This window comes from Lactuca saligna, chromosome 6, assembly GCF_052625555.1.
Source record: "Lactuca saligna cultivar CGN05327 chromosome 6, ASM5262555v1, whole genome shotgun sequence".
Classification (NCBI taxonomy): Eukaryota; Viridiplantae; Streptophyta; class Magnoliopsida; order Asterales; family Asteraceae; genus Lactuca; species Lactuca saligna.
Window position 1 is genome coordinate 150,749,786 of NC_136422.1, and position 144,179 is coordinate 150,893,964.

Here is a 144,179-nt window from a genome sequence, read left to right on the forward strand (position 1 = left end):
TGTTGTTGAAGTTTATATAATACAACGGACTAGGGTCCATAGTGGAAGAATATCTCCGAAGCCCCTTCTATTTATTTTTTTACTTTCCAACCCTATATTTCCAGTAGCTTTATCAATCAAAATATTATCAACTTAAATAATCTTCTATAATTGACAAATTATAAAAGTTTTTATCACATTAACTAATTTAACCATGTCTTTGTGAAATAGTTTATAAAATCCACTCATCTAATTTTTTTTTATTTTTACTATTTAAGCATATGTGATATTTATAAAATTAAAAGCGTAGTTGATTATAAAATTAAATAAAAACAATAGTATATTACATGAATGGTCCCTACGGTTTGGGATAATTTGTACGCTTGGTCCCTAATTTATTTTTTTAAATCGGAAGGTCTCCATTATTTGTTTTTATTATGCACCTGGTTCTTTATTGTTTTTGTTAGGTGCTTGATTCTGTCTTACCTAAAAAGACTATTATTTAAATAGAGAAAAACGGTGAGGTAAGTAAGGTAAGGTGAGAGGCGGGGTCGGGTTAGGGGTGTGTTTATTTAAATAAATTGAAAATTCAAGGGCAAAATAGTCTTTTTAGATAAGACAGGGATCAAACGCGTAACAAAAACAAATAGTAGGGACCTCCTGAGTTAAAAAAAATTAAGAACCAAACGCGCAAATGACAATAAACCATAGAGACCATTCGTGTAATTTACTCTTAAATTTAAGAAAATATCATTGGAATATTTATTTTTCATTTATGGGCTAATGTCATAAAAACCCTCGAATTTTTAAGAAATGTTTGGTTATATCCTAAGTCCAATTTTATGTCCACAACAACCGTATATTTAGGCAAAAGTTGTCATAATTGCCTTATTTTTCAATTTTACACTTCTATGACATTAGGGAATGTTTGGTTCTAGGATTAGAATGTGTTTTGTTTGCTCACTCTTTTCCTTCCATCACACTTTTCTCTCGATCTTTCCATATTCCATCACACCAATTCATCTGTTGCTTCAGCAATTCTACAAGATGATGGCTAGCTTGTTCTTTTGAATAATAAAAAAGACATGGTCAAAAATCTCCAATTACGTTCATGGACAAAAAACTTATGGAAAGTAGTTTGGCAAGTTGTCGAGAATCAATGTGATGTTTTCGTAACTTGTGGGTTGATCGGAATTTGTGCGTTTAACGAATCGAGAATTCCAGTATGCAAATACCCATATTCTCTGTCCTCTGTTCCTTCTTCCAGATGCTTGCTTCCATATTAACGAACCTGCAAATCCGGTTCTTCAATCATTAAGCTCGATCATACCTCATCATTATACGCTATTTATCCACCTAAAGAAACAATCATCTCCCAAATCAGCTCTAACCAGTGTCAACACTTATGGAACAAGATCACCTCTAAGCCTAGAACCAAACATCCTCTAATTCCATAGAAGGGTAAAATCGAAAAAATGGCAATTATGATAATTTTTTCCTAAATATACGGTTTTTGTGGACATAAAATTGGACTTAGGATATAACCGACCATTTCTTAAAAATTTGAGGGTTTTTATGACATTAGCCCTTCATTTATTCAACGAGTAAAGAACCTGTGACTTGTACGACCACGTGCAAGTAGTTAATGCACACGAATAGATGTAGCGACAAGAGTATGGTCTGGTAAGCCACGAGGCAAGACTTCCACATTTATACATCAAAATTTCTAAGTTAGATGGGAGATTTCTCAACCAAGATGTATCTGAGCGTGCTATCAAACTTACAATATCAAATCATTAACAACTAAGGATTGTTAAGATAGGATTTTAACTAAGTTTATTTTTGGTTTTGCAAGATCCTAATTGAAAGATTCTATCAAAGTAAAGTAGTCTTCAAATTTATTTTGCAATGTCGTGTGTCCAGTACACATTAAAATTGATATTGATTAAAACATCGATAGTGGAACTTCGACTTTTTAAACAAGAAACATAATTTTTGTTGCAACAAATTACAAAAATTAGAAAGAAAACATCAAAAATAGAAAAAGAAACAATGTAATTGTCATCATATACAAGTAAAGACATAAGATCATATCAAGAATATCATGAGGATCACGATGTTCTGTTTAATTCAAGATAAATGGATGAAGTAATATGACATCCCTTATTTTCCAAAGGGATGATGTCACTGTAGCACAATGAACTTTTATGATTTGTCCGAGTTGACCAATAATGTTTTTTTGTTGCTCATAAGGTCGTCTAACTTTTACTGTATATGTCAATTAGGTCATTATCGTTAGTTTTTAACCATTCCTCCGTTAACTAGTTATCTAAATTACATGAATGACCCCTATGGTTTAAATTACTTTCGTAATCAGTCTATATCAACCATGTTTTAAATCACTCAACTAAAACTACGATAATCCTGAAACTCTAGGCACCAAAGTGTAACCTTGTTGTTATGTTTTGAAAATTGAACAAATGAAATTGTTTTACAAGTGTTATGAAAAGTATGCATTTTAAAAAAATTGTTTTAAACTTTCACATCGTTATAAGCTGGTATCAGAGCCTTGTTTTGAGGGATTCAGATGTACCTACGGGTATATCTGGACTCAAAATGAGGAGATGAGGAAAATTTTCAAAATAAATGATTTTTCTAAAACGAGTAAGAGTTTCTAAGAGAAAGCGGAAGGAGCAGTGTGTACAATCAGCCAGATCCCGAACGGTGATTTCCCAAAATACCATTACTTTTGTGTTATAAAATATGTTATGAGATATTATGCATGCTAGAGATAGGCTAGGTATTTCATATTTTAGGACTAGAGTGGCCTGATTTATGATGCCTTAGCCTAGGAGTTGTTGTTATCTGTGATGCACTTTCGAGTATGTGCTAAGTAAAGAGTATCCAATAGGAATCCTATGTAGAGAAGGATTTGGGTAGATGAGTAATCTAGGAGAGATACCTAGATGATCATTTGTGAAGCCTACCGAGAGAGTAGCTAGACACCCGCGGAGGTAGAGTTGCAGAGTTCGGTGATATCTTTTGAGTATGAGTAGAGCTAGTGGAGTTATCACCTAGAGCAGGTTATATGTGTTTATTCGACGCTCGAATGTTGCTTGCTTCGTGCTTTGTAGAACTCCCAATCATGGGAGTCAGCTACCAAGTGAATGTGACCATATTCAGGAGGTAGATGACTGGCATCATAAGGAGTTTCTCAGCAGCTGATGGCGGCGAAGTGTGAGAACCTAAGAAGAGCCTAGGAAGTGGCCTTAGTTAGATAAGTATGTTGACAGAGTAGAGCATGTTGCTGGGGAAAAAGCACGCTTGTTGAGATTGGTGACGAGAAGGTTGAGCAGCTCCCCAAGGAATCTGGGGTGGTCCTTGTAGAGAGTATGGGTAGATGTGGCAGGTAGTATGGGCCCGTACTACTGAAAGCAGAGGACGCATACTGGATACAGGGAGTATTCCAGAGGTTCTAAGTAGCAGATCGAGAGGTGATGTCATGATTCAAGTACCATGATTGGTAGCAGATCGAGAGGTAATGTCATGGTTCAAATACCATGATTGGTAGTAGATTGAGAGGTGATGTCATGTTTCGGGTACCATGATTAGTAGCAGATCGAGAGGTGATGTCATGGTTCGAGCACCATGATTAGTAGCAATTCGAGAGGTAACGTCATGGTTCAAGTACCATGATTGGAAGTAGATCAAAAGGTGATGTCATGGTTCGAGTACCATGATTGGTGGCAGGATTGGGAGGAGATATCGTGGTTCGAGTACCATGATATGTGACGGTTAGTGCTTCTGGTTTTACCGGTTATTCCGAAGTGGTTATCTAGACCAAGGTCGGATGTGAAAGAGTATGGGTCCAGAAGGCCAAGATGAACGAGTTTTAGCAGAGCATCCCTTGATAGGGAAATTGAGTTAGCTCCGAGGGATTGTTGGTGATATGCCAGTAGAGTCACAAGACTCATAGTTAAGCAGGGACGGTGCGTTATGGAAGAATACGTTCTGAGCTGGGCAGCCGGCCGATAGTAGAGATGTCACCTTTGTGACCCGAGTAGTGCTATTTTCATTTCCTAAGGGAGACGTAAGAGGTGTTGAGGTTTCGGTTTCTGAGTTGGGAGTGAGCCCTATGGGATCGCAATGATGATGATATTTAATTAGAGTATCTGGCAGTAGGTCTGTCGCAAGGGAATGATATAGCCTGAGCAGGTTGTCAGTGGGGACTGAGATGGTCAAGGACCAAGATACACCCTATTTGAGCATAGTAGGGAATGTGTTAGCTGCATCATGGGTCGATCAAGAGGAGTATATCAGGGCAGTGACTCTTATTGTCTTTGATGGGTATAGAGAATGGAGATGTGGTTTCTGCTCTTATTATAAGGGATGTGTCAGAGCGTTGGGCGAGAAGTCGAGGATGAAGAGCATGATAGTTCATTATTTCCATATTAGGAGTCGGGATTAATACTGGACATTTGGGAGGTCCGGTGATGGTATGATGTGAGATTCTGAATGCCTAGAGGCAGTCACGATGGTAAGTTCTGAAGATTTCCTATGAGATTCGGGTACTTGGAGTTGTTGATCTCTGTCAGAGAGATCATCGAGTGTTGCATAGTACCTTGTGGGATTGGGTGTGATGTTACTGGTGGAGGTAGTCTGTGGGATAGAGTGTTGGTGCACCAATTGGTAATGGTTCAAACCCTAAGTGGGGGAGGACCGGGAATTTTGTTGAGAGGATCAGAGATCTGTTCGAGATCGGTTAGAGATCTGGATATAGAGATCTACGGTGTGGATTCATATGATCAGGGTTATTGGTGTTTGAAGCGAGGTACAGAGCGAGATAATGCATGTGGTATATGTTTGGTAAAGGATGAATGTCTTCACGGCAAGTGGCCATCGATCTGAGACCTTGTGATGGATAGGAAATTCTTCAAGGTGGTTGACTCGTAGGGTTAGTTCGTCGGTGGAAGAATTTCGATCCAAGGTTTGGGCTGTTATGCAGTTGGAAAAATGCAGAATTGGTTTTGGCAACTCATTCCAGGCCGTTTCGAGTATGCTTGCTTGAGTTTTGAGCATTATAGGAGGGAGTTTTGGATTATTGTCAACATGTTCCAAGTCATTGTCGACTCCTCCCTGTTTCAATTTATGGTAGGAATATTCCGAAGTTGCGCGTTGTCGAAAGTAAGGATATTTATGAGATTATGAGGGAGTGCTTTGAGGTATCTGTGTATGATGCCATAAGTAGGAGATCGGTGGTTGAGGCAGGACATCGTGATGTTCTGTGATGGTGTTCAGAGGTATCCGAGTATAATGCCCTGAATTCAGAATTATTTGGGTCTTGAGTTGAGACGGCAAATGGAGTATCAAGTACCTGTGGTTCCAATGGGGGCCCCTTGGGTATTGTCATCTAGAGGATTCCTAGGAATGTGGATTCCAACAGGGCAGGATGTGTTGTCATGGCGGTTGTTGTCAAAGTATGTGATGCATAAGTAGGGACAAATGTGTATGTACCTATCTATGTTAGTCCGCGGAGCACGAGTCAGTGGATGTAGTGTGGTGTTGTCGTGAGAAAAGGGTGTAGTGATGCTACGGGGAGCTGTAGTACTCACTAGTCAGAGAGTGGGTGTTATGATGCTACGGGGAGCTGTAGTAGTCACTAGTCAGAGAGAGGGTGTTGTGATGCTACGGGGAGTCGTAGTACTCAGTAGTCAGAGAGAGGGTGTTGTGATGCTACGGAGAGCCGTCGTACTCACTAGTCAGCGAGAGGGTGTTATGATACTACGGGAAGTCGTAGTACTCACTAGTCAGAGAGAGGGTGTTGTGATGCTACGGGGAGCCGTAGTACTCACTAGTCAGAGAAAGGGTGTTGTGATGCTACGAGGAGCCGTAGTAGTCACTAGTCAGAAAGAGGGCATTGTGATGCTACGGGGACTCGTAGTACTCACTAGTCAGTAGGAGGTTGTTGTGATGCTATGGGGAGCCATAGTACGCACCAGTTAGCGAGAGGCTGTTATGATGAAGCACTCTTGATCAGAGCATGACACAAAAGGGTTTTAGGCTCGAATAGCCCTAACTCATAAGTTTTTGGGAGCCTGGTGGTTGGACCAGTGGTGAGATCGGGGTTTCCTCAATGATTGGGAATCATTATATTCTGAGTAAAGTGTGGACATCGCAATCTGAAGGAATTGGATAAGTGAAGTACGCATGGGTTGTGGGTCACAAGTCATGAGTTGAATGGGTCATTGGGACGAGTGGTTTCAACTACGGGTCGGACCAAACTCTCGAGCTGAGTTGAGTCCTGGTGGTGTGTTGGATAGACGAGATGAGATTCTGGAATCGGAGGTGGGTTCCATGTGAGGGTTATTGTTCGTCATCTGATGTTTTAAACCTGAGTAGGTCAAGGACTTGGTCCGGGAGGTGCAGCGGGGTTTCAAGAGACTATTGGGCAGTAATCAACAGAGTTCAGGGGTGATTTGATCTTCAGTAGAGTTGTAGTGTTTGCTTGAGGGAAAGTAAACGGCGTGACTTATGCATCACTAAGAGTGGTGATAGTTATTATAAGATGGAAAATCGGTAAGACCTTCTGGTTATGGAATGGGTGAACTTGAGGTTCATCTATTGGGCTGACAGAGGTCAGAGAATATTTCCAGGCAAGCATGATTAGTTTCTGGTGTCCGAGATTAGACTCTGGGGTTTATTCTCTCTGATGAATCCTGATGATCGTTCTTGCAGTAAGCCCTGGAGAAAGGAGGAGATTATGACCTTTCTATTCCTTTTGAGGTTGCGATCGGGATCGATCAGGGAATCAGGGTTGTTTGAGTGTTCTTAGAGTCTGTTAGTCGGTGGGTGATTAACAAGGTGATGTTTCGAGGGTGGTCTGGCAAGAGGTAGACCGCAAGAGTTTTCAAGTTCTGAAGATTCAGATTGAGTACCGTAGCGGCAGTTGGATTTGCCCCTTTCGGGTCAGGAGTTCTTGGTGGGATCGAGTATCTTTGGAAGTGATTGTCGTTTGGTTTGAGGACCTTTGGTGGTGCTTCTCGACTAATAGGGTTTGATCTATGTGGGGTTACGGAGTGATTTCGAGGGCGAAATCTAATTCAAGTGGGGGAGAATTGTAACATCCGGTTTTGTATTATCCATGATTAAGGTTCATGGGCCACGAGTTAGGGGCTAGGAGGTCTCGGGTTGAGGCGAGTTGCTAGAAACGTAGGGCATCTCATTACTTTTCCATAGGTATGAGGACTTTTGGAATTCGAGTCATGTCGAAGATGCTATGGAAGTTTAGAGAGTTGACAAGATAAGTCCCTAAAGTTGAGAATTTTGGCAGCGAAGTATGCTGGGCGTACATATGCGTACACTTAGTGTACAGATGCACGTGTTCCTTAAGCAAAATCCACCTAGTACGTTGAGCGTACCAGGGGGTACACTGGGCGTACTAGGCACAGAAGGAAACCCTAATTAAGTGAAGTGTCCCTATATAAAGAAAGAGATGGTCTCATTTCTGGCCACCTTCCTCAGTTAATAAACCCTATCAAACCCTAATATCCGTTCTTGAGCTTGTGGGTGGCCATGATGAGCTTGTTTGTGTTCTTATGGGCTTTTGGGAGTTAAGAAGGAGCATGGAATGGAGTGAAGTTGAAGAACAGGTTGTGGATCTGAGCTTTCTTGGGGCTAGAGCACCATTTGAAGGTATAAAGCTCCAAGCTTTCCCACTCTTTTTGTTTTGTGCATATTAGGGTCTATTTTAGGGTTTTTGGTCCCAAGCTTGAGGCTTTATGAGTTGATGCACTCCAGAGCTTAATAACTTGTCCTTTGAAGTGTTTCTGGTGGTGAAGAACCATAAAAATAAGGCGTTGATCGTGTGAATCTACCCATGCATGAGTTATGAGCATTTTGGGTTAAGAAAGTAAAAGTTTTTATGTGTTGTGACCTTATCAACCATGTAAAGGCTTAAAGTTGTTAACTTTATGGAGTAAGAGATGTTAGGAAGTCCAGATCCAAGAGTTGAGTTAAGGTCTTAACAGGTTAAGACCCAGAAAAATGGATTAAGCAAGACTGAAGGTACGCACCACGTAATTCCAGTACACCCTGCGTACTGGGTTGAGGTACCCGATCAGTTTCTTGAGTGTACGCTGAGCGTACCAGGGGGTACACCCCGCGTAACTCCTTCTGGGGGTTTTGGGCTAAGCATTGTGTTAGGCCTTGAGTGTTGGGTCAAAAGTTTGGACTTCATGTAATAGAGTGTTGGACTATAGAAGTGTATGTATGTGCTTTGGGCCCTTGGTTTGGGGTTGCCTTTTTGTTTGGGAATTGGGCCGTGTGAGGGTCCATTTATTATTAGGCCTTTGTGGGCCCAATGGGCTTAGAGCATTAATGGGCTGGTAGGTGGTCTGTCTTTAGACCCAATGAGTGAGAGGTTGGACTTAGCTCCTAATTGAGATTATTGTGGGTTTGGCACAAAGTTAGAGGCCGATGCGTAGCAGCAGTGTTTATAGGAGTTGTTCTTCATCCGAGGTGAGTCTTCTCACTATACTTTACCTAGAGTGGTAATTAGAGTTATATGACAGAGAATCTTGTATGCTATTTATGTGATTGTGATACATTGCATTATTTCTATGTGATTCATGTCGTGTATGTTCTAGAGTTTACAGAGTTAGAACCGGAGGGTCCACAGAGTTATAGCCTCGAGTGGCTAATATGTGTTATATGTGGTATTTTGGGGAACTCACTAAGCTTCGTGCTTATAGTATTATGTGTTATGTGTTTCAGGTTAGCGGGACGACACCGACTCAATTGTACACACCAGAGGAAGAGTTATGTTTTGAGGATCCTGGATTATTAATTATTCAAATATGGAGTTATGTTTTGAAAAATGAACAAATGAGATTGTTTTACAAGTGTTATGAAAAGTATGCAATTAAAAAAAAAAATTGTTTTAAACTTCACGTCGTTACACATTTTGTGAACCTCCCTCCATGATAGAGCTCAATAGTGAACATCGTGGGATACCCTTCTGTAAAAATCATAAACCAAACCAAAAAAAAAAACATTACTTTATACGGATTATAAAAGATTTTTTTGTTTCAAAGAAATATGTAAGAAACAGAGTACGTTACCGTAAATCCGAATTGCATCAAAACATTGATTTCTTAGCTTGATTTCCCACATTTGGAGCATACTCGTGGATTCGAACTTACGATTGAAGTTAATGATCAAATGCAGGATTTCAAGGAATGATTAGGATTTTTGATCAACAAAGTGGGTTTAGTGGGTAGAGAGTGAAGGGTCATTAACTGTGTATATCCTTCACTAGGGCAGTAATCGATGACATAGAGGTGGAAACACGAAAATACACTCGTCTATATTGTAGGTAACAGAACATATGGACGGAAGTTAGTGTGAGGGACCAAATTCAATAGAAATATCTAATTTTGGACCAGTAGTGCACCAATGTATCATTTTGGACCAAAATCGTATGATTTTACCAACCATAAGGAGCATTTTTACAATTTTGTCTTTTAATTTTAATATTACTATTCCGTTCTAGATTCCAAGTCCAAATGATTTCTTATAATTAACTAAATTCCAATCCCAAGCCCTATCCAACAAGAACGTTAAAATTGTTGACATAAGCCGTCCTCACCTAAGTTGCAACTTGCAACATAAAACATAAAATCATGTGCGTAAAATCCCACTATCATAAACCACCTTCCCAGAAACCACCGTTTTCCTCGTGTCAACCAAAGTGGGAAAAATAGATTAATAATCCGAACCAGGTGAATGAACCTTTCCCAATTCTTCCACCTATATAAACATCTCCCTATCATTAATCATCAACCGAAAACATTACCGGATTTTATTTTGTTCCAAATATAAACTAACCAGACTTGAAAACATTTGATTCAATTTTGAAAAAGAGTTATGGGAAATGATGGATTTGATTCCGATTTTGCTCTTCTTGAGTCTATTCGCCGTCATCTATTAGATGATTCCACCATGAATTCCATCAGTGGAGCTCCACCGATGAATTGCCGGACAAACACCCTGTTTCCTTGCTTGTCGGACACCTGGGGTGAATTACCCTTGAAACAGAACGATTCTGATGACATGTTAATAGCTCGGTTTCTTCACGAAACGTTGGATTTCGAGAGCCTCCTGTCGCCGGGAAAGACAATGACACCAAACATCGCCACTGTTAAATCTGAGCCGGAGGTTTTTGTGGGATCGCCGGAGATTTCAAGTTATGAAAAAGGATCACCGCCGCAGATGGTGGGAGTTGATGATGTGACGCAACAGAAGGGGAAACATTACAGGGGTGTGCGGCGACGGCCTTGGGGGAAATTCGCGGCTGAAATTCGGGATCCGGCGAAGAATGGTGCTCGGGTGTGGCTAGGGACGTTTGAGACGGCGGAAGATGCGGCGTTTGCATATGACAGGGCGGCGTATAAGATGCGTGGTTCTCGTGCTTTACTAAATTTCCCACTCCGAATTAATTCCGGTGAGCCGGAGCCGGTACGAATAACCTCAAAACGGAAAGCAACTTCGCCGGCGAGCTCATTGGAATATCGATCGCCAAAGAGGACAAATAGTTAGCGGTTGATGGATGCTGACTGAGACTGTGGAATGTGGATCACTTTTTGTTTAATTTATTATTTTATCGCGTGTAAATTGCTGTTTTTTGTGCATAAATGACAAATTTATTATTTTTTATTCATACAAAATCCAACTAATTTTCCTTAATTCACTCACATTCTTTATAAGAATCATTTAGCATTATTATTAAACTTGTAATTGTTAATATTTCAAAACAATTTTGAGTGATTCGAGTTTGATCGAATTATTTATTGAGTTACAATTCGAATATTAAAATAAGAATGATTTAGCATTATCCATCTGACCATTTATTAAACATGAGGTTTTTTTTTTGGCAAAAGGTCATATGATAATATTGATCAAAACAATGAAATCAGACAGGAAAGCAACTTAAACATATAAAAGCATTGTTGATATCCATCAAATATTTAAAAGATGTTTATGTTAGCATTAAAATATATTCATAAATATATGTTGCGTAAATTTGAAGAGATAGATACAGGGTTTCTAGAAGGTGACGCAAGATATGATTAACTTAGATAAAATTACATATCTGGTACCTATGGTTTGCAACAAAAGACCATTGTATGTCCATTTTAGTTTTCACCTTTCAAATGAACACAAAATGTCATTTTCAGGAATTTTGGACACAAGGGTCCATTTTAGGTTTCACCTTTCAAATGAACACAAAATGTCATTTGGGCTAGTCGATGTTAACTTTTCCAATAAAGTCTCGTATAAAATTAGGGGTGTTAATTTATGACACGACACGATAAAAATATACGAAACGAAGGGACGAAATCATAATTCGAATTTGTGTTCGTTTCAAGATTAAAAAACACGATGGCGTGTCGTGTTCATAAATCGACACGAAGTTGACACGATTAAGCATGTGGTTGTCGGGTTTTTCGTGCTTTTCGTTTTTATCGTGTTATGTGTCTTTAAATTTGAATGAAACACACTAATAGTTATGTAATATTATCTTTGTCGTATCGTGTCATGTTGTCGTGTTTTAATTGGTTCGTTTTAGTGTTAATGAAAAAAAAACACGACATCGTGTCGTGTCGTGTTCGTGTTATACAAAACCTCATCGTGTCGTGTCGTGTCAGACAAAAACACAACACAACTGCCCGATTTGACAGTCCTATATAAAATAACGAGCAAATTATATGGATGGTCCCTATAATTTGGGGTAATTTGCACATTTCGTCCTAATTTTTTTTTAATTCGGACCATCCCTATTGTTTGTTTTCGTTGCGCGCTTAGTCCATGTCTTATTTAAAAAGACTATTTTGCCCTTTATTATTTTGTTTTCCAATAAACTAATTATTATTTATAATTTAAATTATTATTAATAATAAAATCCATAAGGCTACCTCCACCAAAAACATATGTCCCTCTCTCGTTCTAAAAGAAAAGCCAAATTAGATAAAGTGAAAATTTCTGCAAAATTAATCTGTTCATCTTCAAGAGAGGCCCAAATCAATGGCGAAACTACGATGGAGTTTGACGGTGACCAGTCGATCTTCGTTTTTTCCCATGTCCCCAAACCATCTGTTAACTCAACTAAAAGGTAGCAACCGAGGAGGTGAAGGCAGATTCTAGGGCACTAAAACCATTGCTTGAAAACAACCAGAGGCCACCGAACATGAAGCAATGGGTGTCGATAAAACAACTACCCACATTTGTCGCCCTTTAACCTTATCGGCGCCTTTCAACCTTTTGAAGCCCTTATCTCATGTAGTTTATGTTCTAAACCCTAAATCGATGAAACAACCACCCACAACTGTCATCGCATCCACACCTCGAGGTTCCAGAGTGGTAATGCAAGTTGTGGAACCTACGATCAACCACCATCCCCTATCTTTTGTTCAGTTCCTCACAAGTCATGAACTTCATCCATTAATTGCATATGGTATTTCTTGGTTCGATGGTGCAGTTAGGCGAAGCATCGTCGGTAGAAGCAAATTTGGTACCAAGACATCCAATTGAAAGGTCCAACTATTTCCAACTCTAATTCATCCATTCTTTCTAGTTTCATCCATAATTTAGTGCCAATTTCTATTACACTCTGTTAAAAGCCATGAATTTGATTTCAGTTGAAAAAGAAATCAGTTAACAATGATTTCAGGTTATGATTTCATAATTTGATTTTATATTGAGGTTTAATTTAGATTTTGGGTTTTGTTTTCATCTTGATTTTGGGGTTAATTTGAGATTTTGATTTCTGCATGAGCTTATTTTTTTAGGGTGTTTTCAGTTCAGATATACTTCAATATTTTGTTTAGATATACATCAGAGGAGTCGTCGGAGTTTTAGTGTTCGTTTGAAATACGCAAGTGGTGGTGTCGATGACCAATGGAGAAAGTGAAGTATAGGGTGATGAATGTGGGTGGCGGGTACCATATGTGTAATCAAACTATTTTTTATTAGATTAATTATAAATAAATAACATAAAATCAAAAATGAAATAGAAATGACAATATAGTCTTTTTAGGTCCGGCAAGACAAAATGCACATCAAAAATAGATTTTAAGAACCTTCTGAGTTAGAAAAAAAATTAGGAACCAAACACACAAATTACACCAAAATAGTAAAGGGCAAAATAGTCTTTTGTCCTTCCTACCATAGAACCAATTATATAATTTGTTATTGCGACAGAAATCATTTATCTATTATTTATTATCGTTTTTTTTATATTTTTTATGATTTAGTTTTTATAATGTTTTGTTCGAATATATTGTTTAAAATATTTTTTTATATTTTATTTGCTTATATATTTTTTTAATGTTTTGTTTAAATATATTTATTAATATTTTTTATCCTTTTATTTGTTTATATTTGTTAAATATTTCAAGAAAAATATAATAATAATTTATCATACTTAACTCGTGTTTTTTTATAGATAAGTTTACATATATATATATATATATATATATATATATATATATATATATATATATATATATATATATATATATATATATATATATATATATATATATATATATATATATATATATTTTAAAGTTTTCAAGAAAAGGAATAGCAAACTTATCATTTTTTGGTAGAATTAATCCTTGCACTTTGCTCCTTATTTTTTTTTACCTATTTTGATACTATTGGTCATTGCAATCAATATTTTCACACTTTTTAGTAACCTTTTAGTATTTAAAGTTTGGCCACAAAACTTTATCGGTTTGACAACTTTGATCTATTTTCTAAAAATTTGTTAATTCTTACCACTTTAATTTTTTAGCCATTTTGACACTTCTAATCCTTGCAGTTAAAACTTTTATATTTTTTTTCATAAAAACATGAAAAAATGGTACGAGGCAAAGCCTGTACTTTTTATCATTGCACTTTCTACGTCTGTCATATTTATCGATTTAGAAACAACATTGAAAGCTTCTGGCCCCACATAGCGAGGGTAACCTTTCTAGTTATTATATATATATATATATATATATATATATATATATATATATATATATATATATATATATATATAATGTTATATAATTACTATTTTTTACTTTGAATATCTAACTATATAGGATAAATAAGGATACAATTGTTATTTTTGTAAAGCTTTTTATAAATATTCTCTATAAAAATATGTAAAAAGGTTTGGTATAAATCAGGTATAAAGTTATTTATTTTAATATGATTAATATATAAACTAATTGGAATCCAAAATGAATGTCAAAATTATATATAGGTTCAAAATCCATATAACTCGAAAACAAGTGTCAATGTTTTCGAGTTTATTATTTTATTGTTAGAAAATTTGTTCGTTTTCGAGTTATACATGGTTCTATTCAGCCTATGTAAAGATCAATACATGTATCGAATTCCGGTTACCTTATATATTAATCCTATTAAAATAAGTTATTATATACCTAATCTATATTAATCATATTTGTATTTAACAAAATTTGTACACTTTTTTATTTTGCAAAAAGAATGGTTATCTATATTAACAAAACAAAAACAAAAAAATTATATTTTCTAGATGCACGATTGTTGTAGAGGTTTGGAAGCGAGTATGTTACGAGTTATGATTTTATTGGTCATGAACTCTTTCAAAAATATAAATAAACAACACATTAAAAATATATTCGAATCGAACATCAAAAAATAGAAAAAATTATTCGAACAAAACATCAAAAAAACATCTAAATCTTAAAAGATATAAAAAAATAAAAACGAAAAAATATATAAAAAATTAAACAATATAATATTAATGATAATAACAACAATAATAATAACAATAAATAAAAAAAAATAGATTAAAACAATGAAAATACTAAAAATTAAGATAAAATTTTAATTAAATGATTATGTTGGTAAAATATATCATTACTATTCTTTTCGTAAATGATATTATGGTCGACATCAATTTTTAACGGTGTTAGTCAAAATGACATTTATATTTATTTGAAACGTGAAAATGATTATATTCAAACTTCATTAAAATACCTATCTCTTGCAAACCGGAAATTATCAAAAAAGTTTCAATATTTTATAAAAAATTTCACTTTAATCTCAATTTTTTTTAACATAAAAATTATTAGTTCCGATTATTTGATTTTACACAATAATATATCATTTTCTGTTAAAAAAAATTATTTAATTTGAACCAAAATAAAATAATCGGAACTTTTATATTCAAATTTTTTTAGAATTAAAATGAAATTTTTCCGAAAATATTGAAAATTTTCTGATAGTTTTATATTTGTAAACTATAAGATTAAAATATGTAATTTTGTCTTCAATTTAATAATTAGAAAATAGTAATGGAATATGTATAATGTATTTTTCGTTTATTCAACGAGAAAAGAACGGCGACTTGTACGCCCACGTGCAAGTAGTCAATGCACACGAATGGATGTGAAGACAAGAGTACGGTCTTGTAAGACACAATGCAAGACTTTAGACTTCTACTGTTCTACATTTTGACTTTGGCTTTTCGAAATTCAATTTGGTTTCATACGTATCTTAAAATAAAAGTATTTATTTACTAGTTATACATCAAAATCAGAAGTTGATGGTAAACTATCAACCAAAAATTATCTTATCGTTACTATATTACAATACCAAAATTATTAATTAAAAGGGCTGTTAAGATCGAGATGTTAACTAATTTTAATTTAAGATCAGGATGTTAACTAATTTCAATTTACATTTTATAATATTGGGATGGAGAGATCTACCAAAATGAAAATGGTCATCAAATATGTTTGCAGTGTCTTATGTGTTTAGTACTGATATCGATTAAAACATCGATGATAAAATTAACTTTAACTTTTTAAACATGAAACATAATTTTTGTTGTTACAAACCTTAAAAATTAGAAAGAAAACATCAAAAATAGAAAAGGAAACAAGATAATGATGATCATATACAATTAAATATATAAGATCATTAAGAAAATATCAAAAGTACCATGTTGTTGTGCCTAATTCAAGATAAATGAATGAAGTGGTGATTCTCAATGAGACTTTTTGTCTCTTACAATATACGATGCTCGATTAAAAATGTATCGCAACAATCAACATTTCTCAAAGGTACACAAATCTTAGATGACCCTTTGACGGCAAACGAGATTATTGGCTCGTAAAGAGAATATCATGAGTGCCACAGTGTTGTGCCTAATTCAAGATAATTGAATGAAGTGGTGATTCTCAATGAGACTTTTTGCCTCTTACCATACGATGTTCGATTAAGAATATACCGCAACAATCATCATTTGTCAAAGGCAGACAAATCTTAGATGACATTCTGATGGTAAATGAGATTATTAGTTGGTATAAAAAGAAAAGAAAAATGATGATTTTGAAGACTGATTTTTATAAGTCGTACGACTCGGTATGTTGGAGTTATTTGTAGATTTTTTTTTTTTTTTTTTTTTTTTTTTTTTTTTTTTTTTATGGTTTTGATCAGAAGTGGAGTGGTTGGATTAATGCATGTCCAGTGTCTTCTCGTGACGCCATCCTTGTTAATGCAAGCCCCACTCATGAATTTTCTTTATAGAAAGGCCTCCGACAAGGTGATCTGTTATCTAATTTCTTATTTATTATTGTTATGGAAGGTTTACACTTGGCAACTGTGGATGTTGTAAGTAAGGGTTTGTTTAATGGTGATAGGGTAGGAGAAGAAGGTTTTTCTCTATCTCAATTATTCTATACGGATAATGCTCTGTTTATGGAGGAACGAGATCATCAAAACATTGCAAAGTTGGTTTCGATTTTAAACTGTTTCTACATGGTTTCCAGGATTAGAATTAATTTAAAAACATCCAATTCATATGGTATTGGTGTTAATGATGCTTAAGTGGAGGTTATGGTTTTGGTTACATGGTGTATAGCTACCTTGGTTCATTTTCTTTATCATGTCTTACCAATTGCAGTAAAAATGAACCGGACTGATAAACGAGATATGGTGGTTTCGAAATTCAAGAAAAGATTATCGTCTTGGAAAACTAACCTTCTTTCTGTGGGAGGTAGTTTAATTCTGATCAAATCTACCCGAATCAAATATGCACTTAACAACTTGGGTATTTTCTATAGAGTTGTAATGTCCGCGTTTTTTGGTAGGCATTTATTATAAAAATATATATTTATGTTGTTCAACAATTGTAACTTCTTGTAAATAAATGAAAGAGAATTACTACATCATCTATATGCTTGTATAAAAGTGATTTGAATATGATATTATGTGTATATAATATTTGTGTGTAAAAACTTATTTTAAATCTAAGAAAATGATAAAAATTAAAATATTATGTAGGATAAATAATATAAACAAAATTCGTGGATATCATGATCACGAGCATGTGCATATAAAGAATGCTTAAACCTGACTTTGTATGAGGAAGTTATGATTTTTCGAAGTTTCGGCATGATACAGTGTGCGGCATATAAATCGAAATGAAAATCAGTGGATTGTTATCCAAAACAATCTAAACGAAAGTTAGAGTTCTGATAAATATGATACTGTTGATATAGAGAATGTCGAGAACAAAATTCGTATAAAGAAGTTATGAATTTTGCAAGGTCTTTCACAGTGTAATATGAGATTAGCCGACATAGTCTAAATGAAAGTTGTAGTACTCATAGATACAAAAGTGGGATATAAAAAAATGTCAAAAACGGAGTTCGTATTGGAAATATATGTTTTTTTAGAAGATTGAAGTTTTTACCTAATAAATGTGATGTTAACCAACCAGAGTGTGCCACGTGACAGCTGACAGGAGATGAATTCGTGTTGCCTACGCCGGACAGTGAAACGATGAGCTCTAAATTGCAACACAATGAGCTGTTTCTCATCATATAAATAAGACTTGAAGCTCACTCTTTTTCCTTACACTTCAAACCACAATCCTCTCTAAACCTCCCACCACTTGAGTTTGAATCTCCCTTGTTATTTAGAGTATTTTAGCGAAGCTCCAAGTCACGAGAAATCCGACAAAAGAAGCCTTCAGAGTCAAAGTTCTACCTACGAACTTTTCGACCTTTTATCAGAAAACTCTGTAAATTAAGCTGCACTTACTATGATTTAAGTGTGATTTATATTTATATTCATAGTCGTAATTATGAACCTATAAATATGATTTATTAGTAATTTCAGTCATAGTAATGATCGTTCTACTTATGGGGGTGATATCTATGCTAGATCTAGTGAGGTGTTTAAAGTGTATCTCTATATACCAAACAGATCTTACATCCAATATGATATTACCTGGTTATTCCTTATCAACTAGAACTTAAATAATTCATTGGGATTGTTGAGGAATCTAAACTGTTGTTATTATAGTTTCAAAACAAAGACTAACACTTAGTGATATTTACATATAGGTCTTCTAAAAGGAAAAGCTAAGGTGTTAGGCGAAGCGCTGACCTAACCACACATCATCCACTTTTAACAAGTGAGTGTAGAGTTACTTTATGATAAACATAAATATAAAGTATTTTAAACGCTTAAATGCTATGTGTGCTATTTATTCGTATTTTCAAAATATGTCAGATAAAATAGCATGACAAGCTTTTGTTGTTTAATTGGTTGATGGAATAAATGATTTATTTTACCATAATTATTGGGTAGAGAAGGGATGTGAAGGAATAATAATGATGTGAGGTCATGACCATTGTAGTACTATTGTACTGATGAACTAATCATCTAGCAGAGTATAAATGATGATCACCGACTATTGTAGACAGTCTTATGGATCACTGACAGACTCATTACATGTAGGTGTTAATGAATCGTATGTTCATTCGATGTAGTCTATCCTCCACATGGTCTCTTTATTGACATATATTGCTAAGGAATCTATTAAGCGGTATTGTCTACTCGTTTCTTACAATGATCCTTTAAGATATGTCCCTTGAGTTCATCATCTTAGGATCAAAGAGTGAGAATAACGAGAATGAGTAATTGGTAAATTATTTAATGTTAAATATATTTAAATGATTTAATTATATTATCCTGGGTTAAAACCCATGTGTACTCACCAGACTCTCAAGCTTGACTCACTCAGTTTATTTGTATCACGAGTAGCGGTAAGAAGGTTGTGGAATGAATGATTGTATCTGCCAAGTGGTAAAGGAGATTAAGGTCATTAGACTGGAGGGTGTGGGTGAGAAACTTCCCTCACTTTTTGTGGGTCACAACACTATTTCCCTCATTTTCCTTTCCCTCACCTAAACCAAAGAAATGGGTGGGAAGCTTCCCTCACTATTTAATTTTTTTATTTTTTTAAAATAAAATTAATTATTTTGTATGATTTACAATTTTTGAATTAATAATAAACATAAAATTTAATTAAAAATAAAAAGCATTTCATTAATTAAAATAAAAAATACAATAAAACTAAGATTTAAAAAAGTTGAAAATTAAAAAAAATACATAAACAAAAATTCAAACAAACCAACAACGTATGGACAATATTTTTTTCATAATTTTTTCCATCTTCTTCATCACGAGCTCGAGAGCATGTCCCGAGAGATGGTCGATATTTTCCATCAAGAACTTTATATCCTCAATTTCTTGTCTCTCTGCATGCTCCTTCTTCATTGCTTCTTCTTTTTCTTTGTCGAACGCCAAACGTTCAGAGAAATTAAGATTATATCGATCAAACAACATTGTTATTTTCTGCATTTCGTCAACATCCATGCTGAAATCCGATGCACCCGAAGAAGTCCCTTTTCCCTTCCTCTTTACTTTGTCCCTACCCATCGGTCGGACAATTTCTTCTAGCCCGAGTTCGTCCTCCTGATTTAAATCTAGACCGACCCAATTATCGGAGAAAGTTTTGTAACCACTAGAGCTCGTTTTCGTTCGCTTTGATTGTTGTGCTCCAAAAATAAAATCTTGCTCGTATTTTTTCCACCTAGGGCATCTAACCAATAATTTCCAACAATCGTGCCACTTGAATGCTTTTCCAACTTCCTCAAGGTACAATTGCAAAGCTTTTTGAAGTATTTCTTCGCTGCCTTGATAGCTTTTTAGTTGAGTTTTTAGGTTGTTGTACAACCCGTTTATTTTTGAAACCCCCTTTGCTACTTCTCGAAACTTCAAATTCAGTTGGTGTTTCGTATGGTAGTCGTCGTCTTTTTCTAGCTCCTGCCGAAATCGTTCTAAAATGTGAAACAAAAAATGCTCTCCCGGTTATGCATTTCCCATCTTCGAATCCTCAGAAATGTCAACCTAAGCTTTTACCAAAACTAGCTTTCTTGTGGAAGCCATGTTGTCGGCTTTTGTCTTCCCGGTTATGCGACACCCTTGCACGCTTGTTGTTTTCCTTTGCGTCATTGTAGGTGTGGTGTGGGTTGAGTTTCGGGAACCATCTCTTCTTCTTTCGAGTCATCCAACTTACCGACAAGTTGGAATTGTTGTTGGGTTTGGGTTTGGGGTTGGGGTTGGGTTTGCGGTTAATTTGGCGAATGTTGATTGGGAAAAACAACAAAGTTTGAAAACATTCGCGAAGTCACATTTGGAACTTGGACCAGGTAACATGGTCTAACATTTTGGTATTGAAATTGTAGTGGCGATTGAATGGGAGCATCGAGTTGGTGACGATAAACTCATTGTGATGATGAATCTATAGCAAAAATGTTTCGAGTATAGGTACTTAAACTCGAAACATGAGTTTTTTTCCCTTCTATCAGAGGTTGGGGTTTGATTCTTTGATTTTTTTTTGAAGAAAATAGAGGTTGTAGAGGGTTTGATTGAAGGTAAATAAGTATGAGTATTTATAGTAGTTGTAGAGGGTAAAAAAATACATTTAAAGGCATATAGCCGTTGGTAAAAAAATACATTTTTTTACCGTTTTTTAATGGCTACTTCAAAAAAAAAACATTTTGACCAATAAACGAAGGAGGGAGAACGCGATAAAGGGATACCTCAGACGTTCCCGCACCGACGATGCGGTGTTCCGCTGTGCGAGACTCTTCCCGCGCCCTTCCCCGCCCATGATACCGTCCGACCTTAAGGGTTGTTTGTTTACCTCTTACTTGCAAAATTAAGAGGTGTTGTCTTAAAAATTCAGATTAAGATTGTTTGTTTGCCTCTTATTTTTTACCTCTTAAAATTGTAAATCTTAATTTTTTATATATTAAACAACATCTAAATTTATTTTAAAAAAAAGACACGTTCCTATTATGCCCTAGACATCGACCCTTCACCAAAACAATGCCTCCTCTTCTCCTTCATCTGTGCGTTCTTCTTCCCTTAACCCCCGATTCGCCCACAAAGCTGCTCCCCGACGACCGCCGCTTGAAACGCCGTCGCCCTGTGGAACGAGACTTCGTCCTCCGTCTCCGACAACATGTTTGTTTCTTCCTTTTTCCCCCAAAATCGATATTTGTTGTGTTTTTATGAATGATTTGGTTTGAAATAAATGAAACCAACTTTCTCTTCTTCATCTGAAAATTGATTTCTCTTCAAACTTGAGTTCAAATCGATAATTTATCTCTTTCATGTTCAAATCAGATTTTTTTTTTTTTTAATTTTAATTTTTTTTAATGATTTTGTGATTTTTTATGTTCAAATCCATTGTGTTTTATGCTCGATTATTATGTGTTCAAATCAGATTTTTTTTTTCTGATTTTGTGATACGATTTGCTGAAATTAGGTTATGTTGAAACGTTGAAATCAGATTTGTCATTGAATCTCTTAAGCACTTCAACTGTTTGTGAAAAGTCCTGTAAGGTTCTATCAATATATGTTTTACTGAATATTTTTTTAATCAAATCACAAAGTTGTGTTTGATGGGTATTAATGTTTAGATTGTATATTCTGTAATCATACCCTTGGTTGCTGTTTGGTGGGTATTAATGTTTATGAATTGAAGATAAAAATATTTTGAATGACCTACTGCAAAAATAAGAATAAAGGGAATAATTGTCTTTTCCTTGTTATTATCAAGTGGGACTACGTTATTCTAGATTACATGAAGCATCGAGACTTTGAATGGCTAGAAGAAAGGAGTTCGTTGATGGTTTAAAGGTTGGGTGCAAGAAAATTTTTTAAGGGTATTTTGGTCGTCTTTTGGAATTTTACATAAAATGTTTATTTATTTTTTATTTTTTTAATGTGATCCATATAAACATGCATTTCAGTTTGTTTTCATAGCCTATTGTAAGCTTGTTTTTTAAGGGTGAATAAATGAAATAGCAATGTACTTTTATATTTTTCTTTATTATAGGATCGTACTTTCACCTCTTACTATTAGAGCATAATATTTTGTATGGTGTTTATATTTTTTTTATAATTATTTAACGATTTTGGTTTGGTTATTTTATAAATAGAAACATTGAATTCAACGAAAAATAAGACAGAAGGGTAAAATTCTCATTTTTATAATTCAACAAAAGAATTTAGAGGTTCTAACCAAACAACATGTTAAAAATTAGATCTTAAAAAATCAGACCCTCTTAGAAATTCAGACCTCTTAAAAATTCAGATCTTAAAAATTTAGATCCTGCCAAACAGTCCCTTAGTATAATAAAAAGTTGTGAGGCCTGTAATGATTACTTCTGCTTATGTTTTCTCTATCAGTTATGACATCCGAAGTTTTTAATATTAAAACGTTTTTTTTTTAAAAATGTTTTAACTTTGACTTATTGTAACAACCCGAAATCCAGTTACCCATATAATTAACCCTTCATCTTTGATTTGTTGCCATTTAGGGTTTGCATGTTAGGCGAGTACGCTGGGCGTACAAGGAGTACGCTGCGCGTACTCACGCGCTTCATTTGGACGCGTTCACCCTCGGGTACGCTGGGCGTACCCAAGGTTACGCTAGGCGTAACCGGTCCAGACCTAAAAACCCTAATTAATTCGGAGGGCTATAAAAGGAATGTGTGGCTCGACTTCTCAGCCACCATCCCTCAGAAAGAAACCCTAAAGAGAGTGTGCATTCGTTCTTAGGCCATTTGTGAGTATTCTAAGCTTGGTGGTGCCATTTCAAGGTAGCAAAGGAGAAGAAGAGCTTATTGGGAAGGCTAGAAGTGGTGTTCAAGTGTGGATCTGAGCTTTGCAAAGGTTGAAGCTTCATTATAAGGTAACAAGTTCGGATCTTGACATATAGTTCTTGTATTATGCTTCATGTACCATTTTTAGGGTTTTAGTCCCAAAGGTGGAGACTTTTTGAGCAAATAGTCTCCATAAGCTTAGATCCATCATATTTCTGGTCTATTTGAGTTGTAGACTCATAAAAATGTAATCTTGGACGTGAATGTTGCACCATGCATGAGATCTAGATCCTTGAGTTGGAATAGAATGATGTTAAGAAGTGTTGGAGCCTTTACAGCCATGCCAAGGCTTAAAGGTCTCGACTTTATGGGTATAGATGCAGAAATAAAGCCGGATCTAGAAGTTGGAGTAATGGCTTAACCGATTAAGACCAGAAATGATGTATGCTAAAGTCTGATGGTTACGCTGGGTGTAACTCTCAGTACGCGCAACGTACTGGGTGGAAACCCCGATCCATGGGTTGGCGATGTACGCCCTGCGTACAGCAAGCAGTACGCCCCGCGTACTCAAAAGGTTGACTTTTGTTAACTTTTAGGGTTTTGGTCAACATGAAGACTTTGAGTCAAAGAAGGGTAAAATGGTCTTTTACCCTCGGGGGAATGATGATAAGGGGTAAAGTCTAGTTGTGGAAGTCTTTAATAATGAAAATGATATTTATTATGTTTAGGCGAGGTAGAGTCGTCATTGGGATTTGGAGATAGCAAGTATACGAGATTCTAGACTTTCCACGAGGTGAGTTTTCTCACTATACTGTACCCGGAAGGGTTTTTATTGTGTGACCGGAAGGTCTGATATGTTATGAGTTATATGCATTGTATATGATAAGTTAATCGTTTATATGTGCTATGTATGATATGCTTGATATGGGCCGGAAGGCATTATGTTATGGGCCGGAAGATGTATATGTTATGGGACGGAAGGCGTTGTGATGTGGACCGTAAGGTTGACGCAGGTAGGACCACAAGGTTTACCGAGTTGGGACGGAAGTCCCTTGAGACACATGGACCGGAAGGTCAGGGCCTGGAAAGGCGTATGTGCGTAAGTAGTATTTTGGGGAACTCACTAAGCATTTATGCTTACAGTTGTTGTGATTATGTGTTTCAGGTACTAGCGAGGACCGTGGGAAGGCGCCGACGTGATTGTACACACTGACGGAGGAACTGTTTTTATGATCAGGGGATGTATTTTGTTATGATAACATTGTTCACGTTTGAATTTGGAATATTAAACGATGGTTTTTGACGTTTACAAAAATGAAAATTTTGTTTTAAAATTTACGTTGTTACACTTATTTTGAAAGAAGAATGTTTTCGGACAAATTCCATGATAGTGTATTCTTCAAAATAATACTCTGTTTTAAATAAGCATAAAGAAAATTTTTTATTTGGCTGAAAAAATTAATGATGTCATAAGAGTCTTTGAGGTGTCGTTTCTTTTGGGGTGGAATTACTCAAATAGATAAATTACTTGGGTAAAATGGATATTGGTGTTAAACTCTGAAGATAAAGGATGGTTGGGTAGTGTTAGTTTAAAGACTTTTAACATTGCTCTTTTTATATAATGGAGGTGGCATTTTTATAATGAACTTGATGCTATTTGGGTGAGGGTGATTCAAAATATTCATGTAGTGTATGTGAGATGGGCTCAATCTCTATTGAACAAAAAGGTGGTGGAATGTGGGTTCTATGGTTCGATTATTTAATAGAATGAATGATATGCAAGTTATTCCCATTTTTTTATTTCAAAGATGCATTGATAATGGGGGCACTACAATGTTTTGGGATAAGTTTTGGTTGGGAGAAGATATGCATGCGGTTAATGTAACACCTAGTTTCTAGAGCGGATTGGTTTAGGGCTTCAAGGGGTCAAAGGCTTTGTTTTTAGGTAAAACCAGGCATCACCACATGACCATAAAGAGGTCACGACATAACAATATATTAAATGATAGATGATTTAGACTGAGCACATGACATGAGAAATAGGAGCTCACGATGTGAGATGCATTGCAGCCCAAGCCCATGATCTGTTAGGGTTTTCTTCATATTTAATCCCCATAAAATTTATTTTAGGGTTCCTCAATAGCCTCATTCTCCCCAAAGCACAGAAAAACCCTAACCTTATTCTCCTCTAAGCACAAAAAAACCCTAACCCTAGCCACTCCTTTTGATTCTTGAGATTTTGGTGGAGTTTTGATGGTTTGAAGAAAAAGAGAACACCGTTAGAGCATAGACTCAACTTGGAAGTTCTATTTGTAACATGTAGCAATATCTCTGGACCATTGTGAGTTACTAAGATTCAAGCTTTTTGTTTCCTTGTTTCTAGATCTAAAGTTTTATGCATGTTTATCCATGGATATAAGAGTTAGAGTGTTGGGACTCCATACAGCTAGCAACTTTATGGGACTTAGAGTCTCTTCATGATCATATGTAATGGATCTATAGTTTGGATGATGTTTGAATTCATACTTGAAAATTGATTCCCTTTTCTTCATGAATTCCATAGCTTGAGCTCAGGCCTCGTATTGGACATGCAAGACCTTAAATCCTCAATTTTTATGATCCTTGGGGTGTTAGGAAGCCTTCTGGAAAAGATGGATTAGTGGCTTAATGGATTAAGAAGTTTATGGATCAAAATGTCATTTGGACTGATCTCACGACGTGAGGCTTTTCATGTTACGTCGTGAGGATCATGAGCCTCGAATATTTTGTCCCTTAGTGGCTCAGGACGTGAGCCATAGTTGGTCATGTCCTGAGGGGTAGTTTGACTGTTGACTTTTCGTTGACCAATGTCTGTTGACTTTTTGATCTGTTTGACTTTGGGTCAAACTTGGAGGTTTGAGGCTATTGATTAAGATTCTTCCATGATTTGGTGATAGAGGGATCATGGGAGTAATCAATAGAGTTCCTAGTTCTTCGTTTCAGGTTAGTTATCCTCATTGTACTCATAGGTAGAAGGAAACAAGGCCGCCTCACTAGATTTTGTATCCTGGTATATAGGATGTTGCTATGTTGTAGTGATCTGTTAGATCTGTATCCTGCTATATAGGATGTTGTTATGCTGTAGTGATATGTTAGATCTATATCTTGGTATATAGGATGTTTCTATGTTGTAGTGATTTGTTAGATCTATACCCTGGTATATAGGATGTTTCTATGTGGTAGTGATTTGTAGATCTGTATAAATACATGTATTTGCTAGCTATTGATTGTTATGGTATATGTTGATGTGATATGGTTAGTTGGGTTGAGGAAATCTTGCTTTGTGTGCTGAAGGCCAAGATACCAGGGCGGTCCGGATAGACTAAAGGCCTGCTAGGTGGTCCAGCAAGCAGAAGGCCCGGAGAGCGGTCCAAATAGGTTGTAGACCCAGTGCAATGATCTAGTCATGTTGAAGGTCCTGAGAGCGGTACGGATAGTCTGTAGGTCTGGTGCGACGGTCCAGTCAGGCTAAAGGCTCATGTATGGATGTTGTTATTTGTGGTATGGTTGTGTGTGGTACCTTGGGAGTTACGATTTCATTTTATTGTTTTAGGTACTTTAGATGATCAGAGGAAATTAAAGGCGTGAGAAGGCACATCCTTCATATTTTTATGTGATTGGACTTTAAGATACTCTAAATTATGATTATTACTTTTGGAACAATGTTTTGTAAACAATTATGGTCTTTGGAATGGTTTTGTTAATTGACAAATGGAAAAAATTTACCTTGATTTTTGGGATGTTATAGTTAGGTTTCCTAGGATATATGCCTTGGATTTGAATAAGGAGTGTTGTGTTGCAAATAAGTGGGTTGATAGGAGGTGGTCTTCTTCTTTGCATCTTCCTTTTCATGAAGGAGGAGGTACTACTTCTCCATTGGCGATTCTTATGGATGTATTGAATCAAGTGAATCTTAGTAATCGTCAAGATAAATGTGAGTGGGTAATTGGCGCAGATGGGAATTTTAAAGTTAGCAATGGACAAACAAGATGGTGTAGATTGGTACCTATAAAGCTTAATGTGATTCTTTGGCGAGCTCTTCGCGATAGGATTCTGACTAAAGAAAAAACGACATCAGTTTTCATTCTATGTTATGTCCTATGGGCTCCTCAAAGAGTGAAGATTGTAGAGATATGTTTATGAAGTGTAAAGTAGCTAATAAGATATGGGGTAAGGTTCTTAAGTGGTTAGACCTCCCATTTTCTATGTTATGTCTTATGGGCTCCCCACATAGTGAAGATTGTAGTCATGTGTTTATGAAGTGTGAAGTAGCTAATCAGATATCGGGTAAGGTTCTTAAGTGGTTTGATCTCCCTTTTTCGTTGTTCAATAATGTGTTGGAGTTTTTATATTTGATTGAGGTATTGATTATAAAGAAGAAAAATAAGAAAATGATAGAGGTTATTTGTATCACGGGTATATGGGTGTTGTGGCAATATTGTAACAATGTTGTGTTTTAAACGTTCAAGATGAATCAGAGTTATATTTTTGGAAGTATTTTTATACATGCTTTCATTTGGTTTCTTAATAGGAGTAGCGGAGGTAAAATTTTCTAGTTTCAGTGGATGAAAAATTCACTCATGTATAACTCTATGTAAGTGCTTTTTCTTGCTAGCTTCTTGCATGTGTTATTTTTTAAAATAAAATTTAGTTGTTAAAAAAAATAATACTAAGATATCTCGTTTGATTATTTTGTATGTAATTTATACAACCTAGAGTCATTAGAAAAAGAAAATAATAATAATAATAATAATAACAACAACAAAAACAACAACAACAACAATACAACAAAAAGAAAGAAAAAGAACAACAAAAAGAGGAAAAGGAAAAAAATTATCAAGTGAAAGATGTATTTATGTCCAATAAAAAAATATATATATAATATGAGAAGATTATGGGAGGAGATAATCTCTTTAAAAACAAATTTCTTGGCATCAATATGCAATTATTGATGGACGAATTTAATGAAGTTAGAGATGTGGATGATAGATTTTTATTTTTTTGAGTAAATTACATGAATGGTCCCTATGGTTTAGGGTAATTTATATGTTGATATGGGCTTATTTAGTCATAGAAATCATTCATTATCTTATTAATTATTGTTGATTTTATATCATTTTATGGACAAAAGGTACTTAATTAGCTTAATATTTCAATTTCAGCAATAAAAGACATTCTCGGGTGAAAAAGGAAGAGAATTGAGTGATTGGAAGCTTGGAGATTGAAGACTGAAGAAAGAAGGATGTTGCTGAACAGCTTGACCCCTCGTCAGTGTTTTGACCATATCTCATGAACCGTAACTTCGATTGACAAGATTCAAAATGTTCTGAAAACTAGACACATTTTATGAACCGTAACTTCGCCAATACCAGAAGTTATACGAGTCATGATCTACATGTCCAAAGGCATAAATACGATATAACACAAGAAAGTACATTGAATATATAACACATAACATACAATTGTCCCTATATTGAAATCACCGTGATATAACCGAAGGAATAAATGATAATTTGGGCAGCACTTTGACTCTAAATATGACTTTCTGTGATGAAACCGGGGATTTTAGTTGAAAACCGGCCTTAGTCGAGCAGAGTTTCGACTAGAAAATATGATTTTCTCGGGAACTTTGGAGCATCGGGACTTGCTTCGGGTGTCGGGGATGATACCAGGACTTCCGGGGGGGGGGGGGGGGGGTGATAAGGTAAATTTAGACAGATTAAAGGGTATACAATGAGAGATTTTGTAAAAAAAAATATGGCAGCTTTCGCGTCCTTTATATAGGGTCCGAAGAAGCTCACTATATGGGGCGTAGTTCCTCGGTACGCTGGGCGTTCTGCTTGGCGGTCCTTTATGCGGGGCGTACCCCTCGTATGCAGGGCGTACCTGCGTGGTGTCGACTGATCGGAACCCAAGCCTCGGAGGTTTTAAGATTGCATGATACGTGTTCATCGGATCAAGTACGCTGGGCGTACCCTTCAGACCAACCTCGAAATTTGTGCCATAAACTTCAAAATTTCATATCGTTTGCATACGAACTACATTTTTGACATTCCTTATATCCACGCGTAGGTGAAATTATGCTCTACAACTTTTGTTTAGATTCCATCGACTAATTTTGACTTTATTTTTATTATTATATATTAACGGGCCGAGACAGGAAAAGTCCGTTGAAAATTCATAATTTTTCATCCGACGTCCGTTTTCGTCTGTCTTTTTACCGTTGCACTACTTTTGACGATACCTTCGATTCTCGTTTAGGTTGCGTTGGCTAAAAATCACTCGATCTTTATTTCGAGTTTTTAGTTGTCTACTGCTATACCGAAACTTTAGAAAAATCATAACTTCCTCATACGAAGTCAGATTTTGACGTTCTTTTTATGAAAATTCTCGTTTTATCGAATACTACGACATTCATTTGGATCACTAAAGATAAAAAGTATTTTATAAAAAACTCACTTTTTACGCTAAATAGTGTTGTGTCGGTTCTGTCGCGAAACTATAAGGAGTCATAATTTCTTCGTTATAAGTCAGATTTCGATGAGGTTTTTGCCTAAATGTTTCTAACAAAATTATCTACAACTTTCAATAACATTATTTTCATTTATTTCCAACTTTATATTTTCTTTAATTTCAATAGTTGTCTTTGGACTGGAATCTCATAAGACTTCCAATACATTTCGAGTGATTCTAAACATAGTTTTACTTCAACTCTAGTAAAAACTATCTGTTAGAACTCAATGCTCAAAATACATAATATTTCATAATATTATTCACTTTTAAATTACAACACACGATAACTGAACGTGTATGTTACAAATTCGATGTTCGTAATATTTTGGATGATAATTCTAATATTAGAGACTTGTTCATGGTCCAAGAAAAAGATGATGTAATTTTTAGTAGATGTCAATAAAGCATTTGATTCCCTTTCATGTGAATTTCTAGATTCAGCTGTATCGAGGTTCGTAATATTTTGGATGAGACTTATTAAATTTGAACGTGTATCGGTTCTTTTTAATGCCTCTCTAACTAAGTAATTTACTATTTCAAGGGGTGTTGGGCAAGGGAGCCCGTTGTCACCATTCCTATTCATTCTAGCAATGGAGGGTATACATGTTGTTGTGAAGGTAGCCATGGAAAAACATAATTTTTTTGGCATTAGAGTGCCAAATGGGGGTCCCACACTATTACATTTTATGTACGTAGATGATATAATGTTTATTGGTGAATGGATAGTGACACATGTCATCCACCTCAAATAGATGCTCAGATGCTTTTACCTTGCTTCCCGTCTAAGGTAAATTTCAATAAAATCTAACTTTTTGATTTGGGTAATTAATGAAGAATTGGCTAGAATGGTGAATCTCTTAAATTGTGAATTTGCACACTTCTATTTACATAATGTAACATTCCGTTTATTAAATAAATAAATAGATAAAATTAATGAATGAATAGTAGCCCTAAATGCGGAATAATTTAGCAAAACTTTGGTTTTGGGGGTTAAATAGTCATAATTGAGAGTTTGGGGGTTAAAATGTAATTTCTGGATTAGTTTGTAAAGAAATTTGAAGGTTGAGGGCTATTTGGTAAATTATAAATTAAATTTGAAAAGAATTTTAGAAGTCAGGGTATGATTGATAATTGTTGGACTTATTATGGAAGCAGAGGCTAAAGGGTAAATTTTAGATTTAAATTGTAAACAAATCTTGTGAGGAGGGACTGATTTTCTACAAATGGACCAAAGTTTGAAAGATCACAGGATATACCCGATGTCCCTTCCAATCGTTTAAACCCTAACCCTAATATTCATCAGCCACCATACGTGAACGTCCAGCTGCCACCACCCGACTTCCTCACGTTTTCTGACTTGTCGAAGCTCTGATTAGCCGACGACCATGCTGCCGTATGAGCTGCCATCCAACACTGTCGCTGTTCTTTTTTTTCCCGATGAAAACGAAGACCACCAACGAGTTTCTATCCCTCTATCGTTGCTGTTGTTGTTCGTGATCACCACATCTCTTCTCCGTTTTCGCCAACGATATGCCTCAGCTATGTCCGTTGCCACCGCAGCTCTAAGCGACTACCCTTCTTCAGCGCTCTGGTTGCCGTCTGCCACCAGTGTTGGCTGTGTTCAGCATGTCTTGTGTAGGTGTGTGGTTTCTGCTAGCCGAATACATATGTGTGTGCTCTCTCTATTGGCTGGAAAAGCGTGGGAATCACCATGACAACCCACCATGGTGGTCGTTATCTTGCTGCCACCTTGAACCACTATTCTGCCACCACCAACCGCCGTATGGTGGTGGCTGTGTGTGTGTGGGAGTGTACTTTATGGGTGTGAAGTTGTATATGCATTTTTTTTTGGCTGGAACACCTACCACCACCACCACCACTGTGAGGTGGAGACTGCCACCTTTTGCCGCCACCAACCGTTGTGTTGGGTGGTGGTGTGCATTTAAGTGTGAGTAGATTTCTATTTGAGATATTCTTGGATATGTTTTGGATCTAGAATCTCAGCCACCACCACGAGGTGGTGGCTGCCGCCGTGAGCCACCGTTGACCACCACTACTCAAGGTGGTAGTGGGTGGTGTCCGACCTAATGAAACCCAAGTTGACCTAATTAAACCATAATTAACCTAAAAATCTAATCATTAGACTAATTGACTTGTGTTTGGGTTGGAGACCCTAATTAGGGCTTAGAAAACCCTAATTTTGGGAGATGTTAGTTTTGGTTTGTTGGGAACCGTGGTTGGACCGGTGGATTGAAGTATGACTTATGCCTAATTAAATCATACATTTGGCTTGATGGAGTGATGGACTTAATGGACTAAGTCCCTAATGCGTTAAGCAAGAACACTTAACCCTAATCATCATTTTATGTGAGAAACCTTAATTATGTTTCGGCTTTAAGATAGGCCTTCTGTTGGGCTTTGGTGATTAGGTTATTGATGGGCCATCTAAGAACAAGTATATGGACTAGAATATTTCGATTGGGCTTTAGGATAAGGCCTATTGGAAAGGAATGGGCCCAATTTGGAAAATTAGGCCATAGATGGGGCATAATTAGGCCTTGATACCAAAGGGCTTCTAGCCCAGTGGTATCCGGTGTTGTCCTCCCTCCTTGAGGTTGAGGGTTCAAGTCCCGTCGTGGATATAGGTGGATTTAAGGTGTAGTTTAGGAGTAGGTTAGATTTGCCATTCAAAAAAAAAAAAATTAGGCCTTGATGATTATTAGATATTGGACCATCAGAATGCAAAGTGTTTGGACTAGAATAAATGGTTGGGCCTTATGGTAAGACTATGTAGAGTTTTGGGCCCAATTTGGAAAATTGGGCCATATGTTGGGCCTTGGATCATTGTTTGGCCTTTGGGCCTTCAGAGTATGAGTTTGGGCCTTAATCTTGGACCAAGCTAGGTTAGGGGTAAAATGGTCCTTTTACCCCAAGTGGGGATTTTAGGGTTATGCATTGGAAATCCAAAGGGTTAATTGGGTTTTGTTTTTGATGTTGACAGTTTGGGGATCTGTCAGCCAGCAGCTATAGATTTATTTACAGGATTTCAGTAGTTTGAGGTGAGTTTCCTCCTACATGAAAGGGTTGAAGGCACCAATTTCAACCCATATATGTATGCTAGTATGTTCCAAAACAAGGTCGGATGCCTGACAGTGCCCGATGTAGGTTTATATGTTTTTAGATTCCGATCCGATGTCGGGCAGTGCCCGAGGAATGTTTGTATGCTTGATGTCTTTAAGATTCATGCATGTGTCTGTTTTGTATGTTACCAAACTTCAGTCCAATGTCGAGAAATTCCCGAGGAATGTTTATAGGTTTCTGAATTTCGGTCCGATGCCGAGCGGGACCCGAGGAACGTTTATATGTTTATGTTATGTGAATGTTGATATGTTTCCGGATTTTGGTCCGATGGCGGGCAGGTCCCGAGAAACGTTTATATGCTTATGTTATGTGATTATTCATATATGTATATATTGATATGTTTATATATATGCCGAGCTTTTCTCGATGCCGAATCTCGGTCCGACGTTGGGCGGGGCCCGATGCCGGACTTCAGTCTCATGCCGGGTAGTGCCCGATATAGTGGGAAAGGCCCGTGCTATGTATTTATATGATTATGTGATTATGTGTATTGTATGTGGTAGTTTGGGGAGACTCACTATGCTTCGTGCTTACAGTTTTTAGTTTTGGTTTAGGTACTCCCAGTAGCAAAAGGAAGAGCTTGGGATGATTGCAGTGCACATACCATAATTTTAGCCTGGGATGTTTTTACTTTGATATGTTTGATAGATGTTTATGATGTTTTGAGAAACAATGACTTATGATTTGCATGTGATGTTTGATAACTATGGTTTTATTAATAATTAAAAACAAAATTTTTGGACCATATTTTTGGGATGTTTCAAGTTGGTATCAGAGCCTTGACCTGAGGGATTCGGGCACACTCTTGGGTGTGTCTGAACTCAAAATAAGGACTTGGTATAAAATGTTTAAAAGAAAAACCATTTTTTACAAAAAGGATTTTGTAAAGAGAAAAAGGGTGTGGTGCATGCAATCAGCCGAGCTCAAGTAAGTATTCCCAAATTACCCATACAATTTTACGTATAATATGATTATGGGAATTTTATGCTAGATTAGGGCTAAGGATCTAGGAATGATGCCTTGTATGCCTGCTATATGTGTATGAGAACGACATGCTAGACTATGGCCAAAGATCTAGGAAGAATGCCTTGTATGCCTACTATATGAGCTTATGAACTGCATGTTAGTACTGATTAGTCAGTGATATGATGAACTGATTAGGATATGCTTGGTTTTGTTTAGTCAATCCTCAAATGTTGCTTGCTTTGTGCTTTTAGGGGTTATAGTTTTCTTTAACTAACTAGTTAACGAATATGTTAAATTACATATTACGAGGACTGAACAATTTTATAAGGTTAGGTTTAGCCCTATTTCGCAGGTTTCGTCTGTGTCTAACTGTTATAGGGTAGGACCTCTCATTCGAAGAATTATCTGATCTTAGTGATATGTAATGTTATTAACGAGATAGTTAGGGGGAGATAACAGTGACTTCTTATGCAGCTGATGGCAGAGAGTGGGTCGGAGATTACCCTAAGGCAAGCCTAGGGTGAGATTAGCAGAAAGCAGTAGTAGTGAAAGGGACTTGGTGGAGTCAAGGCAATTCTTGAGGAAAGTACGGATAAATATGGAAGGTAGTATGTGTCCGTACTACTGAAAGCAGAGGATCCATACTCAAATAAAGGAAGGCTGAGATGAACCCATGGAACTTGTAGTGTGTGAGACTCCTCGAGTTAGGATGAGTATTCTGATGATTGTGATAGTATATTTCCGAGTATGGTGATGCTACGTGGTAGACGAGATTTTAGTTTTGGTGCTAGCGAGGGATTAGGCTCGGAATCTGGAGCCGGAAGGTCGATGATCAGATGAGGGAGTTCATTCCATCTATGATTACGCACAATATCACTTACCAGACTCATGTGATCTTTGATATGGTCAAGGAGGGCATTTTGAATATTCTTTATGAGAGGCTGAGTGCATTCCGCACTAATATATCGACCATGATAGGGATGCGTACGTTGATGTTTCAGGATTTCAGAGCTTGTGAATTCCAGATTACCATGGGGCTAGGGACCCCATTTCTAGTAGTAGATGGTTGACAAATGTGGCCAACGCTTTTCGTACCAGCCGTTTTCGAGAGGGACTAGGTCCGTCTTACTTCCTGCCTCCTGAAGGACAGGTCACATGATTGCTGGGAATAGGTAGGTAGTGAGTCGGGTGATGATGCGGTTGATGCTATTTCATGGGATGAATTTTCGACCATATTTCAGGAAGAGTTTGCCCAGGCTATTAAGGCGCAACAGTTGGCGCGAGTGTTGGGTCAAAAATACGATTTATACTTTGCTTTTCTAGGAAATTGTATTTTTATGTAATGTTTATGAGTTTACGGTCAGATGGTCTGTTTACGGTCATAAACAGGTTTACGACTGTAAACCCATTTACGACCGTAAACCCATTAGGGCCATATTCTCTAAGTATAAATATAGGTGTAAGGGGTGAGGAGTAGATTGATGAACAGAAGAAAGTTTACGGCCAATAGAGAGAGAGAGAGAAAGGAGCGAATGTGTGTAACTGTGTGAATATTGTAAGGGAACTTAATTCTAATCAATTCAAACAAGATTCATATTATTCTTCTTATCATTCTCTTCTATTTGATCTGACATCATCCGTTTGATTGGGATTCCGCACCATCAAACGGAATTGATTGATACACAAACAGATTGGGGACTTACAATTGGTATCAGAGCAACGATTGTATCAGTCAATTTTGTCAGATCTGGAGCTTATTTTATCTTATTTTTGAAATATTTTTGCGTTTTTGGATAGATCTCTGAAAATTAAGGGTTTTTCTTCTTTGCATTTTCCATAAAAACAAGTTTTTAATCGAGTTTTGGAGCAAAAAAGGGTGAAAAACGTATTTTTTTTTTTTTTTTTTTTTTGCGAATCTGTTGAAGGTTTACGAACTTTGAAAGGTTTACGGTCGGAAACAGTTTACGGTCGGCGGCGACGGCGTTTACGGCTAGGGTTTCCCGGAGTTTACGGCCAGTCGGAGTTTGCGCTCCAGCAGCCTCGGTCTTCGCTTCGGAGTTGATTCTCGCACGTCCTCGCATCGAGTCATCGGCCTCGTCCTCGCAGCAGCATCTTCGTCTCGCATACACTAAATAAAAAGGGGAAAGGGAATTGGGGGTGCCCGGGATCGAACCCGGGTCTCCCCTAAACTTAACAAAGGCACCTTACAAGTTGGACTAGGAAGCCTCTTGATTCATCCTTGCAAAATTTAATTCAAAAGGCATCTTTCTCAGTTCCAACTTTCAAAATTTGACACTTGTAACCTAAAAACTCAATTTCTTTTAGTTTTAAATTCTTTTTCATCGAAAATAAATAAATAATTAATAATAATAATAATAATAATAATAATAATTAATAAATAAATAAATAAAATAATAAAAAAATTATAATAGAAAAAATTTATTTTTTAAATTTTGACTTTGACTTTTAAAATTTGACCTTTGACTTTAAACTTTGACTTTCTCGTTGAACTTTTAAATTTTCAAATATAGCTTTTCGGTTTGACTTTTAAGTTTGACTTTTCAAGTTTGATTTTTGAGTTTAACTTTTTAAATTTGACTTTTAAGGTTGACTTTTGAGGTTTATAGTCAAAGGGCATTTTTAAATTTTAGTTGGACGTTTAAGTTTTATTTTAGCTTCGAGTTGTGCTTTTAATGCCTTTTGAGATCAACAAAGGAATTGAAGACATGAAAGAGAATTGTCAGGATATGTTAAAACAAAATTTCAACATGTTCAACTACATTCCCGGAGAAACCATGAAGGCTCAACTGTAGCGATTTACCACACTCACTACTGAGATGAATATAACTGGGATCTTCTTGACCAAATCTGAGATAAACAAAAAGCTACTGATTTCACTTCCGAAATCGTGGGATATGAACGTAGCTATCATCAAGAAGACAAAAGATCTCAATCGTCTTAGCATTGCTGATGTAATTGAAGAGCTTGATGCTTTGAAGTGCGGAAAAACAATGAGTTCCACAAACATCGCGGTCAATGAAGTTTCATGTACTCCATCTTGTGAAGATACGATTAAAATTCTTCGTGAACATAATGATTTGCTAAAAAGGGAAGTCGAGGACCTAAAATATGAAGGATATCAACTTAGGGAAGGACACAAACCCCTGAAGGCTGAATTAGAAGCAAAAACCAAAGGCTTTAGGAAGCTTCAGGAAGAGTATAGCAACATGTCTGAAAATTATGACTATATTAAGAGACAACTTGCTGCTGTAACTTAAGAACTTGACACTTTAAAAATTAAGTGTGGAAAAACAGAAATTAGTTTCAAAAATTATACTGCATCAAGTCAGACAATCGAGTCCTCATTTGAAACCCAATTAAAATTCAAAGATAATCAAAACAAGGGTCTAGGGTATGATTGTGTTCCTCCACTTTTCAATCATAACTACACATCCATCCCTATGACACAGGAAGAAATTGACAAGGAGACACATCTTCATTATGGAAAACCATTTGGATTTGTGTCAGGAGGTATTCAGATTGAAGATTCGGATGTTTCTACTTCATGTGCAGGTAAAGTAAAAGAAGATGAGAACAAGGAGAACACTACTGAACAAACAATTGGCTCCTTGAACTCAGAATCTGTTGCTTTGAATTCTGTTACTCCCAACAAACCTGTCATTGAGAAATACAAGCCTCCAATTCCAGGGAAACAGAGTGCTTGCTGCAAGTGTGCATGTGGGATCAATAAGAGACAAGGCATGGATAAGCCACCAAGGGCAGGAAGAGACAACTTCCCAGTGAAGAAAAAGACATGTTTTCAATGTGGAACACCTGGGAACATTGCCAGAAATTGTCCTAATCGCGCATACGTTCCCCACTATGCACAAGGCTGGCAGAACGCGCCAAGAGGGATATTTTTCAAAAAAAACCCCTCAAGGTCACGTTCAGACAATGGTGACTGGAATGAGCAGAAGGCCAAGAATCAAATCCACAAGGCCAAGAATCCGAATCCCAAGGGAAAGAAGGGAATGTCGGCCAAGAAGCCCATTCCAAGATATGCTCCAGTGAAACAAAGACCGGTTAGGTCAAAGTCATCTCAACGGACGACATCAAGGTCAAAAGCAAGTACTGAGGCACCCATCAGATCGAAAAAAGAAATGGGTCAAACCTAACTACAAATGGGTTCCAAAGATTCAAATTTCCAAATTTCCTAATGACTCTAACTTTTCTACATATTCTGTTTGTGATATGCAGTATATGTCATGGGAGAGAGTATCGTGAAAGGATGAAAAAGGTCGACCCAGTTTCAAAATGGACTAGGTTCCAAAGACCAACTGATCTCGCTCTGTGTCGGAGCAGCTATGGAGGCATATCATTAGAATTCAGTTTGTTGGTAGTGGTTGTTCCAGGCACATGATAGGAGGCATCTCTCAACTGTACAACATTCAGAACTTTGTTCGAGAGTATGTGTCCTTTGCGGAAAAGGAAAGAAGGGAAGAAAGGAAGGGATCACATGGGGTTTGTGCTTAATGATGTAAAGAATTTTCGGATCTATTCTGAGATTATGCGTGCTGTTTTTAGACCTTCTCGATGCAAATTCAATCGGTGAATTACGGTTTGCGTTTTCTTCTCTATACTCCTGAGTTTATCTTACTATGATTCGTTTTAAAGACAAGTTTTCATTTTCTTAATAGTTTTTCGTTAGTAGTTATTATTGGCAAATGATATTATCAAGTGATAACGGGCAATCTAAATTTGCATAATGTATGAAAATTAAATTGACTAGCTCTGTGCTCGATGCACTGGTAGGCACGAAAGATTTTAAATGAACTTGACTTGGAAGAGTTGAACTTAAGGAATTCAAGGACTTAACAAACATCGAACTAGTTAGATCCGTTTAGCTTGGAAATAAGACGCTCAGATAGGTTGAGCAGGGAGATATACATGAGAATCTACCGGTCACATTAAAAGAACCCGTATCTAGAAATGTGGACTAACTTTTCCTCGATGTGCAGATTCGTCCTTTATTCCAGTTTTGATGGGGTAACTGGGGAATTCCGATAAACTAGGTTTGTAGAAGGTTATTTTCTTGCTTTTTGTCAGTTAGTCATATGTTGCCTCCTCTGCGTGATCGAAAGATCCGACATGGAGTATAACATATGCAATTCTATCTCTATGCATCTTCTTTCTATGCAATTCTTTCTATATGTTAGCCATATATTGTCTCCTCTGTGTGACCCATAATCCGACCTGGTACACAGTATATGCATCATTCTCTTCTCAATCCCTCTAAAACGTCAGTTAGTCCTATGTTTCATCCTCTGCATGATTGGAAGAGATCTGACCTGGATGTATAACATATGCATTCTAAATCTATCTTCTCTCTTAATAATTGTCTGCTCACCCGGTGTAAGGAGTATTCTGGAAGTACTTGATGGCTGGAGCATATCAGGAAGCGGGAAACACGTTCTAGTACAATTGTAAATTGAAGACATACAGATTATCTGTAGATCTCGCTGCTCAATTTAGGTGGACAACAATATCCCTGGTTGTGGTCTGCTAAATGGTGCCAAGGAAATTTATTTAAGAATAACGTCTAAAAATGTCATGTCATTCGTAAATTGTCCAAATTCTGTCACAAATGTTTCGTGCTTAAGTGGACCACAATACTGGTGATCGATCAGACGAAGACATGAAAACAAGGGTATTAACAAGTGGAATAGGGTTGTCTCACAACTTTGTTCCCAAATATTTTTCCTTTTGTTAAATTTGTTCATAGTTTTCCTCTATGTACAAATTTAGGAGGAGAATTAAAAAAAATCAAAAATAAAAAAAAATAAAAAAAATTAAAATCCAAAAATAGTGTTATTTCAGTTTTATTTCTTGTTCAGAAAAATCAAAAACCCAAAAATATTTCTGTTTCTGTTTTAATTTGTGTGCTAAGTTTTCTTTCATTTTTGTTTTGTCTTGAAAAGTGAAATTAGGTGTAGATGAGATTCATGGAGACTGTGTCAAAAATTCTGAGCCAAAGCTTCATCCTTGAGCACCGAAGAACTCTCATTCGAAGGAGCAAGAAATGAAGATTATTCTTTCAACATTCAATCCTTCAACCCCAGAAGCAAGGTGAAGCTGAAATTGAAGATTATTTGACGGATTGCATTAAAGTCTCCTCAATCAATCTGCTGCTATCTGTGTACCTACTGAAGTGATCCAGAAGATTATTTCTCTCTGATGTTCTCTCTGAAGATTCTCAAGCTGAAAGCGCTATCTTTTAAGAATCAGTACAAGAAGCCTCCTCACCCAATGCGCGTTCAATGTCAAATTCTGAAGAAAAGCCTAACTGCTCAAGATGAAGTCATTCATTGAAGATTCATCAAGTTCATCTTGAAGTCGTGAAGAATTTGAAGATTAATGCTGAAGCCAAGCTCTCGATGAAGATTGACAAGAAAAGCCAACTACTTTTTAGGGGGAGCTTGTTGGGTCAATTTAGAAAAGAAAGTTATAAACCAAGGGGGAGATTGTTGGGTCAAAAATGTGATTTATACTTTGCTTTTCTATGAAAATTTATTTTTATGTAATGTTTATGAGTTTATGGTCAGATGGTATGTTTACGTCGTAAACAGGTTTACGGCCGTAAACCCATTTACGACCGTAAACCCATTAGGCCCATATTCTCCAAGTATAAATATAGGTGTAAGGGGGTGAGGAGTAGATTGATGAACAGAAGAAAGTTTACGACCAATAGAGAGAGAAAAAGGAGCGTACGTGTGTAACTGTGTGAATCTTGTAAGGGAACTTCATTCTAATAAATTCAAACAAGATTTATATTATCCTTCTTCTCCTTCTCTTCTATTTGATCTGACATCATCCGTTTGATTGGGATTCTGTACCAGCAAACACATCTGATTGATACACAAGTAGATTGGGGACTTACAGCAAGAGTTGTTAGGTCTCCATCAAACTACTGAGACTATGGTAGAGATCACAGCCAAGTCTCGGGAGAGAGGTTATCTGGTACCGCAATATGCAATAGATAAGAGAATGAAGAAGGTGAGGTATCATGATATATTACAGAATGATATCACTAAGATCGTGAGTATCTCGGGGTGCGAAACCATGAATGATACGACTTCTAGAGCCTGAGAACGGGTTATTGACTTGGAGCACAATAGGAACAGGGAACCAAAATAGTTGCATATATTGAAGGGCCTCGGGAAGATACCCAAGATTTTTGATAAGCTTTTGAGAGGCCAGCAGGGCCGGATTCAGTGCAGCACTTGCGGGAAATTGCATGATGTAGTTTTTTTTCATTCCAAGGGCTTGGGTAAGTGTACACTTGGGTTGTTTCCCTGTTTTTGTTCGGGTTATATCTTCGAGTGATGTTGTATGCCATTTTCATGCCGAGAGCTATTAGCGGGTAGCGAAAGTTCATTTCCTTAATTGTAGGTTGGGAGTGTACAATGTCATCTTGGTTTATGGTTGAGATTGGATCAAGGGTGTTATATGGAAGGTCTGCGGTTAGGGTTTCGCATGATGGTTATCCAACATCTTCAGGAGTCGGTGGTCCTAATAACCGTTATTGATTGGCTGATGGAAGAGCCAAGGAAAGTGGCTCGTTGCTGAGGTACTGGTTGGAGCATCTGTCTTTTGGTCTTCGAGATTCGAGTGTGGTATCATTTAGAGCATCAGGACATATTGGTTTCGCTGAGATTCGGGAAGTTTTCATCTGGTTCTTAGAAGTTGTGTGATATTTTGGGATTAGTTAGTAATGGAGCACAAGCTAGTAAGAGTTGGTTGTCATCAGATTGATCATTGGAAAGTGATAAGGATTGGGAATTTTACAATTTTCATGTATTGCGAAGACTTAGTCGAATCTAAGCAGGGGAGAATCATCCAGGGATTCAAATGTAACGACGTAAAATTTTGACCAAATTTTCAAATTTCAAAACACATTGATTTTAATAAATAAACCATAAAATGCCACAATGTCAATTCACCAAAACTCATGTTCAAAAGAAAATAGTATATAAAACTACAGGATCCTCTAAATCATAAAACAATCTCTGGTGTGTGTACAATCAAGCCAGCGCCTTCCCGTGATCCTGAGAAGTACCTGAAACACATAAAATTTTGACCAAAATTTCAAATTTCAAAACACAATGATTTTAATAAATAAACCATAAAATGCCACAATGTCAATTCACCAAAACTCATGTTCAAAAGAAAACAATATATAAAACTCCAGGATCCTCTAAATCATAATACAATCTCCGATGTGTGTAAAATCTAGCTAGCGCCTTCCTGTGATCCACCGGGGGAACGTACTCATCTCATAACATCATAAAAAATCTCTCCCAAATCACCACAACATGCTTTGCAGGAGTGAAACTAGCCGTGACAAATTCCACCAGTCCTTCGCTCCCAAGCGAAGTTGGTTCAACGTGAACCGCACCCTCAAATGCTCTGGGCATGAACAAGTGTAGAAACATCCCTCAATATCAGAGATTTATACAGGGCCACCAATAATCTCTCTTCAGGTCCAAGTACATCTTAGTGGATCCTGTATGGATTGAGAATCTCAATCTATGCGCCTCCTCCATCAAAATACGGCGAGCTCCGCCAGTGTAGGACACCCAAATCCACCCCCGGAAAGTCATAAGCCCTCGACTATCTAGCAAAAACTCAGACACTTGCCTAATCACCCGCTCCGTCTTGTGATTCTCCGGTCTCATGGCCTCCACTTGGGCCTCTCGAATGGTATCTAAGACTAGAGTCATTACTAACATCCTCATGCAGACATCTCGGATCAGAGCACTCTCTACTCTACGGCTCAGGGCGTCAACTACCACATTAGCCTTGCCCGGATGGTACAAGATCTCACAGTCATAATCTTTTACTACATCTAACCACCTCCACTGTCTCATATTTAGGTTGGGCTGATTCATGAGATAGTTCAGGCTCTTATGGGCTATGTAGATGGCACACCTAACACTATAACGATAGTGGCGCCAAATCTTAAGGGAAAACACCACCTCCCCTAACTCCAAATCATGTGTGGGATACCTCGTATCGTGAAGATTCAGCTGCCTCGACGCATATGCAATCACGTGACCCTCTACATCAACACTGCACCCATCCCTGAGATAGAAGATGTAACAGCCCAAAATCTTAAGTATTGTTTAATAGCATTTTAGGGTGTTTTAAAGGGGGGACTCGGCGAGTTGGAGCCAGACTCGCCGAGTAGGGTCGCAGTTGTGGTCGCGGGTTCGTGGCTGGACTCGACGAGTCCAGGTATGGACTCGGCGAGTCGACGCTGTTCAGTGGAAAACCCTAGCCGTTCAGTTTGGGACGTATATAAGGGATCTTATGCCGTCATTTCTCGTCTTTTGGCCGATTGAAGAGAACCCTAAACGACTGAGGCGTCTAGAGCAAGCTTGAAGGCCATGGGTGACCTTGAAGGAATTGTTGTGCAAGGAGGAGAAGGGTTTTAGTTAAAGGAACTGCAGGGAGTTCGAGTTCTGAAGTTTGGGGAACATGGAAGGTACATCATTCAGGTAATAACTCGGATTACATTCTCCTGTGATTGATGTGTATATAGATTTAGGGTTTATGGAACCCATTTGGAGTCTAGATGGTTTGTTGTGTTGTTATTCAACGTTTATAACCTTGCATTAGGACCCTTAGAGGTCCAGAAGGATCCATGTTTGTATATTCGGGAAAATATGTACCTCAGGAAGCAGTTCGATCGACTGCATGGCGTGGACTCGCCGAGTCGGATGGTCAGACTCGGCGAGTAGCTTGAAGATTCACTGGGACTCGCCGAGTTTGTTCTTCAGACTCGGCGAGTGGAGTCGGGGTGGCCCCGCGATTCTTCCAGGAGTAACTCGTCGAGTCAAAGGGGATATTCGACGAGTAGAAGGGGAATTTTAGAGGATTGAAGAACGACCAGACTCGCCGAGTCGCCAGGGAACTCGCCGAGTCCAGTCGAGCTGACAATGGACTGTTGACCAGAGATGACCGGTGTGATTTCTTAGGGTCAGTTAACGTGGAAAGTAGAAGTGTTAATAAGAGATATATGATGTTACAGGGAGCTTGTAGCTCGGAGGATCAAGTGCAAAGGACTTCAGGAGTTGCTATCTCCCAGCGTCCGCGAGGTGAGTCTTCTCACTATACTTCACCCGGAAGGGTTTGATTGTGTGACCGGAAGGTCAAGTATGTTATGTGTTATGTTTATATGCTATAAATGGAAAGTTAGCTGCTACGCGTGATATACATGTTTATATATGGGCCGGAAGGCAAAGTATTATGTGACAGAAAGGTCAGGTATGATATATGATGTATGTGCTTTATGTGTTAGAGTATTTGTATTATGTGTTATATATGTGTATGGGCCGGAAGGCAATTATTTTATGGGCCAGAAGGCAATTATCTTATGGGCCGGAAGGCAATTATCTTATGGGCCGGAAGGCAATTATCTTATGGGCCGGAAGGCAAATATCTTATGGGCCGGAAGGCGAGTATCTCATGGGCCGGAAGGCATTGTGCAGTGGACCGGAAGGTCAGGGCCTGGAAAGGCGTACGTGCGTAAGGTGTATATTGGGGAACTCACTAAGCTTCGTGCTTTCGTTGTTTATGTTATGTTGTTTCAGGTTCTTACAGTAACGCGGGATGGAAACGGTTCGATTGTACACACCGAAGAAAGAGTTGTGTTTTGGAGGATCCTGGTCTTCTATTATAATGAAAATGAAACTATGTTTTGTAATTCGAATGTGAATAAGATTTTAAACAAGTGTTTTTAATATTAAATTGATTATTTAAATGAAAAATCTTGTCTTGAAAATCACGGTGTTACAATTGGTATCAGAGCCTTGGTTTGAGGGATTCGGACGCGCCTACGGGTAAATCTGGACTCAAACTGAGGAAGTAAGAAAAAGTTTTCCAAATAAATGGTTTTCTAAAAGTGAATAAGAGTTCAAAGAGAAAGCAAGAAAGAGTAGTGTGTACAATCAGCCAGAGCCAAACGGTGATTTCCCAAAATACCCTTACTTTTGTGTTATGAAATATTTATTATGCACTTTATGAGATATTATTGCATCCTAGAGACAGGCTAGGTATTTCATATCTTAGGACTAGAGTGGCCTGATTTGTGATGCCTTAGTCTAGGGTTGGTTGTTATATGTGCGTTATGCTTTTGTGTGTATGTGATGAGTGAGGGTATCTAGTTAGAACGCACGAGGGGTAGAGCTACAGAGTACAGTGGTACTTCCGAGGATGAGCCGAGAAGGTGGAGCTATCACAGATAGGGAGTCCTATGTATGCTTCGATGCTCGAATGCTGCTTGCTTCGTGCTTTGTGGAGTTCTCGATGATGGGAGTCAGCTACTAAGTGAGTATGACGATACTCAGGAGGTAGATGGCTGGCATCATTAGGAACTCTTCAGCAGCTGATAGCAAAGAAGTGGGGGGGGGGGGGGACGGCGGAAGGGACTAAGGAGTAAACCTAGCCAGATGAGTGCACTGGTAGAGTAGAGGATTTCGCTGGAGAGCGAGCACGCGCGATGGGATTGGTGAAAGAGTAGATTGATCAGCTACTTAGGAACTTTGGGATGGTCCGTGTAGAAAGTATGGGTAGATATGGCAGGTAGTATGGGCCCGTACTACTGAAAGCAGAGGACCCATACTTGATACAGGGAGCATTCTGAAGGTCCTAAGGAACGGAACGAGGAGTGATGTTATGGTTCGAGTACCATACATCGGAGCAGATTGCGGAGTGATGTTATGGTCCGGGCACCATACATCGGAACAGATTGAGTTAGATGTTGTGGTCCGAGTGCTATACATTGGAGCAGATTGAGGAGTGATGCTATGGTTCAGGTACCATACACCGAAGCAAATTGAGAAGGGATGTCATGGGATGAGTACCATGGTTCGTAGTGGATGATGCTGGTGACTATCTTGTTATCCGGTTATGATCGATGAGGTAAAGATCGGACGCTATGGGTTTTAGGCCAGTAGATCATGATTGAGGATGGAGAGGCGTTCCTTGAGGGGAAAGGCGAGTACCTATAAGAGTATTGTGGTAGGGAGTTAAAAGGAGAGGAAATTTCGGTCTGAGTCGAGAAATCAGTCGATAGAGGAGAGGTCACCTTCTAGGTGGGTAGTGCCATTTATGTTCGTGTGCAAGACACGAGAGGTCTGGTGTTTCAGTTTTGGATTGGAGTACACCCTGCAGGTAGTTATCGATAATGATTTCCCTCAGAGCATCAGGTGGCGGGTGTGCCGCGAGGCAGTGATTTACCGTGAGCAGACAGTCAGTTGGGACTGAGGTAGTCGAGAACCACACCACACCTAATTGAGAATAATAGGTTGTGTTATAGTGGTAGCCGTGAAGAGTTCAGTCGAGTTTTGCAGTGCAGAGAGTTTCGTCTATGTTGAGAGTGAGTTCCTGTCCTTGGGACAAATCCGGCGTTGGATATGGGTTGATGAGTTGAGATGAGAGAAACGATGATTTTGTGGTGCAGTCTACGAGTCAAAGACGTTATCGAGCAGTGCAGATGCTTAGTATTAGGTTGGTATGGGATTTGGAACGATTAGAGGCAGCCGTGATGAGAAGTTCTTGGAGAGTTAACCAGAGGTTCAGAGTATAGAGGGTTGATCGACTTTATAAGGGGAGGGACTATTGGGCGTTGCATAGCACTTTCCTGGAGAAGGTACGATTTCGCTGGTGAAAGATAGTTGTGGGTTGATGGTATGCTAACTAGTGACGGTTCGAACCCCAGTGGGGGAGAACCGGGTGCAGTACGTAGAAAACAAAGAATTGCCAAGAGTAGTTATAAGTGGAGTATAGAGATGCAGTAGGAAATCATGAGACCAGAGGTGTCGATGATCGAGTAAAGGGGTCAGAGTGAGTTAATGCGGGAAGTACTTGAAGAGGAGAACGAACGTATTCATGACAGTTGATTGGTGTTGTTGCAAGAAGATAGAGAATGATTGGGCAGTCAACTTTCGGAGTCGGTATGCGTATCCTTGTTTGGATTTTGAGTGTCGGGAAAAAGGGATTGGAGAATTATCAGCGCATTTCGTACGTCAACATTATCTCGCATTCCAATCGAGAAATTATATGCACCAAGGTTGTAAGGCGGGGAAAATATAGATTAATTATGGGGTGCAGGGGATCAGTGGTGGTGGTAGTAATATGGGATATTCGGGTATGATATCCTTATTTTGGAGTTATTCGGGAATCCCGAATTGAATCGACGTGTGGCATATTAGGTATCTGCGGATTTAGTAGGAGTCTTCGAGTATGGGCATTTAGGGAGATTATTGAGAGGATGGATTTTCGCAAGATGGGCGTTCGTTATGTTGATTGCCTCCATAGTCTGTGGTGGATGTTCGAGTCGCAGTACTCACTAGTCAGAGGGTGTTGTGATACTGCGTGGAGTTGCAGTACTCACTGGGTGATAAGAGAATTTTTATGTTGGAATATTTTCGAGCAGCGTATGAGGTGGAAGAGTTTCGAGTTTGGGTAGCCCTGGTATTGAGTCTTTGGAGCTTGGATGTTGAGTCGGGGGCGAGACGGGGGTCTTCGTCTCTGTCGGGAGATGCGGGGCGATACACAAGGAAGAGGCACAGCAGAAACCAGAGATTAGAGTTGAGACGATCCTCGGTGAGATTGTATTTTCTCTCACGAGGAAAAGAAGATTTTGTGACTTACGTGTCACTGGGTCGGGATAGTGGTCACGGGGAGAAAAGTTAGTGGAATATTTGGATCGCGATATGGGTGACCGTTGGGGGCTCAGAGGTGGAGCCAAAAGTTGATCTGGTACTTAGTCTTGAAGAGGAATATGGGAAAGGAGCTTATCATGATGACATCTGAGGACACTTTAGAGAGGGCGAACGATGCGGACGTTCGAAGACATGTTTCGGGCATGTGTATTAGCTGTCGGAGGAAGCCGCGGTACGTAATTATCATTGGTTGAGTTGTTCCATATTAACAGCCATCATTAGTGCATTAGTATGCCGCCCTTTGAGCTGTTGCATGGAAGGTGATGTCGGAATCTCGTTCGTTGAGGAAAGGTAATGCATGGACCCGAGAGTCCTTGCGAGCAGATCCGGAATGGGTGCGGTACATGGAATAGTGACAAGGTCGTCAAGCGGATTTCCTAGGTAAGGGAAGAGAAAGTTACGTGGGGGGTGAGTGCAGCATGTGTATACGATTGCAAGAGGAGAACTCGTGAGAGTTGCCCTGAGAATTGAGAATGGGTCCCTCAGTTATCCGATATGGATAAAGTGGGCTTAGGAACGGGGAACCGGTGATTCAGAGTTTCATAACCCTTATGGGTCATGTGATCATTGAAATTTAGATCAGAGTCGCGTCTTGGGTAATTCTCGGTTGCAGGAAGCGGTGGACAGTACAGCGATCGTGTTTTGGTCGACAGAGCAGATGCAGCAGGATTAACCAGAGGTTAAAGATCGTTAGAGTTGACAGGAAGGTTATGCTGACAGACGCCGTTTCGAGCATGGGTTTCAGGTCGGCGACTTCGTATTCCTGACAGTCTCTCCCTGTGAAGGGGTGTTTCGATCCAGGAAGTGGGGTAAGTGGGGGCCTCGGTATGTTGGGTCTGTGTGTGAAGGTGCGAAGGTAGGAAAGGTGGCCTACCGGTTGGAGCTGCCAACGGAATTGGGATGGATCCATGACACTTTTAGGTGTCGCCATTGAAGAGGTGTATAGCAGATGAGTCACCAGTGGTTCTACTAGAGAACGATTAGGTGGATGCGAGCCTGTGTTACGCCGAGAGGCCAGTGGCCATCAGGGATCGGAAGATCAAGTTTCTGAGGAACAAGGAGGTACCTCTGGTGTTGATTCAGTGGCAACCGCGGAAGAGATCGGAAGTGTCTAGGGAAGCCGAAACGTGTGGTGCGGGAGCAGCAGCCAGAACTATTTTCAGAGTGAGACTTCGAGGGCGAAGTCTAATTCTAGTGGGGGAGAATTGTAACAGCCCAAAATCTTAAGTATTGTTTAATAGCATTTTGGGGTGTTTTAAAGGGGGGACTCGGCGAGTTGGAGCCAGACTCGCCGAGTAGGGTCGCAGTTGTGGTCGCGGGTTCGTGGCTGGACTCGACGAGTCCAGGTATGGACTCGGCGAGTCGACGCTGTTCAGTGGAAAACCCTAGCCGTTCAGTTTGGGACGTATATAAGGGATCTTATGCCGTCATTGCTCGTCTTTTGGCCGATTGAAGAGAACCCTAAACGACTGAGGCGTCTAGAGCAAGCTTGAAGGCCATGGGTGACCTTGAAGGAATTGTTGTGCAAGGAGGAGAAGGGTTTTAGTTAAAGGAACTGCAGGGAGTTCGAGTTCTGAAGTTTGGGGAACATGGAAGGTACATCATTCAGGTAATAACTCGGATTACATTCTCCTGTGATTGATGTGTATATAGATTTAGGGTTTATGGAACCCATTTGGAGTCTAGATGGTTTGTTGTGTTGTTATTCAACGTTTATAACCTTGCATTAGGACCCTTAGAGGTCCAGAAGGATCCATGTTTGTATATTCGGGAAAATATGTACCTCAGGAAGCAGTTCGATCGACTGCATGGCGTGGACTCGCCGAGTCGGATGGTCAGACTCGGCGAGTAGCTTGAAGATTCACTGGGACTCGCCGAGTTTGTTCTTCAGACTCGGCGAGTGGAGTCGGGGTGGCCCCGCGATTCTTCCAGGAGTAACTCGTCGAGTCAAAGGGGATATTCGACGAGTAGAAGGGGAATTTTAGAGGATTGAAGAACGACCAGACTCGCCGAGTCGCCAGGGAACTCGCCGAGTCCAGTCGAGCTGACAATGGACTGTTGACCAGAGATGACCGGTGTGATTTCTTAGGGTCAGTTAACGTGGAAAGTAGAAGTGTTAATAAGAGATATATGATGTTACAGGGAGCTTGTAGCTCGGAGGATCAAGTGCAAAGGACTTCAGGAGTTGCTATCTCCCAGCGTCCGCGAGGTGAGTCTTCTCACTATACTTCACCCGGAAGGGTTTGATTGTGTGACCGGAAGGTCAAGTATGTTATGTGTTATGTTTATATGCTATAAATGGAAAGTTAGCTGCTACGCGTGATATACATGTTTATATATGGGCCGGAAGGCAAAGTATTATGTGACAGAAAGGTCAGGTATGATATATGATGTATGTGCTTTATGTGTTAGAGTATTTGTATTATGTGTTATATATGTGTATGGGCCGGAAGGCAATTATTTTATGGGCCGGAAGGCAATTATCTTATGGGCCGGAAGGAAATTATCTTATGGGCCGGAAGGCAATTATCTTATGGGCCGGAAGGCAAATATCTTATGGGTCGGAAGGCGAGTATCTCATGGGCCGGAAGGCATTGTGCAGTGGACCGGAAGGTCAGGGCCTGGAAAGGCGTACGTGCGTAAGGTGTATATTGGGGAACTCACTAAGCTTCGTGCTTACGTTGTTTATGTTATGTTGTTTCAGGTTCTTACAGTAACGCGGGATGGCAACGGTTCGATTGTACACACCGAAGAAAGAGTTGTGTTTTGGAGGATCCTGGTCTTCTATTATAATGAAAATGAAACTATGTTTTGTAATTCGAATGTGAATAAGATTTTAAACAAGTGTTTTTAATATTAAATTGATTATTTAAATGAAAAATCTTGTCTTGAAAATCACGGTGTTACAGAAGAACCACAATAGACTACAAATTCCTTTACTTCGTCTGAAGGGATAACATCGGAGCTTCGTACAATCTCTGGCAAAGGGTCTTGAAAGATGCCTACTGCTCAGGCCCCCAAACAAAAGTAACGCCCTTCCGGGTCAACTTGGTGAGAGGAACCGTAATCTTGGAGAAATCCCTCATAAATCTATGATAGTAGCCGACCAATCACAGAAAACTCCAGATCCCGGATGGGGATCTCGACACCTCCCATCTCGTAACTACCTCAATCTTGGCCGGATCGACCAATATCCCGCTCTGATTAATGAGATGTCCCAGAAAGTGGATCTCTCAAAGCCATAAATCACACTTGGAGAATTTGGCATACAGCCTCTCCGACCTCAAAACCCTAAGAACCTCTCGTAGATGCTTCTCATGCTGTAACGCCCGTAGATCCGGGCTAGTCACTTTAGAGATAATAGGGGTTGAAAAACACTTTTTGTAACATCCGGATTTTACCAGGTATCTTGTAAATCTAATTTTGTTGTTTTGTGAGGGGGGACTCGGCGAGTTGGAGCTCAGACTCGCCGAGTAGGGACGCGGATTTGGACAATGGAGCGCGCCTGGACTCGGCGAGTCCAGGATATGGACTCGGCGAGTCTGCGCTGGGTAATGAAACCCTAAATCTCCGGGTTTGAGGCCTATTTAAAGGGCCTTATGGCCGTCATTTGTGCTCACCCCAACCCTCAGTGAGTGACCCTTGTGTTCTTGAGCGATTTGTGAAGAGAAAGGGGCATTTCTTGACCTTGTGTGTATTATTTAGCAAGAAGAAGGAGACTCTAGGCAGGAGGAAGCAAAGGAGGTTGCTATTTCGTGGATTTGGAGCTTAGATCATCACTCTAGAGGTATTATCTCGGACCATTTTCTGTTTAATGAAGTATTATGCAATTTAGGGCTTATGATGGTCATTTATGGGAGGATTTGATGCCCATTGGTTCCCTCCTTGAGTTGAGGTTATGGATCTGGACCCATAGAGGTCCAGAGAGCCTCACTCATCAAGCTTTATGGGTGACAATGGAGTCTTTGACCTTGTGTTGTAGTATTTGAGTCAAAAACATCATATATGGTCATATAGAGGTTGTATGTGCATCAAGATTGTAACTTTACGTGCTAAATGAGCTTGGAGGGACTGGATCTATGGATTAATGGACTGGATCTGACCTTTAGAGCAAGATTGAGTCAGTGCATGGCATGGACTCGCCGAGTCCGAAGAACAGACTCGGCGAGTAGCATGAATGTTGCCCGACCACACTGTGAGTGGCCTCGCCGAGTTGGGAAAGGTGGACTCAGTGAGTCAAGGGGGAGCCAGAATGGACAGGTGGACTGAGTCTAACTGGACTCGCCGAGTTGTTCTTTAGACTCGGCGAGTTGAGTCGTGGTGGCCCCACAACTCGTAACCAGGTGGAACTCGTCGAGATGAGTGAATGCTCGACGTGTCAGGGGAGGGTTCCAGGAAATTGGTGCATACGCTCAGACTCGCCGAGTCGCTATAGCGCACTCGTTGAGTCCGGTCAAAGTTGACCGTTGACCGTTGACCTAGATTGACTTGTTATAGTGTGGTCAACCCTAGTTGGGAAAGTGTTAATTAGAGGTGTATTGTGCTATAGGGGGACGACAGCTCGACAAGTCGAGTGATTAGCGATTTCAGGTTTACGATTTACCGAGACACGCGAGGTGAGTCTTCTCACTATACTTTACCTTGAGTAGGTAACCAGAGTTATGTGATAGAGTATTTGTATGCTATGTATGTTATGTGTTGTACTGCATTACTTCTATGTGATTGATGCTGTGCATGTTTACAGAGTTAGAACCGGAAGGTTCATAGAGTTAGAACCTGAGGGTTCACAGAGTTTGGGTGCACGGACCCACAGAGTTATAGCCTCGAGTGGCTAATATGTGTTATATGTAGTATTTTGGGGAACTCACTAAGCCTTGTGCTTACAGTGTTGATGTTATTGTTTCAGGTACTAGTGACGACCGCGGGAAGGCACCGGCTTGATCCGTGCACACACACATTCGGAGCTTGACATCATGATCTTGGGATTTTGTATTGTCTTGTTTGGATAATTAAAATGGTTGTTTTATGAATATCAATGGAATTATGTTTTATAAAAATTGAAAAAAATTTGTTTTGAAAATTTTCGGTGTTACAAATTGGTATCAGAGCCTTGGTTTGAGGGATTCGGATACACCTTCGGGGGTATTTGAACTCAAACTGAGGAATTGAAGAGATGTTTTCAAAATAAAACCAAAATTTTCTAAGAGTAAAAGATTTTCCAGGGAGGAACGTGTGTATGATCAGCCAGCGCCCGAACGGTGAATTCCCAAAATACTTTATATTACGTGATAATTATTATTAATGTGATGTGTTTGCATGCTAGAGTATGCTAGGTATTGCTGATAGGACTAGAGTGGCCTGTTTTGTGATGCCTTAGCCTAGGAAAGGGTGAGCTGCTATGAGGTGTTGAGAGTATCTAGGTAGCAGCTAGGACCTTGTGTGAGATCTGTTACAAAGTGATTTAAGATTAATAGAGTACTTGGGGATTGGGATCCGAAGAGGAAGATTTGGGGTGTGTACTGAGACGGTGCGGACAGTAGTATTGGGCCCGTACTACTGAAAGCACCGGTGCGGTACACAGTCCAAATAAGAATCTTGGGATACCAAGAATCAAGGAGGGGTGGATTGTCGAATGTAAGAGTGTTCGAGTAAATTCTAATTATCGCATGTTGTATTTCAGAGGTTGATCATGGTGAGGACACGTCACATGCCGGAGGATGCCGGAACTAGCGATGAGGAGATTCGACAGATCATTCATGAGGAGGTGGCTGCGGTCATCAGAGCTGAGTTACCAGAGATGTTCGGGTCTATTAAGACCGCGTTGATTGAGACATTTGACGAGCGCTATGCCGCTCTTTCTGAGGCTGCGGTTGCAGCAGCTACCGCAGCGATTGCTGCGGCAAGGCCCCAGGGAGGTGATGCGTCATTGTTTAGGGAGTTCAGCAACACCAAACCACCAGAGTTTGATGGTACGCAGGACCCGGTGGCAGCTATGAGGTGGATATCTGATATGGAGGGATGCTTCTTCACTTGCTCGTCCCCTGAGCATTTGAAGGTTCGGTTCGTGCTGAACCAGCTTCGCTTGGGAGCGAAGGACTGGTGGAAGTTTGTGACGGTGCATTTCACACCGACTGAGCTTTCGGCAGTGACCTGGGAGAGGTTCACTACCATGTTCCGAGATGAGTACGTTCCTCAGGTGGAGAGGGAGCGTCTGACACAGGAGTTTCTGACCCTCAAGCAGGGTACCGAGTCAGTTACAGCGATTACGAGGATGTTTCATGAGAGGGCGATGTTCTGCCCTGAGCACGTGTCCACTGAGCAGGCACGTATGAGCCGTTACCTTAGCATTCTGAGATGGGATATTCGAGAGTTCGCTGCGAACTCCTCGTATCGGACATTTGCCGAGCTTCAGGCAAATGCTTGGAAGAGGGAGATTGAGCTTGAGACTCAGGCCAGAGAGGAGGCGGAGTCTCTGGGGAGGGATCGGCGGCCGGCACAGTCCCAGCCGGCAGCCAAGCGGGCCAAGCCCGCTGATCCCCAACACGGGAGCCAGAAGGGGCGCACTTGTGGAAAGTGCGGCAAGGGTCACGATGGAGTCTGTCGAGCGGGGTCTTGCTACAAATGTGGCAAGGAGGGGCATATGGCCAAGGACTGCCCCAAGGGGTTTACAGTGTGCTTCCACTGTAACCAGACCGGACACCGGAAGGCAGAGTGTCCGCTGCTGCGCGGAGCATCTCAGGGTTCTGCTCCCGCCGCCATCAGAGCTACTACTACAGAGAGTCGGCCCGTGAAGGCCGAGGCACCGAGGGCTCGGGGGAGAGCCTTTCAGCTGACTGCAGAAGAGGTCCGCGCTGCACCCGACGTTGTGGCTGGTACATTTCCTTTTTATTATTTATTTATGGTGTCGAGATATTATACTTATATTATGCTATGCATAGGTACCTTCCTTGTGAATTCTGTACCTGCTTTAGTGTTATTTGACTCGGGTGCGAGTCGATCTTTTGTATCTTTGACATTTAGTCAGCATATCAGTGTTAGTCGTGGGGCACTGAGTCGTCCCCTGCGGGTTTCCATAGCCGCCGACAGAGTGATTCGTGCCACAGAGGTCCTCCGGGGATGTGTATTGGAGATTTTTGGGGTTGAGTTCCCGATCGACCTGATTCCTATTGCGATGGGTGATGTCTGTGTTATAGTGGGCATGGACTGGTTGAGCCGATTCGGTGCGGTTATCGATTGCGAGCGTCAGCTGGTGACGATACGAGATCCTAGTGGGGGAGTTCTATCGGTTTACGGCGAGGGTACACGTTCTGGATCTGCCTTTTGTTCGGCTGCAAGGGCGAGACAGTGTTTACAGCAGGGCTGTAAGGGTTTTGTGGCGTATGTGATGGATACGCGGGTGATCGCCGAGAGACCGAGTTCAGTGGATGAAGTTCCGGTGGTGCGTGAATTTCCAGATGTCTTTCCCGAAGAGTTACCAGGTGTGCCTCCCGTGAGGCAAGTGGAGTTCGGTATTGATTTGATTCCGGGAGCCGCGCCTATCGCTAAGGTGCCATATCGCCTTGCGCCTCCCGAGATGCAAGAGTTATCCGCGCAACTTCAGGAGTTGCTGGGGAAGGGGTTTATTCGGCCGAGTAGCTCGCCGTGGGGAGCACCCATCCTGTTTGTGAAGAAGAAAGATGGCTCACATCGCATGTGTATTGATTATCGGGAACTGAATAAGTTGACGGTCAAGAACCGTTACCCGTTGCCGAGGATCGACGATTTATTCGATCAGTTACAGGGAGCATCTTGGTTCTCCAAGATTGATTTGAGGTCGGGCTATCATCAGGTGAGAGTACAGGACGAGGACGTCCAGAAGACAGCATTCAGGACGCGTTATGGGCATTATGAGTTTATGGTGATGCCTTTTGGGCTTACCAATGCCCCGGCTGTGTTCATGGACCTCATGAACAGGGTATGTCGGCCGATGTTGGATCGGTCGGTGATTGTGTTCATTGATGATATTCTGGTATATTCGAGATCTAGAGAGCAGCACGAGGAGCATTTGAGGGAGGTTCTTGGAGTTTTGAGATCGGAGAAACTGTATGCAAAGTTTTCCAAGTGTGATTTGGTAGCGGGAGGTCCAGTTTCTGGGACATCTCGTTAACCAGAAGGGGATATTGGTCGATCCGGCCAAGGTTGACGCAGTGATGAGGTGGGAGGTGCCAAGGTCACCTTCTGAGATCCGGAGTTTCCTTGGGTTGGCAGGGTATTATCGGAGGTTTATTAAGGATTTCTCCAAGATTGCGGTTCCACTCACCAGATTGACCCGGAAGGGTGTTACATTTCTATGGGGTCCCGAGCAGCAGACCTCCTTTGAGACGCTTCGCCAGAGGTTGTGTGAAGCTCCGGTATTAGCTCTTCCGGAAGGGATGGAGGGTTTTGTGGTATTCTGTGATGCATCAATTTTAGGACTGGGAGCGGTACTGATGCAGAAGGGACATGTGATAGCATATGCATCGAGGCAGTTGAAGCCTCACGAGACGAGGTACCCCACACATGATCTGGAGTTGGGGGCAGTGGTGTTCGCCCTCAAGATTTGGCGGCACTACTTGTATGGGGTTCGTTGTACGATTTACACGGACCATAAGAGCTTGAAGTACCTGATGGATCAGCCTAACCTAAACATGCGGCAAAGAAGGTGGTTAGATGTGGTCAAGGATTATGATTCCGAGATTTTGTACCACCCGGGCAAGGCTAATGTGGTAGCCGACACATTGAGTCGCAGGGCGGAGAGTGCTCCACTGCGAAATGTATGTTTGCGACTGACTGTGATAGCTCCAGTTCTGGACGCCATTCGTGGGGCACAGGCCGAGGCTGTGCGTCCGGAGATGCAGAAGAGAGAGCGGGTCGTTGGGTTGGTTTCGGAGTTCGTATCGGATAGTCGAGGCCTTATGACTTATCAGGGCCGGATCTGGGTACCGTTTGTTGGCGGTACACGTACTACATTGATGGAGGAGGCTCATAGATCGAAATTTTCGATCCATCCCGGGGCTACAAAGATGTATTTGGACCTAAGGAAGGAGTATTGGTGGCCTTGTATGAAGAGGGATGTCGCATGGTTTGTCGAGAGGTGTTTGACCTGTCGAAGGGTAAAGGCCGAACACCAGAGACCGCATGGCAAGTTGCAGCCGTTGGAGGTTCCCGAATGGAAGTGGGAACAGATCACTATGGATTTCATCACCAAATTGCCGAGGACTGCCAGAGGAGTCGATGCAATTTGGGTGATTGTGGATAGGTTGACGAAGAGCGCTCACTTTCTTGCCATCAGTGAGAGTTCTTCGGCGAAGAAGTTGGCAGAGATTTATGTGAGGGAGGTTGTATCTCGGCATGGGGTGCCGATCTCGATCGTTTCAGACCGCGATGTGCGTTTCACTTCCCGCTTCTGGAAGAAATTTCATGAGGAGTTGGGTACTAAGCTGCATTTTAGTACCGCATACCACCCCCAGACCGATGGCCAGAGTGAGCGGACGATTCAGACACTTGAGGACATGCTTCGGGCATGTGTATTGGACTTTGGGGGTAGTTGGGATACGTATTTGCCTTTGGCAGAGTTTTCCTACAATAACAGCCATCATTCGAGCATCGGTATGCCGCCCTTTGAGCTGTTGTATGGTAGGAGGTGTCGGACTCCCATATGTTGGGGAGAGGTTGGGCAAAGGGTAATGGGCAGTACAGAGATCGTGAATCAGACGACAGAGCAGATACAGCTGGTCAGACAGAGGTTATTGACCGCTCAGAGCCGACAAAAGAGTTACGCGGATAGACGCCGGTCCGAGCTGGAATTTCAGGTCGGCGACTTTGTTCTCCTGAAGGTTTCTCCTTGGAAAGGAGTGATCTGGTTCAGGAAGAGGGGCAAATTGGGGCCCCGGTTTATAGGTCCGTTTCGTGTGATCGAAAGGGTAGGCCGGGTAGCCTATCGGCTGGAGTTACCAGCAGAGTTGGGGCAGATTCACAACACTTTTCATGTATCACAGTTGAGGAAATGTATAGCCGATGAGTCGGCAGTGGTTCCATTAGAGGATATTCAGGTAGATGCAAGCCTGAATTATGCTGAGAGACCAGTGGCCATTAGGGATCGGAAGATCAAGGTTTTGAGGAACAAGGAGGTACCTCTGGTTCAGTGGCAACATCGGAGGGGATCCGAAATGACCTGGGAGCCGGAGCATATGATGCGGGAGCAGCATCCGGAGTTGTTTTAGAGCGGGACTTCGAGGGCGAAGTCTAGTTCTAGTGGGGGAGAGTTGTAACATCCGGATTTTACCAGGTATCTTGTAAATCTAATTTTGTTGTTTTGTGAGGGGGGACTCGGCGAGTTGGAGCTCAGACTCGCCGAGTAGGGATGCGGATTTGGACAATGGAGCGCGCCTGGACTCAGCGAGTCCAGGATATGGACTCGGCGAGTCTGCGCTGGGTAATGAAACCCTAAATCTCCGGGTTTGAGGCCTATTTAAAGGGCCTTATGGCCGTCATTTGTGCTCACCCCAACCCTCAGTGAGTGACCCTTGTGTTCTTGAGCGATTTGTGAAGAGAAAGGGGCATTTCTTGACCTTGTGTGTATTATTTAGCAAGAAGAAGGAGACTCTAGGTAGGAGGAAGCAAAGGAGGTTGCTATTTCGTGGATTTGGAGCTTAGATCATCACTCTAGAGGTATTATCTCGGACCATTTTCTGTTTAGTGAAGTATTATGCAATTTAGGGCTTATGATGGTCATTTATGGGAGGATTTGATGCCCATTGGTTCCCTCCTTGAGTTGAGGTTATGGATCTGGACCCATAGAGGTCCAGAGAGCCTCACTCATCAAGCTTTATGGGTGACAATGGAGTCTTTGACCTTGTGTTGTAGTATTTGAGTCAAAAACATCATATATGGTCATATAGAGGTTGTATGTGCATCAAGATTGTAACTTTATGTGCTAAATGAGCTTGGAGGGACTGGATCTATGGATTAATGGACTGGATCTGACCTTTAGAGCAAGATTGAGTCAGTGCATGGCATGGACTCGCCGAGTCCGAAGAACAGACTCGGCGAGTAGCATGAATGTTGCCCGACCACACTGTGAGTGGCCTCGCCGAGTTGGGAAAGGTGGACTCAGTGAGTCAAGGGGGAGCCAGAATGGACAGGTGGACTGAGTCTAACTGGACTCGCCGAGTTGTTCTTTAGACTCGGCGAGTTGAGTCGTGGTGGCCCCACAACTCGTAACCAGGTGGAACTCGTCGAGATGAGTGAATGCTCGACGTGTCAGGGGAGGGTTCCAGGAAATTGGTGCATACGCTCAGACTCGCCGAGTCGCTATAGCGCACTCGTTGAGTCCGGTCAAAGTTGACCGTTGACCGTTGACCTAGATTGACTTGTTATAGTGTGGTCAACCCTAGTTGGGAAAGTGTTAATTAGAGGTGTATTGTGCTATAGGGGGACGACAGCTCGACAGGTCGAGTGATTAGCGATTTCAGGTTTACGATTTACTGAGACACGCGAGGTGAGTCTTCTCACTATACTTTACCTTGAGTAGGTAACCAGAGTTATGTGATAGAGTATTTGTATGCTATGTATGTTATGTGTTGTACTGCATTACTTCTATGTGATTGATGCTGTGCATGTTTACAGAGTTAGAACCGGAAGGTTCACAGAGTTTGGGTGTACGGACCCACAGAGTTATAGCCTCGAGTGGCTAATATGTGTTATATGTAGTATTTTGGGGAACTCACTAAGCCTTGTGCTTACAGTGTTGATGTTATTGTTTCAGGTACTAGTGACGACCGCGGGAAGGCGCCGGCTTGATCCGTACACACACATATTCGGAGCTTGACATCATGATCTTGGGATTTTGTATTGTCTTGTTTGGATAATTAAAATGGTTGTTTTATGAATATCAATGGAATTATGTTTTATAAAAATTGAAAAAAAATTGTTTTGAAAATTTTCGGTGTTACACTTTTCTACAAAAGATTATTTATAATAAATAATATTAACCAAGTTGTAGAATATGTCTCAAGGGTTCGATACATATAAAGAACGCCAATATCCGAGTTATAACGAAAAAGTTATGGCCCGTCGAAGTTTTTCGGCAAAACTAGCCGGGAGATGTAAATAGTGAATTTAAGATAGAGGACTTTTTAGCCTTATGGATCTAAATGAAAGTTGTAGAATATGTCTCCACCTACGCGTGGATATAAAGAACGTCAAAAACGGAGTTCGTATGCAAAATTTATGGCATTCCGAAGATTTAGCTTTTAAGAAACCTAAACTAGCTAATTCACGACATGAGAATTATGACGCTCACGACATGCTCTCATAATTCGGAATCTAGAAGCTGCGAGAGGATAAGAGCCAATTCACGACGTGAGAATTATGACGCTCTCGACATTCTGTCATAATTCGGAATCTAGAAGCTGCGAGAGGATAAGATCCAATTCACGACGTGATTTTTATGACACTCACAACGTGAGGTGTCATGGCCACCATCCGAAGCTAGGGACACAAATGGGAAGTGTACGGAGTGAATCATGAGATACACGACGTGAGTGTCATAAAAATTCACTATAAATAGCATGCGAGCCATTCCGAAAATCTCACACCTTTCTTCATTTCTTCTCTCTAAACTTTCTCTTTCTAAGGGTTTTAACCCTCCCCTAATCCTAGGTGATCCCCTAGCACCCTAAGGAAGCCTACACTATTTTTAATATAGCTTCTAATTAATTATATTAACATTATTAGGACCTTAAAATAATTATTTAGGCTATTATTATGAGTTATATAGTGTTGTTTAACGCTTATATAATAGTAATAATAATAATAATAATAATAATAATAATAATAATAATAATAATAATAATAATAATAATAGCTAGATTATTAATTAGTCGCGGTTAACGTTAGACTAAACCCTAGTGGTATTGATACTAGGTTTTGTCGAGGAAAATTGTTTTAAGAGTTACAAAGTACTGTCCGAGAACCGAGTCACCACCTACTCAGGTGAGTGCATAGTTACTTTCATCTTACACATAGATATGAAGTATTTTACATAAATTACGTGCTATGTGTGCATATTATCTGAATACTTGTTGTCTATGTTGGATGAATGATTTTATACATGTTTTAAATGATTTAAACTGTATATTTATTTTATATCTACAAATATGTTGGGATAAAACATGGGTAAATGAAATAGTTGGTGTGTGATGAAATAAAATAATGAGAGATAGGTGATGATAGGAAGGTGATGATAATTAGGTGAGGATAGATAGGTGATGATGAATCAGTTATGTAGGATACTACAACCTTGTCTGACAATTTGGAGATGTAGTCATCTACCAGAGTATAGATGACGACCACAGACTATTCTAGACAACCCCATGGAAACACTAGCAGGCTCATAACCTGTAGGTGACGAATTACGAGTTCAGGCAATGTTGTAACTACGTATTAATGCGATGATACTCTAACCCCTTACTATGAATTACGAGGTCAGGTGATGTTGTAACTACGTATTCATGCGATGATACTATAACCCCTTACTATGAATTACGAGTTCAGGCGATGTTGTAACTACGTATTCATGCGATGATACCCTAACCCTTGTTGGGCACGTATTGAGGGAGAAATCCCTGAATCAATACTGTCTATGTGATGTAGGTGCTGATCCTTAGGGAGAGTCCTTAGGAACAAACATATAAGGAAATGTGATGTAAGGAGATGAGAGGAAAATATGATGTAGGAGACGACCCTTAGGATAAATCCTTAGGGAAGGTACTTAGGAATAAAGAAGATAATGGGGATGGATAATTGGGTTAATTGTTTGTTGATTAAACATAATAATTATATTATTGTGGGTTGAAAACCCTATGTACTCACCAGGTTCCGAAGCCTAACCCACTCACTTTAATTGTATCACAGGTATCGATACGAAGTTGCTTTACACTGAGAGATTAAGGAGATATAGATCACTAGTGAAATGAATGTAAGTTCTGTTTATGCTTATGTTTCTGTATTGACGATGACATCCCAAATGTTTTAAAATGAATAAAATACGTTTCTTCGGAAATGATTTGATAACGTATTTATCGTGTTTTTCTGGGAATAAATTCCGCAAATTTTTTATTAAAAGAGGTACTCTGATTTTCATAAAGCATAAAACAAATCGGTCTTTTCTGGCCGTGAAATTGGGGATGTCACACATGTTGCTCCCTGGATCTTGAATACACTATGATATCATCAATGAACACGACCACCGACCGATCCAACATAGGCTTACACACCCGGTTCATGAGATCCATGAACGCTGTCGGTGCGTTGATGAGTCCAAAAGGCATCACCACGAACTGGTAATGCCCACAATGAGTTTTAAAGGCCGTCTTCTGAATATCCTCCTCGCACACTCTCATCTAGTGATATCCGGATCTCAAATCCATCTTTGAGAACGAAGATGCCCCCTGCAGCCGATCGAATAGATCATCCATCCTCAAAAGTTGGTAACGGTTCTTGACCGTCAACTTGTTCAACTCCCGGTAATCAATGCACATCTGAGGTGAACCATCCATTTTCTTGACAAAAAGGATCAGCGCTCCCCATGGCGAGATACTTGGTCGAATAAATCCCTTACCCAACAGCTTTGGAAGTTGTGAGGATAAATCCTACATCTGTGGCGGCGATAAGGTGCCTTGGCGACCCCCCCCCCCCCCCCCCCGGGAACCAAATCAATCCGAAACTCCACTTGCCTCTCGGGAGGCACATCCAGTATCTCCTCGGGGAAAACATTAGGGAACTCGCATACTATCGGAACCTCGGATATAGAACTCGGCCTCTCTGACATAGTCCAAGAATCCATCACATACGCCAGGAATCCCATACAACCCTGCTGTAAAATTTGCCTTACCCTGACGGTAGAGCAAAAACTTGACCCAGATCTGGTACCCTCGCCATACACTATAAGCACTCCCCTACTAGGTTCTCGTATAGTCACCAACTGGCGCTCACAGTCGATCACTGCTCCAAAACGGCTTAACCAATCTGCTATAGAAACCCTAAGAGGTCGACTCAACGCCTCACACCAGTTGCTAATGTGAAGACTAAAGACTATAGACACGAAGGATCAACTCGCACCCGAGTCAAATAACACTAAAGCAGGTACAAAACTCACAAGAAATGTACCTAAATATAGAACATGATAATCATAAAGAGAAGTTATGAATAAATAAATGAATAATTAGGGAAATACATACCAGCCACGACATCAGGTGCTACGCGGACCTCCTCAGCTATGTGATAGAAAGCTCTCCCACGAGCCTTCGGAACCTCGATCTTCACCGGCCTAACATCAGTAACACGCAATGCAACAGGAGTGGAACCCTAGGATGATCCCTGAACAAGCTGAGGGCATTCGGCCTTCCGATGGCCAGTCTGATTGCAGTGGAAACAGAATGCAAAACCCTTGGGTCAATCCTTCGCCATATGCCCCTCCTTGCCACATTTGTAGCAAATCCCCGCCCGACAAGATCCCTCATGACTCTTGCCGCACTTGCCACAAGTGCGCCCTTTTTGGCCTCCTGATCTCAGATCTGCGGGCTTATCCCACTTGGCTGCCGGCTGCGACTACGTCGGCCGCCGCTCTCTCCCCTGAGACTCCGCGTCCTCCCTCGCTCGAGTCTCCAGATGGATCTCCCTCCTCCTGAGATTTTTCTGGAGCTCAATAAATGTATGGTAAGACGAGTTCACCACGAACTCCCGAATATCCCTCCTTAGAATGCTCAAGTACCAACTCATGCGAGCCTGCTCAAATTCCACATGCTCAGGGCAAAACAACACCCTCTCGTGAAACATCCGCATAATCACAGTCACTGACTCTGTCTTCTGTTTAAGAGAAAGAAACTCATGGGCCAACCGTTCCCTCTCTACCGGGGGAACATACTCATCTCGGAACATCGCAAAAAATCTCTCCCAAGTCACTACAACATGCTTTGCAAGAGTGAAACTGCTCGTCACAAACTTCCACCAGTCCTTCGCCCCCAGTGAAGCTGGTTCAACAAGAACCCTCCCTCAAATGCTCTGGGCATGAAAAAGTGTAGAAACATCCCTCAATATCAGAGATCCATCTCATCGTAGGAATCGAATCCTGAGTCCCATCAAACTCTGGTGGCTTTGTGATGCTGAACTCTCGGTACAACAATGAGTCACCCCCTACGGTCTAGCAGCAACCGCCTCGGAAACCACATCATATCGCTCATCAAACGTCTTGATCAAATTGGTCTTTATAGAACCAAACATCTACGGAATAGCCTTTCAGATGGCTGTGGCTACCTTGTCGTGAATCATCCTGCGAATCTCATCATCGCTAACTCCACTGCTCCCTGGGGTGTGGCGCATACCTACCATGATGTCTCTGAAACACAACACAAAATAATCAGAGACTCACTCGAGCATACTCACAATCTACTACTCATCCTTACTTTCTCCTTAGCATCCTAAGGATACTTACTTGAGTTGCCTGTAGATCAGATGATTCCAGTAGTACGGGCCCAATACTACCTTCCACACCCCACCTGTAGTCACCCCAAGTCCTCCTCCCAGGATTCTAATTCACAAATACTCTATATCTCACGAATCATAGGCTACCTTCTCAGAAGACCCCCTTTAATTTCATCTAAGTGTCTCTTCCAAGATTATTTCCCGACTCAGAACTCAGCACATACTCAAGCAAATAACAGATAACACTGGTCAAAGCATCTCCTAGGCTAAGGCATCATAGATCAGGCAACTGTTGCCATAGAATACGAAATACCTATCTTACCATCTAGGATGCAATTTGAGTAAAATATCTCGTAAATATCACGTAACACAAAAGTAAAGGTATTTTAGGAAATCACAGTCCGGGCTCTGGCTGATTGTACACACCGCTTCAACTTTTTACTCTTAAAACTCGTTCTTGTTTTGGAAAAATTCTTTTCTTTTGAAAATTCTTCTCAAATACTCAGTTTAAGTCCAAACACACTAGGAGGTGTATTTGAATCCCTCAAACCAAGGCTCTGATGCCAACTTGTAACGACGTAAAATTTTGACCAAAATTTCAAATTTCAAAACACATTGCTTTTAATAAATAAACCATAAAATGCCACAATGTCAATTCACCAAAACTCATGTTCAAAATAAAACAATATATAAAACTCCAGGATCCTCTAAATCATAAAACAATCTCCGGTGTGTGTACAATCAAGCCGACGCCTTCTTGTGATCCTGCGAAGTACCTGAAACACATAACACATAACACGGTAAGCACAAAGCTTAGTGAATTCCCCAAAATATCATACGCATCTCATTGGCCACTCTACGCCATAACTCAATAAGACCCTCAGGTCAATGTGTCTCAGTGGAGCCCTCCGCTCCCAACTCAGTAAACTCATGGCAACAATATTCAACATAAATCACAAAGACATAATGTAGAATATTACAATACACAGATAAACACATAAAACAACTCAATCACATAAAGATACCACTCTTAGTAAGTATAGTGAGAAGACTCACCTCGTAAGTAAGCAAAGTGAACGAATACTTCTCGCACACGAATCACCAGATCTAGCCTCCTCCTAATCACATAAGATAATTATATCTAATTAAGTCGTTAAATCACACATTTACTGAGTTATCTCTCTCTCTCTCTCTCTCTTTCTCTCTCTTGAAGTGGGGAAACACCATTTTACCCCTCCAAGGTTTCCCAAAGACAAGGTTGACCAATCCCTAAGTCAACAGAAGTCGAACTCGAGTCAACAGTCCATGTTGACCCTAATCATCGAGTGCACTTATGGGACTCGACGAGTCTTCTCTCCATCCACAAAATTACTCAAAAGTCTGGCTCAACTCACCGAGTTGACCCGTCAACTTGCCAAGTTGTTGCACAATCAAAACCATCGGGACAATCCAATCCGACTCGTCGAGTCGACTCCTTGACTCGACGAGTCCATTCAGACTCATATCTCATTCAGTCGTTTTCAAGGAAGAGAACCTTCCCAAACTCTAGATCTACAATCCTAAGGCTCATTTATCACGTAAAGTCACAAGCTTTACGTTCATGCATGGCATTTTGAGCTTAAAATGCCAAAACATACCTCAAAAGGGGTTTTCACTCAAGATCACTATTATGGTTGGATAAAGCAGGGACTTTGGGACTATAGGGAACTCACATGGTCCAGATATGAAGTTCAACCCTCTCAATGAACATAAGACACTCAAGGTCCTCATATTTTCGGTGGAAAAACCCTAGATTCACAAAATCATGAGATCTATACAAAATAATGAGAAAGGTGCAAGCTTTATACCTTTCCCAGATGCTCTGAAGTGAAACATCCTCAGATCTAGCAACACCTTCTTGTCCCTTGGCTTGGAAATCTCATCTTCTCTTTACAAGATGCACCAAACACTCACAATTAGAAAATCACTCTCTCTATAAGCTCAAAGGCCATTTAGGGTTTGCTCTCTAGGAAGTGTAGCCGCAAATGAGGCTATAAATGCATTTAAATCCTCCAGGGATTTAGGGTTTCTCATCACAGCGCCTACTCGACGAGTCTGCTCCTCGGACTCATCGAGTATGTCATTAAACCCACGTGACACATTGCGACTCTACTCGACGATTTGGAGCACCGACTTGTCGAGTAGCTCAAGAGATAATTAAATAAGTAAATAAAAAATAATATACCTGGAAGTCCAGATGTTACATCAGAAGCAGGATCAATTTTGAAACTGGGATAAGTTTCACATCCTTGTCAGGAAGGAAGATAGCCCAAGCAGCTCTATGGATTAAGGAGTTGGAAGTTCGAAAAACTTGCCAATAATGAGATTGCATTCTCAAAATGCTTGATAACAGGCTTTAGGGAATTATGTTGGGGATTCTAGTCAGGACATGAGTTCAGTTTGGGATGTTAGATCGTGTGTGTGCTCGACGTTGGATGTGATCGGATTGTTAATCATCGATTGAGACAACATGGAAAGTGTTGTAAGACTGCGGGATAGCCGTAGCATTCAACAGCAGCGAGACAGTGTGGAAAGTGCTGTAAGACTATGAGATAGCCACAACATTCACCAACAGTGAGACAATGTGGAAAATGCTGTACGACAACGGGATAGTCATAGCATTCACTAGCAGTCAGATAGTGTGGGAAGTGTTGTAAGACTTCAGGATAGCTGTAGTATTCACTAGTAGCCAAATAGTGTGAGAAAGTGTTGTTAGACTACGAAATAAGCTGTAAGCATTCACAGGTTCATTCAGATAAGTTAGGCCCGAGTGAGTTAGTTTATAGGATTATGGAAAAGGCCATAGCATGTTGTTCCGGACAGTTCCAGTGTTTCGGGTAGTATCCAGTTGAAATACACCGAAGGGGAGGCTAACACCCATATATGCTCGACATATCCAGTTGAAATAGACCGACGGGGAGACCAAGACCCATATATGCTTGGAAGTATTAGTGTTTTAGGATTCATGTATGAATGGGTAACTGATTTCTTGGGTAATTCTAAGTCACTCACAAATCCCTTTAGATGATTTAGGTCAGTACGAGTCAGCCGCACGAATATGAGTAGGCTACAATGTGATCAGATTCGGGAAACGGTAGGTCGTTGGAGACCATGCGTGATGTAAGACTATAGTGGTTCTGGTAGCATTCATTTTTTTGTATTAGATTCAACGGAAAAAGATAGTTAGACTATCATGATTGGGAAGATCAGAAGTAATAATGGAGCCATGAGTAGCAATATGGTTAGGGCAGATTTCGATAGCCGAAGTCCTCTTCAGTAGTCGCGTGGGGCGACTGTGAGGTTACTTTTAGCTCAACAACCAGACAAGAATTTAGTATTCCAAATAAGTTGGGGATCCAGGGAGATTTCGGTTGCCCTTGGAAAGCAGATAGGAGGCAGCGTGATGCTTCAGGCAATGGTAGTAACTTGGGGATTCATGTGCGTATGAGTAGCTTGTTGATCGAAAGTGCCAAGTCACTTGTAGATGGATTAAATAATCTCAGAGTAATAGATTTGACCATGTTGCGCAACTCTCGTCTAAGTCTAACTGTTACAGGGATAAGTCTGCCACTTGAAGGATTATCTGAGCCTTCTATCAAGTATAAGTGTTTTGCAGGGACGTTTGGTCGGTGAGACTGTGTCTAGTAGGAAACTTAAGTTATCAGAAGAGGAGTAGTCAGTGGGGAATTAAGTGGATTGGATTCGACAATGATTTAGTATAGGCGGTCGGTCAGGGAGTCAGACCATAACGATACTTTGGATTTCAGATTAAGTAAATGTGATCATGATGCAAGAATTCATTCATCTTCGGGTAGTAGAGCCCTGCAAGGGTTGGTACCAGTTACCTTGGGATGATTGGGGTATACTCGGAATTGTGGCCATGACGCTTAAGTTGTTTGGCGTGACATAATTGGTAAGGAATTATTTCGATGACGAAATCTAATTTAAGTGGGGGAGAATTGTAATATTCTGTTTATTAAGTAAATAAATAGATCAAATTATTAAATGAATAGTAGCCCTAAATGCGGGATAATATAGCAAGGCTTTGGTTTTGGGGGTTAAAAAGTCATAATTGAGAGTTTGGGGGTTAAAATGTAATTTCCGGATTAGTTTGTAAAGAATTTTGAAGGTTGCGGGTTGTTTGGTAAATTATGGATTGAATTTGAAAAGGACTTTAGAAGTCAAAGTATGATTGGTAATTATTGGACTTATTATGAAAGGAATTATGGAAGCAGGGGCTAAAGGTAATTATGGATTTAAATTGAACACAAATCTTGTGAGGAGGGATTGACCTTGTATAAGTGGACCAAATTTTGAAAGAACAGGGGATATACCCGGTGTCCCTTCCCATTGTCTAAACCCTAACCCTAATATTCATTAGTCGCCATACATGAATCGTCCAGCCGCCACCACCCGACTTCCTCTCGTTTTCTGGCCTGTCGAAGCTCCAATCAACTGTTGTCATCAACCGACGACCATGCTGCTGTGTGAGCCGCCATCCAATGCTATCGCTATTCCCTTTGCCAGTGATGACAAATACCACCAGCGGGTTTCCATCCCTCTGTCGCTGCTGCTGTTGTTGGCGGTCACCACATCTCTTCTCCGTTTCGACGGTGATACACCCCAGCCATGTCCGTCGCCACTACAGCTCCAAGCGACAACCCTTCTTCAATGCTCCAGTTATCGTCTGCCACCAATCGTGGCTACGTCCAGCAGGTCTTGTGAAGGCGTGTGGTTTCTGCTATCCGAATACGTATGTGGGCGCTTTCTCTGTTGGTCAAAAAAGCATGGGAACCACCATGGCAGCCCACGATGGTAGCCGTTATCTTGTTGCCACCTTAGACCACTGTTTTGCCACCACCAACCGCTGTGTGGTGGTGGGTGTGTGTGTTTTTGTGTGTGTGAATGTACTTTATATTTGTGTGAGTGTACTTTATGGTGTGAAGATGTATATGCAGTTTTTGGTCGGAACACCCACCACCACCACCGTGAGGTAGTGGTTGCTGCCTTCTGCCGCCACCAACCGCTATGTTGGGTGGCGGTGTGCATTTGAGTGTTAATGGATTGCTATTTGAGATATGCTTGGACATGTTTTGGATCTAGAATCACAACCACCACGACGAGGTGGTGGCTGCCGCCGTGAGCCGCCATTAACCACCACTACCTGAGGTTGTAGTAGGTGGTGCCCGACCTAATGAAACCCTAGTTGACCTAATGAAACCATAATTGACCCAAAAATCTAATCATTGGACTAATTGACTTGTGTTTGGGTTGGAGACCCTAATTAGGGTTTAGAAAACCCTAATTTTGGGAGATGTTAATTTTGGTTTACTGGGACGTGCGTTTGGACCAGTGGATTGAAGTATCACTTATGCCCAATTACATTGTTTGTTTGGCCTAGTGGAGTAACGAACTTAATGGATTAAGTTCCTAACGGCTTAAGCAAGAACACTTAACCCTAATCGTCATTTTATGTGAGAAACCCTAATTATGTTTGGGCTTCAAGCTGGGCCTTCTATTGGGATTTGGTAATTAGGCCCAATTTGGAAAATTAGGCCATAGATGGGCCATAATTGGGCCTTGATGATTATGAGATATTGGAGCATCGGAATGCCAAGTTTTTGGACTACAATAAATGGTTGGGCCTTAAGGTAAGTCCATGTAGAGTTTTGGGCCCAATTTGGAAAATTAGGCCATATGTTGGGCCTTGGATCATTGTTTGGCTATTGGGCCTTTAGAGCCTGAGTTTGGGCCTTAATCTAGGATCAAGCTAGGTTAAGGGTAAAATGGTCCTTTTACTCCAAGTGGGGATTTTAGGGTTATGCATTGGAAACCCAAAGTGTTAATTGGGTTTTGTTTTGATGTTAACAGTTTGGGGATCTGTCAGCCAACAACCATAGATTTATTTGCGAGATTTCAATAGTTCGAGGTGAGTTTCCTCCTGTATGAACGGTTCGAAGGCACCAATTTCAACTCGTATATGTATGCTATTATGTTCCGGACCAAGGTCCGATGCCTAGCAGTGCCCGACGTAGGGTTATATGTTTTCGGATTCTGATCCGATGTCGGGCAGTGCCCGAGGAATGTTTGTATGCTTGATGTCTTTATGATTCATGCATGTGTTAGTTTTGTATGCTACCGGACTTCGGTCCGGTGACGGCTAATACCCGAGGAATGTTTATATGTTTCCGGATTTCAGTGCGGGGCCCGAGGAAAGTTTATATGTTTATGTTATGTGGATGTTTATATGTTTTCGGATTTCGGACCGATGTCGGGCGAGTTCCGAGGAACGTTTATATGTTTATGTTTACATGTATATGTTGATATGTTTATATGGATACCGAGCTTTGGTCAATGCCGAGCGGGGCTCGATGGCGGATCTCAGTCTGATGCCGGGCGGGGCCCGATGTAGAAGGCAAGGCCCATGTTATGTATTTATATGATTATGTGATTATGTTTATGGTATGTGGTAGTTTGGGGAGACTCACTAAGCTTCGTGCTAACAATTTTCAGTTTTGGTTTCAGGTACTTCTGGTACAAAGGGAAGAGCTTGGAATGATTGTAGTGCACACACCATGATTTTAGCCTATGATATTTTTACTCTGATATGTTTGACAGATGTTTATGATTTTTTGAGAAACAATGACTTATGATTTGCATGTGATGTTTGATAACTATGGTTTTATTAATAATTAAAAACAAAATTTTTGAACCTAATTTTTGGAATGTTTCACATATCTTGAATTTCCTATATGGAAAAATATAATCTTTTTGGAATTTGGAACCCTATAGTAGATCGTTTCAAATCAACACTTATCACATTGAAGGAAAAAACTTATCTTTTGGGGAAAAATTAACATTAGTTAAATCGGTCCTTGGTGGCTTACATCTCTATTACTTATCCATCTATACGGCACCCAATATGATCATTGGCTTTTGGAAAACATTAGGCACAATTTTTCGTGTGGGATGGGGGTAATACAAAGAAGATTGATTTGGTGGCATGCTAAAAAGTTGTCTCCAAAAGATATGTGAGGGCTCGACATTAGATGCTTAAGGAAAATGAATCTTGAATTGATTGCAAAATGGTGGTGGAGGATAAAAGTGGATAAAGTGTGTTTTTGAGCTAAGGTTATTCAGGTCATTCATAATTTCAACGATCACCATTATAGTCATTTGACAAAAAAAAAAGCCCTAGATCATGGCTTAACATTTGCAACATTGTTGAAGATATGGTGGAATTTGGAGTCAATTTTCCAATATTTTAAAGAAAAGTAAATAATGGATCTTTCACAATGTTTTAAAAAGATGTGTGGATGGGAAGCATGACGTTACAACATAAGTTTCCTTGACTAATTCACACGGAAAAAAATTACCTCATTAGTCATTCCAGACAAAAAAGAAGTTATGGAAAATTCTCTCTTCAAATGGAAATGGAATGGAAAACGGATAAGGAGAGTGCTTGAATAGAGGGAGTTTTCTGACCTTACAACAATCTTGAATGGATTAATGCATATCCCCAATGTTGATACATTTGAATGGTTAGGAGATGATATTAACGAATTTTAAGTTAATTCTTTTAGATTGTTCATAGATGTAGCTTTAATTGAACCAAAACCTTCCTTAATTCCATGGATAAGATGGACCCCAATAAAGATTTTTTTTCGTATGGCGGGTAATGTTATCCACATTATTGGCACAAAGGAGAGTTCAAGTCACTTCCACTACATGCCCCTTGTGCAATCTGGCCAATGAAGAGACTACACATTTGTTATCGAAATGCAATTTGTGCATGAAATTTTGGAATAGGTTGATAACTTGGATGGGACGAATTTAAGGTCTAGTATATATTTAGTGGAATTGGTTTCAACTGTGAATAGAAACACGAAACACAATAAGAGGAAGAATGCATTTTATTTTCACTTATCGAAACAACTTTTCGGGATATATGGAAGATGAGAAATGATTATATTTTTAGAAAACTAAGGATTTTAAAGGAGAAATTAATGAATCATATCTAATTATCTTTATTCTCATGTGTGGAGCATAGGGGAAAGATTAAGAATTTGGGATTGGTTACGGTGGATATTCTCTTTATTGGCGACTTGTGATTGAATCATGTTTTGTCTTAGTCTTTATTTCCTTGGGGAGGAAAATAAGAAGGGTTCTTCTGCTACAAATTTCTATGGTGTTTCTTTTGGTGTGATACCACATACATAGAAGATACATGGTGTGTTTAGTGTGAATTTTATTTTATTCTCAAGGGTAGAAATAAAATATGTTATTGTCTGTGTTTGGCGGTACTTTCTTTGATTTTGGATTTTTTTCGTGGTGTGGTGTAAGTATTGGGGATATCTTGGTGTGAGTTTTTCTTTTCTTTTGTTCGTTTTTTCCTAGTTAAAAAATATTTCATAGATTGTGCAAGTTAGGGGAATAAAGACATTCATGCCCCAAATATCAGTTATATTACTAGAATAAATCTGGAATGAATGATCTAGAGAATGGAAATTTATACCCCTGGAGGATCGCTTGTTGTGATAGATAGATGTGGTTACACGATCATTGATGGATTGATAAAGGTGGATAAACGACCGGTTTGCCCTGGTCGATCATGCATACCAAAACGTTGTTAGGGTCATTAACACTGCAAATGTTAATGGGATGAAATTTGTGAATGAATTACTTCTTTGTCCCGTGATCATTGGGAGCTATTAACGATACATGTGGTATGTATATCTATATGTGCGACTTTAAAATGGTGGCCGGTTTGGTAGTTGTAACATCTTAAATTTCAAACCAAAATTTCATTTAAAACAAGATAAAACATTTAAAACTCATTTCTGAAAACCTATCATAATATTCACTCATTTAAAAAGCCTAAGGTTTAAATAGAGTCAAGTTATAAAAAAACAGCGAAAGTTGAATAACAATATAACTTTGATACGAATGTATAGTCACACCATTACCTTCCTTTGAACAGCCTAAAAAAACATATAACTTAACAACGTAAGCATAAAGCATAGGGAGTTTCCCAATATACCACATATTCTACCATACATATTGATGTAACCGTGAAATCATCATGAGGCTAATTGAGTCGACATCATGGATGTTTACTTCGTTGCCACTAGCGAGCCCCGATTTGATTAATCCTATTACACTCATAAACGAGATCATTAGAGTCGCCCAAGGACGTGCATCTCGGGAGAAACCTCCAATGATCAAGTTAGTATCGATACAAAAGGAGGTCGAGTCCTTCTAGTGGAAGGGACCCAATTATATGGAGAGAGAGAGAGAGAGAGAGAGAGAGTTGTAACCCTTTTTTGAAGGGTCTTGAGAGGTGTATATATAGTATAATCAGATGTAACTTATTTCTTGGGGAGAAAGCTTAACAGCTGGACATGAGAAGGTTGAGGTGACTGATGTACTTTTCGCCTTGGGGAGAAAGCTTAACAGCTGGAGCAAGCCGAAAATGGCCGAACTTCCTAGAACTAGCCGAACAATACGTAATTGACCGAACCATCCAGAACTGACCGAACCATTTCTAAAAGGTCGATGATATATATATATATATATATATATATATATATATATATATATCAACAAGTCCCCTAAGTCTGAAGTAGGAGCGAGTCGATGTCTGGTCCTGCTTTGGACTTATAGTAACACACGTACATAACCGAACTTCTTCATTTAACTAGGTTAGGAGAAATGACATCTTCATGCCGTTTTTCTTCAAGCGTATGTGAACGAGATTGGAGTTTCAATATACTTCGTTCAAGTTGGAATGTATTCGAAATGATTTTGCTAGTAAAGCTTTTATTGCATCGAAGGTGTCGTATATAATCAATATATCAAGAAAACTAACATTGATCGAATTTTCTTAAAAAGGGATCTGTCTAATAAGTCCCCAAGTCTGAAGTAGGAATGGGTGGATGTTTGGTCCTGCTTTAGACTTATAGTATACTGAATTACAACATAAATTGTGTATGAACCAAAGTGACCCATATTTAGCCGACCCTTGGTATGAAAAACATGGTGATTTACACTCAGCTAAATCATGGTGATTAGCCATGGTGACTTTATTATATCGAACCATGACACTGAACCAATAATGATTCGTTATGCCAAACCATGGTGATTAACCATGGTGGCTTTATTATATCAAACCATGGCATTGAACCGATGGTGTTTTGTTATGCCAAACCATGGTGATTAGCCATGGTGGCTTTATTATATCGAATCATGGAATTAAGCCGATGGTGATTCGTTATGCCGAACCATGGTGATCAGCCATGGTGGCGTTACTATATCAAACCATGGCACTGAGCCAATGGTGATTCGCTATGTCGAACCATGATGATCAGCCATGGTGGCGTTACTATATCAAACCATGGCACTGAGCCGATGGTGATTTGCTATGCAGAACCATGGTTATTAGCCATAGTGGCAATACTATATCAAACCATGGCACTGAATCGATGGTGATTCGCTATGCCGAACCATGGTGATTAGCCATGGTGGCTTTATTATATCGAACCATGGCATTGAGCCGATGATGATTCGTTATGCCAAACCATAGTGATTAGCCATGGTGGCTTTATAGGTTAGACTACGGTTTCGACCGATGGTGGCACCTAATGATACTGAACCATGGTGGCTTTGGTATAGATCGATGTATTTGGCTACCGAGAGTTGCACGACTTTGGCGATCAAACCAGAATAGATTATGATTTATTGATAAACAATAAAATATTGAATTCAAATGATAAAACATATTGTCAGACCATACAAAAGCGTTATATTTGTGACAAGTATGTGATAAGATTTGCACATTATGTTTGTATTGTATATCGGCCCATTCAATGTGTACACTTATCCGTTTTAGGACGGGCCTCGATTTGATAAGTGTCGTTTACTGTCGATCCGATAAGTGTTATTTCGACAAATTTTGCTTCGAAAGCTGTTATTTCGAAAAACATCATTTTCACATTTTTTATGAATGTTGCAAAGCAATAAATTGATGTTGGTTTACACATAACATCAACATTCAGTTTCCATGGATTTTATGAAGCACGATGTTCATTTATACATGTATAATTCATCGATATTCGTCATGTGTCATTTCAATAATTTCCATTTCGATAGGTGTCGTTTCGACAATTGTATGACATCGGGTATAGCCTGATATTATTCAATAGTTTTTTCAACTAGTTGCGATACTAGTCATTTTGACTTTGGCTTATGGTTCGTAGTGCTAAGTTTTGACTTAGGCTTTATGAGAGGTGATATCGAATTTGATCAACCTCGGAGTCCGGTGGAATGGTCTAAAATATGTTAACCGATCCGAAAATTAGTATTTAATGAACCGTATCATCCATTTTAAACTTAAAGATGGCCGGTCAAGCCAATCCAAAGTTGTGATTCATGTGATGATTTGCATTATTTACTTAGGAAAGATTTTGTCAAGTCAAACCAGATTTGCAAAGTAATGTCAAGTTTTACTTCTAGCACTATGTTGAGCTTGACTCGTTCCGAGAAGTATACTTGTGCGTCTTGTTGATGGTTATTGTTGGAAACCAATAATAGGACCGAGTGTATGGCAAAAGGTAAGACCATGAGTTGTTTTTGAGCTGGTCAGGGAAGATATCAAACAAATTGCTTTTAAGGCAGGTGTTGGATCAGCCTGTGGTGCTTTCGGTATTGTAAGCTCTTCACAGAAGATATCAAATATTTAGGCCACTTTGATGACTAGAGGTGAGGTGATGTGTCAGGTGCTTGGAGACGTTGGAGTACGAAGAAAAGGGTTTCGTTAGTCAGAATACAAGACCCGATAATTGAAAAGAATCGTACATCATTATGTTGATAATAATAATTGGACCTTGAAATGCAACTTGGATGGAGGTGTCTTTGTGCAGAGATATATGAAGGAAGATCCTCTTGTGTACTCGATAATGTCAAAATGTTTGGTATAGGCTAGATTTTCTTTGTAGCATTTTGTCGAACACCTTATGTGCATGAATCATCTACCCCCCCTTTGTTATATCACTTTTACTAGAGTATGATAGCCAAAAATTGTCGTGTACATTCCTCCTGAGCATTAAAATCAACAAATAAAAGGGGAAGTGTATCGAGATGGGTTTTATGTTCAAGAACAATGTAAGCATAAAACTCCCCTGTTATTTGTTCAGGTTCTGGTGATACTTGTTGTCGATGGGATTAACTACCAAACAGAAAAAGAGAAAAGGACAACAAAATGGAGCCTTCTTGTGACTGCGATGCAACTGGAAACTCCAGTAGTTGGTTGTGATTTTTTTTATGAAGAAGATCTGAGCTTGGAAATGCTTAGGTACAACTTAGTGATGCTCGGGTATACGGTTATCTAGTTTGATCGATCGTCAAAGAACATAGGTGAGATTACAACTGAAGTCGATTATCAAATAGAGGCAAGGGATCGAGAGTTGACTGTGGTTTTGTAATTGTAACGAAGTAAGAAAACCCATGTGTACCGAACCATAGATGCAAATCATCGAATACCGAGCTACAAGTATCGATCAAAGTATACCGAACTACAAATGACCGAAGCATGCCGATCCGAAATAGACCGAAGTGTAGATACTCGAACCATGACCGAAGTACAGATACCCGATCTGAAAATAACCGAAACGAGGATGAATCGTTTATGCTCGAACCATAGATACCCGAACAATAGAAGGAAGAAGGAAGAAGTAACTTAACGTTTGCAGGTGTTGTAGCTTAAGGAACCAGATGGTTTTTGGGAGTTTGAAGTCGCTTCAGGGGCAGGTGGAGTATCCACATCAATCGTGTTAACAGGGCATCTGATTGCGTCTAGCGTGGCTTGGCAAGGGGTTAGGATGGTTATTTGGTGATCATAGTGAACCGGAGATGAAACCATTGATTCGCCAACCATATGTGACCGAACTGTACATACCCGAAGCGTTCATGACCGAAGTGAAGATAAACTCACCATGGATGACCGAAGCGAAGATGCTCTAACCATAGATGACCAAGGTGGAGATGCTCGAACCATGGGATATGTATTTGATCCGTCTTTGCTCCATTTCTTCGTAAGCTTACCAAAGAGAATAAACGCTTTGCTAGTGATATTACTTAAATGAAAGTCGACCATATATATGGGTCGACTGATAGTTGTTTACTTCGCTTCTACCATCTCAAGGAAAGACAGTGAAGCTTTAGGTTGTGAATTCGTGATTAGTATGAATAAAGTGGGTTATTTTCTGGAAGAAAATGCAAATTCCTCAAAAGAAAGATGCTTTTGGTTCATATAAAACTTTGACCCACACAGCCCTGTATGGAGTTAAGTATAACGTGAGTGATGATGTCGGTGAGAATAATAGGTAAGCAACATGCGTCTAAAAAAGAAATCGAGGACCCCATAGGGATTTAGCTATGGCGTTTATTTGAAAGATTCAAAAGTTTGAAGTAGGTGAAGATCATAAGTGGAAAGCTGATAAAAACATTGTAGAGAAAGAAGAAAGTGACCGATGTGTTGCAGAAGACTCCATCGATATCAATAGAACAAATAGAAGACTCCATTATGTCTGCTATTTCTTCATAATCACATAAGAAGTTTAATTCATATGCTAATTACAACCAAGCTTCAAGTATAACGAGCACAATTTTCAATAAATGATACATGGGGCCTTTGTACCATCAAAAGTTTGAAGTAGGTGAAGATCATAAGTGGAAAGTTGATAAAAACATTGTAGAGAAAGAAGAAAGTGACCGATCTGTTGCAGAAGACTCCATTAATATCAATAGAACAAGTAGTATCCCTGTAATGTCAACTTCTTGTTATGACGAGAATCCACAGGTGTTGAACCACAAGTACCAAACCAATGTTGGCTATATACCGAGCCACGGGTACCGAACTGTATGTACCTGCATACCGAACCATGAATATTGATTTGTTGAAGTAGAGAAAACGATCCATGTGTATCGAACTATAAAGGTCGAAGCATGTCGGTCCGTGTATGACCAAAGTATAGATGCATATCAACGAATATGAGACCATAGATACCGATCAATAGAAAATGCCGAACCACAAGTATCAGTCAATAAACACTGGATCCAAATAACTGAAGCCTGTTGACCATACATGTCGGTCCATAGATACTAATCCATAAGTACCGAATTGATGCACCCTGAGGTCTTCCTTCCATCTCTCACTCGAGGAACCAAACTCCTCAAGGAATAAGATTAACCTGAAGACAACAAACAAACCGTAAGCAACTGGCCGGGATGGGATCCCAGATAATTCTCCGAACTGCATGTACCGACCCATGCATACCGAACCATGAATATTGATTTGTTGAAGTAGAGAAAACAATCCATGTGTATCGAACTATAATGGTCGAAGCATGTCGGTCCGTGTATGACCAAAGTATAGATGCATATCAACGAATATAAGACCACAGATACCGATCAATAGAAAATACCGAACCACAAGTATCCGTCAATAAACACTGAATCCAAGTAACTGGAGCTTGTTGACCATACATGTTGGTCCATAGATACCAATCCATAAGTACCGAATTGATGCACCCTGAGGTCTTCCTTCCATCTCTCACTCGAGGAACCAAACTCCTCAAGGAATAAGATTAACCTAAAGACAACAAACAAATCGTAAGCAACTGGACCGGATGGGATCCCAGATAATTCTTCGATGGTTAAGTTAGAAAGAGGCTAAGCTTGATTAGTTTACACACAAGAATTTGGGGTAGATTTTGTGTACATACCTTATCGATGTGTTAGGATGCCTATTTATAGTAGTATAGGAAGAGGCAAGCTCTTCCCATATCAATCCTGTCGATCCATCTTATCGCATTTTTGGTAAGATACCCGAAGGTACAACCATTGGTACTATGTATACCGTTACATAGCTGTTGTGTGGCTGTGTCAGGATCTTTTGACCACATATCCTCAGAAAAGTTGTATCTATATGGTTTCGAGATACTGCATTTACTGTTCCTGATGTCACCTCGTACCTTCGCTGTAATATCCCCATTTTCATGGCCAAAAAAGACTGATTTGTTTATGCTTTATTTTTAAAATCATAGTATACTTTAAAAGAAAAGTGTTGCGGAATTTGTTACCAGAAAAACATGATAATGATATTATCAAAGCATTTATGAAGAAATGCATTTTGTTTATATTAAAACTTTGGGATGTCATCATCAATACATAAATATAATCATAAACAGACCGTACATTCATTAAACTAATGATTTTCATCTCCTTTAATCTATCAGTGTAATATAGCTTCGTATCGACACATGTGATATAAATCAATTGAGTGGGTCATGTTGGGAAACCTGATGAGTACGTAGAGTTTTCAACCCACAATAATAAAGTTATTATGTTTCATCATCACACAATTAACCTAATTAGTCATCCCTATTATCTTATTTATTTCTTAAGGATCTACCCTAAGAATCATCTATCATTTAGTTTTTCATTCCTCAGGATTCTCCTAAGGAATGGGCACGAAGTCCATCGTTCCCTATGACATAGCTGCCAATGTTATCTATTAGGCACAACTATCAATATTATCATTTAGGCGCAGCTGCCAGGATTATGACGCTCTCTATTAGGCGTAGCTACCGATATTATCGTTTAGGCGCAACTGTCAGGATTATGATGTTCTCTATAGGAGCAGCTACCGATATTATCATTTAGGCGCATCTGCAAAAATTATGATGTTCTCTATTAGGCGCGGCTGCTAATATTATTCTTTTGGTGTAATTGCTATGATGTTTAGAGTACATCATAGTTCAAAACAATCTACAGGTTGTGGCGTAGCTGCCAATATTCATCTATATCATCTTTCATATCTCATCATTTATCTACCTATGTTCTACCCAACATATTTGTAGATATAAAATACATATACCACTTAGATCTAAAAAAACAAAGTTTAAATCTTTCATCTAGCGTAGATCTCAAGATATAAGATACATATATGGTTTAGATCTGAAAAAGTTTAAATCGTTCATCAAAAACAGATCTCAAAATATAAAATACTTATACAATTTAGATCTGAAAAAAGAAGTTTAAATCTTTCATCCAGCAAAGATCTCAAGATATAAAATACACATATAGTTTAGATGTGGACAAAAAGTTTAAATCTTTCATCTAACACAAATCTATAAAATACTTATACAGTTTAGATCTGAAAAGTTTAGATCTTTCATCCAGCATAGATCTCAAGTAAATAGATAATATGCACACATAACACGTAATTTATATGAAATACATCATATCTATATGTAAGATGAAAGTATCTAGGCTCACTTGATAAGGTTGTGATTCCAACTTGGACAACGCTTCGCTTCGACGAAACTGGGTGGTTTGCTTGAACACCAGACTTTGCGGGGGGGTAGAATTTTCGAACCGAAAAACTCTTTTTCTCGAAGCCTTGTGGCGCTCCGGGGCTTTCTTCTAATGCTGGGGAAGTGTCCTAGGCTTGGGGCGGTGTTTGGGAGGGTTTAGAGAGTGAGTAGAGAGAAGAAGAATAGGTTTAAGGTGTGAAAAATGTAGGAACTCTTGGGTGGTATTTATAGGCTGAAATGGTGATGAACTCGTTGAGTTTATGACCCAACTCATTGAGTTTATGGCCCCAAACTTGTCGAGTTTCTGGTCCAACTCGTCGAGTTAGTGCCACTTGTCATTATCTGGTGGGAAGAAAGCAGTGGCTCGGATTATGCCACATCACTTACTTCACTGCAGCACACTTCCAACTTCTAAACCCCATAACTTTTGCATAGGAGCTCCATTTTTGATGTTCTTTATATCCACACATAGGTATTGAGAAGATCTACACCTCTCTTTTTAACAGTATGAGAAGATTAAACTATTTAACGACCATGTAAAACTCATAACTTCTACATACGGACTGCATTTTCGACTATCTTTTTCGATCGTTGAACTCCTATTAATGAAATCTTCAATTCTAATTTAGGTTGTGTCGGCTAAAAATCGATCGGCCTAAAATTCAAACTCCGGGCTGTACACTATAATGACAAATCTTAGAAAAATTATAACTTTCTCATACGAAGTCAGAATTAGATGTTCTTTTTATGCACGCTCATGGTTTAGTGTATACTACGAATTTAGTTTAGATCGCTAAGGCTAAAAAGCTCTTTACCGCAAACTCACTTTTTACGTCACACGACACCATGCCGGTTTTCTCGCGAAACTTCGATAGGTCATAACTTCTACGTTATAACTCGGATTTCGACGTTCTTTATATGTACGAAACCCTTGCTACATATGTTATAACTTGGTTATGGTTATTTACTCTAAGTAATCTTCTATTAAAAACTTATTATTAATGCCTATTGTCTCTAAATTAACTAGCCCGAATCAGCGGGTGTTGCAATTATCTTTTCCTTAGGATGATTATGTCCTGGAATCATCAACAAAACAGGGCTTGTATAATGACTATGTATGTTGTCTCTTCAACATAGGTAATAATTGTAACTTCTATGTTCCTTCGAATAAGTATCTAAGTCTTAGACTTCTTGATTGTAGGTGGTACTCGATCTTGCACCCGCTCTCTAACTCATGTTAGACTTCCAATCGTGACCTTTTTAGTCACAGTCTCAATCCCTATTGGAGACTCCTTTTTCTTTTTAACAAACTTAAGATAAGTTCTTTCCTTCGATTACCATAATAGACCGATGGATCATGTTCTAATGACCTCTCATCGTATGATGCAATGCTTAGACTCAGGTCTCTTAGGTTCAAATTGCAGAACAAATTATACCTTCCTTCATGTTCTAATGTGATATAATCACATTCTAGCATGTAGCACTTCTAGCTACAAGCTTTTTACTTTAACAACGACCGCGATACTTTTATTGATCGCTTCGATTATCTTTCACTTCAGTCGTCCAGGTTAAGTCAGATGGTACATCGATATTGGTTCCCTGAACCACGTAACATACTCATCTTAGTCGGACTCGATATGATATGACCACTAGGGTTGGAATAACAATTGTTTTCTTAGTCATTACTGAAACGATGGTAATGAGTTACTTAAACAAAACAGAATCAATTACTAGCTTCTTGGTAACGTTGTGACTTTCCCTTATCCAAGTGCGAGTCCTGTGCTTCCGGTAATATTGGCATCTACTACCATTCACACTTATTCATACTCATCCCAAGTATTTCCTCTCAGTTTTGCAAGTTACCATACAAGAAAATCATATAGCAACTTAACACACCAGATAACAAAACCAAGGTTCATATTATTTCTTGAAACGATTACATAGGTGTTCAAGTTCACCCTAGACTATGCCTCCTATATTTGGCTACATCACATGATCCTATTTATATGGATACCATATATATATATATATATATATATATATATATATATATATATATATATATATATATATCCTTTCTCCTAATCCCTTGCATCATCACCTATTTCATCAAGGATCATCTGGATTGCTTTTGCATTTGGCTTTATAGCTCCTTCCCTCTTTAGGAAGTCTTGCTTGAAGTGCCCTTCCTCATTACATCCATAACACACCATTTTGTTGAATGTACACTCATTGCCATAATGTCTAGTCTTTACACACTTGAAACATGTCACCTCCTCACCACATTTTCCAAAGTGTTTCTTCTTGCACGTATCACACCATCTTACTTCACCTCTTTCTCCTCCTTTGAACTTATTCGAAGACTTTGAGAATTTTCCCTTCTCGTTGGACCTTGAACATTCTTCAATTTTCCTTTTCTTGCCAACTTCATCTCTCTCCAAACACTTTTCCCTTATCTGGGTCTCAACATTCTTAGCTACTCAGACGACATCATTCAACGTGGTTGCTTGCTTGACCATCGGACCAAAGTCCGTTGACAATCTATTAGCAAACTTGTTTCGAGAGTTCGGTTTGAACTAGGTAAGGAACAAACTTCATCTTCTCCGTAAAACTTGCAGCATACTTGGTGACACTCATTCTTCCCTTCTTCAGGTTCTGGAACTCATTGTTGATCTCCAGAAGATCCTGCTTAGAGCAGTACTGCATTTTTAGTTTCACCAAAAAGTCTTCCCAATATATCTTGCTAGCTTCTCCCTTGGGCATAGTATTAGCTAGTAGCTTCCACCAGTTTAGTACTGTTGGGTTTTGTGCATAACATCATTCCTATGGTGTACATGTAACCCTAATTTCCTTGGATCTAGGTTTTTCTAATTTGAACATACAACTATGAATACCAAAGAAATAACCCTATGACTAGCATACATATATCGAAAATCACATATGATTAGGGTTAGAATCTTTACCTCTCTTTTTATGTAGCAATAACAAGTTTAATCCTTCTTGATCATGACTTCTGAAAGCCTAGTGCCCCAAGTGTTGCACCTCTAATGGAGTCATAAACACCAAATGCAAGAAGATAACTTAGGAGAGAGGTGAAATCGGCTAGGGCAACTCAAAGATGACATAGGGCCAAATTCCACATGCTAAGGGGTTTATTTACAGTTGAGGCTATTAGGGTTTTAAGGTGGAAACCCTAATTTCCTTGCTTAGGCCTTAAGTAATCCATGGAGTCCTTCTAGAAGGCCCCCTTGGACGAAATCTTTATGGGATTCCATAGGTTTCGTCCAATCCATTCTATTAGAAATCCATAGCCCAACATGCAACTATTAGATAATTGAAATATCGGTCCCCTTTATTTAATCAGTCTCTTTTGATCACCAAATTAATCCCAAATTAATTTCTGATCAGTACTAATTAAATAGTATAATTTCCATATAATATATTAATCTTGTAATATATTAATAAAACCATTTTAGTACTAATTTATTCTTCTCATAATAAATTCTACTATCTCTCCTCTTGTCATTCTATCAAGTTGAATGAGTGAAGGCAACCGAAATGGACCATGCTCATAGTCAAATCAAGTACATAACAAAAATAGTTATGGGCTTAAATACATAATCCAACAAGTACCCTAGTCTTTAACAGTGTAACCGCGAGAGCGGTCTTCTGTTTATTGCTACAGTCGAAACTTTCAAACATCATCTCCATCTCGGAGATCCAATCTATAACTTCAACGGTGCTGGGATTTCAAAAAGTCTTGGTGGCTTGAATGCCATGAAATCCTTGTACTTGCATCCATGTTCGTCATTTCCTCCATCTTGGTTATTCCTTCTAAACACTGGCGGTTCAGCTTGACCAGCAGTCCTACGATAGTCTCTTTCTTTTGACTGTCTATCATTCAGTTCTGGTTGTTCAACAGAGAAGGTTCATCCCTATTATTCAACAACATTTGCATCATTTATTCCCTCTATTCGGTCATCATATCCCGAATCATGGCTTGTACTCCAGCCATTGTGACTGGCTCCAGTGCAGCTTCTACTAACGACACTTACTCAATCTCTTGAGGATGAGGCTGTTGATTTATGTTACCATTTGCGTTTTCGAGTCCACTTTGGGTTCCCACCATGTTGATCTATACACCAAAGTAGGTGATTTTAGATCTTTATTTATGATAGACGTTTGAGTCCTCCTTATCACTCCGAAACGGTACATGCTAGTTCTAATATTGTAATCAAACACTTAGAATCCTGAACACGTAAGGTTTCCAGATCCGATCAGCAACAGACCATAGATCTGAATAAATAATAGCAAATAAGGCATCTTTATACCTATAACATAAAGCATTTAGGATATAAAAGCATTTTAGGCATCTTTCCTAAAATAAATTAGTGCTCGTGTCTAAAATATGGTAGACACTCATCTCATGATCATCGCTTAGCATTCTAAGTTTAAGTCTAGAAATCCTACAAATTCCTAGTTCACTTAAATTAATGCTCTGATACCAACTATGACATCCCCATTTTCACAGCCAGAAAAGACTGATTTGTTTATGCTTTATTCTTAAAATCTGAGTATACTTATAAAGAAAAGTGTTGCGGAATTTGTTCCGAGAAAAACAAGATAATGATATTCTCAAAGCATTTCCGAAGAAATGAATTTTGTTTGTATTACAACTTTGGGATGTCATCATCAATACAGAAACATAAGCATAAACAGGCCTTACATTCATTTACACTAATGATTTCATCCCCTTTAATCTCTCAGAGTAATGTAGCTTCGTATCGACACTTGTGATACAGATAAACTGAGTGGGTTTGGTTGGGAAACCTGGTGAGTACATAGGGTTTTCAACCCACAATAATAAAGTTATTATGTTTCATCATCACACAATTAACCTAATTACCCATGCCCATTATCTTCTTTATTTCTTAAGGATCTACCCTAAGAATAATCTATCATTCACTTTTTCATTCCTAAGGATTCTCCTAAGGAATATGCATGAAGTCCATCGTTCCCTAAGGCAAAACTGCCAATGTTATGTATTAGGCACAACTACCAATATTATTCTTTAAACATAGCTGTCAAGACTATGACGTTCTCTATTAGGTGCAGCTGCCGATATTATCGTTTAGGTGCAACTGCCAAAAGTATGATGCTCTCTATTAGGTGCAGATGTCGATATTATCATTTAGGCGCAGCGACCAAAATTATTATTTTCTCTATTAAGCGCAGCTGCCGATATTATCCTTTTGATGTAGCTACTAGGATGTTTAGAGTACGCCGTAGTTCAAAAACATCTACAGGTTGTGGCGTAGCTGCCAATATTCATCTATATCATTTTTCATCCCTCATCATTTATCTACCCATGTTCTATCCAACATATTTGTAGATATAAAATACATATACCACTTAGATCTAAAAAAACAAAGTTTAAATCTTTCATCTAGCGTAGATCTCAAGATATAAGATACATATACGGTTTAGATCTGAAAAAGTTTAAATCTTTCATCAAACACGGATATCAAAATACAAAATACTTACACAATTTAGATTTGAAAAAAGAAGTTTAAATCTTTCATCCAGTACATATTTCAAGATCTAAAATACACATACAGTTTAGATCTGGAAAAAAGTTTTAAATCTTTCATCTAACACAAATCTATAAAATACTTATACAGTTTAGATCTGAAAATTTTAGATCTTTCATCCAGCATAGATCTCAGGTAAATAGATAATATGTACACAAAACACATAATTTATATAAAATACATCATATCTATGTGTATGATGAAAGTAACTATGCACTCACTTGTTGAGGTGGTGATTCCAACTTGGACAACGCTTTGCTTCAACGAAACCAGGTGGTTTGCTTGAAAACCGGACTTTGCGGGGGCAAACTTTCTTTACTAAAAAACTCTTTTTATTGGAGCTTTGTAGCGCTCCATGGCTTTCTTCTAGTGCTACAAAAGTTTCCATGGATTTGGGGGTGTTTGGGAGGGTTTAGAGAGTGAGTAGAGAGAAGAAGAATGAGTTTAAGGTGTGAAAAATGAAGGAACTCTTAGATGGTATTTATAGGCTGAAAAAGTGATGAATTTGTCGAGTTGATCACCCAACTCAGCAAGTTTCTGGCCCCAAACTTTGCGAGTTTTTGGTCCAACTCGTCGAGTTGGTGCCACTTGTCGTTATCTGGTGGGGATAAAGTAATGCCTCAGATTATGCCACGTCACCCACTTCGCTGCAGCACCTTTCCAACTTCTAAACCCCGTAACTTTTGTATACGAGCTCCATTTTTGACGTTCTTTATATCCATCTATAGGTATTGACAAGATCCACAACTCTTCTTTTGACACCATTCGCTAATTCTCGACCGATTTTAAATTTAAAAGTATGAGAATATTACACTATTTAACGACCGTGTAAAACTCATAACTTCTACATACGGACTCCGTTTTCGAATGTCTTTTTATCGTTGAGCTCCTATTAATGAGATCTTCAATTCTCAATTAGGTTGTGTCGGCTAAAAATTAATCGATCTAAAATTCGAACTCCGGGCTGCACAGTTATGTCAAATCTTAGAAAATACATAACATCCTCCTACCAAGTAAGATTTGGATATTCTTTTTTTTGCACGTTCTCGGTTTAACATATACTACGATTTTCATTTAGATGGCTAAGGCTAAAAAGCTCTTTATCGCAAACTCACTTTTTACATCACATAGCACCGTGCCAGTTTTATTGCGAAACTTCGACATATAATAACTTGTTTGTGATAACTCATATTTCAGCGTTCTTTATATGTACGGAACACGTGAGACATATTCTATAACTTGGTTAAGGTTATTTACTCTAAATAATATTCTATCAAAAAGTTATTATTAATTCTCATTGTCTCTAAATTGACTAGCTCAAATCTGCGAACGTTGCATTTGCTCAATTCCTCCTTCTCCTCCAAGGCCATTGTGCCAGATCGATAGTTATCGATTCAGGCCTCTTTGATCATTCTGGCCTGGCATGTTCATGAAATGGTAAAGGTATTTCCGTACCATACCCTATTAAGTCCCCCCAGTTTACATCTCTACGTATTCTATAGAGTAGGCGTGCAAACTTTAGTAGGAGTGGAGCTATATCCGCTATAGTTTGATAAAAGCGCCTTACTTCTAAATTAATTATGGCATGACATGCTAAGCCTATACTAGTCTTAATGATGAGGATTGTAAGAGACAGTTTCAAGCGACGAAAAACCCTTCTGAAGGAAATTTCTGACACTTTTCTACACTTTTCGAAGATCTAAAGGTTGTGAATCATCCCATGTATTTAGTTAGCAAGATTAATCAGCTAATGTTTCTTTTTATTAGTTTTAATTCGTTTTTAGCCCTGGCTGGTTAAAACACTACTTCTTAGTTTTTCATTAGACTAGTACTTTTCATGTGATTAGTTATCATATTTGGTTCTCTTTGTGTGATTCTATCTAGTTGTTTTAGTTTTTAGCATAATAAACGTTTGAATTTTATTTCTTGTTAGTCTGAGCACCTAGATAGGGTTTTATTATTCCATTTAATCAGTTAATAAATTTTGTAATTATTCTAGTCAGCTGGTAATATGTAACAAGTATCTGATTGGTTCTGTGTTTGGGATTTAACTCTGATATAAACTGAAATTTCATACCTTTACACTTTCAGGCTTGTGAGAAGTATTGGGTATTCCTGGGAATTTTACACAGATCTTAATATAACTTTTTATAATCTTAATTAAGAGCTTATTTAATTTAGACAATAAAAAGTTAAGGTTAACTAAAGAGCTTGTTTTGGTTAATTTAACTAGGTAAAAGAGATTATACTAGAGCTTGTTAGTTTTTCTCAATACCAGCTTAGATAGAACACACTTTGAATAACCGGATTTGGCTGATTGCATGATTAGGAAAGTCGCAGCAGAACTAAATTCATTTTTATTACTGATTTTTAGTTTTTAGTTTTAAAAAAAAAAGCCCCATTTATATATATATATATATATATATATATATATATATATATATATATATATATATATTGTTTTAATGACTAATATGTGCCTTACGCAAAAAGGCATTGACTATTCGGCTGTGTCCCTGAGGATTCAAATCTTCTTCCATGTGCTATCTATTAGTGCAACAAGCTATTAAAATATAATTTGCTTAATATACCCGCGACAACATGTTAACAAATTCCTAGGAAAGCCTAGGTGATGCCATAGTAGAGTTTGTATGTAGTATAGCATAGGGTTGGTATATGGATTTATTGTGGTGACTTAGAGGATTCAGGGTGGTTCTTGAGGAAAGTAAAAATAGGTATGGAAGGTAGTATTGGGCCCATACTATTGAAAGAACATGATATGTACTCAAGACAAGGATAGTCTTGGAGATTCTAAGGAGATCGGTGTGGTGGGAGTTTCCTTGAGTTTTATTCTGATCGTTTCTATATTGTTTTTCAGTTTGAGTATGGTGGTAATCACTCGAGGAGGAAGTTCTGGTTCAGGCTCTAGTTCTAGTTCTGGCTCGGGTACATAACCGATAGGTAAGAGACTACGCAAGTTTATTGCAGCCAAGATTACTCTTGGTATCTTGGATGCTACTCTAGTAACGTTTGGTACCATCAAGGATGGGATTATGGAGCTTCTAGATGACCGACTTTAGTATTTTCGAGCTAAGATCGTTGTAGGTTACTTAGGGGCACGAACTCCCTCGTTTCAAGAGTTCAAGGCTTGTGGAGCTCCAGAGTTCTTTGGAGTTAAGGACCTTATTGCTAGCCGACGCTGGATCGTTGACATGGAGACTACTAATTGGATGAGGTTTTTACCTAGAGGAGTAAAATGTAGGGTTTACATCCAGCCTGCTGAGAGACCAAACACGTGACTAGTAGGATGAGGTCAGCCGAGCGTTTCGATCTGTGGCTTTGGCAAGCATGACTTGGGGAAAGTTTGTTAGGAGATTCTAAGAGGAGTTTGCACCAGCGATAGAGGTGCAATAGCTGGTGAGGAAGTTTCAGGACCTTCGCCAGACTACAGACACTGTGGCGGAGATCACCAACAAGTTCCGTGAGAGAGTTTATTTGTTCCGCAGTATGCTGAAGATGAGTAGATGAGAAGGTGAGATATCATGGCATGTTGAGGGATGAAATCAGGGATTTAGTGGGCTTTTCAAGGTGCAATACCCTCAATGACATGATTAAGAGGGGCCATGAGCGGGAGATTGAGCTAGTACTTCGGAAAAAGTGCAAGACAAAGCAGGTACAGATAGCCGTGGGCCAGGCTAAGAGACCCACGGCTTCTAATTCGTATTCTATGGTCCAATAGGGCCGGAGTCGCTACGGAAAGTGGATGTGATAAAAAACAAATTTCAACCTTGTAAACATGACTTCAGCAAAAACAATGATATAAACGATATTCAACCTTGCAAACATGATGTAAACAAAGGAATTAACTAAAGTTGATGTGATTTTGCCTTAGATTTATTCAATCAAAAGCTTCTAGTCGAATTATGTAATCCACAGCTCCTAGGGATGTTTTTAGCCTCCAAAAGTCGCTAAAATCCTCAAGCAAAAGTTAGGGTTTTAAACAAAAACGATCCTTAAATAGATTCTGAAAAACGGTGCAACTCGGCGTGTTTAGGGAGCCAACACGCCGTGTTCTTCATTAAAAATGCGTGTACAACAAGGCACTATTCCATCGACATTTTTCATCTCAACATGTTGTGTTTAGGGATAACACGTCGTGTTCTTCTCTAATTTCTTCCTTTTCTTCAAACGCCAAGATCCAAGCTTCTAATTGCGAATTATGCTTCCTTTTCCTTCTGAGCATGTCTTTGTTGCTACAAAATAAATTTTAAACTCATTAAGTACCTTTTCTTCAATATTTGAAACAAATATAACATAAAATATTAAGATAATGCATGTATTATATGATTAGATATGTCAATATCAAGGGAGTTGGGATACTTACCTTCCACTAGTCGAGTTCTCCTACAACAATAGTTATCATTTCAGTATTGATCGACCACCCTTCAAGATGTTGTATGGGAGGAGGTGTAGGACCCTGGTTTGTTGGGGTGAGGTCGGACATCGGGACATGGGGGGTACTGAAGTGGTGTTCAAGACCACTAAGTTGATACAACAAGTGTGTCACAGGTTGTGGGTCGCGCAAAGCCGACCGAAGAGTTATACAGACCGTCGTTGTTCAGAACTCGAGTTTCAGGTGGGGGACTTTGTGCTTTTTAAGGTGTCACCTTGGAAGGGTGTCATCTGGTTTTAGAAGCAGGCCAAGTTGTGCCCTATGTTTATTGGTCCCTGATACAAACACGAGCTTTATTACTACAAATGATGGACCACCTAGACCCTTACTAGTTTCTTCTAGAAAGGGGAAAAAGTTAAATCAGGAATTATAGAAAAGTGGTTAAGATAGAGAATACAGAGTTAGTGGTGAATAAAATAGGGAAGGAATAATTATGTTAGGTCATCATGTTAATTGTTACAATTGTAATTGGATCCTGAGTATTCTTGCTCTGTGAGAGAGAGACCACTTCCCTAGGCAATTTGTGGGTTGAGTTTTATTATCAATATCAATTTGAACCAACTTTATCAATTCCATTCTTCATTCTCTTTCATTGTTGTTTCATTGTTGTTTAATTGCATTTCTTAATCCATAACATTGGTCTGACCTGCCGCCACCTCCTTTTTTGTGATAATGGCTACTACACGCTCTACTGCTACTCAACTTGATGAACACGATGGCCATATTGCATAGATTCAAAGTGATTTGTCCCAACTTTGTTCCGCTATAACGGAAGATCATGCTTTAGCATATAAGGAGCATGAATAAGCTGTTGTGTTTCATAGAGAGATGAAGGATTGGATGAAGGCTCAAAACAGTCATCGATCAGAGCACTCTGGATCTGGTTCTGGCGGGGTTTTCTTTGAATGAGACTTGTGACAGACATTTGTCGATAAGGTTTGAGTTTAAAATAAACCCATTCACCCACCATAAACTGGATATCACGCCTCTTCTTATCAGCCTGATCTTTCATGTTACTTTGGGCTTGTGCGAAATGAAGTTTCAGTTGTTTAATTGCTTCATCACGAACTTGTAATTCTTTAGCCACTACCTGCACTCGGACTTCCCCTAGGACATATTGAAACACCGTAGGAGATTTCCGACCACACACAACCTCAAAAGGAGAAATTCCTGTGGAGCCATGAAAAGTAGAATTGTACCAAAACTCAGCCCATGGAATCCAATTTGACCATAAATGGGGCTAATCCACTGCAAAACACCTAAGGTATGCTTCCAAACAGCGATTGATGGCCTCCGTTTGTCCATCAGACTTAGGGTGATAAGTTGAACTCATGTGCGAATGGGGTCCCTATGATTTAAAGATTTCCTGCCAAAATTTACTGATGAAGAGAGGATCTCGATCACTTACAATTGACTTGGGTAGCCCATAGTGACGAACCACTTCACGAACAAAAACTTCTACAACGGTTTTAGCTATATACGGGTGTTTCAAGAGTATAAAAAGACTATATTTTGAAAGTCTATCGACCATTACCATTATTGCGTCAAAGCCTTTAGATCTAGGTAACCCCAGGATGAAATCCATTGAAAGGTCCTCCCAAATTGCAGATGGGATATCTAAGGGATGTAAACCCCCCCCCCCCCCGGGGGGGGGGGGGGGGGGCTAAAGAACTTGCTTTGCAATGTTAGCACACATCACATGCACGAAAAAAATCTTTCACACAATTAATCATTCTTGGACAATATAAATTTGTAGCTGAATGCCTATACGTTCGATAATAACCAGAATAACCTCTTGAAGTTGATACATGAAATTCATGCAAGAGTTCTGGAATAAAAATCGATTTTCATGAAATAACTAAATGATCTTTATAATATAATATGCCTCATTTAACAGTGAACCCCGTGTATCGATCAGATGAGTCTTGACAAGTCTGAATTATTTGTTGAATTTCTTGATTGTTCTTGGCCTCGGTGACCAATTCAGTACCACGGCCCCATATTAGTGTAGATAAGAGTTGGCTTCCATTCAACTATCAAAATCCATTCATGATTTTATCGATGACTATGAATACTTATTATCGATTGTGTCTAAATTGATAGAACGACAATCTATTGGGTATTTTGTCGTCGGATTAAAGCCAGAAGTCCGACGATGGGTTCGCCTTCAACATCCAAAAACACGGTTGGAAGCGATGAGGACAGCCAGAGATGCCTTTGACAAGTGGAGTTCGAAATCGATTTGGTTCCGGGAGCTGCACCTATCGCTAAGGTGCCTTATCGCCTTGCACCTCCAGAGATGCAAGAGTTATCCTCGCAGCTTCAGGAGCTGCTGGGGAAGGGGTTTATTCGGCCGAGTAGCTCGCCGTGGGGAGCACCCATCCTGTTTGTGAAGAAGAAAGACGGCTCGCATCGCATGTGTATTGATTACCGAGAATTGAATAAGCTGACGGTCAAGAACCGTTACCCGTTGTGGAGGATCGACGATTTATTCGATCAGTTACAGGGAGCATCTTGGTTCTCCAAGATCGATTTGAGGTCGGGCTATCATCAGGTGAGAGTGCGGGACGAGGACGTCCAGAAGACAGCATTCAGGACGGCGACTTCGTTCTCCTGAAGGTTTCTCCTTGGAAAGGAGTGATCTGGTTCAGGAAGAGGGGCAAATTGGGACCCCGGTTTATAGGTCCATTTCGTGTGATGGCAAGGGTAGGCTGGGTAGCCTATCGGTTGGAGTTACCAGCAGAGTTGGGGTAGATTCACAACACTTTTCATGTATCGCAGTTGAGGAAGTGTATAGCCGATGAATCGGTAGTGGTTCCGTTAGAGGATATTCAGGTAGATGCAAGCCTGAATTATGCCGAGAGACCAGTGGCCATTAGGGATCGGAAGATCAAGGTTTTGAGAAACAAGGAGGTACCTCTGGTGTTGGTTCAGTGGCAACATCAGAGGGGATCAGAGATGACCTGGGAGCCAGAGTGTATGATGCAGGAGCAGCACCCGGAGCTGTTTTTAGAGCGAGACTTCGAGGGCGAAGTCTAGTTCTAGTGGGGGAGAGTTGTAACATCCGGACTTTTATCAGGTATCGTGTAAATGGTATTTTTGTTGATTTGTGAGGGGGACTCGGCGAGTTGGAGCTCAGACTCGCCGAGTAGAGACGCGGACTTGGGAATTGGGATCCGAAGAGGAAGGTTTGGGGTGTGTACTGAGACGGTGTGGACAGTAGTATTGGGGCCCGTACTACTGAAAGCACCGGGGCAGTACTACTGAAAGCACCGGGGCAGTACACAGTCCAAATAAGAATCTTGGGATACCAAGAATCAAGGAGGGGTGGATTGTCGGATGTAAGAGTGTTCGAGTGAATTCTAATTTATCGCATGTTGTATTTCAGAGGTTGATCATGGTGAGGACACGTCATATGCCGGAGGATGCCGGAGCTAGTGATGAGGAGATTCGACAGATCATTCATGAGGAGGTGGCTGCGGTCATCAGAGCTGAGATACCAGAGATGTTCGGGTCTATTAAGACCGCGCTGATTGAGACATTTGACAAGCGTTATGCCGCTCTTTCTGAGGCTGCTATCGCAGCGGCTACCGCAGCTATCACTGCGGCGAGACCCCAGGGAGGTGATGCGTCACTGTTTAGGGAATTCAGTAACACCAAACCACCAGAGTTTGATGGTACGCAGGATCTGGTGGCAGCTATGAGGTGGATATCTGACATGGAAGGGTGCTTCTTCACTTGCTCATCCCCTGAGCATTTGAAGGTTCGGTTCGCGCTGAACCAGCTTCGCTTGGGAGCGAAGGACTGGTGGAAGTTTGTGACGGCGCACTTCACGCCTACTGAGCTTTCGGCAGTGACTTGGGAGAGGTTCACTACCATGTTCCGAGATGAGTACGTTCCCCAGGTGGAGAGGGAGCGTCTGGCACAGGAGTTTCTGACCCTCAAGCAGGGTACCGAGTCAGTCACAGCGATCACGAGGATGTTTCATGAGAGGGCGATGTTCTGCCCTGAGCACGTGTCCACCGAGCAGGCACGTATGAGCCGTTACCTGAGCATTCTGAGACGGGATATTCGGGAGTTCGCTGCGAACTCCTCGTATCAGACATTTGCTGAGCTTCAGGCAAATGCCCGGAAGAGGGAGATTGAGCTTGAGACTCAGGCCAGGGAGGAGGCGGAGTCTCTAGGGAGGGATCGGCGGCCGGCACAGTCTCAGCCGGCAGCCAAGCGGGCCAAGCCCGCTGATCCCAAACCCGGGAGCTAGAAGGGCCGCACTTGCGGGAAGTGCGGCAAGGGTCACGATGGAGTCTGTCGAGCAGGGTCTTGCTACAAATGTGGCAAGGAGGGGCATATGGCCAAGGACTGCCCCAAGGGGTTTGCAGTGTGTTTCCACTGCAACCAGACCGGACACCGGAAGGCGGAGTGTCCGCTGTTGCGTGGAGCGTCTCAGGGATCTGCTCCCGCCGCCATCAGAGCTACAGAGAGTCGGCCCGTGAAGGCCGAGGCACCGAGAGCTCAAGGGAGAGCCTTTCAGCTGACTGCGGAAGAGGTCCGCGCGGCACCCGACGTTGTGGCTGATACGTTTCCTTTTATATATTTATTTTTGGTGTTGAGATATTATGCTTATATTATGCTATGCATAGGTACCTTCCTTGTGAACTCTGTGCCTGCTTTAGTGTTATTTGACTCGGGTGCGAGTCGGTCTTTTGTATCTTTGGCATTTAGTCAGCATATCAGTGTTAGTCATGGGGCATTGAGTCGGCCTCTGCGGGTTTCCATAGCCGCCGACAAAGTGATTTGTGCCACGGAGGTCCTCTAGGGATGCGTATTGGAGATTTTTGGGGTCGAGTTCCCGATCAACCTGATTCCTATTTCGATGGGTGGTGTCTGTGTTATAGTGGGCATGGACTGGTTGAGCCGATTCGGCGCGGTTATCGATTGTGAGCGTCAGCTGGTGACCATATGACATCCTAGTGGGGGAGTTCTTTCGGTTTACGGCGAGGGTACACGTTATGGATCAGCCTTTTGTTCCGCCGCTAGGGCGAGGCAGTGTTTACAGCAGGGCTGTAAGGGTTTCGTGGCGTATGTGATGGATACGCGAGTGATCTCCAAGAGACCGAGTTCAGTGGATGAAGTTCCGGTGGTGCGTGAGTTTCCAGATGTTTTTCCCGAAGAGTTACCAGGTGTGCCTCCCGTGAGGCAAGTGGAGTTCGGAATCGATTTGGTTCCGGGATCCGCGCCTATCGCTAAGGTGCCTTATCACCTTGCACCTCCAGAGATGCAAGAGTTATCCTCGCAGCTTCAGGAGCTGCTGGGGAAGGGGTTTATTCGGCCGAGTAGCTCGCCGTGGGGAGCACCCATCCTGTTTGTGAAGAAGAAAGACGGCTCGCATCGCATGTGTATTGATTACCGAGAATTGAATAAGCTGACGGTCAAGAACCGTTACCCGTTGCAGAGGATCGACGATTTATTCGATCAGTTACAGGGAGCATCTTGGTTCTCCAAGATCGATTTGAGGTCGGGCTATCATCAGGTGAGAGTGCCGGACGAGGACGTCCAGAAGATAGCATTCAGGACGCGTTATGGGCATTATGAGTTTGTGGTGATGCCTTTTGGGCTCACCAATGCCCCGGCTGTGTTCATGGACCTCATGAACAGGGTATGTAGGCCGATGTTGGATCGGTCGGTGATTGTGTTCATCGATGATATTTTGGTATATTCGAGATCTAGAGAGCAACACGAGGAGCATTTGAGGGAGGTTCTTGGAGTTTTGAGATCGGAGAAACTTTATGCAAAGTTTTCCAAGTGCGATTTCTGGTTGCGGGAGGTCCAGTTTTTGGGGCACCTCGTTAATCAGAAAGGGATATTGGTCGATCCGGCTAAGGTTGACGCAGTGATGAGGTGGGAGGTGCCAAAGTCACCTTCTGAGATCAGGAGCTTCCTTGGGTTGGCAGGGTATTATCGGAGGTTTATCAAGGATTTCTCCAAGATTGCAGTGCCACTCACCAGATTGACCCGGAAGGGTGTTACATTTTTATGGGGTCCCGAGCAGCAGATCTCCTTTGAGACGCTTCGCCAGAGGTTGTGTGAAGCCACGGTATTAGCTCTTCCGGAAGGGATGGAAGATTTTGTGGTATTCTGTGATGCATCGATTTTAGGGCTGGGAGCGGTGCTGATGCAGAAGGGACATGTGATAGCATATGCATCGAGGCAGTTGAAGCCTCATGAGATGAGGTACCCCACACATGATTTGGAGTTGGGGGCAGTGGTGTTCGCCCTCAAGATTTGGCGGCACTACTTGTATGGGATTCGTTGTACGATATACACGGACCATAAGAGCTTGAAGTACTTGATGGATCAGCCTAACCTAAATATGCGGCAAAGGAGGTGGTTAGATGTGGTCAAGGATTATGATTGCGAGATCTTGTACCACCCGGGCAAGGCTAATGTGGTAGCCGACGCATTAAGTCGCAGGGCGGAGAGCACTCCACTGCGAAATGTATGTTTGAGATTAACCGTGATAGCTCCAGTTCTAGACGCCATTCGTGGGGCACAGGCCGAGGCTGTGCATCCAGAGATGCAGAAGAGAGAACGGGTCGTTGGGTTGGTTTCGGAGTTTGTATCGGATAGTCGAGGGCTTATGACTTATCAGGGCCGGATTTGGGTACCGTTTGTGGGCGGTACGCGTACTACATTGATGGAGGAAGCTCACAGATCGAAATTTTCGATCCATCCGGGGGCTACAAAGATGTATTTGGATTTGAGGAAGGAGTATTGGTGGCCTTGTATGAAGAGGGACGTTGCATGGTTTGTCGAGAGGTGTTTGACCTGTCGAAGGGTGAAGGTCGAGCACCAGAGACCGCATGGCAAGTTGCAGCCATTGGAGGTTCCCGAGTGGAAGTGGGAACAGATCACCATGGATTTCATCACCAAATTGCCGAGGACTGCCAGAGGAGTCGATGCAATTTGGGTGATTGTGGATAGGTTGACAAAGAGCGCTCATTTTCTTGCCATCAGTGAGAGTTCTTCGGCGGAGAAATTGGCGGAGATTTATGTGAGGGAAGTTGTATCTCGGCATGGGGTGCCAATCTCGATTGTTTCAGACCGCGATGTGCGCTTCACTTCCCGATTCTGGAAGAAATTTCACGAGGAGTTGGGTACTAAGCTGCATTTTAGTACCGCATATCACCCCTAGACAGACGGCCAGAGTGAGCGGACGATTCAGATGCTCGAGGACATGCTTCGAGCATGTGTATTGGATTTTGGGGGTAGTTGGGATACGTATTTGGCCTTGGCAGAGTTTTCCTACAACAACAGCCATCATTCGAGCATCGGTATGCCGCCCTTTGAGCTGTTGTATGGTAGGAGGTGTCGGACTCCCATTTGTTGGGGAGAGGTTGGGCAGAGGGTAATGGGCAGTACAGAGATCGTGATCCAGACGACAGAGCAGATACAACAGGTCAGACAGAGGTTATTGACCGCCCAGAGCCGACAAAAGAGCTATGAGGATAGACGCCGTTCCGAGCTGGAATTTCAGGTCGGCGACTTCGTTCTCCTGAAGGTTTCTCCTTGGAAAGGAGTGATCTGGTTCAGGAAGAGGGGCAAATTGGGGCCCCGGTTTATAGGTCCATTTCGTGTGATGGCAAGGGTAGGCCGGGTAGCCTATCGGTTGGAGTTACTAGCAGAGTTGGGGCAGATTCACAACACTTTTCATGTATCGCATTTGAGGAAGTGTATAGCCGATGAATCGGTAGTGGTTCCGTTAGAGGATATTCAGGTAGATGCAAGCCTGAATTATGCCGAGAGACCAGTAGCTATTAGGGATCGGAAGATCAAGGTTTTGAGAAACAAGGAGGTACCTCTGGTGTTGGTTCAGTGGCAACATCAGAGGGGATCAGAGATGACCTGGGAGCCAGAGCGTATGATGCAGGAGCAGCACCCGGAGCTGTTTTTAGAGCGAGACTTCGAGGGCGAAGTCTAGTTCTAGTGGGGGAGAGTTGTAACATCCAGACTTTTATCAGGTATCGTGTAAATGGTATTTTTGTTGATTTGTGAGGGGGACTCGGCGAGTTGGAGCTCAGACTCGCCGAGTAGAGACGCGGATTTGGACGAAGAATCGCGCCTGGACTCGGCGAGTCCAGGATATGGACTCGGCGAGTCTGCGCTGAGTAATGAAACCCTAAATTCTCGGGTTTGAGACCTATTTAAAGGGCCTTATGGCCGTCATTTGTGCTCACCCAACCCTTAGAGAGAAACCCTTGAGTGCTTGAACGTTTTGAGAGAGAAAGGAAGCATTTCTTGACCTTGTGTGTGTCATTTAGCAAAGAAGGAGGAAATTCTAGGCAAGAGGAAGCAAAGGAGGTTGCTATACTGTGGATTTGAAGCTTATATCATCAATCTAGAGGTATAATATCGGCTTGATCCGTACACACACACACGCTCGGAGTTTTGACATTATGATCTTGGGATTTTGTATTGACTTATTTGGATAATTAAAATGGTTGTTTGATGAATATTGATGGAATTAATTTTTATAAAAATTTCAAAAATTTGTTTTGAAATTTACGGTGTTATAGTGTGTGTTCACCCATATCATTATCCCTATGTGCAGAAAACATAAATTGAAAGACAAGTTCAGGAGTTGTTATCTTTGGGCATGATCCGGCCAAGCAAAAGTGCTTTTTCAAGCCCTATAATTTTGGTTAAAAGAAGATCATTCGTGGTGCATGTGTGTTGATTATAGAGATTTGAACACGGATACTATACCAGATAAGTTCCTAATTCCGGTGGTGGAGGAGTTATTAGATGAATTAAGTGGGGCGAGTTACTTCTCCAAGTTGTATCTCAAATTGGGTTACAATCATATTTGAATTTGTGAAGATAGCATTGATAAGACTGCTTTTAGAACCCATGATGGACATTATGAATACCTCGTTATGCCTTTCGAATTAATGAACACTCCTGCCACGTTTCAAGCGATTATAAATGATGTGTTTTGTCCTCTCTTAAGACGTAAAGTGGTGAATGCTACTACTTCAAAGTTCATCCTGTTTTCCATGTTTCACTTCTAAAAAAGGCGGTCCAAACTCCAAGTGAAACTGCTTTACCTCCCGGGTTAGAAGTGGGTCATGAAGATATTGTCACTCATGGAGCTATTTTACTCACTCGCATGGTTGGAGATTCCTCAGATCAAACAAAACAATGGTTAGTTTAATGGCAAGGCTAATCTATTGAGGAGGCTACATGGGAGGATGCTCTTTCTATCAAAGAACAATTTCATAGAACAAGTCTTGAGGTCAAGACTTTAATTGAAGGCGGGAGTAATGATAAAAACATGAGCCTTATTACCACAAATAATGGACAACCTAGACCCTTACTGGTTTATTCTAGAAAAGGGAAGAGAGCAAATCATGAATTACAGAAAAGTAGCTAATATAGAGAGTACGGAGTTAGTGGTGAATAAAAGGGGGAAGGAATAATTCTGTTAGGTCATCATGTTATTTGTTGCAATTGTAATTGGCTCCTGAGTATTCTTGCTCTGTGAGAGAGGGACCACTTCCCTGGGCAATATGTGGATTGAGTTTTCTTATCAATATCAATTTGAACTAACTTTATCAATTCCGCTCTTCATTCTCTTTCATTATTGTTTCATTGTTGTTCAATTGCATTTCTCAATCCACAACAGTCCCTTTAGGATTACTTCCCGGATGGGTAAGGTTGCATATCAGCTGGATTTTCCCGATGATCTCAGTCAAATCCACAACACTTTCCATGTCTCTTAGTTGTGGAAGTGTGTAGCCGATGATTCTACCATGATTCATTTGGATGATATTCAGGTCGATGAGCACTTGAACTATGTGGAGAGGTCGATTACGATTTTCGACAAGCAGACCAAGGCTCTATGCAATAAAGTGATGAACCTGGTGAATGTGCAATGGTAGCCCTGGAAAGGCTCTGAATGTACGTAGGAGCCTGAAGATAAGATAAGGGAGCACTACCCAAAATTGTTTGCAACAAAGGACTTCAAGGATGAAGTCTGATTTAGGTGGGGGGGGGGGGGATTTGTAATGCCAGTGTTCTAGGTATTTTCATAGTGAGCATGATTCATTAAAAGTTTACAAATTTGATCCCTACGTTGGGCATACAAGATAGGTATGTCGGGTGTAGGTGTAACGACCCAATTTTCACATCAAAAAAAAAAAATTTTGTTTAAAAACGTTACTTTAGAAAATATTAATAACTAAAACATCATTCGATCATCCATAATATAAACTGAACCATGTCTGAAAACCAAAACATACAACTAATCAGAATATCAGAGTACCAATCCCAGAAAAGCTCGTAAATGCGGAAACCGAAGAGTGTGTGTGTGACATGCTGCTACCGCGCCGGCTCCTTTCCCCTAGCTGAGGAGGTACCTGAAACCAAAACTGAAACCGTAAGCACAAAGCTTAGTGAGCTCCCCCATAATACCCCATACCATGCAAGCATTTAACAAACAACATGCAATTAGGAGATACGGGCCACGCCCACACTTCGCTTTTTGAGAGATACGGGCCCCGCCCACACTCGTGAAGATACGGGCCCCGCCCACACTTCGCTATCTGGGAGATACGGCCCTAGCCCACACTCCATTCTCAGAGAGATACGGGCCTCGCCCACACTCAACCGCCAACTCATATCATATAAGTATCGTACAGACAACAAGTGTAAACAATTCTATCATACTGGCATATATCATAATCAACTCAACTAAGAGATACGGGCTCGGCCCACACTCTAATACTAACGTCTCGTCTATACGGGCCGGCCTTGGTGCCTTAGACCCGTTACTACTGGAAGGAAACTCACCTCGAAATAGCTGCTGATCTGTGTGGTAATTGATCACCTACTACCGCTGCTGCTGCTCCGGAAACTCCCCGGTTGTAATTCCCACAATATACTTAATCATACACTGCTAACTATCCTTTGGGTAAAAAGACCATTTTTCCCCTGGTCTAGCCCTAAGTCAATTCAAAGTCAACTTTTAGTTGACCCGACTCGCCGAGTGGATCTCCACTCGCCGAGTCCCTGTCCAGATAATTGTCCTGGGTCCCTGATTCTACTCGTCCAGTTGGGCTATGACTCGACGAGTTCATCTTCTAAACTGACATTCAACTCCTTCATCCTACTCGCCGAGTTGTATGAACAACTCGTCGAGTTCATCTTCATCCGAAGAACACATATGCTAAGACTCGCCGAGTTGCATGAACAACTCGCCGAGTCTGTTCTTGATCTATGAAGATTGCCTTGGACTCGCCGAGTCAGGGCATTGACTCGCCGAGTCCTAACATGGGTGAGTTCAGCTCCCAACTCACCGAGTCACCCCCTGTGACTCACGGCTCAACTCGACACATCATGAAGGGACCAAATCGGTGACTCGCGACCAGACTCGCCGAGTCACCTATACGACTCGCCGAGTTGCCACCATGCATCCACCAAATACACCGATTTGCTCGATTTCAGTCCATGCCATTCATAAATCTGGACTTCTAGTACACAAATCACACGTAAAGTTTCCAACTTTACGTGTGGATATTCACCAATATGGATTTTAGGGCTCAAAATGCCTTAAAAGGGTAGATCTAGGGCTAACAAGCAACATGGGGCCATAAAGCTAACAGATCTGAGCTCCTGGAGCTCAATCTTGCCTAGATCCAGAGGCCAAACGTCTTAATACGACATATAAGGCACATACGAGCTTGGGGACTTGACCAAGAAAGACCCAAATGAAGTTTTAAGCATAGAATCATGGGGAAAACGGGTTATACCTCAAAGGAACTGCTGGAAGAACACAATAGTTGCTTGGTTGGCTTTCCTTCTTCTGGATCTACTTTTTTCCTCCTTCAAAGCCTTCAAAAACACCCACAAAAGTCTCAAACTCTCAAGGAATGGCTTAGGACGAGGTATACAGGGCTCTAAGGGTGAATGGGGGTTGGCTTGGGGCAGTTAAGTCGTTTAAATAGGGTGCAAACCCCTGAAACTTAGGGTTTCATCCAACAGCGGCGACTCGCCGAGTCTAGGATATGGACTCGCCGAGTCGCCAACTTAAAACGTGACCTGGATCGCGTCTCTACTCGGCGAGTCGGACCCATGACTCGCCGAGTCCAAGGCTAAAATGGGAAATGTTCGAATAAGATTTACATACCAGAAACCAGGTGCTACAAATCTCCCCCACTTATTTTAGACTTCGTCCTCGAAGTCTACTGCTCGTTCCTGAAACAGCTCGGGGTAATGCTCCATCATCTCGTCCATAGGCTCCCAAGTCCATTCCGAACCCTTGCGGTGCTGCCACTGCACCTTCACTAATTCCACTCTCTTGTTCCTCAAATCCCTCGACTTCCTGTCGAGGATTGCGACTGGGCGCTCAATGTAATTCAGGCTGTCATCAACCTGAATATCCTCCAAAGGCACTACAGCTGAATCATCCACTAAGCACTTCCGCAACTGAGAAACATGGAAAGTGCTATGGATCTGGCTGAGCTCGGCTGGTAGATCCAATATGTACGCCACCCTGCCCACCCGGGCTACGACCCTGAACGGTCCGATGAATCGCGGGCCCAACTTGCCCCGCTTCCTGAATCGAATGACGCCTTTCCAAGGCGACACCTTCAGGAGAACCATATCCCCGACTTGGAACTCCAAATCTGATCGACGATTGTCAGCATAACTTTTCTGCCGACTCTGAGCAGTCTGAAGCCTGTTTCGGACCTGTTGGATCCTCTCGGTCGTCTCGAGCACCACTTCGGTGCTCCCCATGACCCTCTGGCCAACTTCACCCCAGCATATCGGGGTCCTACACCTCCGTCCGTACAACATCTCGAAGGGAGGGCAGTCGATACTCGCGTGGTAGCTGTTGTTGTAGGAGAACTCGGCTAGGGGAAGATAGGTATCCCAGCTACCACCGAAGTCTAGCACGCACGCCCGCAGCATATCCTCCAGAGTCTGGATGGTCCGCTCGCTCTGGCCATCCGTCTGCGGGTGAAAGGCGGTGCTAAAATGCAGACGAGTGCCCAACTCGTCATGGAATTTCTTCCAAAATCTGGAAGTAAAACGCACATCCCTGTCCGAGATCACCGATACTGGCACCCCATGCTGTGCCACAATCTCCCTGATATAGATGTCGGCCAATTTTTCGGCCGATATGCTCTCCTGAATTGGAATAAAGTGAGCACTCTTGGTCAATCTATCCACGATGACCCAAATCGAATCCACTCCACGTGCGGTCCTGGGAAGCTTCATGATAAAATCCATCGTGATATCTTCCCATTTCCACAGTGGAATGTCCAATGGCTGCATCTTGCCATGCGGTCTCTGATGTTCGGCCTTGACCTTCCTGCAGGTCAAACACCGCTCGACGTACCATGCCACATCCCGCTTCATGCAGGGCCACCAGTAATCCGGACGAAGATCCTTATACATCTTCGTCGCCCCGGGATGAATAGAGAATCGGGACTTGTGCGCCTCCTCCATCAAGATCTGACGCACGCCTCTGTGATACGGCACCCACACCCTACGGTGTAGTGTCAAAAGTCCTCGGCCATCATAATCAAAGAAGGAAACCTGACCCACCACACGCTCGCTCTTCTGATGCTCCTCCTTGATAGCCTCCTGTTGAGCCTCCCGAATCTGCTCCAATAGGGGAGTCACCACGGTCATCCTCAAGCAAACGTCCCTGATCGGCACCGTCTTGCGGCTAAGCGCATCGGCCACCACATTGGCCTTCCCCGGGTGGTAAAGGATCTCGCAATCATAATCCTTCACCACGTCCAACCACCGACGCTGCCTTATGTTCAGATTCGGCTGGTCCATGAGGTACCTCAAACTCTTGTGGTCCGTGTAGATGGTACACCGAACCCCGTAGAGGTAATGTCGCCAAATCTTGAGGGCAAAGACCACCGCCCCCAACTCCAAATCGTGGGTCGGGTAGTTCGCCTCGTGAGGCTTGAGCTGCCTTGAAGCGTAGGCAATGACATGCCCCCTCTGCATCAGTACTGCACCCAACCCTGAAACGGACGCATCACAATAGACCACAAAATCCTCTACACCCTCTGGCAGGGCTAAGATCGGCGCCTCACACAGTCTCCGTCTCAGCGTCTCAAATGCAGCCTGCTGCTCGGGTCCCCACCGAAAGACCACGGTTTTCTTCGTCAGCCGTGTCAGGGGTACGGCTATCTTGGAAAAATCCTAGATAAATCTCCGATAGTAGCCCGCCAATCCCAGGAAGCTCCGAATCTCAGATGGAGACTTCGGGACCTCCCATCTCATCACGGCCTCGACCTTGGTCGGATCAACCAGAATCCCGTTCTGGTTGACGAGGTGTCCAAGAAATTGCACCTCGCGCAACCAAAACTCACACTTGGAGAACTTGGCATACAAGCTCTCCCTCCTCAAGGTCTCCAATACCTCCCTCAGATGCTCCTCGTATTCCTCCCGAGTCTTGGAATAGACCAAGATATCATCGATAAAGACTATCACAGACCGATCCAGCATCGGTCTGCATACGTGGTTCATGAGGTCCATGAACGCAGCAGGAGCATTGGTGAGCCCAAACGGCATCACCACGAACTCGTAATGACCATAGCGCGTCCGAAACGCGGTCTTCTGCATATCCTCCTCCCTGACCCTCATCTGATGATAACCCGAACGCAAATCAGTCTTGGAGAACCAAGATGCCCCCTGAAGCTGGTCAAATAGGTCATCAATCCTCGGAAGCGGGTAACGGTTCTTCACCGTTACCTTGTTCAGCTCCCGATAATCTATACACATCCGATGTGACCCGTCCTTCTTCCTTACAAACAGAATCGGGGCTCCCCAGGGTGAACTGCTCGGACGAATAAATCCCTTGTCTATCAGCTCCTGTAGCTGCGTAGACAACTCCTGCATCTCGGGAGGGGCCAACCGATACGGCGCCTTGGCTATCGGAGCCACGCCAGGGACAAGGTCAATCCTGAAGTCCACCTGTCGCTCCGGAGGTATCCCAGGAAGCTCCTCCGGGAAAACATCTGCAAAGTCTCGAACCACCGGAACCTCGCTCACTGTCGCCTTACCCGCCTCCCGGGTATCCATCACATATGCGACATATCCTGCGCATCCCTGCTGGAGGTAGCGCCTAGCCCTCGTAGCTAAACATACAGTGGGTCCACGCTGAGGCCTCTCTCCATGAATCACTAGCTCTCCCCCGCTTGGGGTCCTGACCCGTACTAGCTGCTGCGTGCAATCTATCACTGCCCCATTGGGGCTCAGCCAATCCATGCCTATAATCACCTTGTTCCCACGCAACGGAATGGGAACCAAATCTACCAAATAGCGCTCCTCGAACAAATGCAGCACACAATCTCAGAATATCATCGATGCTCGCACCGATCGATCGTCAGCGATCTCCACTTCCAAAGGGCAATCTAACTCGCCCGATGGCTCAAGAAACTTCTTGCTAAGTGCAAGGGAAACGAATGATCGGGATGCTCCTGAATCAAATAACACTTGAACTAGGAATCCGTTCACATGGAACGATCCTAAGGCATACATATACATATAGAGCACATATCAATAACATAACATCATCATAAAAAAAATAAAGGGGAAGAATCATACCCGTCACCACATCGGGTGCAGTGCGTGCCTCCTCGGCAGTCAACTGAAATGCCCGACTCCTCACCACTAGAGCCTCTGCCTTGCCCTGCCGACCATCCGTGATCCGCAAGGTCGCTGGAGCTGGCGCCTTCACTGGCGCTGCAACTGTCAACTGGGGGCAATTGGCCTTCTTGTGGCCCCTCTGGTTGCAGTGAAAACACAGCAACTCGGATGTCTGAATAGCTGAAACTGGAGCAGTACAATCCCTGCTAAAGTGCCCTGTCTTGCCGCACTTGTAGCAGCCTCCTGATCCCATCCTACATACCCCCACGTGCGTCCTGCCGCATTTCCCGCAGCGGCTCGATCCTGACTGACCTTTCGGCCTACCGTCTGATCCCTTGGGCTTCTTCCCCGAAGCCCCTCCCGCCTGACCGTCCTCTAGTTTCCGTTTCCGGATGTGCTCCAAATCTATCTCCCTCTCCCTAGCCCTGGCAATCATAGAGTCCAGGGTAGGGCAAGCCGAAAAGCTAACATGCTCCCGGATGTCAGCTCGTAGCATATCATGGTAATGAGTCCTCCTCATGTCCTCGTCACCGGCATACTGGGGCACCAATAAATCCCTCTCCCGGAACTTGGCGGTGATCTCCGCCACAGTCTCCGTCGTCTGCCTCATGTCTAGAAACTCCCTGGCCAGCTGCTGAAGCTCGACCGCCGGTGCAAACTCTGCCCTGAACCTGGTCACAAAGTCCGACCAGGTCATTGCCTCGATAGCCGAGGCTCCCAACGAGTCACCCACTGACTCCCACCAATCCCGGGCTCGGTCTCGTAAACACCCTGCTGCGTACCTCACCTTCGACCCCTCGGGGCAGAAGCTAGTCAACTGGGCAGACTCGATATCTACAATCCATCGCCTGGCGACAATGGGGTCCTTCACCCTATGGAAATCCGGCGCACCACTGCCCCTGAAGTCCTTGAAGGACAGTGTGCAAGATCCTGACTGGCTAGAGGCTAAATCGCTCCTGAATGCCCGTAGGCGATCCTCTATCAACTCCATGATCCCTTCCTTGATCGACCCAAAGAAAATGGGGGTCGACTCAAGGATGCCCATGGTGATCTCCAACGTGATGAACTCACGTAGCCTCTCGTCAATCGGCACGGAGCCTGATCCCGAACCTGACCCCTCTCCTGAACCGCCATCTGTCGGTCTCGGTCGAAGTACCACCATTCTGCAAAACATCATAATAATCATTAGTGATACTGCTACTTTCTGAGGGATCTCAACTACTTACAGGTTCCCTGGTCTCATCTTGTCCTTCCTTGGTTCGGGTACGGATCCTCTGCTTTCAGTAGTACGGGCCCATACTACCTTCCACATCTATCCGTACCTTCTCCAAGGAATTCCTCGACTCCACCAGATCCCCTTCACTACTACTGATCAAAGCTATACTCATCCTAGGCTTGCCCTAGGGAGATCTCTAATTCTACTCTAACCAGTCCTCAGCTGCTGCAGGCCTCATTATAATGTCAATTAGCCATTACTCGAATGCCATCACACGTGACGAGGCTCAGATAATCCTTCGAGTACCGGACTCATCCCTACAACGGTTGGACTCAAACAAGAGCTACGCAGTAGGATCAAATTCGGCACTCTAAGATTATCCAATCCTGATTACATGTGATGTGACGCATTCGACTAATGGCTAACTCCCATTATTCAGAGTCTCACGAAGCACGAAGCAAGCAACATTCAGACAAGGGTAACAGTCTCAATTAACTCTATCCACTTTCAGGAACTGAGCTAGCATATAGTGCTAAGCTCATACTACCAGGCATAACCTATTCGAGCATGTGTATTGGATTTTGGGGGTAGTTGGGATACGTATTTGGCCTTGGCAGAGTTTTCCTACAACAACAGCCATCATTCGAGCATCGGTATGCCGCCCTTTGAGCTGTTGTATGGTAGGAGGTGTCGGACTCCCATTTGTTGGGGAGAGGTTGGGCAGAGGGTAATGGGCAGTACAGAGATCGTGATCCAGACGACAGAGCAGATACAACAGGTCAGACAGAGGTTATTGACCGCCCAGAGCCGACAAAAGAGCTATGAGGATAGACGCCGTTCCGAGCTGGAATTTCAGGTCGGCGACTTCGTTCTCCTGAAGGTTTCTCCTTGGAAAGGAGTGATCTGGTTCAGGAAGAGGGGCAAATTGGGGCCCCGGTTTATAGGTCCATTTCGTGTGATGGCAAGGGTAGGCCGGGTAGCCTATCGGTTGGAGTTACCAGCAGAGTTGGGGCAGATTCACAACACTTTTCATGTATCGCAATTGAGGAAGTGTATAGCCGATGAATCGGTAGTGGTTCCGTTAGAGGATATTCAGGTAGATGCAAGCCTGAATTATGCCGAGAGACCAGTAGCTATTAGGGATCGGAAGATCAAGGTTTTGAGAAACAAGGAGGTACCTCTGGTGTTGGTTCAGTGGCAACATCAGAGGGGATCAGAGATGACCTGGGAGCCAGAGCGTATGATGCAGGAGCAGCACCCGGAGCTGTTTTTAGAGCGAGACTTCGAGGGCGAAGTCTAGTTCTAGTGGGGGAGAGTTGTAACATCCAGACTTTTATCAGGTATCGTGTAAATGGTATTTTTGTTGATTTGTGAGGGGGACTCGGCGAGTTGGAGCTCAGACTCGCCGAGTAGAGACGCGGATTTGGACGAAGAATCGCGCCTGGACTCGGCGAGTCCAGGATATGGACTCGGCGAGTCTGCGCTGAGTAATGAAACCCTAAATTCTCGGGTTTGAGACCTATTTAAAGGGCCTTATGGCCGTCATTTGTGCTCACCCAACCCTTAGAGAGAAACCCTTGAGTGCTTGAACGTTTTGAGAGAGAAAGGAAGCATTTCTTGACCTTGTGTGTGTCATTTAGCAAAGAAGGAGGAGATTCTAGGCAAGAGGAAGCAAAGGAGGTTGCTATACTGTGGATTTGAAGCTTATATCATCAATCTAGAGGTATAATATCGGCTTGATCCGTACACACACACACGCTCGGAGTTTTGACATTATGATCTTGGGATTTTGTATTGACTTATTTGGATAATTAAAATGGTTGTTTGATGAATATTGATGGAATTAATTTTTATAAAAATTTCAAAAATTTGTTTTGAAATTTACGGTGTTATAGTGTGTGTTCACCCATATCATTATCCCTATGTGCAGAAAACATAAATTGAAAGACAAGTTCAGGAGTTGTTATCTTTGGGCATGATCCGGCCAAGCAAAAGTGCTTTTTCAAGCCCTATAATTTTGGTTAAAAGAAGATCATTCGTGGTGCATGTGTGTTGATTATAGAGATTTGAACACGGATACTATACCAGATAAGTTCCTAATTCCGGTGGTGGAGGAGTTATTAGATGAATTAAGTGGGGCGAGTTACTTCTCCAAGTTGTATCTCAAATTGGGTTACAATCATATTTGAATTTGTGAAGATAGCATTGATAAGACTGCTTTTAGAACCCATGATGGACATTATGAATACCTCGTTATGCCTTTCGAATTAATGAACGCTCCTGCCACGTTTCAAGCGATTATAAATGATGTGTTTTGTCCTCTCTTAAGACGTAAAGTGGTGAATGCTACTACTTCAAAGTTCATCCTGTTTTCCATGTTTCACTTCTAAAAAAGGCGGTCCAAACTCCAAGTGAAACTGCTTTACCTCCCGGGTTAGAAGTGGGTCATGAAGATATTGTCACTCATGGAGCTATTTTACTCACTCGCATGGTTGGAGATTCCTCAGATCAAACAAAACAATGGTTAGTTTAATGGCAAGGCTAATCTATTGAGGAGGCTACATGGGAGGATGCTCTTTCTATCAAAGAACAATTTCATAGAACAAGTCTTGAGGTCAAGACTTTAATTGAAGGCGGGAGTAATGATAAAAACATGAGCCTTATTACCACAAATAATGGACAACCTAGACCCTTACTGGTTTATTCTAGAAAAGGGAAGAGAGCAAATCATGAATTACAGAAAAGTAGCTAATATAGAGAGTACGGAGTTAGTGGTGAATAAAAGGGGGAAGGAATAATTCTGTTAGGTCATCATGTTATTTGTTGCAATTGTAATTGGCTCCTGAGTATTCTTGCTCTGTGAGAGAGGGACCACTTCCCTGGGCAATATGTGGATTGAGTTTTCTTATCAATATCAATTTGAACTAACTTTATCAATTCCGCTCTTCATTCTCTTTCATTATTGTTTCATTGTTGTTCAATTGCATTTCTCAATCCACAACAGTCCCTTTAGGATTACTTCCTGGATGGGTAAGGTTGCATATCAGCTGGATTTTCCCGATGATCTCAGTCAAATCCACAACACTTTCCATGTCTCTTAGTTGTGGAAGTGTGTAGCCGATGATTCTACAATGATTCATTTGGATGATATTCAGGTCAATGAGCACTTGAACTATGTGGAGAGGTCGATTACGATTTTCGACAAGCAGACCAAGGCTCTATGCAATAAAGTGATGAACCTGGTGAATGTGCAATGGTAGCCCTGGAAAGGCTCTGAATGTACGTAGGAGCCTGAAGATAAGATAAGGGAGCACTACCCAAAATTGTTTGCAACAAAGGACTTCAAGGATGAAGTCTGATTTAGGTGGGGGGGGGATTTGTAATGCCAGTGTTCTAGGTATTTTCATAGTGAGCATGATTCATTAAAAGTTTACAAATTTGATCCCTACGTTGGGCATACAAGATAGGTATGTCGGGTGTAGGTGTAACGACCCAATTTTCACATCAAAAAAATTTTTTTTTGTTTAAAAACGTTACTTTAGAAAATATTAATAACTAAAACATCATTCGATCATCCATAATATAAACTGAACCATGTCTGAAAACCAAAACATACAACTAATCAGAATATCAGAGTACCAATCCCAGAAAAGCTCGTAAATGCGGAAACCGAAGAGTGTGTGTGTGACATGCTGCTACCGCGCCGGCTCCTTTCCCCTAGCTGAGGAGGTACCTGAAACCAAAACTGAAACCGTAAGCACAAAGCTTAGTGAGCTCCCCCATAATACTCCATACCATGCAAGCATTTAACAAACAACATGCAATTAGGAGATACGGGCCACGCCCACACTTCGCTTTCTGAGAGATACGGGCCCCGCCCACACTCGTGAAGATACGGGCCCCGCCCACACTTCGCTATCTGGGAGATACGGCCCTAGCCCACACTCCATTCTCAGAGAGATACGGGCCTCGCCCACACTCAACCGCCAACTCATATCATATAAGTATCGCACAGACAACAAGTGTAAACAATTCTATCATACTGGCATATATCATAATCAACTCAACTAAGAGATACGGGCTCGGCCCACACTCTAATACTAACGTCTCGTCTATACGGGCCGGCCTTGGTGCCTTAGACCCGTTACTACTGGAAGGAAACTCACCTCGAAATAGCTGCTGATCTGTGTGGTAATTGATCACCTACTACCGCTGCTGCTGCTCCGGAAACTCCCCGGTTGTAATTCCCACAATATACTTAATCATACACTGCTAACTATCCTTTGGGTAAAAAGACCATTTTTCCCCTGGTCTAGCCCTAAGTCAATTCAAATTCAACTTTTAGTTGACCCGACTCGCCGAGTGGATCTCCACTCGCCGAGTCCCTGTCCAGATAATTGTCCTGGGTCCCTGATTCTACTCGTCCAGTTGGGATATGACTCGACGAGTTCATCTTCTAAACTGACATTCAACTCCTTCATCCTACTCGCCGAGTTGTATGAACAACTCGTCGAGTTCATCTTCATCCGAAGAACACATATGCTAAGACTCGCCGAGTTGCATGAACAACTCGCCGAGTCTGTTCTTGATCTATGAAGATTGCCTTGGACTCGCCGAGTCAGGGCATTGACTCGCCGAGTCCTAACATGGGTGAGTTCAGCTCCCAACTCACCGAGTCACCCCCTGTGACTCACGGATCAACTCGACACATCATGAAGGGACCAAATCGGTGACTCGCGACCAGACTCGCCGAGTCACCTATACGACTCGCCGAGTTGCCACCATGCATCCACCAAATACACCGATTTGCTCGATTTCAGTCCATGCCATTCATAAATCTGGACTTCTAGTACACAAATCACACGTAAAGTTTCCAACTTTACGTGTGGATATTCACCAATATGGATTTTAGGGCTCAAAATGCCTTAAAAGGGTAGATCTAGGGCTAACAAGCAACATGGGGCCATAAAGCTAACAGATCTGAGCTCCTGGAGCTCAATCTTGCCTAGATCCAGAGGCCAAACGTCTTAATACGACATATAAGGCACATACGAGCTTGGGGACTTGACCAAGAAAGACCCAAATGAAGTTTTAAGCATAGAATCATGGGGAAAACGGGTTATACCTCAAAGGAACTGCTGGAAGAACACAATAGTTGCTTGGTTGGCTTTCCTTCTTCTGGATCTACTTTTTTCCTCCTTCAAAGCCTTCAAAAACACCCACAAAAGTCTCAAACTCTCAAGGAATGGCTTAGGACGAGGTATACAGGGCTCTAAGGGTGAATGGGGGTTGGCTTGGGGCAGTTAAGTCGTTTAAATAGGGTGCAAACCCCTGAAACTTAGGGTTTCATCCAACAGCGGCGACTCGCCGAGTCTAGGATATGGACTCGCCGAGTCGCCAACTTAAAACGTGACCTGGATCGCGTCTCTACTCGGCGAGTCGGACCCATGACTCGCCGAGTCCAAGGCTAAAATGGGAAATGTTCGAATAAGATTTACATACCAGAAACCAGGTGCTACAAATCTCCCCCACTTATTTTAGACTTCGTCCTCGAAGTCTACTGCTCGTTCCTGAAACAGCTCGGGGTAATGCTCCATCATCTCGTCCATAGGCTCCCAAGTCCATTCCGAACCCTTGCGGTGCTGCCACTGCACCTTCACTAATTCCACTCTCTTGTTCCTCAAATCCCTCGACTTCCTGTCGAGGATTGCGACTGGGCGCTTAATGTAATTCAGGCTGTCATCAACCTGAATATCCTCCAAAGGCACTACAGCTGAATCATCCACTAAGCACTTCCGCAACTGAGAAACATGGAAAGTGCTATGGATCTGGCTGAGCTCGGCTGGTAGATCCAATATGTACGCCACCCTACCCACCCGGGCTACGACCCTGAACGGTCCGATGAATCGCGGGCCCAACTTGCCCCGCTTCCTGAATCGAATGACGCCTTTCCAAGGCGACACCTTCAGGAGAACCATATCCCCGACTTGGAACTCCAAATCTGATCGACGATTGTCAGCATAACTTTTCTGCCGACTCTGAGCAGTCTGAAGCCTGTTTCGGACCTGTTGGATCCTCTCGGTCGTCTCGAGCACCACTTCGGTGCTCCCCATGACCCTCTGGCCAACTTCACCCCAGCATATCGGGGTCCTACACCTCCGTCCGTACAACATCTCGAAGGGAGGGCAGTCGATACTCGCGTGGTAGCTGTTGTTGTAGGAGAACTCGGCTAGGGGAAGATAGGTATCCCAGCTACCACCGAAGTCTAGCACGCACGCCCGCAGCATATCCTCCAGAGTCTGGATGGTCCGCTCGCTCTGGCCATCCGTCTGCGGGTGAAAGGCGGTGCTAAAATGCAGACGAGTGCCCAACTCGTCATGGAATTTCTTCCAAAATCTGGAAGTAAAACGCACATCCCTGTCCGAGATCACCGATACTGGCACCCCATGCTGTGCCACAATCTCCCTGATATAGATGTCGGCCAATTTTTCGGCCGATATGCTCTCCTGAATTGGAATAAAGTGAGCACTCTTGGTCAATCTATCCACGATGACCCAAATCGAATCCACTCCACGTGCGGTCCTGGGAAGCTTCATGATAAAATCCATCGTGATATCTTCCCATTTCCACAGTGGAATGTCCAATGGCTGCATCTTGCCATGCGGTCTCTGATGTTCGGCCTTGACCTTCCTGCAGGTCAAACACCGCTCGACGTACCATGCCACATCCCGCTTCATGCAGGGCCACCAGTAATCCGGACGAAGATCCTTATACATCTTCGTCGCCCCGGGATGAATAGAGAATCGGGACTTGTGCGCCTCCTCCATCAAGATCTGACGCACGCCTCTGTGATACGGCACCCACACCCTACGGTGTAGTGTCAAAAGTCCTCGGCCATCATAATCAAAGGAGGAAACCTGACCCACCACACGCTCGCTCTTCTGATGCTCCTCCTTGATAGCCTCCTGTTGAGCCTCCCAAATCTGCTCCAATAGGGGAGTCACCACGGTCATCCTCAAGCAAACGTCCCTGATCGGCACCGTCTTGCGGCTAAGCGCATCGGCCACCACATTGGCCTTCCCCGGGTGGTAAAGGATCTCGCAATCATAATCCTTCACCACGTCCAACCACCGACGCTGCCTTATGTTCAGATTCGGCTGGTCCATGAGGTACCTCAAACTCTTGTGGTCCGTGTAGATGGTACACCGAACCCCGTAGAGGTAATGTCGCCAAATCTTGAGGGCAAAGACCACCGCCCCCAACTCCAAATCGTGGGTCGGGTAGTTCGCCTCGTGAGGCTTGAGCTGCCTTGAAGCGTAGGCAATGACATGCCCCCTCTGCATCAGTACTGCGCCCAACCCTGAAACGGACGCATCACAATAGACCACAAAATCCTCTACACCCTCTGGCAGGGCTAAGATCGGCGCCTCACACAGTCTCCGTCTCAGCGTCTCAAATGCAGCCTGCTGCTCGGGTCCCCACCGAAAGACCACGGTTTTCTTCGTCAGCCGTGTCAGGGGTACGGCTATCTTGGAAAAATCCTAGATAAATCTCCGATAGTAGCCCGCCAATCCCAGGAAGCTCCGAATCTCAGATGGAGACTTCGGGACCTCCCATCTCATCACGGCCTCGACCTTGGTCGGATCAACCAGAATCCCGTTCTGGTTGACGAGGTGTCCAAGAAATTGCACCTCGCGCAACCAAAACTCACACTTGGAGAACTTGGCATACAAGCTCTCCCTCCTCAAGGTCTCCAATACCTCCCTCAGATGCTCCTCGTATTCCTCCCGAGTCTTGGAATAGACCAAGATATCATCGATAAAGACTATCACAGACCGATCCAGCATCGGTCTGCATACGTGGTTCATGAGGTCCATGAACGCAGCAGGAGCATTGGTGAGCCCAAACGGCATCACCACGAACTCGTAATGACCATAGCGCGTCCGAAACGCGGTCTTCTGCATATCCTCCTCCCTGACCCTCATCTGATGATAACCCGAACGCAAATCAATCTTGGAGAACCAAGATGCCCCCTGAAGCTGGTCAAATAGGTCATCAATCCTCGGAAGCGGGTAACGGTTCTTCACCGTTACCTTGTTCAGCTCCCGATAATCTATACACATCCGATATGACCCGTCCTTCTTCCTTACAAACAGAATCGGGGCTCCCCAGGGTGAACTGCTCGGACGAATAAATCCCTTGTCTATCAGCTCCTGTAGCTGCGTAGACAACTCCTGCATCTCGGGAGGGGCCAACCGATACGGCGCCTTGGCTATCGGAGCCACGCCAGGGACAAGGTCAATCCTGAAGTCCACCTGTCGCTCCGGAGGTATCCCAGGAAGCTCCTCCGGGAAAACATCTGCAAAGTCTCGAACCACCGGAACCTCGCTCACTGTCGCCTTACCCGCCTCCCGGGTATCCATCACATATGCGACATATCCTGCGCATCCCTGCTGGAGGTAGCGCCTAGCCCTCGTAGCTAAACATACAGTGGGTCCACGCTGAGGCCTCTCTCCATGAATCACTAGCTCTCCCCCGCTTGGGGTCCTGACCCGTACTAGCTGCTGCGTGCAATCTTTCACTGCCCCATTGGGGCTCAGCCAATCCATGCCTATAATCACCTTGTTCCCACGCAACGGAATGGGAACCAAATCTACCAAATAGCGCTCCTCGAACAAACGCAGCACACAATCTCAGAATATCATCGATGCTCGCACCGATCGATCGTCAGCGATCTCCACTTCCAAAGGGCAATCTAACTCGCCCGATGGCTCAAGAAACTTCTTGCTAAGTGCAAGGGAAACGAATGATCGGGATGCTCCTGAATCAAATAACACTTGAACTAGGAATCCGTTCACATGGAACGATCCTAAGGCATACATATACATATAGAGCACATATCAATAACATAACATCATCATAAAAAAAATAAAGGGGAAGAATCATACCCGTCACCACATCGAGTGCAGTGCGTGCCTCCTCGGCAGTCAACTGAAATGCCCGACTCCTCACCACTAGAGCCTCTGCCTTGCCCTGCCGACCATCCGTGATCCGCAAGGTCGCTGGAGCTGGCGCCTTCACTGGCGCTGCAAATGTCAACTGGGGGCAATTGGCCTTCTTGTGGCCCCTCTGGTTGCAGTGAAAACACAGCAACTCGGATGTCTGAATAGCTGAAACTGGAGCAGTACAATCCCTGCTAAAGTGCCCTGTCTTGCCGCACTTGTAGCAGCCTCCTGATCCCATCCTACATACCCCCACGTGCGTCCTGCCGCATTTCCCGCAGCGGCTCGATCCTGACTGACCTTTCGGCCTACCGTCTGATCCCTTGGGCTTCTTCCCCGAAGCCCCTCCCGCCTGACCGTCCTCTAGTTTCCGTTTCCGGATGTGCTCCAAATCTATCTCCCTCTCCCTAGCCCTGGCAATCATAGAGTCCAGGGTAGGGCAAGCCGAAAAGCTAACATGCTCCCGGATGTCAGCTCGTAGCATATCATGGTAATGAGTCCTCCTCATGTCCTCGTCACCGGCATACTGGGGCACCAATAAATCCCTCTCCCGGAACTTGGCGGTGATCTCCGCCACAGTCTCCGTCGTCTGCCTCATGTCTAGAAACTCCCTGGCCAGCTGCTGAAGCTCGACCGCCGGTGCAAACTCTGCCCTGAACCTGGTCACAAAGTCCGACCAGGTCATTGCCTCGATAGCCGAGGCTCCCAACGAGTCACCCACTGACTCCCACCAATCCCGGGCTCGGTCTCGTAAACACCCTGCTGCGTACCTCACCTTCGACCCCTCGGGGCAGAAGCTAGTCAACTGGGCAGACTCGATATCTACAATCCATCGCCTGGCGACAATGGGGTCCTTCACCCTATGGAAATCCGGCGCACCACTGCCCCTGAAGTCCTTGAAGGACAGTGTGCGAGATCCTGACTGGCTAGAGGCTAAATCGCTCCTGAATGCCCGTAGGCGATCCTCTATCAACTCCATGATCCCTTCCTTGATCGACCCAAAGAAAATGGGGGTCGACTCAAGGATGCCCCTGGTGATCTCCAACGTGATGAACTCACGTAGCCTCTCGTCAATCGGCACGGAGCCTGATCCCGAACCTGACCCCTCTCCTGAACCGCCATCTGTCGGTCTCGGTCGAAGTACCACCATTCTGCAAAACATCATAATAATCATTAGTGATACTGCTACTTTCTGAGGGATCTCAACTACTTACAGGTTCCCTGGTCTCATCTTGTCCTTCCTTGGTTCGGGTACGGATCCTCTGCTTTCAGTAGTACGGGCCCATACTACCTTCCACATCTATCCGTACCTTCTCCAAGGAATTCCTCGACTCCACCAGATCCCCTTCACTACTACTGATCAAAGCTATACTCATCCTAGGCTTGCCCTAGGGAGATCTCTAATTCTACTCTAACCAGTCCTCAGCTGCTGCAGGCCTCATTATAATGTCAATTGGCCATTACTCGAATGCCATCACATGTGACGAGGCTCAGATAATCCTTCGAGTACCGGAATCATCCCTACAACGGTTGGACTCAAACAAGAGCTACGCAGTAGGATCAAATTCGGCACTCTAAGATTATCCAATCCTGATTACATGTGATGTGACGCATTCGACTAATGGCTAACTCCCATTATTCAGAGTCTCACGAAGCACGAAGCAAGCAACATTCAGACAAGGGTAACAGTCTCAATTAACTCTATCCACTTTCAGGAACTGAGCTAGCATATAGTGCTAAGCTCATACTACCAGGCATAACCTATTCAGGCTATCCTACTTACTGTCTACTCCGTAACTAGCATGCAATTTCTCATACAACTGAAACACAAATAGTAGGCACATAAGGCATCACTCCTAGATCCTTAGTCCTATTCTAGCATGCGGTTCTACAAAAGCTGATAAACATAACATAAACTTGTATGGGTACTATGGGGAATACTTACTTGAGCTCGGCCGGTCGCGCACGTCACACACTTCGCTCTTTCTCATGACCCATTTTCTAAGTTTCAGAGAACATTTTCTTTTAGAAAATCTTTTCATCCCTCGATTTGAGTTCAGACACTCCCGAAGGCGTGTCCGAATCCCTCAAACCAGGGCTCTGATACCAACTTGTAACGACCCAATTTTCACATCAATTTTTTTTTGTTTAAAAACGTTACTTTAGAAAATATTAATAACTAAAACATCATTCGATCATCCATAATATAAACCGAACCATGTCTGGAAACCAAAACATACAACTAATCAGAATATCAGAGTATCAATCCCAGAAAAGCTCGTAAATGTGGAAACCGAAATGTGTGTGTGTGTGACATGCTGCTACCGCGCCGGCTCCTTTCCCCTAGCTGAGGAGGTACCTGAAACCAAAACTGAAACCGTAAGCACAAAGCTTAGTGAGCTCCCCCATAATACCCCATACCATGCAAGCATTTAACAAACAACATGCAATTAGGAGATACGGGCCACGCCCACACTCGTGAAGATACGGGCCCCGCCCACACTTCGCTTTCTGAGAGATACGGGCCCCGCCCACACTCGTGAAGATACGGGCCCCGCCCACACTTCGCTATCTGGGAGATACGGGCCTAGCCCACACTCCATTCTCGGAGAGATACGGGCCTCGCCCACACTCAACCGCCAACTCATATCATACAAGTATCGCACAGACAACAAGTGTAAACAATTCTATCATACTGGCATATATCATAATCAACTCAACTAAGAGATACGGGCTCGGCCCACATTCTAATACTAACGTCTCGTCTATACGGGCCGGCCTTGGTGCCTTAGACCCGTTACTACTGGAAGGAAACTCACCTCGAAATAGCTACTGATCTGTATGGGAATTGATCACCTACTACCGCTGCTGCTGCTCCGGAAACTCCCCGGCTGTAATTCCCACAATATACTTAATCATACACTGCTAACTGTCCTTTGGGTAAAAAGACCATTTTTCCCCTGGTCTAGCCCTAAGTCAATTCGAAGTCAACTTTTAGTTGACCCGACTCGCCGAGTGGATCTCCACTCGCCGAGTCCCTGTCCAGACAATTGTCCTGGGTCCCTGATTCTACTCGTCGAGTTGGGCTATGACTCGACGAGTTCATCTTCTAAACTGACATTCAACTCCTTCATCCTACTCGCCGAGTTGTATGAACAACTCGTCGAGTTCATCTTCATCCGAAGAACACATATGCTAAGACTCGCCGAGTTGTATGAACAACTCGCCGAGTCTGTTCTTGATCTATGAAGATTGCCTTGGACTCGCCGAGTCAGGGCATTGACTCGCCGAGTCCTAACATGGGTGAGTTCAGCTCCCAACTCACCGAGTCACCCCCTGTGACTCACGGCTCAACTCGACACATCATGAAGGGACCAAATCGGTGACTCGCGACCAGACTCGCCGAGTCACCTATACGACTCGCCGAGTTGCCGCCATACATCCACCAAATACACCGATTTGCTCGATTTCAGTCCATGCCATTCATAAATCTGGACTTCTAGGACACAAATCACACGTAAAGTTTCCAACTTTACGTGTGGATATTCACCAATATGGATTTTAGGGCTCAAAATGCCTTAAAAGGGTAGATTTAGGGCTAACAAGCAACATGGGGCCATAAAGCTAACAGATCTGAGCTCCTGGAGCTCAATCTTGCCTAGATCCAGAGGCCAAACGTCTTAATACGACATATAAGGCACATACGAGCTTGGGGACTTGACCAAGAAAGACCCAAATGAAGTTTTAAGCATAGAATCATGGGGAAAACGGGTTATACCTTAAAGGAACTGCTGGAAGAACACAATAGTTGCTTGGTTGGCTTTCCTTCTTCTGGATCTACTTCTTTCCTCCTTCAAAGCCTTCAAAAACACCCACAAAAGTCTCAAACTCTCAAGGAATGGCTTAGGACGAGGTATACAGGGCTCTAAGGGTGAATGGGGGTTGGCTTGGGGCAGTTAAGTCGTTTAAATAGGGTGCAAACCCCTGAAACTTAGGGTTTCATCCAACAGCGGCGACTCGCCGAGTCTAGGATATGGACTCGCCGAGTCGCCAACTTAAAACGTGACCTGGATCGCGTCTCTACTCGGCGAGTCGGACCCATGACTCGCCGAGTCCAAGGCTAAAATGGGAAATGTTCGAATAAGATTTACATACCAGAAACCAGGTGCTAGAGTAGGTCACTAAAAGGATCGTCGGTTTTCCTCTCGTACTCTGGGTGTACTCATGTAGAGGGAAACCCCTAAATTTTAGGGTTTGGATCCTATTTAAAGGACTTTATGGCCTCAAACCCTTCCTTACCTCTAGCTTCCATCCTTTTTAGCCCTCATCTCGAAAGCCTAATTCTTTTGTGCAAGTTTTGCAGTTTTTTAGTGATATTTTGGTGTTCTTGGTGGTGAAGGAAAACCTTTGAAGTTCTGGGGTTTCTCTCAAGCTTTTGGATCCAGATTCATCACATCTTTAGGAGGTCTAAAGTTCACATCTTGATGCTTGCCTTACGAGATCTTGTTAGGTTGCAAATTATGGCCTTTTGTCCCAAAAAACCTTGGCCTTATAAGAATGGTATACCCCAGATCATTTGAGCTATCCTTTCAAGCCTTTCTGAGTTTTTGGTGACATAAAAATGCAATCTTTGTCCTTTGTATTCTTCCATGCAAGAGTTATGGAGTGTTAGATGGTTATATAAGTTAGTGTTTTAGATTTAGCTCCTTGTATCAATGAAAAAGGCATAAAGGTTTCAACTTTTTGGCTTTAGAAGTTTACTAGGTTTAGATCTGAAGTTTGGACGAAAGGTCTTTAAGAAATAAGAACTTAATAATTCTGAAAGGAACGTTGGGCACAACCTTGAGTACGATGGGCATACTGAGTTGCTGCCCCGTAATCCTTCCAAGAAAAAGTGGTACGCTGAACATAATTAGGAGTATGCAGGGTGTACTCTTAGAAAACACACTTTGGTCATCTTTGGGCCTTGTGTCATTAGGGGTTTTGGGCCTTGTCTAGTTGGGTCATGTTTGGGAAGGGCAAAATGGTCTTTGTCCCTTACTAAGTTAAAGGATGAATTGGACCTTCAATTATGGTGTTAAAATACCAATTATTAATTAGAGTTGATTTTGGGTTATGATCAATGTGAGGAGCCATCGTAGAAGCAGCGCGAGTGTGTGTTTCGGATATCTCCAGTTGAGGTGAGTCTTCTCACCATACTAGTGGGTCGATGTGAAATCCCCATTTTCATGGCAGAAAGACCGATTTGTTTATGGGGTTGATATGGACCGAGCACAGCTGTGTGCTGTTATATTCATTTGTATGTTATGTGTGATATTTTGGGAAACTCACTAAGCTTTGTGTTAACGATTTAAATTTATGTTTCAAGTACTTCCGGTTTGAAAAGGAAAAGGCCTGACCTGATCGCAACACATCCACCCGTGTTCATCATTTTTATAATGTTTGAGACTATTCTCTGATAACTATTTTCAAATTGACATACTTTTGTTGGATTGATATGGATATTTGATGATTTTTGATAAACTTAAAATAAAAATTTTACTTATGAATTTAGGGACGTTACAAATATGAGAAATGTCATCACCTGCTCGAAGTACGGTAACTTGATGTTTAAACAACTATTCAGAGTTCCTAAAGCTCTTTGTAAGGCTTGTTGGAAAACACGTTGTTTACTCGCTTTTTGTTGTTTAAATTTTATAGTTTATTTTTGTAGTTTTCTAGTTGTTCCAAAGTCTTCGGGCAAATTTAGTTTTTCTCACTTTATATTAGAGAATCCATTCACGCAAAAATGATTGGCTTTTATTTTTACTTTTCGTAAGTGAGCCGAAGCTTTTTCCAACTGTTTGATGGCCCCCTCACGTAATTATTCTGAATTTATATTAGTATTCAAGATTCTCTATTTTCAATTATCTAATAGATCCCTTAATAAAAGTATATTATATTTCCATTCATTTCGAAAATTCCATGATCCCTTCCCAAACCAACCATGAATCTTAATATGCATTTGGCTCTCACTCTCCAAGTAAAATTTATTGGTAATGTAAAGAGCATATCCTTTGTTCTTTTCAATTTAACCATTGAAGTTTGAATTTTTTTCTAAAAAAACATTCATTCATCCAAAGAACAATCTTTCTTTTGTTATATGCACCTCACTAATGGTAAAAAAAGTTGACTGTTTAAATATATATATATATATATATATATATATATATATATATATATATATATATATATATATATATATATATATATATATATATATATATATATATATATATATATATATATATATATATATATATACAAACTCTAAGTTGATAAAGTAGAAAAAAAAATCTTTCGTTGGTTAAACAAAAAGAAATCCAAACTACACTGAATTTTGTAAAATTTGGTCTAAAAAGAGATTTAAGTTTGAACTAATATTTCAAAAACCGATAAGTTGGCATGTTTATGAGAAATAAACTACCTTATAAACTATTTTTCTAAGTAAGTTTATTGTAATCTAACATTTAATAAGATCACAAAAATAGATTACCATATATCTTGTAACTTAATTTATTGATAATATAACTTGAAATAATTTATTTATTGATAACTTAGATTTTAAGCAAGTTAATTTATTGAAAATATAACTTGAAATAATTTATTTATTGATAAGTTAGATATTAAGCTAAAAAAATTATGTTTTTTTTTTTTTGGCTAATGCGCAGAACAAAGCCAAAGTCTCATTTCTTCATAATTGTTTTAAAGAGATCGGTCTTTATATATACATCTCCACTACTTGGAAGTTAGAACAAAGGTTGAAGTTAGAACAAAGGTTGCGACGATTATTTATATAGCGAAATGTTGAATAAAAACGTCATTCTTCTCTAGATGTATGTTATATTAACCAATAACCATTTTATATATAACCTAAAAAATCATGAAATGCACATATTGTTCATAAGAAAATAAAAGTTCAAACATAGGACAAATCAATCACACAAGTCTATGCGGTGATTTTATAATTTTATGGTGGGGTAAGGTATCTGTTAGCCAATCTGAAACATCCGTCAGCGGCTCCTTAGAATAATATTATCCAGTACTATATATAACATAGTGACGTTATTTAGTTCTATCACCTTCTCAGTCGCTGCCAACGCTACCACCACCGCCGACGCCGAGATTCGCTACCAACTCCTCCATCTTGTCTTTCACCTTCTTCTTCAACTTCTCCACCGCCTCAACAATCTTCTTGCGAACCTCGTCTACCTGGTCCCCCCAAATCGGGTGTTTTCCGGTGACATAACGGTATATCAACACCGGGATGAGGAGGATAAACACCAGGATGATAAGCAACGGGCTTAAGATGATTAACACCGGAATGATAATGATCAACACCGGGATGAGGAGGTTAAACACGAGGAAGACAACGAAAGAGATGAACAGCCAAACCGGGTCAACACCGGAGAGGACAATGATGGGAAAGAATTTAAGGATCTTGGCAAGTGTTTCGTCGAGCAGGGATTGCTGCTGGTCTGTACCATTTTCAGCCATTGGAGTGTTTTGATGACGGAGTAGGATGTGTGTTTTTAAGGTGGATATGAAGGGTGTTTATAGTGGTGGTGCCGGACTACGGCGGTGTGGTTGTATGATGTGATCGGAAGTTGTAAAATCACGTGAAACAGGGTTATTTTATGTAGAAAGTTTGCATGGAACTCGATGAAAGTTAGTAGAATGATTAAAGACCGGTGGATATTGTCATACTCATAAAGGGTGCTCCTATCTGTACTATTATACTCACAAAAGAGTATACAAAACAATTAGAGATGTATATATATAATTTCACTAATTATCGTGAATATGTATCATTTGCATCGGAGAGCTTTTACATCACTTCATGTCATATGGTGTATATGTATTATTTGCATTGGAGAGCTTTTACGTCACTTCATGTCCTAGAGGGGGAATTCTATTCACACCTAAAGAACAAGGGATTTTAAAATAAACACACCCCTGTCAAAATCATTTTCCTAAGTCAAACCCATCCTTAATCACATTAATCAAAACGACGTTTTAGACCGGTTGGTATGAGCAACGCCCATAAATATTATTCCGACCTGACACCTAAATAACAGGCGCAATAACGCCTTGAACACCGCTCTGGTGCTCGTTATTAGGTGTTGGCATGGATGCACGATAATGGAAGGTAACGCGGTTATTTCATTTAACGGTTAAAAATTAAACCGTTCAAGAACGGTTGAAAAATTAAAAGAAAATAAAATTTTAATTCAAATTTACTCACCTATAAATCCATATTCACTTTATTTTTTACACAAAATGCCTTCATTTCTCACTTCATTTTTTTCAAAATACCTTCATTTCTCACTTTGAAGAAAAAAATGATCTGTTTCATCCATTCAACGATGATATCAAATGGTGACGATATCTTTGTGAGTACGATGTACCAATATTTTATGGACATGCTACTACAGTCAGAGCCAACTACACTACTCACGAGATGTGTTACGTTAAACATAGGTCGTGAAGAATGGCATAAACATCTATTAAACTATTATTTTACGGATAATTGTGTCTACTAACCTAACGATTTCAAAGAAATGTTTCGTTTGCGAAAAAATATATTTCAACGAATAGACAATGCATTGGAAAACAACACTACTAGAATATATGTTTGTAAGTTCCCAAATATGCTTGTGTATCAATCAGATCCAATTAATGGTGCAGAATCTCAATCAATTGGATGATATCAGATCAAATAGAAGAGAATGAGAAGAAGAATTAAGATGAATCTAATGATGTATTCAATAAATTGAGTGATGCTCCATATACATAGATTCTCTTACACACACTATTCTTCTCTCTAGAACATGCTCCTCTCTCATCCTCTTCTAGCCATACACTCCTCACCGTATATATATGAGACATGGGCCACCAGCTGCACACGAGTGTACAGCCACACACACATGTGCAGCCGTACACAGCTACAAAATTACAGAAAAATATATTTTCTTAGAAACGCAAATTATAAACCATATTTTTGACCCAACAATCTCCCCCTTGGTTTATAGCTTTCTTTTCTAATTTGCCCAACAAACTCCCCCTAAAAAGTAGATGGCTTTTCTTGTTAATTTTCATTGGGAGCTTGGCTTCAGCAATAATCTTCAAATTTCTTCACAGCATCAAGATGAACATATGAATCTTCAATAAATGACTTCATCCTGAGCAGTTGGGATTTATGCAGATTTTGATATTGAACGCACATTGGGTCAGGAGGCTTCTTGTAGAGATTCATGAAAGATGGCGCTTTCAGCTTGAAAATCTTCAGAGAGAACAAAGAGAACGAATCTTCTGGATCACTTCAGTAGGTTTATATATAGCAGCATATTAATTGAGGAGGCTTCAATGCAATATGTCACATAATCTTCAAGCGCAGCTTGACCTTGCTTCTGGGGGTTGAAGGATTGAATATTTAAAGAATAATCTTCATTTCTTACTCCTTCGAATAAGAATTCTTCGATGCTCATGGATGAAGCCTTGGCTCAGAAAATCGTCAATACAATCTCCACGAGTCTCATCTACGCCTAAAATCACTTTTCAAGACAAAACAAAACTAAAGGAAAAATTAGCACACAAAAAAATATTTTTGGATTTTTGATATTTTCTGGAAAAAAAAACAGAAATAACACTATTTTTTTATTTTTAATTTTCTATTTTTTGTTTGATTTTTGAATTTTTCTGATTTTTGTTTGATTTTTGAATATAAGTTTTTTTTAATTCTCCCCCTAAATTTGTGCATAGAGGAAAACTATGAATAAATTTAACAAAAACAAAAATATTTGGGATCAAAGTTGTTAGACAGTCTTAATCCGTTTGTCAATACCTTCCCCTTCATGAATAGATATGGTCGATTGCTGGTATTGTAGTCCACTTAAGCACGAAAAATTATGTCAAGTTTTAGGAATGCTATCAGTGACAGGACTGATTGATCCTAAGTTCCTAGATAAAACTTCCCAAGGACCATTCATCTGACGACGACCAAGGATATTATTGTCCACCTAAGTTGAACAACGAGATCTACAGACAATCTAGAATTGTTCAATTTTAGATGTACTAGAACATGTTTCTCGCTTCCTGATATACCCCAATAATCAAGAGCTTCCGAGATACTCCTTACTTTAGGTGAGCAGACTCTTATTCATAGAGATGATAGATTTAGATTATGATTAATTATAGTTTTAGAGGGATTGAGAAGTAGAAGGTTGCATATGCTGTGTACCATGTCGGATTGTTAATCACACAAAGGTGACAGCATGTGGCTAACAGATAGGAAGAATTTCATAGATATAATATGCAGAGAAATAGATTTGCATATGTTGCAGTCCAGGTTGGATCTCTTCAAATTAAGTAAATGAGGCAACATATGACTAACAGTAAGAAAGAAAGAAAATAATTTTCTACAGACCTACCTTATCGGAATTCCCCAGTTACCCCGTCAATACCGAAATTAAGGACAGAATACGTACATCGAGGAAAAGTAAAACCACAGTTCTAGATATGGGTTCTTTAGTGTGACTGGTGGATTCTCATGTATATCTCCCTGCTCAACCTATCCGAGCGTCGTATTATCAGGCTAAATGGATCTATCTAGGTCAAGATTTGTCAAGTCATTTGATTTCTTAGGTTCATCTTTGCCTAGTCAAGCCCATTAAATTCTTCATGCCTACCAGCACATCGAACACAGATCCTAGACAATTCAGCTTTGGTACTTTACACAGACTCAGATTTCCCATTATCACTTGTTGATATCACGTCCCAATAATAACTACTAACGAAAAACTATTAAGATAATGAAGAATTGTCTTTAAAACGAATTAGAGTAAGATAAAATCAGGAGTATAGAGAAGAAAACTCAAACCGTAAATCACTTATTGAATTTGCATCCAGAAGGTATGAGAACAGCATGCATAAACTCAAAACAGATCCGAAAATTCTGCACATCGTTAAGCACAAACCCCAATGTGTGATCCCTTCCTTTCTTCCTATCCCGCAAAGGACATATACTCTCAAACAAAGGTCTGAATGTTGTACAGTCGAGAGATGCCTCCTATCATGTGCAAGGAAAAACCACTACCAACAAACCAAAGTCTAATGATATGCCTCCGTAGTTGTTCCGACACAGAGCGGGATCAATTGGTCTTTGGAACCCAGTCTATTTTGACACTAGGTTATCCTTTGTCATCTTTTCACGATACTCTCTCCCATGACATGTCCTGCTTATCACAAACAGAAGATGTATAAATATTAGAATCGTTAGAAGATTTGGGAGAGTGAGCCTTTGGAACCCATTTGTAGTTGGGTTTAACCCATTTCTTTTTCAATCTAATGGGTGGCTCAGTACTTGCTTTTGATCGTGATGTCGGCCGTTGAGATGACTTTGATTTTGGCTTCACGGGAGCATCTCTTGGATTTTGCTTCTTGGCCGGCATTCCCTTCATGCCTTTGGGATTCAGATTCTTGTCCTTGTGGGTTTGATTCTTGGCCTTCTGCGCGTTCCAGTCACCATTGTCTGAACGTGACCTTGAGGGGTTTCTTTTAGAAAATCTCCCTCTTGGCGTGTTCTGCCAGCGTTGTGCATAGTAGGGAACGTATGCTCGATTAGGAAAATTTCTGGCAATGTGTCCATGTGTTCCACAGTGAAAACAAGTCTTTTTCGTCATTGTGAAGTTGTTTCTTCCTACCCCTGGTGGCGTATCCTTGCCTTGTTTCTGGTTGTTCCTACAAGCACAATTGCAATAGGTCGTCGGCTTCGCTTGTTTTGGAGGCCTGTATTCTAGTAGGTTAATCATAAGCAATTGAGTTCGAAGCAACAGATTCAGAGTTCAAGGAGTCATTGGATTGTTCAATAGTTTTCTCCTTGTTCTCATCTTCTGCTACTTTACCTGCACATGTAGCAGAATCATTAGAAACGTTCACTTCATCCTTTTCTGGCACAACCGCAACAGGTTTCCCATATTGGAGATGTGCCTCTTTGTCAATTTCTTCCTGTGTCATAGGGATGGATGTGTAGTTATGATTGAAAGATGGAGGAACACAATCATACCCTAAACCCTTGTTTTGAATATCTTTGAATTTTAATTAGTTTTCAAATAAGGACTCGATTGTCTTACTTGACGCAGTGTAATTTTTGAAATTAATATCTGTTTTTCCACACTTAATTTTCAAAGCATCAAGTTCTACAATTACAGCAGCAAGGTTTTTCTTAATGTAATCATAATTTTCACACTTGTTGCTGTAATCTTTTTGGGGTTTTCGGAAATCCTTGATTTTGGTTTCTAATTGAGCTTTCAGAGGTTTCTATCCTTTCCTGAGTTGATATCCTTCGTATTTTAAGTCCTCATTCTCTCTCTTGATTAGATCTATTGATTCTCGTAAAAATTTAATAGTTTTAACACAAGATGGAGCACATGAAACTTCATTTATCGGAGTTGATGTGGAACTCATTTTATTATTATTATTATTATTATTATTATTATTATTATTATTATTATTATTATTATTATTATTATTATATATATATTGATTTCCCTTTGACTTAAAAACCGAGAAAGTGTGTTCACGGCCACACTTGAGTTTATAATGGCCTTATAGGCATGTAATTAGTGTTTAAAACAACTAACATGCAAGGAAACAACCTTAGGGACTAGGAAACACTTCAAATGAAGTGTTACAATCACATGTGATTGACTCAATGGAGTTTACAGCCAAAGGAAAGTGTGTTCACGACCACACTTGAGTTTACTGCCTTGGGAGGGTTTACGGCCCAAGATCCTTTGAAGGGTTTACGACCGTAAACCCTTCAAGATATTGAAGATCTTGAAGATGGTATCTAAGAGTGGTGAATCAAGGCTAGAACAAAGGGTTGTTAAGCATGAACAAGTAAAGGATGAGACACTTACGTTTTGGGAGTGAAATGAGAACTTTCACTTGATGATACTTGAGAGAGAAATGGTAGTTCACGGCTGGAGTTTAGAGGAATAAAGAAAAAATGAAGCCATCTCATATATATATGGAGGGTGGTTTATGGCTAGAAGAGTGTTCACGGCCATGAACAGGGTTTGTGGCCATGAACCTCATGTGTTGGGTTTTCTGGTTCGGTTGCAGCCTTCTGATCTCGAGCTAACACTTCATAACACACAATTGTTAAGTGTACTAGGCTTAGAACTCATTAGAATGACCCTTAACAAGGCTAAAAGGCAATAAAATTAAGTCTGACTTTTGGTTGATTGGACTGACTTTACAAGGTAGAAATTTTTGGGTTGTCACACCTAACTTCTTTTCCTTGATGGATTGTAACTTCAATATGCTCTAATATTACAGGTATCTTGTTATCGAATCTTTCTCGAGTACTAGAGAGGTTGAACCATTAAGAAAGAAGATGGACCAATTGCTTGATGGCTTTTTAATTCCTCTACCTCAATTTTCTCCACTAAGAACCACGTCCATTTTATTACTTGAAGTTTTTCAAAAGTCTATCGATCATAACCTTTTGAAGAAAAAGATGGTGTGAAGCTACCAAGTTCCAGAAGGGAAAATTCATTTTAGTTTATTTTATAATTGGTGCTTTTAGAGAAAAATTAACGTACCCTTTTTTTATTTTGTAGGGGCATTCTACTGGATTATTCAATGTGGAAAATACCAGTTACATAAATTCCACCATGCAATTTCTATTGGATTAGTGTCTAAGGTTGTAACTATATTTAGTAATTACTTGACCCGGTTGTGCATGGTCTTTTTGGGTTGCCTTCACCATAGCAACTTGACAAGGTGATTTATATAGAGAGAAGAAATATTATTATTAATATGTTATAAGAATAATATATTAAAGGAATAATAATATTGTTTGATTAATATAAGTCATAAATTAATTAGGAATTAATTTGGTGACTTAAAGAGATTAATTGAATAAAGGGGCATAAACTGTCAAATGTGTGATAGTTGTGTTTTAGGCTATGAATCCTTATGGATATGGGAAGGGACGACTTTAAGGATATGGATATCCTAGAAATCAGCCAAGGCCTTATCCAGAAGGATCTTTGGATTGCTTTGAGGATAAGCTATCCAATTAGGGTTTAGGGTGAAACCCTAAGAGTTCATAGTATAAATAGATCCCTAGGGTGAGGGAAATCGGCACTCATGCAAGACAAGGAACCCTAGGGCCGATTTCTCACCCTCCTCTCTCTCTCTCTCTCTCTCTCTATTTCTCTCAAATCATCTTCTTGCTAGTAGGTGTTTGTATGCCATTAGAGGAGTGACAATTGTGACTCTAAGCTCCAAGAAGAAGAAGTATCAAGCAAGTAACTCAAGGTATTCTTCTAGATCTGATTTTCATATGTTATGAATTGTTTGTTTACACTAGATCCATGAATGAAAGTCTTGGATACATGCATGTTCAATTAGAGAAACCTAGATCCAAGCAATTAAGGTTTGTATGTGCACATAGGAAAGTTCTTATGGCTCAAACCCATCAATTTCTACATTTGGTTACAGAGCTTAAGTATGCATTAATTAAGTTAGTTCTTTTTCTCAATTTCAAGTTAATTGTCAACATAATTTAATTATTATTTGTGATGAATTAATAAATGTTTTTGCAAACTTCTTATTAATCAGGTATCCCCAGTACGCCATGAACATCAACCGTTTACATCTTTGCTGATGATGAAGCAAAAAATATCTCTACAATTGAATGAATATTCAATTAATTACAAAAAATAAATGCCAATTTAAAATGTGTAGAGTTATAGTTTTTTCCCTCCTATTTTTAATATAAAGATTTGGTCACTTGCCTAATTATTAGCCATTCTATTCTGTAATAGTTTGCTTCTTGCAGATATGGGATTTTGATATGGTTCGATTGGCTAGTCCATATGAAGCTAAAAATAATGGGGGATTAATGAGCGAAGACCATAAGACAATAATAGGATTAGGGATGAATTACTCCATGTCACCTACTAAGAATGTAAGCCATTTTCTAATTTTGTGTCTATTAGTTTGGATCTTTCTTCAAGGCATATAATCAAAATATTGAATTGCTTAACTCAAAATCCAGAACAGCTTCAGGTCATGTTCTGGAACACAAAAGGGACATGGTATTGGTATTGGTATAGGCATTGGTGGTTGTTTATTTATTTATTTACTTTTATGAAATATGTGTGACTGTGTATTACTAATACTTAATTATTTATTTTTACGAAATATGTGATCGGAAACTACTACTCCTCCATCAGGTAAGAACAAGAATCATATAACCGATTTCTTATTTTGTTGATTTTTGAAAATTCCCTAAAATATGATTTGGATGGACTATGATTTTATCAGAGTGTATTAAAGTGTTTTTTATATGTTTTCTCTTATCAAGCCTCAGTTTTAGACTTCAATTTTCTATTTCTGATTTGATTTCAAATCGGATTTCCACTATGAATGGTTATATGTGCAATTAGTGTAGGTAGTTGACTAATTGACAAACAAGTAAAAGCTTTTTTCTGAAAGCAAGTCCACAACAATCATTGTTATTTTTCCATTGCTTATTTTCTTACTTAATAGTTTTTATTTCTAATTCCTCTTTCGTTCTTGAAAACTAACTTCCATTCTGTCAATTTGTTTTGTGAAATGTAAGCATATCATTTTTAGAGGAAGTTTAGGTAGAGGAATGCTTGAAAAGGGAGAAGGTCATATATGCCCATTATCTTCATTCCAACAGTGAGCCATCACTCAATTGGAGACCAAAGTTGTGATCTTATGGTAGCAGGTCTGCTTTCGAGGCTCTGCTACATTACCCTTTCATTAGCTTTGTTGCTCTGGTTATGATATCCATTTTTTATGTTCTTCCTACAACTATTCTTATGTTTTTTTAGGTTTATTCCATTGAATTAATTTGTGTGATATAAATAAATTAATGATTCTTGAAGTTAAATGATTTCTTTCTTTTTGTTAATCTCCATACCTCAGCAAATGAGTGTCATGTTTATTCTAGAAACTTCTAATTAAAAATATTCTCCCCTTAAATCCATGAGTTCCCTTTTTTTTCTTTGTAGAATAAACAACCCCTGCTGCGTTTTTTGAGGTATAAGTGAAATAAATACCATTTTACCCTTGATATCTTACTAAATTGATTTTCCACTTTATGGTATGTTATTATATGTAAATCGATAAGAAGTTACTAGATTTAGGGTCTGTTTATTAAGATTTTTGGACTGAAGAAAAAAAGGTAGAATGAACATTTTACCTTTTGGTCAAGGTTAAATAGCAAATTATATAAAGACAAATCTGCCCCTGCTTTAGGCTCATCACGTGGACTAAAAACTACACGTGTATACATAATTTATTTTCTATTTTATGCGCTTGCAAGTATGACTTCAGAATCTGATTAGCATTCGTAGCTTTCAAAAGTTGTTGTCGAACTCTGATCTTATCAGCAAGGTGTCCTTTAAATAAGTGATCAAATATTCCTCCATTCTCAAAATATTGTATAAACATAATACATGGATTTTAATCATTCTCTCTATCTATGTGTTGTTTCCCGATTTCTGATTTATGATGACTGACAACAGACTCCAATTGAACACATCAACTTAGTCCAGGCTTGGCCAAGCGCTTAGGGTGTCATCACTAAATCATCGAGGGGCCCACAAATATATTTTTTATCCCACTTTGGGTAAAAGGAACGGATAATCTTCGAATCATATGTATTTACTCATCAAATAATAATATGTTTTATAACACCTAGTTATTGGTGCGTTTACATATTATCAATGTGCAACCGACTTGTAAACTGCAACTCATATCTCTCCGTTTCAAGAATATAAGATATTATCATCTCACAATCACTTGTGATAAAATACATGAAGTGCTTCACATGAGCGTGGGTTTAATCCAATACTCAAATCTTATTTCAGTAGCACTCATGAACACTGCAACAAATTTGGTCTATGTCTAAATGCTTAGACAATCTACAGTCGGATTCATGACAATCTTACTTCATTACCTACTTCCAAAGTATTATTGATTGTGGATGTTTGAATAATCTTATTATTCGGGAATTCAAAACATGCGAAGTGAAACACAAGAATGATCGAATCCAATATGGTCTAGAACTTTTGAGTATAAATAAAACACATTTTATTTAATCACCATATCGATTACACATTATTCATTGTATAATGTTTTGAGTAATCAACTTAATACTTGAATTGAAACAATAGTAATCCCATGCTCCAAGCATGCACACTATGTTTACCTATGGTCCTTACTTTGTGAAATAGATCAATTGAACACTTTCCAATGATGCCCATTTCATAATTCCCAATCCTTATCACAAGTGTAAGAATACCAAATTCTTGCTATGTGTTATATTCTAATATTTTATGCAATGATCCTTTTGTAATGACATAGCACCAAAGTCACAAAGACTTTGCCAATGATATTACAAAGAGCTCTATTGGAGATTGTTACAAGACAACTCCATAGATATGAAGTCTCACATTCAAAGTAAATTCCTTTGAACATCCTTCTTGCATAAAAAGTTTCTAATCTACATAGATTATTAATATCCAACTCCTATTATGGAAACGTTTCCATATTTTCCACATGACAACACATTCTAAAAAGAATCATATATATTCATAATAATGTCAATATGGTCCATTCATTACTATACTTCCAACTACCCACAAGTGACCAATCCTTGGCAAACCTTAGATTGTACTGACAGTTGTTTAACTTACTTTAGTCATATCAGATTCTTGTCCTTTTCTCTCTTAACGCCCTAGGCATTTGGAATAGACAAAATGGTCGAATACTATAGCATATGTAATCGATCATATACCCAAAGCGTATAGGATATGATACATAATGTCTTACATAAAAACAGGATACTTTACAAGTCTCCTACTATAATATTGTCATATATAGACTTTCCTTATGTTGAACCTTTTCAACATAACATTCATATATGTCCTTTGACTAAATTAAAATTTCTTGATCTAAGCTTTTAGATTTGAAATGAAGTATAAATTTCTCTCCCTTAATTATAGCAAAACAACTTTTCGATCTCTATAATAATCATGCTCCCACTAACATGATAGTTATATCTTTACCAACATAACATTTATGCTCCTACTAGCTTTGACCTGTACTCAAAAATCAATTGGACTTCTAGAAATCAATAGTTATTGACTTTCATTACCAAGGTTCATATTTCTGATATGCAATGCTTTGATAAGAGTTTATCTAAGCTCATACACCTTTTATTAGAAAGCTGATATGTGTGTCTAAACTATTTCAGAACTTATATCAATAAGTCCCAAATGTTCAGACTTATTGCCAAGTCTCACAATTCGAACTATGAAGAGGGATGCTGTAATCATAATCGAATATGAGAATGCAAATGTCACAATTGATATCTCCTTAAAATCTTCTTAGCGAAAGTGTTTCCTCACAATCATTTTCATGAAGCAGAGAGAAACCTTACCACTTAGATTTTATGGTGTATATGTTCCTATCCATGTGAATTTTTCATAACCGTTATCACAAGACAATGTTTGTGACAAATCCAAACTCATATGGACTGAACTTATTCAATCTTTATTTCTTGCCATCTGGCAGCACAAGGGCCTACCATATCTTCCAAGTAGTTGAGCATCTCACCCATACAGATCTATGCACTTTCAATGATTAAGGTGCTTTGCCTTTATGCATTCAAATGAGAACTCATAGAACTCACATACATAGTCAACTCAACTGGAATGGCACAAAAACAAGCATATGTCAACACGATAGGTTATAAACCTCAAGTTGTGTGCTGGTGATAGACAATAGGTTCATTCTTGATTAGCTCTTGAAACTATTCAAGACCATTAAGAATCCCACTGACCTCTTGACATATAAGATTCTTTTGTCAGGAAACATTCTTTGACAAACAAATATTTAAGACTTAGTGTGGGTTCTTATTAAGACAAACACTTCACACAATTGGTCCTAGTTGGTCTCTATCTTATCCAAGACATCACAACTTCCCAATTTCAAATGTGCAGGAATAAGAAGACTTTTTCTAATCCACATTTGATGAGTATGTTATAAACCTTCTTAAGATGTGTCACTCAAATCACAATCTTGGATTTAAATCTAATACTCGATTTTGGAATGAAGTATGATTCACCTTTTTGATTTAACCATTCCAACAATTTCTAATTCCTCTTCTTAGTCATACTAGTACAATAAGGTGTCCTTAGAGGATTAATTGTGACATGGTTTCATAATCATTAAGTTAATCATAAAACACAATACTTAAGTACTCTCCCTTCTTTTCAGATTAGATAAACTTTTATCTTTCTGCCTAATTGATTCTTCCTATTCGTTCTGCTTTACATTGAAACCTTTTCAACAATTTAGAATTACACTTAATCTTGTAGGCATAACCATATTTACTAAACTTTTAGCAAATCATGACGAATATTCTTATCGTTCTTTGTGGTGGACTTGACCTAGTGCACAATAATGCGTACTAGATCCTTTACTCCTTCATTTGACTCACATACTAATGTGAACAAGGAATTAATCTTAATTTCCCAAATACGAAGATTCTCATTCATCATACAATACCAGTTGCATAACTCTAGGTTTTTGTCAAATTGAAAGTTGGGTGATGAGAATCATTCCTTATTTGGTAAATTTCTGACACTACGAAAAATAACATAACTAAGAATTACATCCATTTTCAATATTTCTAACAATAGAAACATACAAACATCAACTTTCACAAATGTCATTGTAAGGAAATAAAATAAGACAAAAATCAAATTTTATTTTATTTATAAAAACGCGAAAAAACTTATCTTTACAATGCAATCACAAATGAAAACTATGTTACTAAATATTCCTAACCAATCTATGCAGCAACTCAAAAATCCGATGTGACATCCCCAAAATCACGGCCAGAAAAGACCGGTTTTGTTTATACTTTATTTCAAAATCAGAGTTATCTTTTAATAAAAGGGTTGCGGAATTTGTCCCAAACAATAATATGATAAAGATTTATCAAAAGCATTTCCATAGAAATGTATTTCATTAAAAGACTCGGGATGTCATGTTCGTACAGATCAAAAGTATAAACACTACAATATAAGCCTTACTACATTATTTCATATCTACAGGCCTATATCCGTAATCCCTCGTCCAAAACATCACACCTATGCTCATGCGCCACTACCTGTAATACATAAAACTGAGTGGGTCAGGCTTGGGAGCCTGGTGAGTACATAGGGTTTTCAACCCACAATAAATAAGTTTATTAATTTCATCAATCAACAATAACCCGATTACCCGTTCCCATTATCCTCACTTTACGTCCCTAAACACCTATCATAAGGGACCTAGCCTAAGGATCAGCATCGGGACGGACACTACTGCTAAGGGGATTCCTCAGCAATAAATGTCCTAAAGGCAACCATGTGGGGGATGGAGTACACCGGTGAACACATCGTTCACAACACCTAGAGGTTGCGAGCCTGCCAGCGTTCCACTGGACTGTCTAGAAGAGTCCGTGGTCGTCATCTATACTCCGCTAGATGACTAGATCAACAACAACAACATTGAGGCCTCTCATCATTTTATCACACGTCACCTATTACATCTACCCATGTTTTACCCCAACATTTTCGTAGATATAAAATACATATACAGTTTAAATCATTGGAAACATGTATCACAACGTTCATCTAGCATCGATAGCAAGTATTCAGATAATATGCACACATAGCACGTAATTTATATAAAATACTTCATATCTATGTGTAAGTTGAAAGTAACTATGCACTCACTTGATTAGGTGGTGACTCGGCACTCGGACAGCACTTCGATACTCTCAAAACGATATTTCTTCGATAAAACCTAGTATCGATACCACTAGGGTTTAGTCTAATGATAATCGCGACTAATTAATAGTCTAGCTATTATTATTATTATATAAGCGTTAAAAAAAATACTTATATAACCCATAATAATAGCCCAAATATTTATTATAAGTTCATAATAACAATACTAATTTTAAATATAAGCTATATTAAAATAAGGTAAGCATAACTTACTTACAAGGGGGTTTTAGCTAGGAGTCGGACTCTGCAGGGGCAGAACTTCATCGCTGAATCTTTCTAAGAAAGATTCGTGTAGCGCTTCAGCGCTCACCTTACTATACTAAACTACAGAAAGAGAAGTCGAATCACGAGGGACCGAAATGCTCGGGGGATAAGGAGAGAAAGACTCTTGAATCAAGAGAATGGTGCAAGAAATATGAGAGCCCAAAGCTCTTATTTATACTAATTGAATTTTCAAAAACTACCCTCCATAATTACTTAATGACCTTTTAGTTATATAAACAACTAAACACCCCTCTATAATACTATTTTAAATGGATTTAATGATATTTGTACTAAACTAATGTCGAAAGAACTCAACATTAGTCTTATAATGACCGCATCGTCGATACCTTTCTAATGATATATACATATGTATATATATGTGTACGTATACATGATTTATACTTTATTTTAATACGTAAATATGCTATTATAATTTGTAACTCGTTCATACGAACTCCGTTTTTGACGTTCTTTATATCCACGCGTAGGTGGAGACGTACTCTGCAACTTTCGTTTAGACTCCCTCGGCTAATTTTGAATTTATTTTTAAAGTTATATTTTTAACAGGCCGAGACAGGATTGGTCTGTTTAAAATCTCATAACTTGTTCATACGAAGTCAGATTTGGGCGTTCTTTTTATCGATGTTCTTAGTTTAACATATTCTACGACTTTTGTTTAGATCGCTAAGGCTAAATCTCGCTCTATCATAAATTCACTATTCACACTTCCCGGTATCGTGTCGGTTCTGTCGTAAAACTTCGACGGGTCATAACTTCTTCGTTATAACTCGGATTTCGGCGTTCCTTATATGCACGGAAACCTTGAGACATATTCTACAACTTTATGTAGAGATATAGGGATTATCTCACACTTTAACTTTGACGCTCAGTTTTATTCTTTATTAATTATACATTTATAATTAAATAATAAACACATAAACACACATAATTCACATAATACTCAAATATTTCACCTTTATTACTTCAAAAAGAGTTACAAGAGTTGACCTAGACTATTACATTGACAAAAATGCTTAGCCCTGAAACCCGGGCGTTACATCCGATCATCGAACCATGCAATCGAAATCCATCTCTTCGCGATCAGACTCAGTATTCTTTTCCTTTAAGCTTCCTTTCTTTTCTTCGATTCTACAAAACATCAAAAGCAATCTTATCACATCATGTATTAAGAATCTACAAATAGGAACCTAATAGAGTTAGATAGTGGATTTTACCTGAAGCAGAGTCATACCTCTTGACTCTCCCATCCTTGCGATTCCTTAGGTAGATACGGAAACTTCGCAACCAATGCCCATTCTCTTGGAAGTAGAAGCAAACGGAATCTTTTGGAATAGCACATGAGACAATCTCAGATTCAGCCTTTCTCTTTACCATTTGGTGAAACGGTTTGACCTTGGTCGATCCTTTTTTATTGGGAAGAGAAGACTTTTCTGGACTTCCAATGTTGCCATTTTCAATATCCATGGAAGTTTGGGAGGCAGATCTTTCAATCAAATTTGCTTTACCAGTGCGCCAAATCATTGCTGATTTAGTAGCAATAAGCAAATATGTGAGATCAATGAGGATCACGTCGTGGTACATCATATAGGAATCTTTAATGAACTCACTATATGATTCAGGAGGTGATTGAAGAACTAAGTCAACAGACAGCTTCCTTGAGACATCGACAACCAACATTCCCAACCTGTCAATATGTAACTTCATCTCCAAGACATGAGCATATATAGACTTTCCATCTTCGTGTTTGCTTGCCAATAGGGCTTGAGTGACCTTGAACTTTTCAAGTCAACGAACACGTACGTCAGGTAGAATTATTAGAGGAGGTGGAGGAAGTGAATTATTATTTCCATTTCCATGATCCAGTCGTGGAACTTCATCTTCATGTGGAAAGCTTTTTCCAAAGGATTCGAGAAGACCATAGTTGTTAGAATTTGACATCTACAAAAGGGAGGTTGTGTCCGGTACGAGAAGACCATGAAATTTCAATGTGCCGGTTAATTCACATTTTTCAATGGCATGATTAATCTCGATTATGCCCTTCAAGTTTGTGACTAGGATACCAAGGATCACAAATAATGTGTGAATAACCATGCAAATTAGTTTAGTACTCTCGAAGACATTTATCACCTAATCAATATATCGGTTACCCACACACGCTTCATTGATCTATGATAATCTACGACCTACCCATTTCCATCCTTCATTAGTCCCATATTAGCATGCCGGTTAACTGCACATGCTCCACTAACGACCAACAAGGTGCAATGTGCCGGTTAATTCACATTTTTCCTAAAGTAATTAAGATTTGGTAATTTTATAAAAGGTGCTTGGTTACGTCATACTTCATTATAATTATAATGGAAGGTTGTGTCCTATCATACTCGTTCGGCTAATGACCCTCCACTAGTCAAGGGTGCGGTGGGTAAGAGTGGATACTCAATGACGGTCATTTTACAGCCCGCTTCTTTAAACACCCCTTATAGAACAGCTTCGTGAATGAGGCCTACTAAAGGTAAGACTGACCTTTTTACTTATACATATATAATGTATCAAACCTTTAATTTTATATAGTATAAGGGTGTATTTTATACATTTAAAATACAAAGTGGTTTAATCTATTAATAAATTATAATTTTAATTTGATTAAACTTAAACCATATAATTATGGATTTATTAATTATCTCTTTTAATTAAACACTTAGTTAATTTAATAAAATCATAAGGGTGTAATTTGAACTTTTCAAGGTACTAGGGTTTTAAATTTTAATATTTCAAAATTAAAACTTTTAATTAAATTTTAAATTCCAAAACTTTAGGGAAAATTTTGAAACCTTTCAAAACATTAAGGTTTAACTATTTAAATTTCAAAAAACTAAAACTTTTAATTTTAAATTTAAACTATAAAACCTAAAGGGTGTAATTTAAAACTTTTTCAAAATTACTAGGTTAAATCTTTGAATCAAAATAATCTTGTATTATCCATATTTAACCAAATCTATCAATTTTGATAAGAATGTTCATACCAATCATAAAAAAATCGAATTTAGGCAATAAAAACAAGTTTTGATAATTATCCTAATAAAAAACTGGCCAAAAAATCAAAAATATCGACAGCAGATCACTGGACTCGTCGAGTTTATGCAACTCGTCGATTCCATACATGGACTTGTCGAGTAGACCCTATCAGACAACAAAATCTTCTATTTCTTGATCTTTGGCAGTTCACTTTGCATCTATTCAGTAGAAAAACGACCTAAGCTCTGATACCACTGTTGGGTTTTGAGCATAACATCATTCATATGGTGTACATGCAACCGTAATTGCTTTGGATCTAGGTTTTTCTAATTTGAACATACAACTATGAACACCAAAGCAATAACCCTATGACAAGCATACATATATCGAAAATTACATATGATTAAGGTTAGAATCTTTACCTATCTTGTTATATAGCAATAACAAGTTTAATCCTTCTTGATCTTGACTTTTGAAAGCCTAGTGTTGTTACAACTAGCTAAATTAGCTAGGAAATTCTATGCCTTGTAAACATTAACAGTGACAACAATTGTAACCCCAACTTGAGAATCCATATGATGTTATTTCAATAACAACAAACTTCCACCAAAAATCCAACTGTAAAGCCCAAAACTTGATGCAAAACATCATAAATAGTTAAATAAAGATTGGAAACCCTACAAATCCCAGTTTAAGTCCATTATGGACTAGGATTTCCTTATTAGGACTAATGGACCAATAAGCTTCCAATTTGACTATTTTGGGCTTAGAACCCTTAAATGGGCTCTAATTGGACCCACTTTCATGAAACTTAACATTTTGGGTCATAATTGATTTAACTATCTTTAATGGACCATAAACTCATTCTTTATATCATATTTGGGTCGTAAATACCCACAAGGGCCCAATGGGCCGAAAATCATTGTTGGGCTCTAGAAATTTGAACTAAACCTAGAATGGACCCAAACTACCCATTCTTATCCCTTTTGGCCCAAAAATCTCGGCCCAATATGTATAAATATATATGTGTAAAAAAAGATTAATGGGAGGATGCATGGATTAAGCACTTAACAACTCACAATCATACAACAAATATCTAGAAGATCACAAACATCCATAAGGCTTATTACCCTCTATGCAAAAAATCGTTCTTCCTTCCTCTCATTATTATCCTCGGCCAACACCAACATCCCACCACCTTCATTTCTTTTCAAAATTATCTCAATAATCCTCTCAATAACACCTCTTTTTCATCCATATTTTCGAGACTTTGTGTGGATCATCAAGGGGTATTCCATCTAGATCATCATCTTAGTAAGTTTTCATTGGGATTCATGGCTTAACTTCTTGATTTTCTTTAAAGATCTCTTCTTAAACCATAATATTCCACGGATTATACCTCCTTATTTCATAGATTTTGAAAACCACTAAAGGAAAGTTTGTTCAAGGCCGAAAACTTCTTCATCTTTTCTTCAAAACCGAACCAACAAACCCAAGGTGATTTCATACCCCCTTGTTTTTGGTTTTCACTTATTTTTAGGGAAGAATACAAGTGTTATGTGTTGATCTATGTGTTTATGCATGTTATATGTGATTTCTTTTGTTATTCTTGTGAAAAGTTGTGATAATGATTGTTATATTTCAAGATCTAGAACATAGAGGTGTGAGACATCATAAACAAAACATATTAAAACAACATACTTCAAAGATATAAGTGCTTTTAAGTATAAGAAGTGAAAAATAAGGCAAAAGGTTGTATAAGTATCATCCTTGTAAAAATAACAAAGTTTTGGTTAAAAGATGACATTTTTGGTTTTATAAGGATAAAAATGGTATTTATTTATATAAAATTTGATTTTTATGATAATAATACTTCTTAAGGGGCCAAAAATATAAATTTTTGCTTAATGGGCTTACATTTGGGCTTCACGGAGTATTGGCCCAAAATTGTGAAAATGAAGAGTTTTGGGGCTGAAATTGGAAATTTATGGAAGTACGAGTCTAAAACATAAATAAACTAATTCAAGGGCTAAAAATGACTTTATTGCTAAAACAGGACTAAAAATGCAAAGTTTTTGGATTTTGGGCCTAAATTGTAAAAATCACGGAATTTGGGCTAAAAGTGTAAAATTTTTACAAACAAGGGCTGGAAATGTCAAATAAAATATTTTGGGGCAGAAATTGAAATATGAATTATGATTGGGCCGAAAATGCCAAGAAAAATGATTTATGGACCAAAAATATCATTTTTTATTAAGAAAAGGCTGCAAATGTAACTTTATGAGAAAAATGGGTTGAAATGGTCAAATAAATATTTTGGGTCAAATATGTAAATTCTTTTAAACAATGGGGCCTAAGATATTAAATTATAACATAGATCTTAAAAATATATATCTATATTACAAATAAATTGCCGTTTTAAACCTAACGTCAAGTGTTTTAACATCATAGGTAAACACTAAGTACAAAACAAATCCTATACTACAATTTCTATCGATGAACAGATAAATGATACAATGATTGGGCCCAATATTTCATATTCGTGCTTATTGGACCTTTGTGGCCCAATTACACGATTATTGGACCCAATATAATCGAAATATGTTAATTGGGTCTTGGTGACCCAATTACATGCCTAATGAGCCTTCATTAGCCTTTACATGCTTTTGGGCCTTAGTGGCCCATTTGCATTGTTGATATGGCCCGAGCTATTCATCATATGCTTGATGGGCTATAACGTGTCCGTCGCATACTCGACAGCCTAGAAATAACACACGTGATTAGTGGGCCACAATTGTCCTTTTTCATGTTTGTTAGGCTTTATTCATATTCATATAAACATCAAACGGGTTGTAATCAATGTTATTCATATTCATGGGGTAATAATTGGGATTTAGTGAGAATTATCGGTTAACACCAACGAGTGTCTGGCCGTAGCTTGTAGTTATAATCAGATTCTCCTAGAGGGAGAGCGAGAGTTTGTGTATAGATCTATACGGTGATGACTCCTCCACACCTGAGCTGTTCGCTATAGTTAGACTCGGCCAGTCTAGGGTGACAAAATCTTGATCAAAACCGGCGTTTGGAAAATGTCAAGGCACAAAAAATAGTCATTATCATGCATGGTTATAACGACTCACATTGAAATCTATTACCATATCAATATTCATGGGAAATCAAATTCATTCATGGTGGCCATACAAAGTGATTCATGTGATAATACAAAACTATCATACTATTTTAGATCGGAAAATATCGGATTTTCCGGGGAAACAACACCATTCATCCTCTTTTATATACATCAAATACAATACAAGGAGACCTTATGAGAGTTATTCATTTATACATGTTTTTAAATCACGCATACACACACACACATACACACACACACACACACACACACACATATATATATATATATATATATATATATATATATATATATATTGGATCATCACATTTTGTTGTAAACAAATTTTATTACAGAAAATATTGGATTTTCTGGGTTATACTAATGATACAAATCCTTTTAAATCAAACTTGCTTATGAGCTCACCAACATTATACATGTTGACCGTTTTCAAAACGACTTATATTCTC

General features: G+C 40.4%; 1 long non-coding RNA gene and 1 pseudogene across 1 annotated transcript; one reads left to right on the plus strand and one right to left on the minus strand.

Moving 5' to 3' along the window:
- Positions 1-9,717: 9,717 nt before the first annotated feature.
- LOC145001633 (ethylene-responsive transcription factor 1A pseudogene) lies at positions 9,718-10,703 on the plus strand (annotated as a pseudogene).
- Positions 10,704-41,718: 31,015 nt separating this feature from the next.
- LOC145001422 (uncharacterized) lies at positions 41,719-69,486 on the minus strand. Its single transcript, XR_013661563.1, has 6 exons — positions 66,228-69,486; positions 65,851-65,930; positions 65,060-65,121; positions 64,014-64,779; positions 62,761-63,917; positions 41,719-41,829 (listed from the first exon to the last, which is right to left on the minus strand). It is a non-coding gene; the product is annotated as an uncharacterized LOC145001422 (long non-coding RNA).
- Positions 69,487-144,179: the final 74,693 nt, after the last annotated feature.